Source organism: Phascolarctos cinereus, unplaced genomic scaffold (assembly GCF_003287225.1).
Source record: "Phascolarctos cinereus isolate Bilbo 61053 unplaced genomic scaffold, phaCin_HiC Scaffold_1;HRSCAF=81, whole genome shotgun sequence".
Taxonomy (NCBI): domain Eukaryota; kingdom Metazoa; phylum Chordata; class Mammalia; order Diprotodontia; family Phascolarctidae; genus Phascolarctos; species Phascolarctos cinereus.
This window is the reverse complement of record NW_027555514.1, coordinates 97,422,174-97,566,352: the sequence shown is the minus strand read 5'-3', so window position 1 is coordinate 97,566,352 and position 144,179 is coordinate 97,422,174. Positions and strand designations below refer to the sequence as shown.

General features: G+C 36.7%; 1 protein-coding gene across 2 annotated transcripts; it reads right to left on the bottom strand.

The window, feature by feature from the left end:
• Positions 1 to 83,880: 83,880 nt before the first annotated feature.
• On the bottom strand, positions 83,881 to 87,622 carry LOC144456894 (uncharacterized). 2 transcript variants are annotated; one of them, XR_013486096.1, is made up of 3 exons: positions 87,186 to 87,622; positions 84,631 to 84,802; positions 83,885 to 84,139 (listed from the first exon to the last, which is right to left on the bottom strand). XR_013486096.1 is itself a non-coding variant. In XM_078153099.1 (2 exons), the coding sequence occupies exons 1-2, from the start codon at positions 85,572 to 85,574 to the stop codon at positions 84,109 to 84,111; spliced, it is 975 nt and encodes a 324-aa protein (XP_078009225.1). In that variant the 5' UTR covers positions 85,575 to 86,769; the 3' UTR covers positions 83,881 to 84,108. The 2 variants fall into 2 exon arrangements, 1 of the variants encoding a protein (XP_078009225.1); XM_078153099.1 differs by lacking the exon at positions 87,186 to 87,622 and having other exon boundaries at positions 83,881 to 84,139; positions 84,631 to 86,769.
• Between the last annotated feature and the right edge of the window lie 56,557 nt (positions 87,623 to 144,179).

The window sequence follows — 144,179 nt, the reverse complement described above, 5'->3', positions numbered from 1 at the left end:
AATGCCTTTACAAGGAAACTGAACCTGGGCTTGCTCTCAGGGTGTACCCTGATGTTCCAATGACATATATACTTATCTCTTGCTGTGGGATAACATGGGCAAGCCTTCTTTTTCTTTAAGAGGCACTTTCTCAATAACTCACTAGATGCAGGATATTCATTCTCAAAATTATTGTAACTCTTGAGGTCACCCCTAAGTTGTCACTCCTAGAAGAATCTTGCTTTTCTTCTACAAAGTTAGATTCTAAGATCATGCTAGCTAGCACTAAAATTTAAGAACTTAAGAAACTTAAGAATATCTTGTTATATCAATTGATGTAGTGAACATAATATTTTTAATCAATCCATAAAGCAAGGAAAAGATAGGATGACCTTTTTTATTTCAAAGTAAATTTGTAAAAAAATTTTTCAGCAATTGATGCACCTTCTTTAATTTTTGTTGTTCATCATTTCAGTCACGTCTGACTCTTCATGACTTTATTTGGGGTTTTCTTGACAAAAATACGGGAGTGGTTTGTCATTTCCTTTTCCAGTTAATTTTATAGATGAGGAAACTGAGGTAAATGTAGTTAAGTTACTTGCCCAGGGTCATATAGCTAATAAGTGTCTGAGGCCAAGATGAGTCTTCCAGGCCCGAGACTCTATAAACACTGAACCACTTTGCTCCCCTACCTTGTGCAATTAGTGCTAGAAAATGCTTTCTTACTCTCAGTAGGAGACAATAGCTTATAAACACTACCCATAAAAATGCCTCATAAGCCATATAGAGTAATGCATCTTCTGTGCCTCAGAATGTTCACTATCAAAGAATTCTCCTCTCAGCAGAGGTTGGTAGGCATCCTTCATTCCCCTAAGTATATCATAGACAATTTGTAATTCTGAAGGCATACAAGAGGTTGGGAAATCTTATTGTCTACGACAAGGTAAGAAAAATGGTGGTCACTCAACAAATACAGTAATGCTTCACTTATCTATTGTTAGGGAGTGAATGGTTCCACACTAGGCATGTCCAGACAACTAAAGTTTATCCCTTAAGTATTTGTCATAATGTTATTAGAATTTTACTCTTCTGTATGATTTTAATAAAACTAAACACACATTCATTTCTCTGTCTTCTTAAATATTGGTCATTGAATGAAATTTAGCCTTTTCTAGATGACTGAGCATCATCATTATGAACACCAGCAGTTGTACTGTGCTGTAATGTAGTGATGCAATCAGGGTACTGTTGAAGTGGGTAGAAATGTTTGCCTCTATGTAATTGGTGCTTGACTGCTGTGCTTTCTTAATTCTTCTTTATAATTTTGTAAGCTTTCTATCTCCTCCATTACTGTTGGATTATTGTTGTTGTTTTTCCTACTTAATGTTGTCATATGCCTTCTATAGGCAGCAGATCCACCCTCTAAGTTTTTTATGCTAATCTGGTGTGGGGCTGAGAAACCAGGTAACCAAATATGTTAGAACTGTTTCTAAAATAAGAGCTTTGAATCAAGGGCATAGTTGGTTCATCTGTAAATAAATGTATAAGGAATTTAGTACATTGCCTTTCTGAGATTTTTTTGATGCTCAGAAGTAATTTTGCTTACTTATAGATGGTTATGTTCTAGATAACTGAGATTGTCATAGAAATAACCTTTAATCTGTGAAGTGATTTTTTTTATTATATATTTCCTTCTAACAAGTTAATGGAAATGTCATAGCACCTCTAAGATGTAAAATAGGAAACTGTTATGAGTATAAACAAGATTTGGAGCCAGAGAGGGGAAAATTAGAAGTCCTTTCAGAATTTCCTGGAAAAAAAAGGACAATGGTATCTTCTGTTACCCAGCTCTAGTTCAAGTGCTGTGGCTAGAAAGTGGGAATCATTGGGAAACAGGAAAAAGGAATGAGACACCTTTTTTAGGCATGTAAAACCTGTTAGTTACAAGGAGATGGTCTGAAGAGTAGTAGTTAAAATATTCACTTCAGGCTGTAAGCATGGCCTTTTGGCAGTCTCCACATTTTCTTGCAAGCATCAAAGGCACACATTTTGTTTTTTGGTTTTGTTTTTTGTTTTTTCTTTTCAATGTTATCAGGAGACTGCTAGGCAGTTGCTATGTTTCAGTGATCCCTATACCTACGCTATTAATTAGAAAACATTATTTTTGGCTTTTTTTTTCCAAATAAGGAAAAAAGAAAGAAGTGAAACCAATTTTCTTCCTAATTTCTCCTTGGACTTGTGAACTTTTCATTTCTTTCAGTCCCATTAACAACCGAGATTTTTATCACTGGCATGAAGTGCAAAACCATCTCCCATGTGTGCGATATGACTTACTTATCAGATCTTCACTTCTCATTTTTGTTTTTTCCAAACAGTGGCAGGAACAGCTGAGGGGGCAAATGAGATACAGGAAGCCCTTAGGCAGTGCGCTCTAGAACATCACTTCCTAACTATGACACCAAACCCTATTCCATTCTAGATTCTTTGGATGGTTGACTGAGTGACTCATAAGATATTTCTTCTCTCTCTCTCTCTCTCTCAGTCTCTTTCCAAACACATACACATACACATACACACATCATTATTTTTGCTAGCCAGTAGATGAGGTCTCTAGTGAGAAAATCAGCTTTTTTTCATTTATAATTGTTCTCTACTTTTCTTTTAACTTAAAAAAATCAGAAAAATTTCCTTTTCAAGTAAAAGTCTTTGAATTGTTTTGCAATATGGTTGAAATAATCTTGGTGCAAAAATGCTGAGCTTGTATTCACATGACTGGGTTTAAATCCTACCCACTACTACTTAGTATGGGTGTTACCTTGGAAATAAGTCACTTTCTGGGTGGTCTCAGTTTCCTCTTCTGCAAAATGTTTCTTTTTAGCTTTAGATCTGTGATCCTATGTTGTAACTGATTTTACTCAGATAGCTTCTATTTTGGGGAAAAAGGGACTATTTTTTCACTATGAAATGAGAAAAAAACCCCCAATGATTTTTCTATGGAAATGTGATACATTACTTACCAAAAAAAGTAAGTTTATTGCTATTTTTTCCATTTCTTTTGGAGGGAGTAAGCAAGGAGGGCGTAAAAAGTGTACATGCCTATGAAGTCATCTCTTTACCAGAATAGGAAAACAAACATGAAAAAAAACGTTTCCATTAAAACATGTGAATAAGAAAACGATGAACCTCCTCAAACCTTTGAAACCCCTGTTAAGTTTTCTGTGTAAGTGTTGCTTTGAAGAAAAATTATGTAAAGTGCTTTGCAAACTTTAAAATGTTTTATTGAAAATAAAACAATATTTTCTGGACGTAAGCAACATCTCTGTTCTTCCCATCAAGTGCTTCTCTCTATTTCTGTTTTGCAGAGCCCCTAGCTAATTCTGAAGTTGGGGTTAATGCCTGTCAGAACAGGACATAGCAGCTCCCGAATGGAATCGATGAGCTGGCTCAATGTCAAGGTTCTTTTTTTAGTGTTAGTTCTCCATGTTGGAAAATAACAATAATTCTTTGCCTATATTATAATACCTTATTGGTTTAATTTTTTTTTCAATTAACAAGCATTAATTTTCTCTCCTATCTTCCTCCAATGGGGGAAAAAAAGAAAAGAAAAAAGAAAAATAATACTCTTGTGACAAATATGCAAGGTCAAAAGCAAAACAAATTCCTGCATTGGCCATGTATATCTTTTTCTGTGTCTTGAGTTTATCATCTATTAAGAGGCAGGCAGTATATACTATTTTTGGTCTTTTGGAATTGTGGTTGGTCATAGCATTGAATAGTTTTCTTAAGCCTTTAAAGGTACTTATTTCTGTAGTGTTATTATCTAAATTGTTTTTCTGCTTCTGCATACTTTACTTTGTATCAATTCATAAAAGTCTTCTCAGATTACTCTGAAACTGTTCCTTTCTTTGTTATGGTACCGCAGTATAATATTACATTCCTATAATGTAATCTGTTCAATCATTCTCCAACTGATGGATATCTCTTTAGTGTGTAGTATGTGGCCTCTACAAAAAGGACTACTACAAATATTTTTGTATATACAGTTTCTATCATATTTTTTCATCTCCTTGTGGTATAGGCCTAGTAGTGGCATTGCTGTGTCAAATGTTACCCACCGTTTAGCAAATTTTGGAGGCATAGTTCCAAATTTCTTTTCAATATGGCTTGACCAATTTGTAGCTCCACCAAAAATTCATTGATATTTCTGTTTTCATTTAACCCTTTCAATATTTGTTTTTCCTATACCTTGTTGACATGGTCTTTGCCTGAATTACAAATTATTTGTTTCCAAGTCTTCATCTCAGAATAGGAAGGTCTTTCATAAGCCAGCCAATTCATAAAAGAACATGAATCTCTCTTACATAATTCTTCACAAGTTGTCATCCAGTCTTCCTTGAAGAGAGTGTGGAACCCACCACCTTCCAAGGAAGTCCATTTCATTTTTGTTTGGAGGATTTCTATTAATATAAAACTTCCAATTGTTTTAATTGGAAAGTGCTGAATTCCAAATGTTCTGATTATTGTCCAATTTAAACAATGTTCCAATTGTTCAGAAGTTTTTTTGTTACATCAATTGTCCTTTGTAATATTCAGCCATTCAGCTTAGCCCTGCCATCTGAGGCCAAGTTGTTTAATCTTTCTTCCTTAAGGTAGCCTCTTAAATATTTGAAGGTAGCTAACAAATATCTTCTAATTCTTACTGTATTCAGACTAAACATTTTTAATTCTTCCAACTCACCCTAGCATGGCTCTGTGTCCAGTCATCTCATCACCCTAATCTAAAAGAGGTCCAGTTTATCAATGTACTTCCTAAAATATATGACCAAAAACTACATACAGTATTCTAGATATAGACTAAACATGAAATTTTACAGTGAGACTATCACTTCCCCAGCTATTGACAATGTGCCTTGCTTAATGTAGTCTAAGATCATGTTATCTTTTATTCCTTTCAAATCACATTATTGGCTCGTATCAAGCTTACAATTCAATAAAGTCTCTAGAAATTTTTCACGTGGATTGTTGCCTAGGAATGGCTCCATTGTCTTGTTCTTGTACAGCTTATTTTTCCAACTCAAGTATAGTATATTTATCCCTATTAAATTTCATATATTTGGATTTGATCCATTATTCAAACTTGCGGTCTTTTCAGATTCTTACTTTGTTATATAACATATTAACTTTGTGCCATTTGCAAATTTAAGTATAAATGACTTCATCCAAGTCATTGTTTCAAAAACAAACTAACTCCAAACATTGAATGATTCCAAGAAAAGATCCATAGAGCATTCTCCTGGATATTTCCTTCTAGACTAAGATTAACCAATTATTTTCTAATAATACAACTCATTTTTTTAATATAAGCATATTATGAGACTTTGTCAAATGTCTTGTTGAAACTGAAGTATACAATGTCTATGGTATTTCCCCCAACTTAGCAGTCTTAGTTACCCTGCCTTAAGTAAGTAAATATTACTCTTACATGACCTATTTTTCATGACCCATAATGCTTCTTACTGACTACAGCTTCCCTTTTAAATGGTCACAAACCATCCCTTTAATAAATTCTGGAATTTTACTAGTAATTACATAGATGTTCATACTTGTGCTTTGAAGGATATATATTCTTCCCTTTGATGAAATTGGAACATTTGCCTCTCTTTAATCTTGTGATATCTCTCTCTGGCTGCATGAATTTTCCAATTTCAAAAATTTTCAAATTTTTTAGCTATAGTTGCTCTAAAGTAGCTCAACAGTCAAATCCAAGAGTTATTTTAGTGTCCTAGTACCTAGTCAGCTTATACTGATGGCCTGAATTTATTAAAGGCATGTGGGTATATTCTTATTCTTTCCTTAGTAATAAGATCATGGATCTAGAGCTCGAAAATGGCCTCACAGTCCATCTAGTTCAACTATCTTATTTTACAAATGAGGAAACTGAGGCCCAGAGAAGTTAAATGACTTTTCCAAAATTATTTTTTGAGGCAAGATTTGAACATAAGTATTCTAACTACAAATTACAATTCCATCATATCATTTAAGTCTCAATCCCTGCTTAGCTATTATTTCTTCCATTTCAATTTTAATTTTTGCTTTTTTTGAAGTTTTATATCTATATTAAGCTCATATGTGTATGTGTATGTGCATATATTGCATATATATCATGTTTTGAAGTTTCTATATATCAAGGTTGAGCATATAGCTGGCTTCTAAAGATCTCAAATCTTAATTAATTTCAATCCAACAACCATTTATTAAGCCCCTACTAATCCCAGGCACTGTGATAGGGACTGGGGATTCAAAGACAAAAAAAGAAGCCATGCCTTCCCTCATACAGCGTACCTTTTACTGAGAGGTAAGGGATGAATGTGAATAACATATAGACAGATAAGTAAAATACATACAACTTAAAAATGATACAGTCGGGATGAGAGAAGAGAGACTGCTCTACTTTGGGCCTTATCCATGCTTTGGTCTTCTTGACTATTTCTTCAAGTGTGGCAGTTAAATTGGAGTAATGTCTCTGTTTTATTCCCAATGCAGTTTAGCTGAATTAAAAACTAAGTGGACTTGGTGGCTATATGGAAACACACACACACACACACACACACACACACACACACACACACACACACACACACACACACACACACACTCTCATATATACAGACATGTTTTCCTTCCCCTTGGGAAGTCCAGTCTCTTCACATCCTGACTGCTATTTGAGGTTCCATGCCTCTGACAGTTGAGGGACATGTGCTTGCTTTTATCTCAAGACTACTTACAATATACCAGAATTACACATTACAGTTATCCCTTCTACCTTGTGGGGGTTAGGGGTGAAGTGGGGTATTTACAGTACCTTATTGTAAAATTTGGGTTAAGTATTTGCTCATAGGTTCTGTGTCTTCTGCTGGCCTTTGCATGTTGTCTGCAGCTTCTGCAAAAATCCCAAATAATTCCCGTTTAACTTTTTATGCCAACCTACGGTATATTGAAACCATGATGGGGAAAGTCAGGAAGTAGAAGGGATAACTGTAAATCAGCCCAGTTGGCACCTCACAGTTTTCCAGCCTGTAAACTGGTTCCTACTTGTGAAGGATTCTTCTTAAAAGGAAGCAAATCCTTTTCCTCACAGACTTTCTAAACATATTTTTTGAACATAATAGAGCAATTTTTAAACACTCTTTACTCAGTAATTTCCTCACATTAAGTAAGAGTTGTTGCTAAGGGAACAACTGAGAAGTGTTTAATCTATAAATATTTCTATTGCCCATACCTTAAATTTCAGTTTATACAAGCTATAGCTACAAAAGACAAGAAATGAAAAGAACAAAAACTCAATGACTGGGTGACAATGACAAAAATAATGGCCCTAGATCTTTGCGTGTGCCCCTCACACCATAGGCGATGATAAACTTTAAATAAATGAAAGATCTGTTATTATTTTTAATAGTTCTAATCTGTGATTTCATAAGTTTAGGAAACTCCCAGTGAGGAAACTATCAAAGTAGATCTTAACTGCTCCTCAATTTTCCTTGACATAAGGAATAGTTATATTTTAAGTTGTGCCTCTGGCACGTGGATGATTTATATATGACGTTTTAAAATAATTTAAAACTTGAAAGAAAAAAGAATATCTGAACATCCCAACTGTAGAAGGGACATTTTAAACCAAGAAAATTGATGAAATCACTGAAAATAAAATCTTTTTCTGGTTATGTGAAGGAAAAATGATTTTATACAACAAAAAACAGTATCTTTAAAAAGGTTTTCCTTATATCATCCCTATATATTTTTTTGAAAGTTCCACTGCTCATGCCTAGTTTTGCTATTTAGAGCCAAACAGAACAATCTAATCCCTCTTTCATGTAACAAACCTTCAAACACTTGAACACAGTTTTCATTTTTCTCTGAGTCTTTTCTTCTCCAGGCTAACCAGTTCTGCTACAGTCAGATGATCCTAATAGGACATGTGGACTTGAGGTTTTTTTTTTCATTTTGGTTGCCCTCCTATGGATGCTCTCTCGCTTTCTGGAATTCTTCTTCAGCTTTTGGGCTCAGCATTAAACATGGTGATCTAAATGAGATCTGACAAAAGGCCACTTACAGAGGACTGCTATCGTGCTCTTATTCCTGAGAGTTATCTTTGTCTTAACACAGCCTGAGATGGCATTAGTTTTTTTTTGTTGTCATATCTCACTGCTGACTCATTTTGAACTTGGAGTCTGCTAAAATGGCCTTATCTTTTCCAGAAAATGGTGTCTAATAATCCCTCTCCTATTCTCTTTTGGCAAAGTTGACTTTTTGGACTCATGTTTAAGACTTTTTATATGTAGCCCTATCACATTTCATCTTATTAAATTTAACCCAGTGGTCAATGGTCTGGTTTTTACATCATTTATTCAATTCAATTCAACAAATATTTATTAAGCACCTGCTATGTGCCAGGCACTGTGCGGAGCACTGGGGATACCAAAAGAGGCAAAAAACAGTTCCTGTTGCCCTCAAGGAGCTTACAATCCGGCTGCTTCTCAGTCTTGTTTTTCAATGTGTTTTTAAAAGGTGGTTGTATTCAGGTATATAAGTCACATTATGATGTAAGGGTGATATTTCTGCATACATACCTATGGGACGTCCCAAGTGAAAAGAAGGCCAGACTTGGAATTAGAAGACATAAGTTTAAATATTAATTGCATTGTTTGCTATCCCTATAAGTTTCTTAACTCTGTTGAGTTTCAGTTTCCTTTGCTATAAAATCAAGATAATACTTGTTATTAATATATCACAGAGTAGTTGTGTGGGAAAATGTCGTACAAATAAGATGTAGGATTTAAGATTTTCTTTCCTTTTAGGTTTTTGTCAATTAAGGCAATGACTTCAGGGCAGGCACTGTCTCATAATCATTTCTGTATCCTTAGTGCCTAGCAACATACATGACTTATACTTAGTAGGCACTTAATGCTAGTTGTATCTTGAATAGAATTAAACATTGGAAGAAATTGGTATGATATGCCAATGGAAGGGAGAGATTCACTTCAATTTAAAAACAACTGTCTACTATGTACTAGGTACTATACTAGATTCTGAATATGCAAAGTCTGAAATGATCCCTGCCCTCAAGAAGCTTACATTCTACTGAGTTTTAAGAGAAGAAATTACGGTATATAAGTGTTTTGCCTCGCACTGAAAGTATCCTCCTCTATCTATCCCCATTGCCAAGGCAGCTCAAAGGGGAGGAATTGATCGCAATTTCCTGGAGAACATTGGGGACATCAGGATGAAGACTGAATTAAGAGTGTGGAAGGAAAGAGAGTGGTGTGGTGATGACCAGGGTACATGTTAGTGTGAGGTCAGACAGAGATAGCACGGGGGAGTGTGGAGAGGGAGAATCCATGAAGCAACAGTGTTTGCTTCAGTTCTCTTTTCCTTGTAGGACTGACATCCTGGCAGACAAGGCTGTGCAGAGGAGGATTAGACTCAGGTTTTAGTTGTTAGCACACTCTACAGGGCATAAAATGGCCCAGAACAAACAATGATGAAACCTTCAGAGACAGCTCTTCTCTGGTCTAGTTTATCAGAATCACGAGGACAGCTGACCTTGCCTCTGAGTTTCTCTTCTCAAAGGGGAGTGACTGAAGGGCTGGACATATGAGGCACCTCTGGATCATAGATCTGAAGTTGAAAGAAACTGTTGGTGTCAATTGCTCCAACCACTTCTTCATAGATAAGGATAGTGAGGCCGCTAGAGTTTTGAAAAGTCACACCTAAGAGGAAGTGGCACAGCCAGCCTTGACTCCAGGTTCTCTGACTCAAAGTCCTGTGTTGCACCGCCCTGACTAACGATGCATTAAAAAAGAAAGAGTAGAAATTGTGGAAATCCTTTACTGCCTTGCTACTAGAAGTTTTCCCAAACCTAATATAAATAAAACTGCTTAAGGAGGTAGTCATGTTTTACTTCCAGCTAAACTTAAAATGGAGGTTAGAAAAGACGAGATGACAGATAGCCAGCCAAGTTACAGGAGGGATTTCTGACTTAGCCAAACAACTGGTGATTCTTGCTCAAACTCAAAAGATCTTAAATGAGGCACCAGATTCTCTCTTATTACATGGCTTTTAGGAGACTCTCTCTACCTCATCCTAATTACTTTGTATATATTTTATTTAGTATACCTGCCCTTGAGAAGCAATTTGCATAGTAGCTGGAGAACTTGGAGCCAAGAATGTTCAGGTTCAATTTAGACCTCTGGCACCTACTGTCTTCTAAGTTCCTAAACACACCAAAGGCTCCAGGTAACAACTAAGAGTCATTGGTGCTGGTCTACATTGATAGAGGAAGTTTACTTACTGGGAGGTTCCTACACTGATGAACTCATAAGTTTGGTTCCCCTGCCCCCACTCGAAAAAACAAAACAAAAGAAAACCTTTGCACACACAGTTGTATATGAATGTACACATGTGCATACACAAGGACACACACGTGCATATATATGTATGTATATAGATACACACACATATATATACACATATATGTATGTATATAGATACACATGCACACACACACATATACACACACACACACACACACATGTGTCTGTATATTACATAACCTTGGGCAAGTCATTTAACCCTGTTTGCCCTAGTTTACTCATCTATAAAATAAGCTGGAGAAGGAAATAGCAAACCATTCCAGTACCTTTGCTAACAAAAGCCCAATGGGGTCACAAAGAGCCAGAAATAATAATATAATTATATTATTAATAATAACATTTATTATACATCCCACCTATCATATAGATACCTCTATATATTTTATATATTCTATCAGGAAAGATAACATATAACTATAACTCTCTCTATGGTTATGTATTATATATTAATATATGATATGTAATATATATTTTATTACACACAAAGATATATATGAAGAGTTGGAAACAGAGAGACACACAAAGAGAGAGACAGAGACAGAGTTTTATAATTATATAGATGAAGAAACTGAGTCTCAAGGAGTTTAAATGATTCAGCTGAAATTACATGGGTAACTAAGTAGCCAAGGTGGATTTTGGGTCCTCTATCCCCAGAGCCAGTGTTCTTTGCATTGTACCAAGATAATTCATTCTCCAACCAAAACTACTCACATACATCTATTATCTAATCATGACTTGATGGCTTACACTGAGTGAAAAATTAAGAAGAGCATTTTCCCACATGTGTACTTTTTCTTTGACTTTGAAAAGAAACCAGAGATGCTGGTAAAATTTCCACAGGGACTTAGAAACATCAGTCTATTTCATAATTAAAGATAGAATGATCTAGATAAGTAGCTAGCTAGCTAACTATACACACATACACACACACAAACACACACACACACACATACACGTATACACGTAGTTTTTAATATATATTTATAAATTTATGTTTATATATTTATATAAACATATATTTATATATTATACACACACATGTATGTGTGTACATATGTGTATATATACACATGCATATACATATATAAACATTGGTATGTATATATACACATCAGCATATATATATATATACACGAGAATATATATACACATATCAGCATATATATAATTATATAGATATGTAAATGTCTACATAGTTCCATATCATCTCTGAACATTTGTAATCTATAGATAGCCATATGATAACACATACATACACACACACACATACACACGTATAGATATATTTATATAATTACATGTCTTTTCCCCTGGTAGACTACAAGCACCTCGAGAGCAGGAGCTGCTCCATTTTTATCTTTTATTCCAGGCTAGTTAGTTGATTGATTGCTCCTCTAATTTAACCCTTTGTCTGCCTTTCAGGGCACAAAACATATTTGATTTTATACAAAAACTGTTCCTTAAAGGAAGAAATTACCAAGATTAAATTTAAAAGGAATTTTTTGTTTGTTTTGTTTTTTGATGAGGCAATGAGGTGAAGTGACTTGCCCAGGGTCAGGCAGCTGATAAATGTCAAGTGTATGAGGTTAGATTTGAACTCAGGTCTTCCTGAATCCAGGGCCGGTGCTCCATCCACTGCGCCATTTAGCTGCCCTCAAGGAATTTTTTTAAAAGGAAAAAAAAAACTTAAAGCAAACTGCTTTCTGCCTTTCATTCTGCCTTCAACTATGAGACTGATGCATGTTTCTTGAAAGTCCTCGTGAAAACTTTACCAGCAGCTATGGTTTATTTTCAAAGTAAAAGAAAAAGTGCACATGTTGGGAAATGATTTGGGAAAATGTTCTTCTTAATTTGCCTTTCAGTATAAGACAGCAAGTAATGATAAGGTAATGCATGCATATGAATAGTTTTGGGAGAATGAGGTATCTTGGTACAATGGAAAGAACACTGGCTGTGGAGATAGAGGACCCAAAATCCACTTTGACAATTTAATTACTAGCTGTGAGATTCCAGGTAAGTCACTTAAACTTCCCTGGGGCTCAGTTTCTTCATCTGTAAAATGAGAGGTTTGGACTAGATGGCCGTTGAGGTACCTTGTAGCTCTAAACTTAGAGTTCTATGGCTTTATGACATACCTAACAGCCAACCAGTAAAGACAAAAGCTGAGAACATAATTTTGGCAATTTCCTATCCTAAGGAAAATTGTGAACAATCTGCTGGGAAATAAATAGAAACTACTTATGACCAAACTGATTTTGTGAGAATGTGTGTGTGTGTGTGTGTGTGTGTGTTTGTGTGTGTGTGTGTGTGTGTGTGTGACATGCTACGTGTCCAAGAACATTAAAACAATGGAATAGATTAGGATCTACTCAGCTGTATGAAAGAAGCTGCTTTGGCATAATGGAACGAACATGGCGATTGGATCTGAAAACCAGAAACCTGCCATTTACCAGCTACATTGGGATCTTGGTCATGTCACTTTACTTCTCTGGGATTCTATTCCTTATCTGTAAAGTGAGCAGATTAAATGAGATGTCCTCTCTAGGCCCCCCAGTGCTAAATCCTATGTGTGTGTGTATATATACATAGATATAGATATAGATATAGATATAGATATAGATATAGATATAGATATAGATATAGATATAGATATAGATATAGATATAGATATAGATATAAATATAGATATAGATATATGGATACATAGATATATATAGATATATAGATATAAATATAGATATAGATATGTACATTTTACTAATGAATAAAATATCCTAGATATCATCTATGTGGCTTAAAGTAGTGCATTAATATACCATTAAGGGATTAAATTCAGTTTTCTAATGAGGGGAAAAATGAGACACAATCTCAGCAATGTTTGAGGCCAAGAACCTCTAGGGCAAAAAGCCCCAGGAGAATTCTCTAGAGAAGAAAACTATTAAGCTGAAACTTAATTAAAAGCAGGCCCCGGGACATGACAATTAGCCCCCAAGCAACAACTTTCAGGACATTCAGATGGTCCTGTAGTAAACTATCCTTTAATTCCTTTTGGTTATATAAAGTCAGATGGCTTTTCTTGATCTAACAAAGCCTAGTTTTCTGCAGAAACCAACTAGCCCTCTCTGCCTGGGTACACTTGAGGCCTTTCCAGAGCTTTCTCATCTGGGTCCCCTTGCCCTAGAAGGGAGCATTCCACTAGACCTCATGTTAGGAAGCAGCACTCAGATGAAGTGACTAAATAATGAATGGGACAAAATAAAGATGTGCATAGGTATTGCCATTTTTATCCCCAGATCCTGTCCCGGAATTAGAAATTTTGATGGTGGTTTGTTCTTCAGGTGGGTCAGAAATATGATTGAGATAGCCATGTGAAAACATGCTTTAGAAAAAGACTCCCTAATGTTGAGTCTGTGCACTCTTTAAAAACTATATTTTGGCAACTATTTCAATAAAATTAATTTCCTTTGTAATCCTATATATTTTACTTTTTGCATTCAAAAATATAATTCTGAAGAGAGGTCTAAAGGTTTCACAAAAATGTCAAAGGGCTCCAGGACACAGAAAAGATTAAGAACCATTGTAGCTTTAGAAAAATGTGTATAGAATGTAGTCTCTGCCCAGATCTTGTTGCTTTTTTTTTTTCTGGGCCATTAAAAAAATGTACTGTCTGATAACTGTAGGGCATGCCAGGGTTATCATTCTTAAATTTTAAGCTCTCAAAAACCAGGAGCATTTCTCTTTAATGAGCTTTGTATTGTGCCACATTCCTATAGGTTCTTGATAAAGTCTTAGAGGAGGAGGAGGAGGAAGATGTTTATGTTGATGATGATGATGATGATGATGATGATGATCTTGTTGATGGCCATACTGATGCTGACAATGAAGATAATGATGATGATGGTGTCGAAGAAAATGAACTCACTTCACCATTAGAATGAATTGTGCTCTATTCTGATTCAATAGCCTTGACATTTTAAGCCTATTAAATAGCTGGCAAATCATTACAATGGAATTGGAAATGGAAGTAAATTATTACCTTTTAGGCTCTATTTTGTCAGTGTCTTGAAAATTTGGGGAAATTCTTATCAACCAGAAAAATCTCTACAGAACTGGGCTACATCAGGAGGAATGAACTCCTTATGATTTTGTCAAACTCCCCTGGTACTATATCAAGGGGGAGGATTATCTATCTATCTATCTATCTATCTATCTATCTATCTATCTATCTATCTATCTATCTATCTGTCTGTCTGTCTGTCTGTCTGTCTGTCTGTCTGTCTGTCTACCTATCTATCTATCAATGTGTGTATATATGTCTATGTATGTATGTATGTGTGTACATACATATATAAGTGTGGGTATATGTATATACGTATGCATGTATGCACATATACCCACACTCACATATATGTATATATACACATATATGCCTATATATATACACAGATATATGCATGTATGTATATATAATATATTTTTATATGTGCAATATATGGCATATACTTGTTTATTCCCTTGCAATATTAGCTATAGCATGACAAAATAAACATACATTCCAGTGTCAAACAATGTTAGGCAAAATAACTTAAAGGAATGCCTCTCTTTCACATTATCACATCTTTCTGCATGAGTTAGCTATTCTATATGGAAAGTTGATATATTTTTTCTCCTAATAGAGAGAAAACACTGACAGCCCTTTGTACTGAAGTTTACAGTATTAATGAAAGATGAATAGAATGAGATAGAAAATATACACATATAATATTGATAAAACATATAAATATATGTATATGTCTAATACACATATATGTAAAATATGGTATCCAGAAGTCAGAAAAAAGAGATTATGATAAAATGAAAAGATGACATAATCCAATGAAGGCAAATGCAATAAATGCTACTTTGGTTTTTGTTTTTATCTCAGTGCTTTTCACATCATTGTGTATCTTAAAAACATAGCAATGGTAGAGCAAAATAGTAATATGATGAAGACCAAAAGCAATTACATCTTTTTACCACATCTTCAGATTAACATTGTGCATAAATATATACATGCCTCGGGAATTAGACTAAAGTAATTTATTAGAGACCATACCAACTGACCACCTCATAAAAAAGTTCAAGCTTAGTGTTTATGATTGAATGGTCTTAGATTTTGTTGTTCGGTTGTTTCAGTCATTTCCAACATTTCTTGACCCCATTTAGGGTTTTCTTGGCAAAGATTCTTGAGTGATTTGCCATTTCCTTTTCCAGCTTATTTTACAGATGAAGAAACTGAGGCAAACAGGACTTGCACAGTAACACAGCTAGTAAGTGTCTGAGGCTAGATGTGAACTCATGAAGATGAGTCTTCCTAACTCCAGGCATTCTAACCATTGCACCATCTAGCTACCCAGGTCTTACATAGTCTCTAAAATCTCTTTCAGCTAGATATTAAAAACAAAAAGTTAAACATTATCTATGGCCTGTTACTGAAATAAAGATAAAGAGTATATGCACATCATTCTTTTTCCAAGAAAAATTCTTTACATAGAGATTATAGATTATGGTCTAGAAGAGACTTTCATAGATAATGTAATCCAACTCCCTAATTTTATAGTTCAAAAAAATAAAGTTGAGGGCAGGAGAGAAACTGAGACTTGGTTAGGATCACTCAGGTAATAATTTTAGGAGCTAGGATTTTTAATACCAAATCCTTTACTTGTTCCGTTGAACTGAAAGTCATAATAAAATTTTGCCAGATTCATACTTCATATGCTTTATTTAATTGGGTTTTAAATATGAAGCATTTTGATGATATGGTAACTTTATATGGATTTCTACCAGGGCTACCAGTGGCTTCAAGTTGTCCAGTCCTGAAATAAATCAAAGCCATATATAGAGGGGAAAGCATCTTTAATTGAGATAAAGTGGGTCACAAGCCTGGGGCATCACCATGTATCTGAAGGCATGAATGTCCACATACGAAACTTACAGAAAGGTTTTTATACAGTCAGGAGGAAAACGGGTGGAGGAGTGAGTCATATGAGGAGCAAGGCCTATTTATAAGGAGAAAGGACTGGTCATGAAGTCCAGCCACCTCTGGCAATATGAGTTAGAAAACCCACTTTATTCCAGCTGTTTTCTCCATGATACAACTTTCCCTAAACCTTAATGATGGGAGCAAGGGCACTTGAGTCACATTCCTTAGCCAGGACTAGTTCAAATTTTTGTTTACAGGGTAAACAGAACTCAAATTCCCAGGGTAGAATCCAGCCCAACCTACTTAAGAGCAAAGTGCCTTAAGAGCAGGAATGTGATGACATTCCTAGGGCTATTTAGGGCTTCTCTTTAAGCTACTGTTAGGATGGCCTTTTGACAAAGAAGTTAATATTACATTTGGTATTAACAATATTAAAATTAATTTCACTGTCCAAGTCTCTGGCCAAATCCTACCTACTGCAAGAGGCCTTTCCTAGTCTTCTTCAATACTAGTCTTCAATATATCCTACATATGTCTTGCATATACAGATTGCTTCTCCCATGAGAATGTGAGCTCCTTTGACTGTAGGGAGTATTTTTGTCCATCTTTGTATCCCCCACAACTTAGCACGGTACTTGGCTCATAGTATCACTTAATAAGTGCTTGTTGGCTTAGCATAAATATTTTTGAAATATGCAGGGGGGTTATTTTCCTGAGTGATGAATATCTTGTTGTATTTAGTGAGATAATTTGAAAATGTCTTCAGGAAGGCAGTGGTTCTTCTCTGGGTTAATAGCATAAGGTGAGAATAGTAGCAACCACAGAAAATGCTTTGTATTTGCACTCATTTCTTCTCTACTTCTCTCTACCTGAAGGGATTTTGGCAAACTCCTGCCAGTCCCTGAGGGCTCCCTACAGATTTGCCAATGTTTATGGTCTTGAATCCTTCCTAGGGTGACTCCTTAATGGCCTAGCCTATAATTACTAACTTGTTGAGAAGTCATTTTACATGTGGGACTACAAAGAACTCTATCTGTGGTATCTCTCTTCCTCACTGTTTTGTCAACTTTGTGAAACTGGTTAGTGGACCAAGGCCTATAGCTCTTTCTGCTTCCCCTTCCTTCCCACCTGCCCTGAAGCATTTCTGTACCTGGCCTTTACCATCTCCTCCCTCTCTCTTCAGGCTCCTATCCATGATTACAATGCTAGTGGGACTGTTAGCTTTCTTCTTGCTTCTGCTTGGCTATGTCCTGTGACAGCTCCAATGTCCAGAGAGGAATATGTCTGTCTTGATAGGACAATGAGCTACATTTTTCTGAACTGACAATGCCTGTCTACAATCAAAAAAATCAGAAAGTAAAGAAGAAAATGGCAAAAGCATGGCAATCAGATGTAATATGTTTTGCCTATAACTTCATAATTGAATGCCTTTTTCAAATTGGGAATTTCCAAGGTGGCTAGCTTTACTAACTTGTGTTACTTCACATTCCCACCAGGTAATTAGTTTTTTCTACTAACATTTGCAGTTTTAAAACTTATCTCCTGATACTTATTTTTGGCACAAATTGCTTTTTTCAACTTATATTTGAAAAATACATTGCAACAAATTATTAGTTAAACTAGACAATAACTTGCCAAATATTTGTAATATTTACTCCATATTGTGCATGATCACGTCCCTGTTCTTTTTCCATTTTAAGCTTTTAATTTCTTTTAATTAATTATATCATTTGATTGATACAATTGCAATTCAAAATATAAGGAAAGCTCAAAGCCTAAAAGATCACTTGGTCGGAACAGAAAAATATCAGGAATATTGTTAGGTAGGGAAAAAACAATGACATTGGTCCCCAGAATCTGAGTGTGTTTAGATTGATTTAAATAAATAGCAGATGCAAAACATGGTGAGTTAATGCAGAGAGACAAACCCACTTAGCTCTGTGTAGTTTCTAGGGCAGCGATCCTGTACAGTGATATTGAGAGCATGGCCTGACTAGGAATAAAACAGGGAGCCACATAGACTTTCTAAGTAAAAGTTTTTGAAAGATTAAAGCCTTAGTGACCAAGAAATAAAACTGAAAAAAAAAAGTTAAGCTTGAGGGCAATAGCTAGCTTGAGAGTGGCTTTATTTTAGTGTTCCACGAGATCTAGTGCAAGCCTGCACAACATCTGGAGCCTGCTAAAGGATTTCCAGCAGCCTGCGAAAAAAGTAGGGTTGCCACTGCTCACGTGCCTCTTTGTCACGTGATCCGTGGCAACCAGCCATCCTCAGTCTGTCTCTAGTCTAACCTGTCTGCTGCCAGAAGTTTACAAATTGTGCATGCCTGATCTAGATCGTAGGCCAAGGACTCTCCTGGAAAGGAAAGACTTCATTTGAAGAAGCCAGTAACTCAAACAAGGAACAAACCCAAACAAAAAAAGTAACCAACAAATACACATAGAACAAATAGCCATTTTTATAAGCTTCATTTTTATTAACTACACACAATGCAGCTCTTCTCAGGCCTGGGCTTTATTTCAATATATAGCCAGAAAGGTAGGTATAAAACACTAAGCCTCTAGTAGTTGAAGTAACTGAAAAGCTTATTGAAAAGTTTTATTGAAAATGATTGAAACTTTGCTTATTGAAAACAAACAAAAATCTTAAAGTTTGCCATATGATGTTAGGAAAGCCATGAAAGTAGATTACAAAGAATTTTTGGTTTATCCCTCAAAAAAAGAATATTTAAAATCTAAGCACAATGCAATAGGATTAAAAATGAAACTAAGAATTTCTTCCCCTTTAGATTCAGATTACCTTCAGCTAAACACCTGGGGGGGGGCAGGGTGAGTCTTTTGCCTCTTTTTGTATTCCTAGCACTGATCATGATGCCTAGCACATAGTAGGCTCTTGATAAATGTTTGTTGGTTGATTGATTGAGAATGTATACATTTGGGCTGAATACTAGGGGGAAAATGTCTTTGGAGGTAAGAAATGGAGACTCCACTAAGTGGACTGGCTCTGCTCAGTACTCCTTGTGTGATTTTTGGCAAGTCACCTTGGTTTTCTGTACCTCAATTTTCTTTTTCTACAAAATGAGAGGACTGGACATCTAAGGTCCTTTCTATTTCTAATCTATGATATATAATCTATTTAAGAAAAAAAAAGGTGAGTTGAAGATATTTTGTGATGAGAAGAGCAGGAAGGATTGACCTCTTGGGCCTATGTCTTTTGTGCTATAATCTTGGTACTTTGTGCATAATAGACACTCAAATATTTGGAGATCATTTGTTAGATTCCACTATCCTCTGAATTTCCCTTCATCTATTTGCTTCCTTTTCCAAACCAGAGGTCTCACAAGCCTCTTCATCTATGGCTAAAAGGACCTGATGTCATGATGTCAAGGTAATCTGATATGAGATTTCACTCTTCCTCCCCTCAGCACTCACCACAGAAGGCAGAGACAGCTGGCTATCTCTTTTTCTGCCCCACCACCATTTAATTAATGTTTAAAAGTGTGGCACTTGCAGAGCTTAGGGGCCTCCAAAGTGTGTAAGATTTTAATTTAGCACAGGCCCACACAAGGCCCAGCCAGGGCCATAGATCTGAATGCTCTGACACAGGGCAATGATGATGGCCTGTCAGTTATTTCCTTTCAAACCTGTTACAAATGTGCAAATCCCTCTGTGTGCTAGCATCTTTTGAGAACATCTGGTATAGTTATCTCAGCTAATGATGGCTATTGTGAAGTCTTTAGCCTTAAAAAGCAAGATTGTTTTATGATGGTCTGCTTCATGGTTCACCACCTTCCAAAATCTTGGAAAGAAACTTTTGTCTGGGGATCTTTGAGTCAATCTGAAGACATTGTGTTTAAGGAAACGATTAATTGAGAGGATAGCAGCAAAAAGCGACATGCTTTTGAAGGCAGCTGCTAGTTGATATGAACAATACTGCAAAGTGTAGGGAGAAAATAATTTTCTTTTCTTTTAAACTGAAGGGAGAAATATCTACCTTTGAAGAAAAACACATATCCCAAATGACCTAAGCTAAAAGTTGTGGAAGTAGGTAGGAAAATGATGTTCATAGAACAAAGTTTGCTCTGTGAGGTCAGGAATGACAAGGTAAGTAGAATTCCTGCAGTATAGGAAGAGAATGATAGAGATAGAATATGTTGAACTGGAGAACATCAGGGTTCATAGATTATGGCAGCTGCAAGTTATTGGGATGGCAGTGTCAACATCTGGCTCAGCTTCCCTTTGCAGTAGTGATAAGTTTGCCTTCTTTTTGAATGTTTCAGCCTCTCCAAGAGTAGGCACAAGGAGATTGTGTCCAGACAATGGCTTACTAAGCAAAAAAAAAAAAAATTAAACAGATGCAGATGTTATTTACCTGCAAGAATGAGTTGACTGTCACTGTGAGAATTTAAACTGGTTCATTTCTTGACTTTGGATATTTTATATTTTTTACCTAAATAAATAAAAACCTTATGGAGCCAGAACCCTCATGAACTCACACTCAAATCAGGTGGACTTATTTTTAATTCAAGAAATTTGTATTTTTTTATGGTAAAAGTCTGCTTTATATTTCCAGATGAAATGCCTGAATGTCTGAATTCCATTTTTGGCCCTGAATTCTACTAAAAGGACATTCAAGTAAGCCATCGATTTATCTTTTCACTGGGAAGGTTTCTTTTGGCAAGTAGACTTTGAAGTATTTTATATTATTTACAGTTATTTTAAATGGATTTTCTCTTTCTATCTCTTACTGCTGGACTTTGTTGGTAATATATAGAAAAGCTGATAATGTATATGGGGTTTTTTTTGTGCTGAAACTTTACTAAAGTTGTTAAACATTTCATTTTTTAAAAAAAAATTTCATTCTCTAAGATTCTCTAAATATACCATCATATCATCTGCAATGAGTGATAGTTTCATTTCCTTATTTCCTCTCCTAATTCATTCAATTTTATTTTTCTTCTCTTATTTCTATAGCTAGCATTTCCAATACAATATTGAATAATAGTGGTGATAATGGGCATTTTGCTTCACTCCTGATGGTATTGGTAAGGGTTCTAGCTTATCCCCATTACAGATAATGCTTGCTGATGGTTTTAAATAAACATTACTTATTATTTTAAAGTAAGCTCCATTTTTTCCTGTGTTCTCTATTTTTTTTAAATAGGAATAGATGTTGTACTTTGTCAAAGGCTTTTTTTCTGCATCTATTGAGATAATAATGTGATTTCTGTTAGTTTTGTTATTGATACAGTAATTATGCTGATAGTTTTCCTAATATTGAACCAGTCCTGCATTCCTGGTATAAATCTCACCTGGTCATAGAGTATGATCCTTGTGATATAGTGCTGTAATCTCCTTGCTAGTATTTTATTTAAAATTTTGCCTCAATATTCATTATGGAAATTGGTCTACAATTTTCTTTCTCCGTTTTTGTTTTTCCTGGTTTAGGTATCAGCATCACATTTGTGTCATAAAAGAAATTTGGTAGAACTCCTTCTTCACTTCTTTTCCCAGATAGTTTATAGAGTATTGGAATTGATTTTTCTTTAAATGATTGGTAGAATTTGCTAGTGAATCCATCTGGCCCTGGGGATTTTTTCTTAGGAAGTTCATTGATGGCTTGTTCAATTTCATTTTCTAAGATTGGGTTATTTAAGTATTCTATTTCCTCTTCTGTTAATCTGGGCAATTTATATTTTTGTAGATATTCATACATTTCATTTAGATTATCAAATTTATTGGCAGGTAATTTGGCAAAATGGCTCCCAATAATTGTTTTAATTTCCTCTTCGTTGGTGGTGAATTCACCCTTTTTACTTTTGATACTGGTAATTTGGTTTTCTTCTTTCCTTTTTTAAATCAAATTAAGCAATGGTTTATCTATTTTTATTTCCCCCCCCAAAAAAAAAAACAGTTTCTAGTTTTATTTATTAGTTCAATGGTCTTTTTACTTTCAGTTTTCTTAATCTATCATTTGATTTACAGGATTCCTTATTTGGTGTTTAATTGGATGTTTAATTAAAGGAGATTTTTAGTTCCTCCTTTTTCTAGTTTTCTTATTTTTAGTTGCGTGCCCAATTCATTGATCTGCTCTTTCTCCCTTTTATTGATGTGAGCAATTAGCAATAATTTTTCTCCTATGTACTGCTTTAGCTTCATCCCATAATTTTGGTATATTGTCTCATTGTTGTCATTCTATTTGATGAAATTATCAGTTGTTTCTATGATTTGTTCTTTGACTCACTTATATTTTTGGATTAGATTATTTAGTTTCCAATTAATTTTTAATCTATCGTTCCACTTCCCATTATGTAATATAATTTTTATTTCATTATGATCTAAAAAGGATGCATTTAATATTTCTGCCTTTCTGCATTTGCTAGTGAAGTTTTTATGCCCTAATACATGGTCAATTTTTGTATAAATATCATGTACTGCAGAAAAAAATATTTATTCCTTTCTATCGCCATTCAATTTTCTCCAGAGATCTATCATATACAACCTTCCCACAATTCTATTCACTTTTTTAGCTTCTTGTTTATTTTTGGTTAGGTTTATCTAGTTTTGAGGGGAAAGTTGAGATCCCCCACTAGTATAGTTTTATTTTCTATTTCCATCTGTTACTCATTCAACTTCTCCAAAAATTTAGATGCTACACCATTTGGTGCATATATGTTTAGTGTTGATATTACTTCATTGTCTCTGGTATCTTTTAGCAAGATGTAGTTTCTTTCCTTGTCTCTTTCAATTAGATCTATTTTTGCTTTCGGTTTGTCTACCTCTGCTTTTTTTTTTTTTTTTGCTTCATTGGAAGCATAATAGATTCTACACCAGCCCCCTTACCTTTACTCTGTGTGTGTGTCTCAGCTTCAAATGCGTTTCTTCTAAACAACATATTGTAGCATTCTGGTTTTTAATCCATTTTGCTGTCCACTTCCATTTTATGGGAGAGTTCATCCCATTAAATTATAGTTATGATAAGTAACTGTATTTTCTTCCATCCTATTTTCCTGTTGTTTATCCTTTTCTCTCTTACCCTCCCTTCTATCAGTCTCCCTTCAACTCCTCTTATCCTCATATCTTTTTACTTCACTACAGTGTAAGATAGATTTCTGTATCCAACTGAGTGTGTGTGTGCTATTCCCTCTTTGAGCCAATTTTGATGAGAGTAAGGCTCAAGCTTTGCTCTGCCCCTCTTCTCCCCATCTTCCCCTTGTTTCTTTTTTGCTTTTATAACATTCATTTCCCATTAGATCCCTCTTTGCTCACCTTTCCAGAGACCATTCCTTTGAGAATCTTGATGGTAATTTACCTGTCCTAGTCTTATTAATATAGCATTTGAAACATAGTAAGCACTTAATAAATGTTTTTCATTCATTCATTTTTTTATTCATTCCTACCTCCACTTTGTTGGAAACCTGGAAATTTCTGATTTAATTCTATGCTAGATATATTGTTGCCCATTGTGCTGACAGGATTGGATTTGTTATGTAACAAAACAGTTATACATTTAATCAGATCATAAATGAATAAATAATAGAGCAATGGAAATAATTTTACCACACATTCCCAAATGAGTATAATATCTTTTCACTCCCCAATACAGCCTGAAATCCCAGAATAGTTTGGGAAATAAAACACTTACTGCTTAGTCCTCTCTCTTTGCAACCTGAATGGGGGTAAAAGAGAGTGGAGACTGACAATTTGAAGTTTCAACTACAATAACCTCAAGTCTTTTTTTTTTTTTTTGAAACTGCCCCAGATATTAGATGCTATTGGCTTCTTTGGGGGTATTTCTCAGTCTTGGTTCCTAGAAAGCACAGTGAAAATTTTTTCCACCAGAAGGTACACAAGACTGGAGGTCAAATAAAATGAGTAGCCAAACTGAAAGGAAAATAAATTTATTATGCTAAGAAAGCTTGCTTGCTGTTGGCAGCCTTAGCTTCTTAAGGTACAGATTTTGGCTTATATAGCTTTTTCAGGCTTGTTTAGAATACACAGCCAATAAGAAACATTCTACAGCATTTTGGATGAACCAGTGGGATGTGGTCTATCCCTATAAGGAAGGTGGTCTGAAAGATCTCTACTATTAGGTACAACATTTATGGAATAGTATAGCACTATTCCATATATATATATATATATAGCAAGTCACTTTACCCAGTTTGCCTCAGTTTCCTCATTAATAAAATGAACTGCAGAAGGAATGGCAAAGCATTCCAATATCTTCACCAAGAAATCACCAGTGGGGTCACAAACAGACAAGTAAACAGCAACAATAGATATCGCTAAAGATTATTGTGAGCAGCAGGGCTCTGTTTATTCAGCCTAAGCAGTGGGTAGAGGTAACTAGGTTTTGTGTTTTCAGTCTTTAGCAGAAAATAGGGGAAGGTTTAACAGGCCCAGAATTTCCTCGATGAAACTTTCTTCCCACCCATTAAATGGAAAGCCTTTACCTAAAAGAAGACAGAGCTGAACCAAAGACATGATGGACCCTAACTTTCCTGACATAGATTCTTTTTCCCTGCCCTACTGTATTTCTCAGTAAACAGAAGGTAGGCCTAAGGGTTTGTTGGTAAATGTTTAACTACCAGATATCAGAAAGACACAGGACACTCTTAAGTTTAATCTGCATTACAAATGTTTTCTCTATCATTTTTTTAAAGCCTAGAAACCATCAGAACAATAAATCAAGCCCTGATTTGTAACATTTGCCAATTTCTGAGGTGTCAATACACTGAAAATTTAGCAATTTCTAGCACAACCCCGAGTACACTTGGGACAAAGCCATCTGATCCTTTGCAACTGCCAACGATTGCTCCTATTTTTTGTCATTCAAAGCCAAACAAAATAAATTCAAATCTGTTTCCACACTGCAACCCTTCAGACACTTGAAGGTAGCCACTGTGTTACATCCTTCTTCCCAAATCTCTTCTGCAAACTAAAGATCCCCAGCTCCTTTAATCAATCCTTGTACAACAAGAACTCCAATCTCTCAGCATCTTGATCACCCTCATATGGAGTTAGTCTAGTTTATTTATGTTTTCCCTAAATACAGTGCCCAGAGCTCCAGTACCACATCAGGCACACTACTGCAGCTAGAGGGAGACTGTGGCAGATACAGTACTGTCACACCTCTCATTTAGGGGACTATTCCTGTCTTAATTCAGCCTGGGATAGCATTAGCACCTTTGGCCATCATGTCACACTGTTTACTCATATGGAACTTAGATCCTACTAAAATCCTCAGATCTTTTCCTATCGTGCATTTGTGAAATTACTTAATCCAAATGAAGAACTTGATATAGTTTTGTTGCAGGCTGAGAGGCTGAGACCCCTCAAAGCCTGGAGCACAGGACAGGGTCGTCTGGAATGAATTCACAGACTCAAGCATTCTTTAACTCAAGTTGGCAAAAAGTTTATTGTTACGCTTTTCAGTAGGCAAGGATTCTTAAGGAAACTGCAACCTTAGAGGGGTACAGTTAAAGTTTATGTAGGATAAAATATAATAAAACATGTCAAATATGCTAACTAGGTGATTCAGGGTGGGATTAGGGAGTGGTTAAGGAGTGGTCAGTGCTTAAAGGAACATGCAATTCTTGTACCTACTACACAGGCGTTTTACCCAGAGTTCACTAGGAAAAGCCCACAAGGGCAGGCCACGTGGAGGTATGATTTTAGGCCTGCTAGGTCACTAAGTTAACTAGAAGTCAGGGGAAAGTGAGAGTTGTCCAGTCTGCCACCAATCAGTGTCTTGTTTGACAAGATAGATGTAGGGAGTATACATATGTCTAGAATACAGATAATGAGGAGTCCAGGATGTAGATAATGAGGTAGGGCAGTAGTATAGATAGTCCAGTGGTTTAGAATATCTTTATGACCCAGTGCAAAGCCAGTTCAAACTAATAATTCCTTTAGGTGCTGTTTGTAACTGCACCAGAGAGAGAGATAAGGGTCTTTCTGGGGTCCACTAATGAGTAATTGCTAGGCACGGTGTCCTTGGGCTGGGGAGAAACTGCCAGAGATAGTGTTTCTGAGGCTAGAGAGAAACATGGTAAAGGAATTGGGGTCCCAGTACAACCATCTGAGCACCCCATCAGTTTCACCTTACTCAGTTTGGTCCATCATTTTTGATCATCCAGATCTCTTTTAAGCCCAGTGCCTTCCCTCTATGATTACTTATCTTTTCTCCTGTATATATCCTGTTTGTACACAGTTGTTTTCATGTTGGCTTCCCTCCCCCCCCATTAGACTGTGAGCTGCTTGAGGACAGGTATTGTCTTTTGCCTTTCTTTGTGTCTCTAGTATTTAGCATGGTCCCTAGTACATTGTAAGAACTTAACTTACTGACTGATACTTAGCACAGTGCCTAGGGCAGGGAACCTGCAGCCTCCAGTCCACATGTGGCCTTCTAGGTCCTTGGGTGTGGTCTTTTGACTGGGTCCAAGTTTTACAGAACAAATCCTTTTATTCAGGAGATTTGTTTTGTGAAGTTTGGATTCAGTCAAAGGGCTACACTTAAGGGCTTAGAGGGCCACATATGCCATGAAGGCTGCAGATTCCCTTGCTAGAACATAATCAGTGCTTAATAAGTTCTTAATGATTTGTTAACTTTTTAGGTCCTGACTCTGATATCCATTATGATCATGGATATGTGAAGTACATTTCCTTATGGTGTGTAACTATGAAATTCTCCGTTTCTACTTGGACGTCTAATTATAAAGAGCATTGTATTCATCAAAATAAGAAAGCAAAACAAGTATTTAAAATTTAACAATTTAAATTCACTAAGATAGTTAACTTTGTTAAGGACTCTTTTTAATCAAACCCTCCCCTGTCTCATAAACTACAGAACCACCTTCTTAGCCTTTTTTTTTCTTGACTAAAAAAAGCATCTTCCCAATTAGATCTTGTTTCCTTGTGCCTGAATATTGCTATGAGGTCCTGGTGATGGAATTGAAGGGATATTGATAAGAAGCACATCCTTTTAAAATTATAAAATTTCAATTTGCTTTCCTTGCATGTCCCAATCAGAACCCCAGGAACATATAATACAGGCTGAGCCACGGAACACAGAATGGCCACAGGAGTCAAAGGGGAAAAAATGTCTAGTTATTTTTTCTCTGAACTGGCTGCAGTTGGCTGGGGTCCCTGGGTAGAAGTAGAAATCCCCTTGGGGTTGGAAAGAGGAAGGTGGACAGCACACTTGACCCTGACATAAACTGATCTTCACCAAGTAGAAGTGCCACTACAGCAAGAAAGATGGTGCCTCAGACACTGAGCAGACCAAGTTACAAGATGTCCCTAATAATTTCTTCTATACCAGAGGTCTGTGTCATTGGCAGTAGAGAACCGAGTGGAAAGTAGAGGAAGGAAACCCCTGTGGCCCACTAAGGCAAAGTTCATGGTGAACTCCAGATCCTACAGACACATTACAGTGGGCTTGGTCACATCCTGCTCACCCCATTCCCTCCCTCAGCTATGATTGTACAGGCATATCACAGAAATATTGTGGGTTCAGTTCTAGAACATTGCAATAAAGCAATTAAGTAAGTCACATGGTTTTTTTGGTTTCCTAGTGCATATTAAAGTTTCATTTACTGTAGTCTATTAAGTGTGCGATAGCATTATGTCTAAAAAATATATATATATATACATATGTGTATATATATATATTATATATATCTTAATTAAAAAAATACTTTATTGCTTAAAAATGCTAACCATCATCTGAGTCATAATCTTTTTGCCGGTAGAGCATCTTGCCTCAGTGCTGATGCGTGCTGACTGCTCAGGATGGTAATGACTGAAGGTTAAGGTGGCTGTGGCATTTTCTTAAAATAAGACAACAGTGAAGTTTGCCGTATTGATTTGGAGTAGGAACAGCAAAGTCCTATTTTTCCCCCAGAACAGTGAGGCCCCATTCTTTCCCTATATCCTGATTAGGCAATCCTTTCCCCTATATTCTTAGCCCTATATACTAAGCAGCAACTACTTCCCGCATATGCTAAATAGGCAACCTCACCACTCCGTAGCCTACGCTATCACCAGTGACCATGTGGTCAAGGGACTTTACCAAGACTGCGCAAGCACAATAAGACTCCTCAATGTCTGATAGTAACTTATATGATGTCAAAGTCCCCATTTACATCTTATGAATATGGTAATGAAGGTCCTCTCGAGAGTGAAAGTATGTCTATTTCAAGATAGCCACCCAGAAGACCCAGTACAGCGCTGGCGAAAGTCTTTTTTTGCTTGCATAGCACAAAGATCATGCCATAGCAAATTTCCATAAGTTACTCCTCCTTCAGCTCTGATATAAGCAAGTCCCCATTCCACTTCCACCTAACCAGCCAGTATCCTGACGCTGCTTGGTTCCATTTGCTTTTACCATGATAAAGCCCTGCTTGGAAGAACTCTGGCCTTGGTATTCTTACCTACTCTGAACCAGCTCTCCCACTACAGATTGACTCTTCTTTTCACTTAAACATTTAGAGGCCATTGTAGGGTTATTAATTGTCCTAATTTCAATATTGTTGTGTCTCAGGGAATAGGAAGGCCCAAGGAGAAAGAGAGAAATGGAGGAACAGGGGAGCAGTCAGAACACACACAAAATGTACTAAGGTCATTTCAGTTTGTGCCATCCCAAAGCAATTACAAGAGTGACATCAAAGATCACTGATCACAGATCTACATAACAAAATAATAATGAAAAGGTTTGTAATGTTATAAGGATTACCAAAATGTGACAGAGATACTATATGAGCACAAGCTATTGGAAAAGTGGTGCTACTAGATTTACTTGAATCAGGGTTGCCACAAATCTTCAATATGTTAAAAAAAATCCCTAAGACATCTGCAAAGCATAAAATAGTGAAGTGTATATAAATAAAATGAGGTATACCTATATTAGCTATTCTACCCAGTATGAGTTAGGCGAATATTTCAAAAGTGTGTTTCTATGGTTTCTTCGAAGACATTGATAACAAATGTAAAACACTACAGGATCAATGATAGATCTCCAGGAATCTTTTCCAGAAACCCTTCTCCAAGTTGAGATTGTACTGAGATGATATTAATAACTATGTTTTGTGTTTAGTCATTGAAGCATGTCAAATCCACCTCAATGTACTCTCATGTAATCCATACTTCTTGATTTTATAAACAAAGGACATTGTGAGAAACTTTGTTAAATGTTTTGTTAAACTCTATTTTGCTGACATCATTTTTATGATTTATGAATATAGTTACAATATCTCAAGTATGCACATTATGAAAATAGTCATTCCAATGGCTTAGAAAACTTCTTCTGGGAGACTCCATCTATTGACCAGATTGTACCCCAAGGCAAGCTACTTGTAGACTGATAGATAAGTCTTAAGGGGTTCCCTGAGGTAAGGAGAAGTTAAATGACTTGCTCAGGTTTATATAGCTAGCAAATATGAGAGGTAGGATTTGAATTTATGTCTTCTTAACTCTAAGCTCCCAATACTTTATTCTCACCAGGCTACTACTCCTTCCCAGTTTAATTACTCTTTCAATAAAGGAAATAAGATTAGTCTGGCATCATCAATTTTTGACTATGTCTTTTCTGTTACTGACATTTTTTGATAAACTTAAATTTGTAATTGGTAAAGGGATTAAATTCCTTTAAAAGAAGGATGCAGGTATGTCAGCAGATAAAGGTATCTGCTTCTATTTGTGGTGGCTTCTATAGAAATGATTAAAAGCAATTGTTATTTTATTCTATAACCAGCCAGACTATTGATCAGGAAGGAGGGGAGGAACCTGGGCAGTTCCTTTCATAAAGGAAAGAAGCAGCCAAGTATAGAGATACATCTTCTGATGGGGGCAAATGACCATCAAATAGGCCTGTGCAAGTAGAAAGGGGACACTGTGAGTGGTTATAATCTTTCTTTTCCTGCAGCTGCTCAGATCAAAAAGGCAAGTTTCTTGGAGCCTGGAGACAGGAAACAAGAAAAGATTGGGTCATTAGGTAACAAAACTGCTGAGTGTCAAGTGAGGGTCAAGTGAGAAAGCCTATGACAATCAAAACACTCTTTTGACAGACCTTAAAGCCTTTAGCAGAAGAAAAGGGGGGTGGAAAGGTTTCAAGCATTCTGATATCTAGTGAAACCACTGAAAGAAAGAATAATGGAATTCAGACCTGGAAGAGTTTTTATTTCAAATTAAAAGATTCAAGGTAAGTTCCATTGATTACAGAATTCTGGGTGCAGGCCAAGAGCCTTCTGAATTCCTATGGTTCCTTTCAGCATCGTTGTTGTCCTGGGCACTTTAAGTTTAAAGGTTTGAACGCCAAGGTAGAACAGATAAACACTTAAACCTTTGGCCCAGGTCTGATATACTCTGCTTCACTTAATTTCCTTCTAATATAAGTCCAAAGGACAAGCCCTTCCCTGCACTCCCATTTCTGCTATGACTATCTCAATTAAAACAATATCCTCAGATGTTCTGATAAGGTCAGGAGAGTGAAGAGCTGGGAATAATGCATAATTTGCTAATTGCTAAGGGTTTCTTCCTATCCTCTTTCTCTTCCTCTCCATCTTTCAGTTTTGATAATTATCATATACTATTCCTGATAGGAGAGGAAGAAAACGTATGGTAGAAAGTTAGCGCTGGAGTCAAGAAGAACCAGGTTCAAACCCTGATGCTTGACACATACTATTAATGTGATGATAGGCACTTAACTACTCATTGCTCCCCCAGGCAGCTCTCAAAGATTATGGGATGACCGAGGCTCTGCTCTGCAAAAGTAGAGAGTTTTCACATTGGAAGTGTCCTATACTGATGCAATCAGAGGTCCAGATACTTCACCTCCCCTACTCTTTCTCTCTTTTAAATAATATTTTATTTTATTACATGTAAAAATAATTTTAACATTTTAAAGAAAGTTTGGAGTTCCAAATTATATTCCTCCTTCCTCTTCCCCACCCCCCGGAGATGTAAACAATCTGATACATGCTATTCATGTTCAATGCTATAAAACATTTCCATATTAGTCATTTTGTGCAAGAAGATTTGAATGAAAAAGAGAGGAAAGAAAGAAAGAGAGAAAGAGAAAAATGATATGCTTCAATCTGTATTCTGACAATATCAGTTCTCTCTCTGGAGGTAGATAATATTTTTCATTATGAGTCCTTTAGGATTGTCTTGGATCATTGTATTGCTGAGAATAGGTAAATTATTTACCTATCGTCATACAATATTGCTGTTACTTTGTATAATGTCATAATGGTTCTACTTACTTCACTTTGTATCAGTTCATGCAAGAATTTCCAGGTTTTTAAAAAATCATTCTGCTTGTCATTTCTTATAGCACAATGATAATTCCATCACAATCATATACCACAACTTGTTTAGCCATTCTCCAATTGATGAGCATCCCCTCAATGTCCAGATCTTAGCCACCACAAAAAGAGTTACTGTAAAAATTTTTGTACAAGTAGTTTTTTTTTTCTTTTTAAAATCTCTTTGGGGTATAGACCCAGCAATGGTATTTCTGTATCAAAGGGTGTGCACAGTTTTATAGCCCTCTGGACATAATTCCAAATTGCTTTCCAGAATGGTTAGATCAGTTCACAATTCCACCAAACAGTGCATTAGTGTCCCAGTTTTCCCTCATCCCCTCCAACATTTATCATTGTTTTTTCTTTTTTATCATATTGGCCAGTGTGATAGGTGTGAGGTGTTACCTCAGAGTTGTTTTAATTTATATTTCTCTAATCAATAGTGATTTAAAGCATTTTTTGTATGACTATAAATAGCTTTGATTTCTTCATCTGAAAATTGACTGTTCATATCCTTTGACCATTTATCAATTGAGGAATGACTTGTAGTCCTATAAATTTGATTCAGTTCTCTACATATTTGAGAAAGGAGGCCTTTATCAGAGATACTTGCTGTAAAAAATGTTTTCCCAGTTTTCTGCTTTCCTGCTAATTTTGGTTGCATTGGTTTTGTTTGTGCAAAAACTTTTTAATTGCATATAGTCAAAATTATCCATTTTACATTTTGTCATGCTTGCTCACCCAGGTCTTTTGCTTTCTTTGGCTTCTTGCAGATAGAACTTTTGCTGCTGCATGATGTTTCTCTGCCTGGGGCTTTCCCTCTTGGAGTTATGCTTCCCAGAGTTTTGCTGAGGCACCAGGAAACTTGGCTGCTGTAGAACGCTGTGGCACATGGTGGTTTTCTGAGCTGGTTTCCACTGGTTCCCCTGCTTGTACTGAAGCACTGATGGGTCCTGGTTGGTGCTTGCCTGCTTTACCACTTGGGGTTCAAGATTTCCCCCTGGTATGCTGAAGGGGGCTTTCTGCTAGCTTGCTGGGACGCTTCCAGTTCTGTACTTCTACCCCTTGCCCAGGGCAAGAGGGGCCTTTCCCGTTAATCCTTCAAGCTTCTTAGGCTACAGGACTGCTGCACCTCATCTTTCTGCTGGTTCAGCTATTCCAGGGTTTTTCCTGGGGCTGTTTTCTGGGCTTTCAGAGGTTAATAAGGAAGGGTGAGAGTGACTTTTTTCTTACTCCACCATCTTGGCTCCCAGAAGCATAAGTCAATTTTTTTTCCCCTCAACAATACATATGCACCCACACAGGTCCTAATACTGAGCTACCTTTTATTTGTTTGAGATTAATTATTTCTGTCAACTGAGGACTATTGATCCCACCATTCCCAAAACATACCCTTCATCATTCTGGTCACAGAAAAGGAAGTACAATTTCCAGAACTGTGTAATTTTAATAAAGTTTAGGGTTTTTTTTGAAAAAAGATATACTTAGTTCTGTAAGTTTTTGTAGAAAGAAATTGTATATTCTTATGTGTAAGGAAGTATTGTTGCTTTTAACAGCTAATGATTATAATAATCATTATTTAATAATTATATCTATCATTTAGTATATATAGCACTTTGAGGTTTGCGAAGTTCTTTGCAAATATTATCTCATCCTCACAATAACCCTGAGAGGTAAATTTTTATCATCCCCATCATACAGATGAAGAAATTGAGGCAGACAGAGGGTAAGTGTCTTGCCCAGGGTCACACAAGTAGTAACTCTCAGCCTAGATTTGAATGCAGCTCTTCCTAACAGTAGTTTCTTACACTTACTACTTATTTGGTCATTAGAAGAGAAAAGACATGTTGGTGAGCCAAATACCCAGTTGCTGGTTTTCTTAATATCTTGGCCCAGATTTCTACATTGGCTCAGTTTAGACTTTAAATATAAAGTCATTAAAATATAATATTTCATAAATTTATCATAATTGGCTAATATTTGATCCATTCCCCATTAAGATTGTTAACTTCTTTCTGACTTCTTATGATGGAAAAGGAAGGCAGTCTTACATTACAAGTTAGAATACACTTACTGAATGAAATCAGAATAAAAAAAAAGGATACAGTATAAAAATTCCCAAGAAGCTGGCAACTGGCTACTTCTGAATGTCCAACTTAGTTCAGAACTTCACTTTTGACAGGGGAATGGCAGCTCATAGAGGCAATTAATAAAGGAGAGTTACTGGGTATTGCCCCTAATATCATGGTCACAAAGTAGGGAAATCATACAGTCAGTCCAGTCAATGATCAGTGGTGAGCTCACTAACTGTAACTCTTATAGAAATAGCTGTGGATTCCAAGATGATCACCAGATGAACTCTGGAATCCAAGGATCATGACGTATCTACTTACATCCTGACAAATCTGACACCATCCTATGTTGCCCCTTGGGGCCAAGTGCCCCACAAAATCAAGCTGTGAACCTGTGATCTGCCTGTCAACCATGGTTTCCTGGGCATCTTCCATGAATCCATGTAGGCATGTGCTGGAGCCAGTTTATACACTCCCAAGAGCTGACTTAAATTTTCAGTGAGCAAATTTATACCTCGGATATTGGCAAATACTGCTTATCAGGGCATGACTGACTTATTGTTTGGGTGATTCTTAAGAAAGTGGCGGGGAAAATGTTAGTGATGGAGATTAAATTTAAAAGTGTGTCATCAGCAGATTTTTATTGGAGGCAGTTGTTAAACAATGAACAACACACCCCTGGACCCATGGTGCTGATCTTATTAGCAGTTTGAGAGATGGTATTTTAGAACCACAGACATCCCCTTGGAAGATGGGGAGGATGAGGAGGAGAGGAAGAAAGAAAAAAAGATTGTAGTTGAATTTAGTGGGGAGGACAGAAGGGAAGAGGGGAGGGAAGAGGGGGAGAGAGAGAGAGAGACAGAGAGAGAGACAGAGAGAGACAGAGAGAGAGAGAAGAAGAAGAAGAAGAAGAAGAAGAAGAAGAAGAAGAAGAAGAAGAAGAAGAAGAAGAAGAAGAGGAGGAGGAGGAGGAGGAGGAGGAGGAGGAGGAGGAGGAGGAGGAGGAGAAGGTAGAGGAAGAGGAGGGGAAGGTAGAGGAAGAGGAGGGGAAGGAGAAGTTGAAGGAGAAGGAGGAGAAAGAGAAAGAGGAGAAGAACTTTGAGACCTTCTAGGCCAATTCCTTTCATCATACAAATGACAAAACTATGTGGTGTCATGGCTTTATCCAGGAGTCAAACACAATTGTTCTGACCTCAAACTCTATACTCTTCTTACTTACATTCCTATCTCCCATTGTGAGGACAAGTAATTCTTTTTAATGCTTTTGTTTGGGGTAATTAACAAGAAGGTGAAATTCTGAAAATCTGGAAAGAAATTTTAAAAGAATACTCATTGTGAAAGGCAATGTGTTATAGAAGCTAGGGAGCTGGTCTCAAAGTTAGGAAGGCCTGGTTTCAAGTTCTGCCTCTAATGTGTACCGACTGTGTGATTCTAGCCAAATCATCTAATCTCTCAGTAGATTATAAACTGTAGAAAAGGTGTTAACCTACATTAGTAGAGGGAATTTCCTACATAATACAGACCACTCTGGCTCCCACTAACTGAAGGCCACATAGGTTAGATTTCATTAGGTATTAGAATTCATATACTGGCTTAGTTTCCAGAGGGCACAGTCCCAGTTCCAAGTCCCAGACACCCCCTCAAGTTTGAATCCCAGAAACCTTAGTTTTTAGGGCTTCCATGCTGTGCTGACTGACTGCACCATCCCTAAGGTTGCCATGGTTGCCATGAAGATCACCTCAGGTACCTGAGCAGACAAATAACACAAACAGAAACAAACAGCCCCAGTTCCATTTCTTAGGAGCCAGGGTAAAAGAGGGAGCAGGGGAAGGAAAGTCCTTCCTCTCTCACCAGTTCAGCTTATGATGCCCATGCTGTGAGTCAGCTGGGATCTTTACACTTTGGACCCAGTTGAAAAGAGAGCATCAGAAAGCAGAAGAAAAAGAGAGCTAATGGTTCAATCTCACCAGTTTTAAAGACAATCGTCAAAGGAGGCTATACCCAGCTATTAGTGGATGCAAGCCTCCATGTTGCATAATCAAGACATTCTCCAAAAGCTCTTGAAGGATGCCTTTATGTTAGGAGAACTGGGAATGTTAAGACCAGCCCAAAGTTATACCTTTTCTAATGAAATCACAGGACCAGTCCTTACCCTTTATCTCTGTTCAGTGGAGTATCAGTTAAAGAGTAGATAGGTAGTATCAGGTGGAAAGGTATCCAGACACCATGGAAAGTACATTAGATTTCGAATCAGAAGAGATGTGCTTGAAAGTCTGTTTTGACACTTAATAATTATGTGGATTTGGATAAGTCACTTAACTTCTGCCTGTGGGCTGCATTTTGTTCTTCTATAAAATGGGGATATCCATTACAATAGCATCTACTTCACAGTGAGGTTGTGAGGATTAAACTAGATAGAATGCATTTAGTACTTTAGTCTTTAAGTACTACATTAATATTAGCTAATATAATTAGGTAACACATTTGCTACTTCAGTTCCTAAAAAAATGTGCTTTTAATTTATTGACTCTGAAAATTTGTGCAACTAGTCTGTTCTCCCTGCGTTTTTCTACCTCAGCCCTGTGACTTGTTCTTATGGTCATAAAAATAATTTCATTCCCCTCCCCCAATTCCTTATCCTTATTCATATTAGAAATGCCTGTTGTGCTTAGCCAGGAAAGTGTTTGCTTAAAAACTAAGCAAATACCATATATGGCTTTTTAAACATTTATATATACATATGTGCCCAAAGAAGCCTAATTGGATACATGAAAAACAGAATTCCCTTGTTCACTAACTGAAAACAGCTCAAGAGCTATTTCCATTTACTTTTTTTCTTGCAGAGAAAACAAATATAGGACATTTTATAACCAAAACATATTGGAAATGGGGGCAGGAAAAATTATGAGTATATAATTAGGGGTCATCTCTCCTGAGAAAAGAATATAGTTGCTTCTCTGTTATTTTGAGGGGATAATTATTCCTCTGTGAATTTTCCAGATCTTTACTTCTCTTTCTTTTTTCTACCAGTTACCTGTCTGGGCTATTTGCTTTCCTCATTAGCACTTCGAGCAGAGGACAGGGAGAGGAAAAGCCTGAAAGTGAAACTAGAGCAGGCAATTTCACTTCTTGTTAGCAATTCCGTTGAAACATTTTGTGGAGGAGGAGGAGGATATTAAAACTAATAGCTAGAATAAGAAAGGGAGATTGTCAGTGGTTTGATTTTTTTCAGGACCACCAAAGGTTGTCCAGAGCAAAGACATTACTCTGTCTTCATTACTTTCAGCTGGAGGGAACCATTTTAGTTATCATCAGACCACTCATGCAAACTATTTGTTTCATTGTTGATCCATTTCACGTCTATTTCTAATGCTGATCCACTTAATGCTTGTAGCATTAAATATATTTGGGGCTCAAAAGAATTTGAAATGTCTGTCTGGTTGTACTGGATTCCTTACGTAGGCAAATAACTCAAGAAATTTCTAGTATTAGTCACTGAATGTCAGTTAGATTTCATAAATTACAGGAAACTTTCCAGATTAGTTATAGCATTATTATTATGTAACATCCCTCAAGGACACTCTCCCAACATGAACTCAATCTTGTGGTTTGGGATTCCCAGTGGAAAAGCTACAATACTCACTTCTAGTATGTAGGGGTAAGCCTGAGGTAAAGTTTTCTAATATAGTCACTCAAGAGCATCCATTAGCATCCCTCTAATGATGTGTTTCTGATTCAATCAGCCAGTAGACACTAATTAGATTTTTAGTAAAGGTGGTATAGTAAGACTTATTGGTATACGATATCCTGCAAACATCCCCTCTTTGAGAGGTAATACACTTTTCTACAGGTATACAGAGCTGTATGGATGAATGTGCTCTAACTATACAGAACATGTGTGGCCAAACAGTAAACTAATTATCTCCTGGTTACCGGAAATCCTTTCTTGAGTCTACCACTAATATTCATTTCTGGACCCAGGGAGGAGATTTTCCAGGCAAATGGAACAAAACAGGTAACCAGGGAATAATATAGATCAACTAAATGGGCTGTCTCCTACTGGTATGGTCTCTCCAACGACATGGCCAATGGCTCAGGAATAGTGCATGTTGTGAGGGTAGGAGAAGAGAAAGGGGGAAAAACTTTCTCCTCCAGAGCTTAGCACAATCCATTTTATACATACATACATACATGTGTATACACGTTAACTGTTTACATATCTTAGATACCAAACCCTTATCAAGGAATTTAATACAAAGTGTTTTTTTCCCATTTGACCTATTTCCTTCCTTTCCAAGACGCATTAATATTATCTTTGCAGAAGCTTTTCAGATTCACATAACCAATGTTACTTGTTTTATGTTTTGTAATTGTCTCTCTTCTTTGGTTAAGAATATATCTCCTATTCACAGGTGTGAGAGGTACATGATCTATTTTTCTTCTGCTTTTTTATAGTATGATCTTAAATATTAAGGCCACATATCCACTTGGAATGTATTGTAGAGTGTGGTAGAAAGTGCTGATTTAAGCCTATTTTTTGTCAAACTGCTTCCCAGTTATCTCAGAAATTTTTATCAAGTAGGGAGTTTTTCTCTAAGTAATTTCTGTTTTCAAATTTATCAAAAACTAGTTTATTGAGTTCTATTGTTTCTGGATCTGTCTAGTCTAGTGTGTTCCATTGACCTGTCTCTCTATTCTTTAATGCCAAAAGTTTTTTAGGACTGCTGTTTTGTAGCATAGTTTAAGTGCTATTCCCTCTTCATCTTTAATTCTTGCCATTATTTCTTTTGATATTCTAGATCTTTAGTTTTTCCAGATGAATTTTGTTATGATTTTACCAAGTTTTGTAAAGTATCCTTTTGGCAATTTGATTGATATAACATTAAAAGTATAAATTAATTTTATTAGCAATGTCATTTTTATAGTGATTATATAGTGATATAGTTATAAATAGTTATTATAGTTGCATGGCCTAGTGATGAACACTGAATATTCCTCCGGTTATTTAGGTTGTTCTTTGTTTCTTTAAGGAACACTCTATAATTGAATCTTTACATAGCTGTTGTGTGTTTTGGGAGATTGAGCCCCAGATATTTTATATAGTTTCTAGTTATTTGGAGAGGCATTTCCTTTTCTATTATCATATATTTTCTTCTTATTAGATAGAAATGCTGTTGATTTTTGAGATTTATTTAGTTGCCTGCAATTTTGCTGAAGCTATTGTCTCAGCTCTTATCTTTGCTGATTCTCTGGGGTTTCCCAAGTAAATCATCCTATCAACAGCAAACAGAGATTGCTTTTTCTCCTGTTTACCTGTCAGTATTCCTTTCTCTTGTCTTATTGTCATTGCTAGCATTTTCAGAATTCTAACCAATAATAAAGGGAAGAATGGGCATACTTGCTTCACTCATGCGTTTATTGGAATGGTTTAAATGTATTCCCATTACTTATGGTACTTGCTTTTACTTGTAGTTAGATACTTTTTGTAATATTAAAACAAGATCCTTCTATACCTATATCTTGTAGGGTACATTACCACTTCATCTCTTCCCCTTCAGCTAATCCTATTCACTAACATTTTAAAAAAAAATTTTTGCAACCCTATCCAAAAAGGATTTCTCTTACTCTCTCCGCTATCCGTCTTCTCTTTCTGTTTACCCTAGATCCTTATTTTCTGGTTCATGACCCCTATAATTATCTGGTCTCTTTCTTTTCTCTGTATTTTCTTTCATTCAAAACTTCCAAGGTTTCCATTCTAGACTATCCCTTTAAGGAATATTCTGCCATTACCTTGTAGGGCTTACCACTAAGGATTCCTCTTTTCCCCTGTGCCTCACTCTCAAAACAATGCCAATTATTGCTGGTGTCAGACAGGGTGCTGCCCATGGTATCCCCTCCCACCTCCACTGATCTATATTCTCTCTTGATGATCATTTTTTCCTGTGTTTGCTTGGAAATCTCTTCTCCTTGTCTGTGCTCTTCTAGTCCCCTAGGCTTCAGTTGCCTCCAATGGTTCTAACACGACCACCAATTCCAGCAGCACTCTCCTTCCCCCCAACTCTCAGGGCAAGTAGACTTTTCAAATCCTCCAGGTCTTATCCTGTCTAAGGTCCTCATCTCCCTCACTATCCCATCTTTCCTTACCCATAGGAGCATTAATCAGTGTAACCTTCCACTTCCAAAGTAAGGCCTAATTCCTTTCCCCCATCCCATTTCTGTTTTTCTTCCCTTCTCCCCAACCACTTCCCTATAGGCTTTTCTGTTTCTGAGACCAAAGAGATCACTTCCCCTTGATTGCTAGCCCTTGATTCAAACCTGGAGCATTACACACTAATCTTGATCCCCTTTCTTCCCTCTCCTTTTTTTTTTTTAAATGTATAGCCCCACAAACGAAGTACTCATCTGTAGACAAGGTGAATGTAGGCCAGGTTCTTTCATAATGTCACATCTGCATTTGGGGGGAGGGTGGAATGTTTCAGTTCTTCTCCTTTGAAAGCACATTTGATCATTTTAAGGAATAATAAAAAAATATAATTTTGTTGTTCTTGTGCTCTTTAGTATTTTTAATTCCTTTCATTCATGGCCTAATTCCAACCCTGTGGTAGTGAATAATTATCACGTAATTTCTGAATATTTTTCTCTAGCTTCTTTGCCAATTTTATTTAAGTTGTTGTTATCAATATTAGTAATATAATCAATATTATTAGTATTTTGTATCAGTATTATCAATATCGAGTATGGGTATTGTTTCAAAGTTTTCATTACTTGCTTTGTCGTGCCCTGGTTAGTGAATCATAAATATTTTTGCTACATAGGAGGAGTTTGGTAAGGAACCTTCTTTCCCTTTTTTTATGGAGTTTATGTAGCATAAGAGCTATTTGTCATTTAAATGTCTGATAGAATTCACTTGAAAAAACATCTAAGCCAAGGGCTTTTTATTTTGGGAGTTCATTTGAGAAGCCCATTGCAGTATCAGTTGTTTAGTTTTTCAGCTTCCACCTTTTTTATTACTGATATTTTATATTTACGTAAATGGTAAAACATTTTGTTTAATTTTTTGGTTTTGGAGTATAATTGAATTAGTAGGTTTTGATTGTTTTATCTCTTTCTATCTTCATTATAAATTCCTCACTTTCTCATTTTTTATTGTAGCAATTTGTTTTCCCCTTTTGTTGATCATATATGCTGATGGATTACCTATTTTAATGTCCTCTAAGATAACTCTATGTGTTATTTACTAGCTCAATTGTCTTTTTTTTCCCATTTTTGTTTATCTCTGATTTTCAGGATTTTATCTGTTGCTTTTTTAGGTGCATGCTCAATTCAGTAGTCTTTTCTTTTTTCTCTTTTGTTCATTTAATTGAGACAATTAAAAAAATCTTCTAAGTGTTTTAGCTACATCCCACACATTTTTGTACACCATTTCATGGTTATTTCCTTTAAAATTATTGTTTATTTTATGTATGAGCTGTTCTTGACTAATACTTAAGATAACATTTTAGACTTAATCCAAGTTTATGCTATTTGTTCTTACTATATTGATTTTAGTTTTGATCTTTGTTGTGGTCTTTAGGTTTGTATTTAATATTTCTACCTTTTTATGCTTATTAATAAGTTCTTTATGCCCTAATGCAATGTATTTGTAATGGTGCCACGTGATAATAAAATAGATATGATCCCCGTATCACACATTAAATATGTGTCAAAGACTATCATATCTAACATACTGTTCCTATAATTAATTTCTCATTTATCTTTTTAAGTTTGTCTAAAGCCGTAAAGATCCTCATTGAAGCCATTCACATTATTTCTTATTATTTAAGTCTTCCTGTAATCCAGATAGTTTTTCGTAAGTACTAAAGGAAAGTAGCCATTTGGCTTATACATATTTAATAATAACATTGTTTCATTATCTTTGTTTTCTTTAAGTATAATACTGTTTCCTTGTTTGCCTTTCTTGACAAGTGTCTATTTTTACTATTTCATTTTCTAAAATCATGGTTGCAACTCCTGTTCTTTTTAGATTCAGCTGAAACATAATAAATTGTACACTAAGCCTTCATTTTAACTTGATTTGAATCTTTATGATGTAAGTGTACATTTTTTTTTTACACAGAAAAACATCAGTTTAATTTTCTCATACATTCTACTACACTTTTGTTTTATGGACAGGTTGATCTCATGCACATTCATAGTTAATAAAATTATATTTGTTTTTTTCTCCAATTATTTTTATAATGCTCCTTTAAGAAATAAAGTAGAGATAGAAATCTTCATATTGTTTTTCTTAGAACAACCTTAACCCATTCTCCTTCCCTTGCTTGTCCCTTCCAGCCTATAGGTGAATCACTGAGTCTTGTGCCCCTTCCTACCTTTTTGAAATCAGGGTTATACAGCTGTAGTTCATTTTACACATACCAGTCAAATAAAAACAAGCTCTTCTTCTTATCCTTTGCCAAGATTAAACTTTTATGATTGGTTTCACCTTTCTTTGCCTAGGCCATGCCATGAGTGTGATCCATAAGCTCTCTCTTTCTTACTCCCAATTCAATTTGAATGACCTTCACCTAAGGCACCTCAATTTCAAGAACTATTGAGCCACTTTCTTCTCATTTGTGTATTTCCTTTTGAAGAGGCAGAATTGAGTACTGGACAAAATGCTAGACTAGGAATCAAGAAGACCTTTATTTAAATTCTGCCCCTGACATTGTTTTGTTCTGTAGTCATGGACAAGAGCCTTATTTGTAAAGTGTTGATTATGATACAGGTAGCAGCTAGCTCATTAGGTTGCTGGGAAGCTCTAATGCTCTAATGAATTTAAGGTGCTTTATAAAATGTAAAGCACTATATAAATATTTTTTAAAGCCAAGAGCTTTCCCCCCTTTATTCCCTTAGTGACCTTTATATAAGGTAGGACTCCCAAAGGAAAAGTCTTATCTATCCTTTTAAAGTCATTTCAACTGGTTTACTTTTCTTAAATTTATTTTGAGTGTTATGTTTATACCTCCGATGCTTCTGTTTCTTGTTTACTTAGTCTGTTCAATTAACTGATTTTTTCTTTAATACCAAAAAGCTTTGATGACTACTATGATATAATAATACTATACGTTTTCATTCACACTTTATCTTATTTTCCCTGAAACTCAAGAATTTATATCCATCCAAATGAATTTTGTCATCATTTTAAGTGAATCTGTAAAATATCTCCACACTGACTTGATTTCTATAACACTAAATACATGAATTAATTTAGACAATGTCAACATTTTTGCTATATTAGCAGAATTTTGTCTTCTTTTATTAATGTAAAGAATATTTAAAGGTTGTGTTTATAATACATATTGAATATGTCTTAGTAGATTAATGCTCAGGTATTTATGTATTAATAGCTATTTTAATGCAATTTCTTTTATTGTCATTTCTCTATAGTTTTTATTCATTCTCAGTAAAAATGCTAATAATAGGGAGGCAGTTAGTTTTGCATACTGTAACCTTATAAAAAAAAACTCCTAATACTTCTCATTATTTGTTCACTGATTCTCTGGGAATGTTTTTGTTTAAAATCATGCTATCTGACAATGAGGATAATTTTGTTTTGTCTTTGTTGGTTTTCATACCTTTAATTTTCTTTTCTCACTTTACTGTTATATTTACTATTTTTAGAACTATGTCAAATAATGGTGGGGAAGGAAGGGGTTGCATCCTTGCTTTACTACTGTTTTGTAGTGGGAAAGATTCTAGTGCAAAAGAAAAAAAATTTAATCTGAATTTCATTATTTTTCTTCTACAAAATACTGTTCTGACACCCTCCTAGAGGTGACCTGGGTTTCAACGACTGTTCCAGCATGGTAAATTCTGACAAATCCTACAAAGTTGTAAAGGCTTCAAGGATGAGCCTAGTAATGCACTGTGTGTCTGTTTTCAGATAACTAGTTTAGCTAGGTAATTTACCATCTTGACAACCAGGTGATGACTTCTTGACTTAGAGAAATTCTTGAAGGTAATCGTTTTTGTTATAGATAGTTTGTGATCTGTGCCACAGGAGGGAGCATTTACACTGACAAAATCATAGATCTTCTAAAAGTTAAAGAATATTGCTTTATATTTGGTATTTTATCTTATAAATGTTTTATATATTTTTTCTTTCTCTTTTTGCTTGTAAACATCTCAGAAGCAGGGGCTATGCCTTATATTTTTCTTACATATTGGAATAGAACTTAAAGTTCTTTATGTAATAAATACCAAATAAATCCTTCATTCATTCATTGGTCTTTGCAAGATACTAAGAATACAAAAACAAAATTAGATGCAATCTGATATCTCAAGGAGATTATAAGCTTGTAAAAGAGAAGTCATTTCTGCAAATAACTATAATAAAAATTATTATATTAACTTAATATTATATGATTATATACATATATATATTTATCCAATTATAATATGTATTACCTTAATATTATATTAAAAGTTATATGTACATAGGAGAAGACCATGCCAAGCAGTATGAAATAACTGATGAGGAAGTGATTGTATTCATGTATTAGGATCAGAAGACCTCCTGGAAAAGGTGGCTCAGGATGAGCAGGGGAACCTTTAACTAACTTTAATCTAAATTTTTGTTCATAGTTGTGATTTATTGGTACAACTGTTTGGGGTGGTATGTGTGTATATTATGTTATTTCTTTGCTCTCTAACATTACTGTTTTACATTAAAATCATCTTCCTAAAATTGTGAATAAAAAAATCAGTAAAATTGTCTAAGTGCTTTGCAGAATATACAATTTTTTTCTCTTCCAATTTTTATAATGCAGATATATTTATATAGTACTTTAAGATTTGCTAAAATTCTTTTCTGACAGAAGCAATCTTGGAAGGGAGGTAAAGCAAAGCTGTATTATCCCCTTCTTAAAAATGAGAATGTTAAATATTAACTAGGGTAAATAACTGGTCCCAGGTCACCTAGTTAGTAAAAGTAAAAGCTAGAATTTGTACTCAAATTCCAAATGCCAATCCCTTAAACTTTTCCACCACATCAAACTATCTCTAAATATTTAATGATAACATGATAGATAGCATTATTAATGCTGACTCAATACCATGTGACTTTTAAATGGAATGCAGGATTTGGAATTAGGAAAGCTTGGATTCAAATTCTGTCTCTGCCATTTGCTAACTAGAGGGTCATGGACAAATTACTTAACCTCTGTAAGTCTCCATTTCTTCATCTGTCAAATGATTTGACATATCACTGTCATGCAGTTCTAATAGATAATGTAAGTCAACTGCTTTAGAAGCTTTGAAGTGATATACATATAAATTTTAGATCAAATGGCTAATTGTATGGAACTCTTTCTCTATTGGTGGGGGTTGATTATTCAGTGCCTTGTACTTATGTGAAGAGTGATGCAGAGCTGGCAAGAGCAAGAGAGGAGACATCTGTTATCTTAGGGCTCTTTTAGTTTAAAACTTTGAGAGAAAGAAGATCTTTGATGCCAACCTCTCTGTAGGTCACTGAGGGGAGAGAAAGATTGTAGGAAGAAACCAGCCTGAGAGGAGCTAGAAGTCTATCATGTCCCTAGCTTGCTAAACTAGAGTCTTTGGGGGGAATTTCCCCTTGGGTGAGATCAAGGACATTCTCTCTCTTTCCCTCTCTATTAAACTGAGATATCTCACTGACATTGGGAGAGATCTTTCATTTCTTTCATCATGTGCATATGTATATGTATATTTGTTGTTGTTCAGTTGTTTTCAGTGTTATCTTGACAAAGATACTGGAGTAGTTTGCCACTTCCTTCTTCAGGTTATTTTATAAATGAGGAGACTGAGGCAAAAAGCGTTAAGTGATTTGCCCAGGTTCACATTGCTAGTTAAGTGTCTGAGGCCAGATTTTATTAACTCAGGAAGATGAGTCTTCCTGACTATCACCCTACCCACTACACCACCTAGCTGCATATGTGCACATGTGCATATGTATGTATGCATATATATTTATATGTATAAATACACATGTGTGTATAGACTAATTACACACATGCGCATATATACATGCATATATGCATATACGTATATGCATATACATGCAGTCATTCTTTGACATTTGTAGATTTCACATTTGTGGTTTTCGTTATTCATACATTGGCCATGGATAATTAAATGGGAATTTTTTGAGACTTGCAACATACTGAGGAAAAATGAGTATATGTAAATATATGGGCATATATAAATACAACTAAAATTAGTTTCATAAATGCATAAATACTGTGTATTATTAATCTATTTTTATAATTTACTATCATAGGTATACATACATAAATTTATAACAAACAATTAAGTTTTGTTAAAACATACACATACTTTTTTCTGTTTTGCTATCAACTTGGATAAATGGGTATCTTTGCTATTTGCTATGGTGTGTTCATTGCAGAACTAGCATTGGGTAGGAAGTGAGATAAGTCTTGGATATAGAGTTCGTACCCCTTCCCTATTAAGAAATAGCTTTTTAGGATATTAGCTTGAATCTAAAAATTAAATCCCCTAGATTAACAATATTTAATGCCCCCCCCCCTCCAGATAGCGGAGTGGCCAATATCTGGCCTCCCTCCTGGTGGGAATTAAAGTATCCCTCAGAGAAGTTTTAGGGGAAGGGGTGTAGAAATATTTGTTCTTGCCTCCCTTCAAGTCACCCACGTGGTACCCCACACTACATATAAATGTTAATAGAAACTTGTCACGGGTCCTTTTTCTTCGTTTCTCCTAATATTTTCAGATACAGCTTCTGGAATCATTGGATCACAGATTTGGAGTTGGAAGGGAGCTTAGAGACCCCTTCCAATCCCCTCATTTCACAGACAAGATAACTAAAGCCTAGAGAGTGCTCGAGACCCAAAGACAGAGACAGTACCATAAAGGTAGTAAGGGAGATTAGGATTTGATCCACCCCCTTTGTCTCCAGACAGGCCTTGCTTTTCCCTCTGTCATGCTGAGTCCTTAATTTTCCTACTGTATGTCTTTCAATCATTAATTTTAAAAAGTGAAACTGCTCTTAGAATTGTCGGAGGCCTAGGGTGGTGCCAAGCCAAGACCTGAGGCTGCATTATTTTCACCTTCCTGCCTCATCCTAAAATATTTATAGTCATGCAGAACTTAATATGTTGTTCAGCCTTGAACTGAGAGTGCTGCCTACTCCAAGTGAAACTTAATGGGACAAACGACTTATTGACCTGCTGTAAGTATCTAACAACTCCAATTGACAATGTAGAGAATTGTAAGAAATATGATTTCAAAAGCAGACTATTAGTTTTTCCTCTGAGGAGAAAAAAAGAAAAGAAACCCTCAAGGTAACTATTTCTGAGATATAAAACTAGATTTTCAATAATAAGAGAATTACTTGTACTTACAGGAACCAAAGCTCATTTATATTAAAAATGGAGGATGAGTTATAAACTAGGGGAGACATATAATCTATATTCAAAGTTGGTTCCTTTTTAAAGGGAATATGAAAAACTTAGGAACCAGTTTAGCATATCTGCTGATATCAAAATACTACCAGGCAGGATCAAATGCCTTGCGATGGGTTGAGTAGTATATTAACTTTCTATGACTTTAGAACTTAGTGTTCCAGGAAAACAGTCACTCAGTAAAGGATCCTAAAGTTCTCCTTTTTCTGGACATAAAAGTTTGTAATGTTCCTTAATGTGAATGAAAAAAAAAAAGGGAAAAAAACTCACATGTCTTACTACATATAATTCTATTCCTTTGACATCTCTGAATATTTTAGACAACTTGTTAAAAATAACTGAACAGACCACATAATTACAGAATTGGAAAATTGGAAGAGAACTCAGAAGTCATCTAGTTTGACAAATAATGAAAAGAATCTTTATTATAACATAAACAAAATATGATTGAAGAGGAAAGTGGCAAATGTTGCAGGGTATGTGGAAAAATTGGGACACATTAGTTGTTGGTGGAATTAGGAACTGATCCAACCATTTTGGAAAGCAATTTGGAATTATGCCCAAAGATTTATTAAACTGCCTATATCCTTTGACTCAGCAATACCACTACTAGATTTATTTCCAAATATGATTAGGGAAAAAGGAAAAGAATCTACATGTTCTAAAATGTTTATTTTTCTTCCTTACTAGTATTTTATTTTTTCCAATTACGTGCAAAGATAGTTTTCAGCATTCAGTTTTGAAAATTTTGAGCTCCAAATTTTTCTCGGTCTCTCCCTCCCCTGACACCTCCCCAAAACAGCAAGCAATCTGATATGGGTTATATATGTACAATCATGTAAACATATTTCCACATTAGTCATGTTGTGAAAGAAGAACCAGAACAAAAGGGAAAAACCACAAGATAGCAAAAAAAGTGAAAATAGTATGCTTTGATGTGTACTTAGACTCCATCATTTTTTCTCTGAAAGTGGTTGGCATTTTCCATCATGAGTCTTTTGGAATTGTCTTGGATCGCTGTATTGCTGAGAAGAGCTAAGTCTATCATAGCTAATCATCACACTATGTTGCTGTTGCTGTGTACGATGTTCTCCTGGTTTAGCTCACTTCACTCAATTCTAGGAAATGTTGCGTGTAGTACTACTTCATTCAACTTAGTTCATGTAAGTTTTTCCAGGCTTTTCTAAATCTACCTGTTTATCATTTCTTTTTTTTTTTTAACTTAATAGTATTTTATTTTTTCCAATTACATGTAAAGATAGTTTTCAATGTTAACTTTTATAAGATTTTGAAATCTAAATTTTTTCTTCCTCCGTCCCTCCCCTAACCCCTTCCCAAGACAGCAAACAATCTGATATAGGTTATATACATATAATAGTATTGAACATATTTCCACATTAGTCATATTGTGAAAGAAGAATAAGAACAAAAGGGAAAAAAACACAAGAAAGAAAAAAAGAGAGAGAACACTATGCTTCAATCCGTATTCAAACTCCATAGTTCTTCTGGATGTGGACAGCACTTTCTATCATGAGTCCTTTGGAATTGCCTTAGACTGTTGTATTGCTGAGAAGAGCTAAGTCTGTCAAAGTTGATCATTGCAGAATGTTGCTGTTATTGTGTGTAATGTTCTGGCTGTGCTCACTTCACTCAGCATCAGTTCATGTGAGTCTTTCTATGTTTTTCTAAAATCTGCCTCCTCATCATTTCTTATAGCACAATAGTATTCCATTACGTTCATAAACCACAACTTGTTCAGCCATTCCCCAATTGATGCGCATCCCCTCAATTTCCAAATCTTGGCTACCACAAAAAGAGCTGCCATAAATAGTTTTATATATATGGGTCCTTTTCCTTTTTTTTCTAAAATGTTTATAGCATACATATATATATATATATATATATATATATATATATATATATATATATACATACACACACATATATACACACATATATATTATATATATACATATATACATACACATATATGCATGTACATACAGAACACACACACATACACACACACACACACACACACATTTGTGTCTAATGGCAGCCATCTCTGAGGCCAGGGGCAGGGGGAGAGGGAGGGAGGAAAGAAAAAAAGGGGAAAAAAGAAATTTACATAATAATTTTGTTGTGTATTTAAAAGGAATAGCACGTTATGTGCATAGTGAATTTGTGGTTTCATGTGCAATCATCTTTTTTATTGTACTATATTATGGAAATGTTTGTTTTATTCCATAAATTAAAAAAAAATCTAAAAAAATAGTCAAACTAATTTCTTAGCCTCTGATTATGTGACCCAGGCCTGTCTCAGTTTCCTCAGTTGTAATGTGGTACAATAATAGCACCAACCTTGAAGGGTTTTTATGACAATAAAGTGAGATAATAGTTCTAAAGACTTAACACAGTGCCTTGCATATAATAGGTAATTAATAAATCCTTCTTCTCTCCCTTTTCTTCTTTCCTTACTTTCCTGCCTTCCTCCCTTCATTCCCTTCCTCTCACCCTCCTTTTCTTACTCCATCTCACATCCTTCCTCCTTTTCCTGCTCCTTCCTTCTTTCCTTCCTTCCTTCCTTCCTTCCTCCTTCCTTCCTTCCTTTCTTCCTTCCTTCCTTCCTTCCTTCCTTCCTTCCTTCCTTCCTTCCTTCCTTCCTTCCTTCCTTCCTTCCTTCCTTCCTTCCTTCCTTCCTTCCTTCCTTCCTTCCTTCCACCCTACATCTGTGGGATCAGAAGCAGTTGCTCTATATTAAGACTAGTCTGTCCTTCCTCCTCTTCTTGAATACTTCTGGTTTAGTAGGGTTCACTATAATTATGAAGCAGCCTGTTCCAGTGTCAGATAAGTTCTTTCTTTGTTGTTGTTCAGTTGTTTTTCATTCATTTCCAACTCTCTGTGACCCCATCTGGGGTTTTCTTGGCAGAGATACTGGATTGATTCGTTGTTCCCTTCTACAATTCATTTTACAAATGAGAAAACTGAGGTAAACTGGCTTAAGTGACTTTACCAGTGTCACACAGTATCTTAGTATCCTAGTATCTTAGGCCAGATTCAAACTCAGGAAGAGGAGTCTTCCTCACTAAAGGCCTGACACTCCATCCATTGCACCAACTAGCTGCCCCTATTTTCAGTCAAGCCTAAATCTTCCTCGTTGTAACTTCGAAGTATTTGTTTGATCTCTGTCTTCTGGAGGAACAAGTAATGAATCTATTCCCTCTTCTACATCATAACCTTTTAAAGAAGGGCAATGAAGAGGACAAGGGCAGGGAGAATTTTGGAAACAATGTACTAAGTAATGGTTGAGGTAATTAGGTTGACATAAGAAGAAGGAAAGAAGGTCATAGTGAGGGATAAGGACTGCCTCACCATCCTCTGCAGAATTGAATAAATAATCCAGATGAAATCATCTGAGATCATTACTTCCTAAGATTAAGATGTTCTCCTTTAATTCATAATACCTAAGAATGTACTATTGTAATTTGTAGTCACAACTCATTGTGTGTTCTCATTGAACTTGTGGTCATCTATAAACCCCAGATTTTTTTTTTCACTCAGTTGTTTCCAAGTCTCTTTCCTATGCTTCTGTAAATGTTTTGTTTTTTTCAACTTTAATGCAGAATTTTAGATTTATCCCAATTTAATATAACACTGATAGTTTTAGTACATTGTTCTAGCTTACTGAGCTTAGTATTTGCTCAGCCACCTCTGCTCTAACCTTACTTTCCTCCCTGGCCATTACTGACCCGATCAACTACATAATGTAGCCTACTTTTGAACCCATTATCCCCTTTTTCTCTCCTTGCTCATGCCTTGCCAAATCCCAACTTTGGATTTAGCCTACTCTCTGTTTCCTCTATTCCTATTCACATACTGCTGAATTAGATGGAATTAGATAAAGTCACAAAACTGACCTGCATAGTTCCTCCACAGATTTATGTTATACAATCTCAATTACATCCTCACTTTAGCAAGGCGGTCCTAATTCTCTTTCCCATTTGCCACAGAGGCTGTTAGAATCCTTTTCATCTCTCCTTCTATACTGTCATTATCAGTAAGCAGCTCCATCCCCTGCCCTCCTCTCCCCTCTCTTCTTCTCTCCCCTTGCCTGAGGGTGTTCTGCCCAAGGAAAGGAAATTTTGATGGATGAAAGCTACCTAGTTAATTTGGGGTTTGCTGGATAGATTATTTTTTCTCAAAGACCAAACCTTAAACTCAATTCACTCTGGATCTCAGGGATTGGAAAATAGGTCCCTGTCTAAGAACCACTTAATGGTTATTTTTTGGGCCCTCCTGGCTCAGAGTGAATTTAAAATAGTAACTGTTTCTCTTTTGGCCAGCAACCCTGAGGGTCTTCCCCTCCCAGTTTCATTTTTTTTTTTTTGGTTAAAGGGGATGTCCATTGATTCACTTTTCTTTTCTTTTCTTTTCTTTTCTTTTCTTTTCTTTTCTTTTCTTTTCTTTTCTTTTCTTTTCTTTTCTTTTCTTTTCTTTTCTTTTCTCTTCTCTTCTCTTCTCTTCTCTTCTTTTCTTTTCTTTTCTTTTCTTTTCTTTTCTTTTCTTTTCTTTTCTTTTCTTTTCTTTTCTTTTCTTTTCTTTTCTTTTCTTTTCTTTTCTTTTCTTTCCTTTTCTTTTCTTTTCTTATTTTTAACATATGTTTTTAAAACTTTGGGTTACAAATTTTCTCCCTTCCTCCCTCCCCACCCACCCTCATCCATTTGATCCTCTTACCCCTAAATCCATTAATCTTTCAGCTGTATCATGATGCTTCCTGGATTGCTTCCTTTTCTTCTTACATAGATGGACTTTACAACCTGTGATCCATTCTCATGGGTTCAATTTTGTCTGTCTGTCTGTCTGTCTATCTATCTTTCTATTGCACATAATTGCATAATTGCATATTCATTGAATGGGGATTGCCTTTCTCAAAGTGAGAACTTGAAAAGACCTTAGCTTAAAAGGGCCACAGTTCCTCACTGCATCCTGGGCCATCTCCAGTCACGCTGATCAATATCTGGCCACTGGACCTAGATGGCTCTGGAGGAGAAAGTGAGGCTGGGGACTTTGCACAGCCCTCCCTCCCTCAAATCAAAGTCTATTTGCAAATCATGTCATCATCTCCCCAATGTCATGGTCCTCTTTGAGAATGAAGGAAAAACCACAATTATAAAGTGCTTAATAAATGCTTTTATTTCATTCATTCATCTATCTCATCTTCAAGGATCACACACCATCTCTACTACCTGCTCTCAGTGGGGACTTTGATTCATATATTATTGGGAAAATAAAGGCTGTTGACCCTGAACTCCCCCCTCTCTTTCTATGCAATTCAAAACCCCTTGATATCATCCTGTTTTTCCTCCTTCATTCTAGTTTCTGATGAAACTTATTCTTATCCCCTTTTCCCACACCAAGGAAAACCACTCTCTACATATCCTTGATCCCATCTCTGCCCCTTTTTTCCAGCAAGCTGGTAATTTAACAATCTATTCTATCTTTAATATTCAACCTCTCCCTATGTGCTGGCTTCTACTAGCCATCTCTCCTACAAACATGTTCAACTCTTTTTAATCTTCAAAATTATGTCACTGTGCTCTATCATCCCTACAAGCCTTTATCCTATGTCTCTCCTGCCTATCACACCCAAGTTTCTGGAAGTTGTCTATACTCCTTGCCTACACTTAATCTTTTCTCACTCGCTTCTCAGCCCTTTGAAATCTAGCTTCTGAACTTAGCACTCAAATGAAACTTTTTTCTCCCAAATTACCAATGATCTTTCAATTGCCAGATTTCTTGCCCTTTCCTCAGTCTTCATCCTTTTTCCCTTTAATGACCTTTGAGACTGTTGACCATCCTCATCTCATGGATACTCTTTCTTTTCTGAATTTTTCTGACACTGCTCTCTCCTGGCTGTCCTCCAACTTATCTGAATACTCCACAGTTTCACTTGTTAGTCTGTAATCTGTATTACATCCCCTAACTGTGAATGCACTTCACAGGTCAGTCCTGTGCTGTTCTCTCTTTTTACATCACCTTAGTTGGTAACCTCATTAGCTCCCATGGGTTTAATTATCACTTCCATGCATTTGATTCCCAAATCTCCATATCCAGTCTTAGTGTCTATTCTAAACCCCAGGACTGCACCACCACTGCTTATTGGATGTTTCAATTTTGATGTCCCATAGGCATTTGAAACAGCATATTCAAAACATAACTATTTCTACAAAATTCACCCATATTACAAATTCCCTATTTCTTTTGAGCATACCACCATATTTCTTTCTTTTTTCTTTTATTGAAGCAATTAGGGTTAAGTGATTTGCCCGTGGTCGTACACCCAGTAAGTGTCCAAGGCCAGTTTTGAACTCAGGTTCTCCTGACTCTATGCCCAATGCTTTATCCATGTGCCTCCATATCACCATATTTCTAGTCACCCTGGTTTATGACTTCAGAATTAGGGGAGACTAAGCCAATGGACTGGGATTTTTTATGGGGGGGGAATCATTGATATGTCAAGTTTTTATTCTTTTGGGGAAATTGGGCATATGTAGAGGTACTGTAGTGAAAACTAGTATTTCTGTTCCAATTTGATTTAGTTTTAATTGGTGATGGGACTTCCAATTTATGTCTCTGTGATTAGGACAAAGGGAAAATTTGAAGGATAGATAGATAAATGATAGAAAGATAGATAGACAGACAGACAAAATTGAACCCATGAGAATGGATCACATGTTGTAAAGTCCATCTATGTAAGAAGAAAAGGAAGCAATCCAGGAAGCATCATGATACAGCTGAAAGATTAATGGATTTAGGGGTAAGAGGATCAAATTTATATCCTGACTCTACTACTTGCTGTCATTTTAGGCAAACCACATCACCTCTCTAAGCCCTTGGATCTTTCCTATAAAATGAGAGGCTTGTACTAAATGACCTCTGAGATCCCTTTGACTTCTAAATTCAACTTCATATTACCTTATGGCCAATCAGCAATTGTAGCTAGCATTTATATAGTGTTTTAAGGTCATTGAAAATACATAGTACCTTACTTGATCCTCGCAATAACCTTACATTGTTAGATGAAAACTTACATGAATGAAAAAAAAAAGTAAAAATTTATATGTGGCAAACAGAATGCTAAATGCTAGGAATACACATAGAAAAAGTGACAGTACTTCCTTTCAAGGAGCTAGCTCTCTAATTGGAGAAAAGAAAAAATAGAAGAAATTTCAACTGTAGGGCAGATGCAAAGGCCTGAAAGTTCTAAGGATTCAGTTGTAGATGGCAAGGTCCAGGGATTCTTAAGTTAAATAGCACTGATAGGGGGATTGCAGGGCATAGAGGCAAGACACCTGGTAAGGCTTTGTGGCCCTCCATCTAGCTTTTGATTCCCATCTCATCTAAGTTTGTGAATAATTATTTAGCCCTGTAGCAGGAGGAAGGCAAAGGATGAAGATGCCACCAAGAATACTAAATCTTCCTGTAGGACCAGGAATAGACTAGAGAGGCTGTTTGGGAATAAATCATATAATTCCCTGATGTGTCTAAAATTCTACAGAGATCAAAGGTCATAATGACAAAATATCTTCATTCTATGGCAATGAAGTGGCAATCAATGATCTTGGCAAAACTTGTGAAATCAGGAGATAAAAGCTTATTTTTTTTTTGTAATTTTTTTGTATTTTAAACTTAAATACAAAATGAGAAAAGGAAAAAAAATTGTCATATACACAGTAGAGCATAAGAGAGGATTCAATATAAAACAATAAATTTCCATTTCAAGAAAACCTAACAATAAATACTGTACATTGTTTTCAAAGCTGCCCAGCTCTTTTTTTTTTTTTTGCTTCTTTGCTGGTTTTATTATATTCTCTGCAGTGTACTTTTTACTTTATTTTCCCCCTTCCTCTCTCCCCACCCCACCCTAAAGTAGGCTACAATTAAGCATGAATATATATATGTGTGTATATATATATATATATATATATAATATACTTAAATATTTATAAACTTACACATATATACACATATACACATATACACTCATACAGATATCTGTAAGACTGTACCATGCTTATTTCCACTTGTCATCTGTTTCTTTGGAGGTAGCATCTTCCTTCATAAGTCCAAGTCTTTCCATGTTTTTCTAAATCAATCAGTTCATCATTTCCTACACCACAGTGATATTCCAACCCAATCACATTCTATCTGAGAGATTGTCTACGAAAATTCCCCCTCCCCAATTTTGTGCATTCCTTCTATTCTTGGCTACATAGGTTTTATTTATACAAGAATATTTTAATTTAAAATAATCAAAATTATCCTTTTTACTTTTCAATAATACTGTCCTTATAATATAGCTTAAGATCTGGTACTGCTGAATCTACTTCCTTTACATATTTTTTTTTCCCTGGTTTCCTTAAAGTTCCTGACCTTTTGCTCTTCCAAATGAACTTTGTTATTATTTTTTTCCTAACTCAGCAAAATGACTTTTTAGTAATTTAATTGGGATGACATTGAACAAATAGATACGTAAAATTGTCATTTAAAATTATATTGGCTTTACCTACCCATGAACAATAAATGTTATTTCAATTATTTAGATCTGAGTTTGTATTTATAAAAATTGTTTTATATTTATGTTAATATAGTTCCTTTGTCTGTTTTGGAAGGTATACACTCAGGTATTTTATACTGTCTGGGTATTTTAAATTGTCTAAAAATAATTGAATAATATTTCTGACACATTGTATACCTTCTCTATTTTTCACGTTTGATTAAATCTATTTTAACTTTAACTTTGTCTGAGATCATGATTACTATCCCTGCTTTTTTTACATAATAAATTTTATTCCTGCCCTTTATTTCATCTTTGTGTGTATCTCTCATTTTTACAATGTTTCCTAAAAGCCACATATTGTTGAATTCAAATTTTAAATCTGCTATCCATTTCTGTTTTTTGGGTAAATTTGTCCCATTCACATTCTAAGCTATAATTACTTGTGTATTTTCCTCCTTTCTATTTTTCTTCACTATCCTCACCCTATTTACCCCCTCTCTCCTTACTGCTCTGCTTTACTTCTACCCTGTACCTTGCCCTCTTATTCCTTAACCTACCCACCCTTCTTTATCCTCTCCCCCAACCCTATCCCTTGTACTCCTTCTTTCTTGCTGAATTTAGAAGACTTTTATACCCTCCTAGGTATACATACATACATATGCAAGTATGTGTGTATATATACACAGATATACATATACACCTGTGTATATATGTATGTGTGTATATACATATTTTATATATATGTATGTATGTATGTATGTGTGTATGTATGTATGTATGTATGTATGTATGTATGTGTGTGTGTGTATTTCCCTCTTTAACCAATTCCCGATGAGAGTAAGGTTCCAGCCTTGCCCATCTCCCTCCTGCTACCTTCTTCTATACCAATTTTCTTTTTTTGCCTCATTTGTATGAATCAATTAACTCCTTTTTATCTCTCCCTTCACAGTTTTATTTTTTTAGAATCACCCCATCATACTCAGCTCAGCCCAAACCTTACTTTCAAACTACCCAAATAATGATGACAACCATAAGATTACTGCGAATATTTTCACATACACAAAGTAAACAATTTGAACTTATTGAGTCCCTTATAATTGCTCTTTAATGTTTACCTTATATTTCTCCTGGATGTTATATGTCTAATTTTCCCTTATGTTCTGGGGTTTTTGTCAAAAAAACCTGAAAGTGTTTCAATTCGTGAAATGTCTACTTTTTTTTTTCATTCAGGATTATACTTAACTTTGCTGAGTATGTTACTTTTGGTTGTAACCCCAGCTCTTTTGCAATATGAAATACACTATTCTAAGACCTGTGGTCCTTCAACATAGTAGCTGCTAGGTCCTGTGTAATCCTTATTGTAGCTCCATGATATTTAAATGTTTTTGGTTTTTTTTCCTTGTCACTTCCAATATTTTCTCCTTAACCTGGGAGCTTTGAAACTCTACTATGACATTCCTGTAAGGTTTCCTCTTGGGATCTATTTTAGATGGTGATTGGTGGAGTTTTTTCATTTCTGCTTTGCTTTCTTATTCTAGAAGTTCAGCACAATATTCCTTGATAATTTCTTGGAACATTGTATCAAGATTCTTTTTTTTTTTAAGTTGTAATTTTCAGGTAGTCTGACCATTCATATTTATTATTTCTCCTTGATCTTTCTTCAGATCAGTTGTTTTTCTGATGAGATATTTCACTTTCTCTTCTATTTTTTCATTCTTTTTATTTTGTTTTATGATTTTTTGGTGTCTTAGAACATCATTAGTTTCCCCGTACCCAATTCTAGTTTCGAAGGAATTACTGTCTTCCTTAAGTTTTTGATTCTCTATTTCTAGTTGGTTTACTTCCTTTTCACAATTTTGGGACTTTTTTGGATTGCTCTAATTTTTTTTCTAATTTTTTTTTCAGTCTCTCTGATTTTTAAAGTCCTTTTAAAGTTCTTTCCAAGAACTCTTTTTGTGTTTGGGACCATTTGACATTTCTCATTAAAAAAAGAGTGGCTTTTTTTTAAGCTTCATTATCTTCCCCTGAATATGAACCCAGATTTTTCTTTACTCCCCTAGAAACTAGCAATGCTTGGATTCTTTCCCTTTGCTTACTTATTTTTATTTACTTATTTTGTTGTTCTTTTATTTTGTTTTTAGCAGCCGTTAGTGTAATCAAGTTGTAGTCCTAAGGCATGGGAAATGATGCCCCAAGCTTCTGGTCCTTCTTATTGTTATTTTCTGAGGTCGGTTTCGGGGCCTATCCTTGGGCTCTTCTCTCCACTTCTAAGCCATGGCTAGGGCACCCAGCCACACTGTCCCACAAATAATCTTGCTCCCTGCAGTGGATGGTTGCAAACTACAGCTGTCCTCTCTGCCCTGAAACTGAAACTAGAGACTCTGCTCTCTTGCAAGGGCCCACAGCCAACAGGCTCCTTGATCTTCACTACTGCACTCACCAGGTGTGTGCTAGCTTCTCCCTGCCACTACAGCCCAGGACAAGTCTGGTCAGCCATCAGATTCCCACGGTGTCCGAGAGATGAAAGTTTCTAAGGCTGAGGCTGCCTCTCAACTCCAGCTGCCCCCAAGGCTTGTTGTTTGTAGATTCTGCAGAGTCAGCCTGGAGGTGTTTGCACTTCACTCAGGCCAAATTTTCTCACATTGTCTTAGGAGGACAACTGCTTTACCCTGTGTTTATTTCTGCTGCTCTGAGGCGATATTCTGTCTTTTTGTATGTGTGTAATTAATTTGGAGAGTCAAAAGTTCTCTGACCTACTCCACCATCTTCCCAGAATCCTCTCCCCCATCTTTACAAATGTTAGTAGATGGGAGCATCTTATTCTGAGTAGCATTAATCAATAACAAACTCTGACTACAACAAATAGTCTCATTTCATCCTTTATTTTCTTCCCTCCTATCTTTTCCCCCCTCTCCCTCCACCTTCTCTTTTCCCCTTTCCTTTCATCTCCTACTCCTCTTACTTTTTCCTTTCCTTCTTTTCCCTCTTTCTTCTTTCCTTTTCTTTTCCTTCTCCTCTTCTGCTTTCCTTTCACTTGGGATGGGAGCCAATATATTACTCAATAAGCTCAGAGTAGTTTTCTTGTAGAATGATCACCCCTAATGAGTTTCATCAGAGTGGCAAATGATTCTAGCAGACCCCAAACCACAGGCAGAACAGTGAGACAGGGAGCTTTTTAAAATGGCAATTAAAATGCAATTATAGATAGAAAATTGATTCTCCAAAGTGATCTGGTGGGTTTTGAACATATTTATTCACTCTCAGTGACTTTTATATTAAATATTCACAGTTTATAAATCAAAAGATCATTCCTTGCTGCCAGTGCTGCAAATTCCACCTGCAATCTATTAATCAAGCTATGTTCCTTCTCTCTGACATCATCACCAGTAATAAAGATTCTGCAAATGGAACTGAGCTGACAGTATTGCAGATGATGTATGAGGCAAAAAAGAATCCAGCTTGCTCTTTCATAACTGCATTGGCTCAGCAAGAGGTAATGGTGTTAAAAACTTGCTTTTCTGTTAGTAAAGTAAGTAGATAGGAGGCCAAGACACACAGGGAGCAAAAAATGTTGAGGGAAGCTGTGCAAAACTCACCATATGGCATCAGCAATCTTTACTGGCTGCTTCAGTTCATATGGTTCACTACCCATTACATTTTATTTAGTTTCGTTATAGCCTAAGTCCAGATGGAGAGGCTGAAAGTCAAAACAAAATCCCAGGGTTTCCTTCAGTTTGGTTGATTCACTACACCTTATTATGGTTGTCTCCTATGTTCCAGTCATACTATCAACCAGAACAAAAGGTATGTTGTGAGACTCAAGGGGCCTACAAAATGTGATCTTCATTGAATGTCTACCTGAGAGGGCAAATATATTTTGATGGGCGGTCAGATCAAAACTTTGCAATGTTAGTATGGAATTCTAGAGAATGTGGAGTCTAATTCCTTCTTTTCAGAGAGGAAGTTGAGGCATAGAAAGACAAAGTGACTTGCTTATGGGTACAGAGTAAGTTATCCAGCAAAAACCCTGGGCCTAGGGAGAGTATCTCATTATCTGCTCTTCAATTGTTTTTTCCCCCCACCAGGAGCACTGGCCCTCCTGACCAGATGTCTGGAGATCTTGCCATTCTTCCCCACCCAAAGCAAGTTAATCCACTCAGCTTTGGGACTCATTCTCTGGCTATGCTACTTGAATTAGAAGGGGGAGCAATTCTCATCTCAACACTTTCTCTCTCTCCAAAAATACACATCTACATCTATAAGTATACATACATGTAGACATATACATACTTTAATATATATGTATGCACACATACATTCCAGGCAATGCTTCATCTTTATCTTACCTAACCATTCACATAATTTTTTTTAAGGCAATTGGGGTTAAGTGACTTGCCCAGGGTCACACAGCTAATAAGTGTCAAGTGTCTGGTCTGAGGCTGGATTTGGCGCTCCTGATGCCAGAGCCTGTGCTCTATCCACTGCACCACCTAGCTGTCCCCTCATCTAACCATTCACAAGGAAACCAAAGCCTGGCCAATGCAGGCATCTTGCCATCTTCCCTGCCACCTGTTGCTTCTCTGCTTCCCTTATCACCGCTTACTTAGAAAATAATAATCAGATCCCTATAATCATGGCTCCTGGAGAAGGCAAAATAATCTATTTCTCTATGACTTCATTATTAATCCCAGTAACTGCCTATAACAAAACTCCCTTTCAGGAATGCTTCTCCTTAATAGAATGTAAACTCCTTGTGGTCAGAGACTGTTTCACTTTTACGTTTGTATCCCTGGTAGTTAGCACAGTTCCTGTGAGTAGAAAGTGCTTAATAAATGCTTGTTGATTGATTGAATGAATGAGAGAGTACTTTTGCCCTTCCTCAAATAGGATTGGAGAAGAAATCACCTCTGTGCTCGTAGACGATAACTGGAGATTACCCTGAAATCATTTCTAATTCTTTGTTCTGTAATTACTGAAGAGTTGCTAAGCTTCAGTGACATGTATTAAAGTTATGCTTTATTGTTGATCCTCTAACCTAAATTTCATTTTTTGGATTATTTATTTGACATGCATGCTGAAGTTTTAGTGAAGCCTGGATAGTATATTGTACATGCTGTAGCTAATAAGGTTAAAATAAACCTCTTAATTCCTTTTTAAGTCTCTTAACCTTATTATTTCTGATCTCCTAAGCATATGCATTTGTTTCCAATTCAAGTGATCAATAAGTCTGAGGGTTCAGTGTTTTGCTTTCTCTTGAGAACAAAAAACAAACACAAACAACCCAAAAGACAGCCTTTTAAACCATCTCTGCATCTTTCAGGGCTTCACTTTTTTGTGATTTCTCTTTTGCCAAACTGCCAGTTTAGCAAAGATCTTACCAAACATACTAATATTGGCAACAAAGAATAATCACCTTCCTTATTTACCTTTAAGGGGCTTCATTCTCCTGACATAGCTACATACTCCAAACCAAGAAATTGGTACGAATCTCAAAACCAGTGACAACAATTACGATAATAACAATGACAGTTCACATTATTATAATTCTAAAAATTTGAAGCTGGAGAAATCAATTAGGAAGTTATCCAAATTTCACAAATATAGTACCAATCTTTTTTTATGAGCTAGGCATTTCCAAAGGATTTTTTTTTTTTGCAGGGGGGGAGGCAGGGATTCTGAACCTATAATTTCGTACAGACACAGACACACAGAAACACACATACACACATACCTCCCTGGTAAGAAAACTCCCTCTATCAAAACAGATTGGCAACTACTCTACAACTTATAGTCTTTGAGAGTTGCCAGAAGGCACTGACAAGTTAAGCAACTTTCCCATCATCATACATACAGTCCATATATGTCAAAGACTGGAATTGAACTTAGTTCTTCCTGACTCTGTGACTAGATCTCTATCCACTGTCCCATACTAGCTCTCCTTTCCAAGAATATCTGGACTACCTTAGGTTTCTGAATATTTTAGAATAAGTGTCCCATGGGTGATATTGAAGATAAGAGTGCTTGAAGAGAAGATAGAAATTTCTATCTCATATCTAATGGGATGGGTAGAGGAAAGGTGTGGGGGAGAACTCAACAAGCCCAGTCCTTGTGAGAATACATAGAATGCAATCAGCTAATTGGATGAGGCTGGGGAGTCTGCTTGCAGGACAGGAGAGAGATGTATGATTGACGTGCCTTTTGGAACTTATTCTAGCTAACCATATACTGAGGAAGAGTCTGTTTAATTGGCTGGAAGTACACTCAAAAGACACTAACCAACCAGAGAGCAGGCCCTCTCTTCCGGTGATTTCTTCCTGCCTGTCTGGCATTCTTGCAAGAGAAGAAACAATGCTATAAAGGTAAAGGCATTGAGCCCTCCCCATCCAAAGCTGGCATACATCCCATGAATGCCTTGAACTTTATTATTTCATTTTAGGTGAAAGATATTGGAACTGAAGACCTTTTGAGTTTCATGGTCAGGAGAGTTAGCCCACTAAAGTTTAGAAGTTCAAGAGTTGAGTCCATGACCTTGTATCAAATCTAACCCAATGGGCAAAGGAACAACCTCTAGTAGCCAGCACAATGGTAGCTAAGACAAAGACTAATCTGGAGGCAGTATTGTATTTGGACACAAACATGGTATAATCAGTGCAATGTAGAAACCATGAAATGTCTGAGTTCTCTTTCCCCTAGAAATGGTGCAGGAGAGAGTGGACCCCCAAAGAATGAAGGAAAATGTATTTATCTTCCTCTGGTATCTTTGAAGTAAATATGCCTATGTAAAAACTTACTGATATTAATTGGTTAAATAGAATTTAGGCACTGGTTAATGTGAGCTCATATTGGGGATTAGGAGTACAAAGAGCACACCTGAAATGCAGGCTAAAGCATATGGCATAAGAAAGGTGCTCACTCCTCATTCAATCAGTATAGGTTAGTCTTTAGTTCAATGGAATGTGATCCCCTTGAGGGCAAGTGTGATCTCATTTTTCTACTTATATCACTAGTGCTTAGCACAATGCTTGGCACATAGAAGGAACTTAATAAATGCTAGTTAATCAATTCATTTATTTAGAAACTTGCGTCACTTAGCTCATCAAATTCCTAGTCCTTTTTTTTTTCCACTTGTTTGAGAGTGGGGTTGGGGCTAGTAATGGTAGTTGGAAGGAAGGGCATTTGGCAGGAAATGAAGACTGTGTGCTGTTGTTCTCAAGACTGAATTCTCATTTTGAAGAAGGTTCCATGCAGCAAAAATTCAACATTAAGAAGTCCCTCTAGAGAGTAAAACCTCATTATTATTTTGGCAAAAGGAAGAAAAGAATAAGGCAGAGAGAGAAAGGAAGATCAAGGTGTCTTAGGCTCTTGGCTAAGCATGTGTGCCTGTGTATAAATACCCAGGCTATTTGGGTGAGGTAAATATGTAGGCAGATCTCCTGAGTTTTGCTATTCAATAGCACCATCAACTTAATGGCTGGCAAATACATTTGTAGCTTAAAGAATTAAAATCTCATTTCAAGCTTTGTAATTACATTATTAGGGAGCTTTTGAGGGAAACACAAAAGTCCCCATGTTTCCATGGTTTTCTAGACATCTTTAGAATAGATGCTACATGAGATTTGAATAACTGTGCTTAACATCCATAATGAAAATAAATGCAAAAGCTTATGTCTTGTACTTAATAAGAAAGAACTAGCAAAGAAGGGGATGAGGTATTTGTACCTCAAATGATTATTAGGGGGGGGATCCTGGAGAATTAAAAATCCTCAATATCAGAACAGACTTTTAAAACCTAGAGGATTGTGAGAATATTGGGACAGTTAATGATCTGAGAGTAATTTTGTGATGTTGTTGGCAGAGTCAGGGGTATGGTGCTTGAAAGCTCATTTTACCTGCTTCTGAGAAATAGATTTCTTATAGCCAACTTTAATGGTTAGTAATTAGATAATTAACTTCATGATTATCTACTTGTAGTTAATGTACACTCTAGAGAATGTGCTACAGAGAGATTCTTTTTCCAATTAATACTTGAGTTCATTTAAAGGGTTAAAGACATTTCTTTTGGAGATCATGAAGACCATATGTGTCAAACATACCAACTGGCCCCTGAGACATGAAACAGATTAAAATGTAAGTGGAAGATCCTTAAAAAATAAAAATAACAGTAAAATATGAATACCATTATATTTTTTACTTAATTGTATTTTATTTTTTTCTAATTACATGTAAAAATTCAACATGCACTTCTATGAGAAATTGAGTTCCAAATATTTTTCTCCCTCCCTCCCTTCCCTGCCCCCTCCCTAAGATGGCAATCAGTCTAATATAGGCTATGTATGTACAATCATATTAAACATATGTCTACACTAATCATGTTGTGAAAGAAGAATCAGAAGAAAAGGGAAAATCATGAAAAAGAAAAAAAGAACAACAACAAAAAAGAAAATACTATGCTTTGACCTGCATTCAGACTCCATAGTTCTTTCCATATGGATAGAATTTTCCATCATGAGTCCTTTGGAATTGTCTTAGATCATTGTATTGCTGAGAAGAGATAAATCTATTAAAGTTGGTCATCACACAATCTTGCTGTTACTGTGTACAAGGTTCTCCTGGTTCTGCTCATTTTACTCAGCATCGGTTCATGTAAGTCTTTCTAGGTTTTTCTGAAATCTGCTTCCTCATTATTTCTTATAGCACAATAGTATTCCATTACATTCATATAGCATAACTTGTTCAACCATTTCCCAGTTGATAGGTATCCCCTCAAATTCCAATTCTTTGCCACCACAAAAAGAGCTGCTTTAAATATTTTTGTACTTGTGGGTCCTTTCCCTTCTTTATGATCTCTTTGGGATACAGACCTACTAGTGGTATTGCTGAATCAATGGGTATGCACATTTTGGTTGCTTTTTGGGCATAGTTCCAAATTGCTCTCCAGAATGGTTGGATCAGTTCACAATTCCATTAACAATGCATTAATTTTCAAATTTTCCCACATCTTCTCCAACATTTATCTTTTTTCTTTTCTGTCATATTTAGCCAACCTAATAAGAGTGAGGTAGTACTTCAGAGTTGTTTTAGTTTGCATTTCTCTAATCAATAGTTATTTCAAACACTTTTTCATATGACTATAGCTTTAATTTCTTCATCTGAAAACTGCCTGTTCATATCCTTTGACCATTTATCAATTAGGGAATGACTTGAAGTCTTACAAATTTGAGTCACTTCTCTATATGTTTTAGAAATGATTCCTTTATCAGGAACACCAGCAGTAAAAATTATTTCCTAACTTTCTGCTTTCCTTCTAATCTTGGTTGCATTGGTTTTGTTTGTGCAAAACCTTTTAATTTAAAGTAATCAAAATTATCCATGTTGCATTTCATAATGTTCTTTATCTCTTGTTTGGTCATAAATTCCTCCCTTCTCCATAGATCTGATAGATAAACTGTTCCTTGCTCTCCTGATTTGCTTATGGCATCACCCTTTATGTCTAAGTCATGTACCAATTTTCACCTTATATTGGTATACAGTATAAGATGTTGGTCTATGCCTACTTTCTGCCATACAGTTTTCCAGAAGTTTTTGTTGTTGTTGTTGTTGTTGTTGTTGTTGTTTTTGTCAAATAGTGAGTTCTTATGCCAGAAGCTGGAGTTTTGGGGTTTATCAAACAGTAGATTACTACAGTCATTGACTATCATGTCTTATGTACCTAACCTATTCCATTGCTCAACTCTGTTTCTCTATTTCTTAGAATATTTCTTATTCTATTCTTAGAATAGAATATTCTAAGACTGTTTCTTAGAATACCCTAATTTCTCTATTTCTTAGCCAGTACCAAATAGTTTTGATGATTGTTGCTTTATAATATAGTTTTAGATCTGGTATGGCTAGGTCACCTTCCTTTGCATATTTTTTCATTAATTCTCTTAGTATTTTTGACCTTTTGTTCTTCCAAATGAATTTTGTTATTATTTTTTCTAGCTCAATAAAATAATTTTTGGTTATTTGATTGGTATGGCCCTGGATAATTAAATCAAATTAGGTAGAATTATAATTTTTATAATATTAGTTTGGCCTACCCATGAGCAACTGATGTTTTCCCAATTAATTAGAGCTGACTTTATTTGTGTGAAGTGTTTTGTAATTCTGTTCATATAGTTCCTTGTCTTGGCAGGCAGGTAGATGCAAATTTATTTTATATAGTCTATAGTTATTTTAAATGGAATTTCTCTCTACTGCTGCTGGGCTTTGCTGGTAATATACATAAATGCTCATGATTTATATGGGTTTATTTTATATATTACAACTCTACTAAAGTTGTTAATTCTTTCAAGTATTTTTTTAGTTAATTCTCTAGGATTCTTTACGTATATCATGTCATCTGCAAAAAGTGATAGCTTTGTTTCCTAATTGCCTGTGCTAATTCCTTCAATTTCTTTTTTCTTCTCTTGTTGCTAAAGCTAACATTTCTACTGCAATACTGAATAATAGTGGTGATAATGGACCTCCTTATGTCACCCTTGATCTTACTGGGAAAGCTTCTATCTTATCCCCATTACATATAATGCTTCCTGATGGTTTTAGATACATATTACTTATTATTTTAAAGAAAGTCCCACTTATTCATTTATTCTATTCTTTTAACAGGAATAGGTACTGTATTTTGTCAAAAGTTTTTTTCTGCTTCTATTGAGATAATCATATGATATCTGTTAATTTTGTTATTGATATCGTCAGTTATGCTGATAATTTCACTAATATTGAAGCAGCCCTACATTCCTAGTATAAATCCCATGTGATCATAGTGTATTATCCTTCAGATAAATTGCTGTAATCTCTTTGCTAAAATTTTATTCAACATTTTTTGCATCAATATTCATTATTAAAATTAGTCTATATATGTATTTTTTTGTTTTGGCTCTTCTTGGTTTAGGTATCAGCACCATACTTATATCATGAAATAATTTGGTAGGACTCTGCCTATTTTTCCAAATAATTTATATAATATTTTTCTAATTTTAGATTTAAATACTAAAACTTAAATACACAATAAGAAAAGAAAAAGAAATATTATAAGCTTAAATATTGAAAGTTAAATAGAAATAAGAAAATAAAAAGCATGTCATGTGCACAGTAGAATGCAAGAGAGGATATAAAATATGTAGCAATAAATTTCCATTTCAAGAAAGCCTATGTAATAAACATTATGTGTTGTGTTGGGAGCTGTCCATCTTTGCTTCCTTGTAAGTTTTCTTTTGTTCTCTGCTGTGCATAGTTTATATAGTAATCAAATCCATTGCTCTTTAAATGTTTGGTAGAATTCACTTATAAATCCATCTGGCCCTGGAGATTTCTTCTTAGGTAGTTCATTGATGGCTTGTTCAATTTTTTTAAAAATGGGTTATTTAAGTATTTTATTTCCTCTTCTGTTAATCTGGGCAATTTATATTTTTGTAAATATTCATCCATTTCACTTAAATTGTCAGATTTATTGGCATGGAGTTGGGCAAAATAGCTCCTAATTACTATTTTAATTTCTTCTTCATTGGTGAATTCACCTTTTTCATTTTTGATACTGGTAATTTGGTTTTCTTTTTTTTTTTAAATCAAATTAACTAAAGGTTTATCTTTTTTTTTTTTTATAAAATCAGTTCTTAGTTTTATTTATTAGTTCAATAATTTTCTTAATTTCAATTTTATTAATCTTTTGATTTTTCAGAGTTTCTAATTTGGTATTTAATTGTGGATTTTTAATTTGTTCTTTTTCTGGCTTTTTTAGTTGCATGCCTAATTCATTGATCTCCTCTTTCTCTATTTTATTCATTTAAGCATTTAGAGATATAAAATTTCCTATAAGAACTGCTTTGGCTACATCCCCCAAGTTTTGGTATGTTTTCTCATTATTGTAATTCTCTTTGATGAAATTATTGATAGTTTCTGTGATGTATCATTTGAACCACTCATTCTTTAGGATTAGATTATTTGGTTTCCAATTAATTTTTAGCCTATCTTCCCAAGATCCTTTATTGCATGTAATTTATATTGAAACGTGATCTGAAAAGGATGCATTTAATATTTCTGCCTTTCTGGACTGCATTGTGAGTTTTTTATGCCCAAAAACATGGTCAATTTTTGTGTAGGTGCCATGTACCACTGAAAAAAAGATACTCTTTTCTATCCCTACTTGGTTTTCTCCAGAAGTCTATCATATTGAATTTTTCTGAAATTGCATTCACATCCTTACCTTCTTTCTTGTTAATTTTATGGTTATATTTAATCTAGTGTTTTTTGTTTTATTTTGTTTTGGATAGGCCATGGGGCTTAATGACTTGCCCAAGGTCACACAGCTAGTAAGTGTTAAGTGTTTGAGGCCAGTTTTGAATTCAGGTCTTCCTGACTCCAGGGCCAGTGCTCTATCCACTGTGCCACCTAGCTGCCCCCTATTTAATCTAGTTTTGAGAGTGAGAAGTTGAGGTCCCCCATTAGTATAGTTTTGCTGTCTGTTTCTTCCTGTAACTCCCTTAATTTCTCCTCTAAGAGTTTGGATGTTATACCACTTGGTGCATATATGTTTAGCATTGATATTACTTCATTGTCTATATTACCTTTTAGCAAGATGTACGTTTCTTCCTTATCTCTTTTAGTTAGGTCTATTTTTGCTCTTGCTTTATCTGAGATCAGGATTGCTACCCCTGCTTTTTTTTTTTACTTCAGTTGAAGCATAATATATTCTGCTCCAGCCATTTACAATTTATGTTTAACTCTTTGCTTTAAATGTGTTTCTTGTAAACAATATATTGTAGGATTCTGGTTTTTAATCTACACGGCTGTGTCCTTCCATTTCATGGGAGAGTTCATCCCATTCTCATTCACAGTTACGATTGCTAAATGTGTCTTTTTCTCCATCCTTTCCCCCACTCCTTTATACTTTTCTCTCTTCTTTCACCCTTTCTCTGCTCAACAGTGTTTTGCTTCTGACCACTGCTTCCCTCAATTTGCCCTCCTTTCTGTTGGCCCCTCTCACTTTTCTTTCCCCTTTCCCTTACTATTTCTGACCTCCCTTTCTCCTCCTGCTTCCCTATAGAGTAAGATAGATTTCCAAAACTAACTAAATATATATGCTATTTCCTCTCTGAGCCAAATCCAATGAGAGTAAGGTTCAAACAATGCTTGTCCCGCTCTTCTTTCCTTCTACTATGATGGGTCTTTGTTCTTCTTCTTGTGATGTAATCTACCCTGTTCTGCCTCCCCCTTTCCCTTCTCCCAGTACAATCCTTGTATTCTTCACTTAATTAATTTTTATATCATTACATCAAAGTTTATACCCATACCCTCTCTCTATGTATACCCTTTCTAACTGCTCTAATAAAGATACAGGTCTCAAGGGTTAGAGGAGGTACTTTTTCTTTCCTGTTTACCTTTTTATGCTTCTCTTGAGTCTTATATTTGGATATTTAATTTTCTGTTCAGCTCTGCCTTTTTCACAAGGAATGATTGAAAATCCCCTATTTCATTGAATGTCCATCCTTTCCCCTGAAAGATTATGCTTAATTTTGCTGAGTAGTTGATTCTTGGTTGTAATCCAAGCTCCTTTGCCTTCTGGAATATCATATCCCAAGACCTCTGACCCCTTAATGTAGGAGCTGCTAAGGCCTATGTAATCCTGACTATGGCTGCACAATATTTAAATTGTTTCTTTCTGGCTGCTTGTAGTATTTTCTTCTTGCTGTGATAATTCTGGAATTTGGCTACAATATTCCTGGGAGTTTTTCTTTTGGGATCTCTTTCAGAAGGTGATTGGTGGATTTTTTCAATGACTATTTTACTCTCTGGTTCTAGGACTTGGGCAGTTTTCTTTGATGATTTCCTGAAAGATGTTGTCCAGGATCTTATTTTCATCATGGTTTTCAGGTAGACTAGTAATTTTTGTATTTTCTCTCCTAGATCTATTTTCCAGATTATTTGTTTTTCCAATGAAGTATTTTACATTTTCTTCTATTTTTTTTCTTTCTTTTGGTTTTGTTTGACTGATTCTTGAGAGCTTAATAACTCTAATAGACTTATTAGCTTCCAATTGCCTAATTCTAATTTTTATTTTCCTTCTGTTAGCTTTCACACCTCCTTTTCTATTTGGCCAATTCTGCTTTTAAAGGAATTGTTTTCTTCAGTGGATTTTCCCCCCATTTGTCCAATTTTATTTTTTATAGAATTGTTTTCTTCAGTTAATTTCTGTCCCTCCTTTTCCAAGCTGTTGACTCTTTCTTGCATACCTTTCCTTTTTTTCCTCAATTTTTTCTTCTACTTCTCTTATTTGACTTTTAAAATCCTTTTTTCCGCTCTTCCAAGAAGGCTTTTTGGATTGGAGACCAATTAATATTCCCCTTTGAGGATTCAGATGTAGGCATATTTGACTTTGTTGGCTTCTTCTGAGTTTTTGTTTTCTTCTTCCTTGTAGCTGCAGTAACTTTCTGTGGTCAATGTTCATTTTTGCTTCTTGCTCTTTTTTTTTTTTTTTTGCCTATTCCATGGCTTCTAAAGTTGAGCTCTGCTCCTCGGTTACAAGGGTCACTGTCCCAAGCTTCTTATTCTGAGGGCCAGGTGCCTGGTCACTGGCTTTGTGTGCAAGGGCCTCAGGTGCTGGCAGCTTATTCACTGTGCTGGGGTGGCCTGGCCTAGTCATGCCTATTGTTGCCTGGTTTCCAGGGCTGGCTACTTGCCTTCTCTACTGGGGCTGCAGGCCTCACAGCCGGCCTGCTAAGCCAGTCCCAAGGGGCCTCAGCTGCTGATCTGTGCTGTGGCTAAGAGCTTCCCACTGGCTTGCCCAGATACCCTCTGTCCTAGCTGTGCTGCCCTTTTACCCAAGTGAGATAGATTTTTTTCTGAAGTCCTTCTAAGTTATCTTAAGCTGGAAAATTGTTTCACTCCATCTTTTTGTAGGTTCTGTAACTCCATAATCTGTTTAGAAGTTTGATTTAACTGTGTTTCTGAGGGAAACTGGGGAGAGCTCAGGCAGCTTCTTGGCTTCTCTCTTCCATCTTGGCTCTGCCTTGATAATATTACATTTTAGAACTAAATGAATATGCTGCCCTGGAGGTACCCTTATATACAGATCATTGGCCCCTGTTTCCATGTGAGTTTAACATCACTGGAGTATATGACCTCCCCCAAGAGAAGAATTAGAAAATCAGGTGGTACTAGTTTTAACACTATTCTAAGATTGTGGGCTTCATATATTGCTATTGTTCAAAGGGACTTTAAAAATTATCAAATTCACTTCATGCCCTGATTTTACACATGAGGAACCTGTGACTTAGAGAGAGTGAGTGACTTGCCCAAGGTTACACAATTAATTTGTGGAAGAAGAGACATGTGAATATGGATCTTCTGACTCCTAACCATGTACTCTCTCCATCACAGTTTTGTGCTACACACAGTAAAGGAATAAAAGAATCTTGGAGAGAATTTGATGGCAGTGCTCTATACAATGTTTCTGAGGTATTTAAATACATTGTCCCTTGCTGACTAGTGGAGGGCCTTTATGGAAAGAAACACAGAGGATAATAAACATTGTCTTCTAAGAGTGATTAATTTACGCCTGGGAATTAGGAGGAACAACTTCCCCTTCTCTTCAGTTGTGCAAAACATGGGATGGAGGCCTACAGAGAAGCCTTGAGAAAATTTTCTCGCATGTTGGTTGGAGAAGGCTTTTCTACCAAGCCAAAAGGAAGATTGACATAAGAATTGTAAGTTGAATGCGAAATAGCCACTGACATGGACCCACTTACATGAGTCGTCAGGCCTGATCATGCCACAGTCGCTTCAAGTTTGTTTGTACATCACCCAACTAACACAACCATCAATACCAAGAACAGTGATTACAACAAGCGAAAAAAATATTCCCTGTGGACAAAAAAATATATGTATATAATAATCTTTGTACATATATGCAGATATAGATATGTGTATACATATATATGCATATACATATACACATAAATGCACTCAATATATGCAACATTTTTGGCTATATTCAGTATGATTTCAGTGATTTAGAAAGCACCCTATGTATATACACATTTTTGTTCAGTCATTTTTCAGTCATGTCCAACTTTTCATGACCCCATTCAGAGTATTCTTGGCAAAGATCCTGGGGTTATTTGCTGTTTCCTTCTCCAGCTCATTTTATAGGTGTGAAAACTGAGGCAAACAGGGTTAAATGACTTGCTCAGGGTCACACTGCTAACACATGTCTGAGGTCAGATTTGAACTTGGAAAGATGAGTCTTCTTCACTCCAGTTGCAGAGCTTTATGGGACCACCTAGCTTTCCCCACTTATATGTGCATGTGTATGTGTGTGTGGTGTGTGTGTGTGTGTGTGTGTGTATGCTATTCACAACCACATAGGAATATTGGAACAGAGAGAATTATATACCTACTAAGGAACAAGTTTTATGGGCCCACATGGGCTCAGGATATTGAGAAGTGTTGCAAACAATCTGTGAGTGTTTTCATTTTGTTTTATATGAAGACTTTCCTACAAAGCATGGCAGTGATAAAGAGAGCTCTATGACGCCAGTATCATATACCTCAATAACCCCAGTGGCATTTTTTGACTCTAGATAGGTTATTAAAAGAAAGAACATATCCTTGTTTTTACAGACCATTTTACAGATGACACCCTTTCCCACCCCCTGTCCCTTGCCCCTAAGATTGAAGCTAAAGCTAATGAATTATGGAAAAAAAATCCTTCAGAGCAATGGACTTCCAGCTTTCTTACACTCTGGTCAGGAAGAAACTTTAAATGTGAGCTCATTAGGGAACAGCTGCATGTGGCAGGAGTTAAGTTCCACTTAACTACTACTTCTTATCTTTATGGAGAGTATGTTTAGATGGATTTCTATTTTAAAAAAATAGACTTTCAGGCTTTCCCAAAAGAGAAAGTAGATGCTAAATGTGAATGACTTGACAATTACTTTTAACTCCACTTACAATAATGAATTGAACTCAGTCCATTTTTTCCCCTTCTATTTGGGAGAAAGACCTCTTTTTCATCAACTTCTGTTTTAGGATTTACTCTAATAGGACAATGGTGCAAAATGTTCACAACAATGGAAAGAAGTTAAGGAAACAGTTTGTGGACTTATACTGACCAATTATTAACTGGACTTGTTTGCACATTACGGTCACCATATAAGAGAAAATATGATTGGAAGGTGATACAGCAGGCCATTCAGTGATTGTAGAACTGGGATTCACAAAGCAAAATTGCTAAGCAGGTGTTACCTGTCAAGTCATGACTGAGAAAAAGCTGCATAACTTACCAATAGAAAGGATGAATGAAAGTGAATAGACCTGCACAAATTATCTATGAAGAATACTTTTCAGTCATTGGACACTGGGTATCCTCCCTCAGTAGCAACTGAGCCTGGACAATTTCTATAGAAGGGCTATCAGATTCAAACATCAAGGCACTAACTCCAGTGAGCAAAATGGAGGAAATTTTGCCAGGGACAAGTGGCCACACAGTAGATTTCTTTCTATATTTCAGGTAGAAAGGCAAGGAGAATGGAAATCAAAATAGTAAAGAACTATTAGAAGACACATTTCCCCCGGTTGATTCTTTTTTAAAAAAATTCTTATGTTTTTATTTTTTCCAATTATATGTAAAAATAATTTTTAACATTCTTTTCTAAAACATGGAGTTCCAAATTTTCTCTCTCTTTCCATCCCTTTTTCCTCCCCTTCCTTGAGAAGGCAATTTTATGCAGATTATTTAATCTGCATATGCAAAACATATTTCCATATTAGCTGTATTGCATAAAAACAAAACAAAACGAAAACCAAACAGCAAACAAAAAAAGAAAAATGAAGTTAAAAATATGCTTCAATCTGCATCAGACTTTGCCAATTCCTTCTCTAGAGGTAGAATTTTTCATCATAAATACTTCAGACTGTCTTGGATCATTGTTTTGCTAAGAAGAGCTAAGTCATTCACAGTGGATCATTGTACAATATTGCTGTTACTGAGTACAATATTGTTCTGGTTCTGCTCATTTCACTTTGCAGCAGTTCATATATGTCTTCCCAGGTTTTTCTGAAAGCATCCTGCTTGTCATTTCTTATAGCATGATAGTATTCTGTCACAATCATTTACTACAACTTGTTCAGCCATTCCCCAATTGATGGGCATCCCCTCAATTTCCAATTTTTGCCCCAGATATAGCAGAAAAGATCTGCAATAAATCCTTTTATATATATATAAGTCCTTCTCCCCCCTGCCCTTTTTAAAACCTCTTTGGGATACAGATCTAGTAGTGGTATTGCTGGGTCAAAGGATATGCATGATTTTATAGCCCTTTGGGCATAGTTCAAAATTGCTCTCCCGGATGATTGGATCAATTCACAAATCCACCAACAGTACATTAATGTCTCAATTTTTCCATATCCCCTACACCATTTGTCATTTTCTTTTTCTGTCATTAGCCAATTTGATAGCTCTGAGCCTGTATCTCAGAGTTGTTTTAATTTGCATTTCTCTAATCTGTAGTGATTTAGAGCATATCTGCATATGACAATAGATAGCTTTGATTTGTTCTTCTGAAAACTACTTGTTCATATGCTTTGACCATTTCCCAATTGGGAAATTACTCATAGTCTCATAAATTTGGCTCACTTCTCTACATATTTGAGAAATGAGGCTCTTATCAGAGAAACTTGTAAAAAAATTTTTCTCAGTTTTCTGTTTTCTTCTAATCTTGGCTACATTGGATTTTTTGTGCAAAACTTTTTAATTTGATATGATCAAAATTATCCATTTTACTCTCTGTAATGTTCTCTGTCTCTGTCTCTGTCTCTCTCTCTCTTTTTTTTTTGGTCATGACTTTTTCCCTTATCCATAAATCTGACAGGTAATATATGCTCCCTTAGTTTGCTTATTTTTTAATAGTTGCAATCAATTTATTAAAAGAGACGATTGGTTAGGCATCTGCAATGGTGACTTTACCTTCTACAGCCGGTTCAATACTGATAGAAGTGATCTGTTTAACAATTTCAGGACTGTGCAAATCAATAAGGCGTTTATGGATTCTCATTTGGAACCGATCCCAAGTCTTTGAACCTTCACCGCCAAGGAATTTTTTAGTTGTGATTCAAAGTGTCTTAGTGGGCATTCAAACAGGTCCCTTCACTTTCAAGTTCTTTTCTTTGGCTCCTCTAATTAGGTCAGCACACACTTTCTCAAGGGATTTCACATTGCGGCTGGTGAGGGTGATCTGCTCAGGTAAATGGCCACTTCCGGCTCCACAAGGGTCTTGCTGGTGTCTGTGAATGCCATGGCAGTGGAGCGGCTTCCTGACCAACTTATTCCTCAGTGAGAACAAACAGCAGTGAGTCAGAAGGAGAGGCAGCGACTGCTGGTTCCACACAGCTGCAGCGGCCATAGGTTCACCAAAGACCTTAGTTTGCTTATGATATCACTGTTTTTGGCTAAATCATACACCAATTTTGACTTTATCTTGGTATATCATATAAGATGTTGGTCTGTACCTAATTTCTGCCAAACTGCTTTCCAGTTTTTGAAGCAGTTTTGTCAAATAGCGAGTTCTTGTCTAAAAAGCTTGGGTCTTTGGTTTATCAAACACTAGATTACTATGGTCACTTAGTACTGTATATTATATACCCTGTCCCCCTCAATCTGTCTTCCCTTCTATCAACGCCACCCCTAACTATTATTCCCCTCCCCTTCTTGTTCTCTATAAGGCAAGATAGATTTCTACACCCAACAAGATATCTATGGTATTCCCTCTCTGAGCTCACTTCCTTTTTTTTTTTCTTTGTGGTGAGGCGATCAGGGTTAAATGACTTGCCCAGGGCCACACAGTTAGTAAGTGTCAAGTGTCTGAGGTTGGGTTTGAACTCAGGTCCTCTTGATTCCAAGGTCGGTGCTCTATCCATTGTGCAACCTAGCTGCTCCATCTGAGCCCAACTTTGAGGAGAGTAAGGTTCAAGCATTGCCCACTATCCCACTCCCCTATCTTCCCCTCCACTGTGAAAGCTCTTTCTTTCATACCTATTTTATGTGAGGTAATTTACCTCATTCTGAATCTCTCTTCTCTCCATCCCCTAACATATCCTTCTTTCTTATCCATTATTTTTATATTTTTAAATCATTCCATCATATAAAACTCACCCCTGTGCCCTCTGTCTATGTTTATTCCTTCTAACTGTCCTAATAATGATAAAGTTCTGAGGAGTTACAAGTATCATTTTCCCAAGCAGAAATGTAAAAAGTTTAATCTTATTGAATCCCTTATGATTTCTCTTTCCTGTTTATCTTAATTGTGCCTCTCTTGAGTTTTACATTTGAAAGTCAGATTTTCTATTCATGTCTCACCTTTTCATCAGGAAGGCTTGAAAGTCTTCTGATTCATTGAATACCCGTTTTTTTCACCTGACAGATTATACTCAGTTTTGCTGAGTAGGCAGGCCTTAGTTATAATCCTAGTTCCTTTGCTCTCTAGAATATCATATTCCAAGCCCTCCAATCCTTTCATATCGAAGCTGCTAAATTTGAATTATCCTGATGATAGCTCCACATTATTTAAATCATTTCTTTCTGGCTGTTTGAAATATTTTCTCATTGACCTAAGAGCTCTGGAATTTGGCTATAATATTACTGGGAGTTTTTATTTTGTTATCCCTTTCAGAAGATGATTGGTAGATTCTTTCAATTTCTTTTTTACCTTCTGGTTCTAGCATATTAGGGTAGTTTTCCTTGATAACTTCTTGAAAGATGATGTCTAGGCTCTTTTTTTTTTTTTTGGATTTCAAGTAGTCCAATCATTCTTAAATTATCTCTCCCCAAACTATTTTCTAGATCAGTTGTTTTTCCTATGAGATATTTCTTATTTTCTTTTTTTCCATTCTTTTAATTGTGTTTTGTTGTTTCTTGATGTCTTATGGAGTCATTAGCTTCTACTTACCCAATTCTAATTTTTAAGGGATTATTTTCTTCAGTGAGCTTTTGTACCTCTTTTTTTTTCCATTTGGTCATTTCTGCTTTTTAATGAGTTCTTCTCTTCAGTGAATTTTTGTATTTTTTTTTCTATTTGGCCAATTCTGCTTTGTAAGGAGCTCTTCTCTCAGTAGATTTTGGTGCCTCTTTTACCATTTGGCTAATTCTATTTTTTAATGTGTTATTTTCTTCAATATTTTTTGTGCCTCCTTTACCAAGCTTTAGACTATCTTATCCCAATTCATTGCATCATTCTCATTTCTTTTCCCAATTTCTTCTCTATGTCTCTTATTTGATTTTTCAAGTCCTTTTTGAGTTTTTTCAGGAATTCTTTTCCTGAAAGAATTGTGACCAATTCATAAATTTCTCTGAAGATTTACATTGAGCTGTTTTGATTTCATTGTGTTTTTCTGAGTTTGTACTTTGATCTTCCCTGTCACTGTAATAGCTTTCTATAGTTCTTCTTTTGTTATTTACTCATTTTTCTAGCCAATTTCTTGACTTGTAACTTTATGTTAAAGTTGGGCTTTACTTTTGAGGTTGAGGGGGCACTGTCCCAAAATTCAAGCCTTTCTTTCAGCTGTTTCTAGAGCTAACTCTGTGGATCTTGGTTCTTCCAAGGTGGTATGATCTAATAAAAACTGTGATTACTGCTCTTTCACCTGTGCAGTGGTCTGTGAGTGAACACAAGCACTCTTTTTTTTTTTCTGGGGAATTGGGACCAGGTCACTTGCACGCCTCTGGCTACAAGGGCTATGAGCTAGGGCTCCTTTTACCTCTGGGACTACAACACTGAACTGCATATGGCCAATTTGACAGGGTCTTGCACCCAGTGCTAGAAAAGAGTCCCCTGTAATCTCCCACTCACCCCCTTGCCATCTGTGGATTGAGAGCTTTGGAAGCTGCTGCTGCCTCTAATAAACTACCCCAAGGCCTGCTGCTGGAGCCTGGCTTGGCCTGCATTGCTAGTTTTGCACCATGTCCAACCACCACCCAGCTGAGGCAGACCTTTCCTGCCACTCTCCTAAGTTGTACTGGGCTAGAAAATTGTTTCAACCCAACCTTTTCTTTTTTCTGCTACTTCAGAATTCAATTTGAAAGGTTATTTTAAAGTTATTTGAAAGGGGATTTGGGAGAGCTCAGGTAAGTCCCTGCCTTTATTTTTCTATCATGGCTCTGCCTCTCATGGTTGATTCTAAAGGCCCTGGCCCCAGAGATACAAACATTTGCATTAATTCATTCAGACACTAACCAGGAGCTGTGAGGCTCACAAAATGTAACTTTTGAAGAGGCCTCTGTGGTTGCACAGCTTCTGTGGGTTGTAGCAGTATTGGGAGCTTCAATTGCAAATAGACAGGCTGGTGATGGTCATGTGTATGTAAAGGTAACATCAAGGTCAGTGAAGTCAGGGCCTGCCTATAGAAGAATGGGGAAAAGTTAGCTGGTTCACTTATGTAATAAATCTGATAAGGTACAAGATTTTTTTTTTTGAAGTCCTTTATACTGTTTCATATAAAAGGATTTTGTTACATAATTCAGAACTAGATCATTAAACATTACCTCCTAGGTGCTTCAATTTTTTGTGTATTATTTTGTTGGCGGTAATGGAGAGGAATAAGAATGATATTTCCTGACACACACATGCCAATACAATTCAATTTTGATCCGTGAATCACTGGCATGTATCTAGGGTTTCTGAAACATCTGAGACAGATTGCTAAAGAGTCTTTATTTTTTTTTAAGGATAGGCAATGGGGTTAAGTGACTTGCCCAGGGTCACACAGCTAGTAAGTGTTATGTGTCTGAGGCTGGATTTGAACTCAGGTCCTCCTGAATCCAAGGCCAGTGCTTTATCCACTGCGCCACTTAGCTGCCCCCAAGAGTCTTTATATTATAAACCATTTTCCAAACTATTTTTCTGGGCCTGGCAGAAATCTATTTGTAAGTTCACTTTGAGTCTGCTACCCTGCCTGGTTTCAACACAAAGGAATAAGATGCCCCTCCCAGGATAAGCTCAAAGCTTCTAAACTCACCACCATGCTGCTTCTTAAGCCTTGATTAACTTTACCTCCCTCAGCCTCCTCTCCCTTCTGTTTGGAGGGAGGAGTGTCAAACTCTTAGTAATGCTTTCTTTTATAGAGGGCAGAAGACGAACTTTCAAATCCCTACCCTTTGCATCTGCTGCCCTGCCTAGTTTCAGCTCCACAGAACATGGTGCCCATAAGCCCACTACCCCCTCCTGTCCCTCCTCCTTTCAGTTTTCCTGTCTCCTTTTGTGTGTTATCTCCTTTAGATTATAAACTCCTTGGAGGCAGGGATTGTCTTCCTTTTTGTTAATTGTATCTCTAGTGCTTGGCACTTAATAAATGTTTATTGGCTTAGATTAGGTTATGGAAATGACAGAAACCAAAAAAGAATCCAAAATACCCTTCTTAATCCATTTCAGTGACAATAACCAGAGTTATTCATTGATGAGTTCAGGTCATGTGCCATTTATGTACCTTAAAATCTGTGAGGACACAGTCTTTCCCTGAGGACCCCAGGGTCATAGATTTAGGGATGTGAGGATCTTGGAGGCAATTTATTGCAATACCCTCATTTTACAGGTGTGAGAGCTCAAAAAGCAAAGGGACTTGCCCAAAGGAACAGCTGCTTAAAGTGTTAGAGGTGAGGTTTGAACCTTAGTATGCTGACTTAAAAGCCAGTACTATTTCAACATAAATACATAAGACATCAGTTTAGTGCCCTACAAAATGTCCAGATGTGTGCAGACCAGAACCAAAGAAATGCTTTGTACTATATAATATTCATGCCCTCTTTTCCATAGTTTTTTTTTGTTGTAATCAGCAAAAAAGCCCAAATCGAACAAAACAAAAACCTTTTAGCTTTTCACATCCAGGGTTTCTTCAATTTCTTCAATAAACTGTCTCTCTCCCTTAGTTAGGACCTCTTCTTCTGCCTCTGGAATCTCCTAGGAACCTTCTATGCTAGAACTTCCATCTCCCATGCGTGTGTTGCTGATTGGCTCCTGGAACATCAGGGGTAAGGATCCAGTTGCAGTTCCTTGAGACTCCACTGTCACTATAAAATAGCTGATCGTCTTCCGACTGGGTGAAGATTCTGCCACTATGTGTTAACCTAGACTTACGAATAAGGAATTGGGAGGAGGGAGGAAAATGATGAGATCCCTGCATAAATTGGGTATCAGGTCTTCCGGGAGCTTCTCAAATGATTGTCAATCCTCTTTCATTCTTCAGAATTTACTGAAAATGATCTAATTTAAGTCCCAGATTCCTTTGCTGGATAAACAATGGATGCATCCTGCCCTCCAAGAGACTGTATCCAACTATATGCTTTCTCTTGGGTAATTATGATCCTAATATATCTTTGTGCTCTTTTCCCCTCCTCCTCTCTTCTTTCCCTAAACCCTTTTCAAGTTATTCACCTTCCCTTGTGTATTGTAAAATGTGACCATAATGAAGACTGTTTTAAAAAAAAAAAAGCATTATTGGCTAGTTTCTTTCTTCCCTGGAATTCTCTAAGTATTCCCTCCAAAACAAACAAACAAACAGCTGCAACATTGCTCAGTGTTGCCAGTACATATCTGGTTTTGAGGATGCAGAAGCTTGATTTTCAGCAATGCCCAGGTCTCTCTGTCTCTGGTTGCTACTTCTAGAACACAACATCCACGCACACTCCAAAAATAAACTTTCGAGAGCAATTTCCCAACACTTCATAAACTTCCTAATTAACAAAGGGACAAATAAAAGGAAAATGCTTTTGAAAACAAGGCTACCAGAACTGCCTTTAGTACAAACTACAGTGAGGTACATCTAAGTAGGAAGAAGACATTTATCAGTCTAAAATATCTGAGATGGACAATTTGAAACAACAATTCGCCTAAAAGAATGTTGTGCCTTATAAAATGAATGACGATGTGCCGGGAACAAAATTTAGAAATCAATGGGCTGTCTAAAAATTAGTCAGGGTAAATCCAGTACCAAAATACAGTAATTATTTTTTGAGATGGGATAGAAAAGAAAAACAGAAGTGCTTGGGCCAAATTGGAAGCTGATTCAGGTTTGTCAAAAAGAAAAATAAAATTTCTTGTCTAAATATCATAGTCATTTCTTATTGATTGAAATGGACCTGTCAACCTTAAATCTGAAAAAAGGAAAACCTGCAAAAACCATTCAATGATATAGGTATAAAATGTAGCTATGCAGCAAAGAGCAAGGATTTCTTTGGTCTGGGAGATATTGCCTTGAGAATTCCTTTCGGTGATAAGTACCACAATTCATCTAAAATGTATAGTCCTAAGATTAGATAAAACAACCTCTAGACATAATTGTGTTTTGCTATCAAGGGTTATCAACATCCATATGTTAGCTGATCTGGATTACTAGAACCCAGTTAGCATGGTGCTTTTATAGCCTAGGCTGTGGGACCATTGGAGAGGGTGACTCTTTGATCTATGATCTTTTACTGTGGAACAGGTTCTAACCACATACTGGTGGGCTAGGGTATTATTGTTGTTGTTTAGTTGTTCAGTCACATCCAACTCTACATGTCTCCATGGACTTGGCAAAGATACTGGAGTAGTTTGACATTTCCTTCTCCAGTGTGTCCCCATTTTCCAGATGAGGAGCTGGAGCAAATAGGGATTAAGTGACTTTCCCAGGGTCACAGAACTTGGAAGTGTCTGAGGCTGAATTTGAACTCGGATTTTCCTGACTCTAGGCCCAGTGCTCTATCCACTGCACCACCTAGCTGCCCCCCCAGAATATGATTATATGATTAAATAATTGGGTTCATGTACACTTGGAGAGAGAAAAGGTTAAAGACTGTTGTATTAGTATGATTTAGTGAGGTTCGGATTCGCTCCTATAAATGACACTCTCCAATGCACCAGAAAATAATAGGAAATAGATAATTTATTTAGAAGAAGCAAAGCACAGATAGTTTGAATTTGCATAGAAAGCATAAATAATAAGAACAATCAATAATATAGCACCGATCAAGAGAGTCGGTAATGGAAGAGAATACATCACCAATTCAAGGGAACCTCCAAAGTCAATCAACGGCTGGGAGCCCCGTTGCAGCCAGTACAAACTTGAATTGTGTAAAGATTTTCCCGGGCGAAGCGTCCTTCCCGCGGGTGAGGCTCAGCGGGCTTACAGGACGCAGTGTTTTTATATTGTTCTAAACAAAGAAGGCTTGGGGCCAAGAACCCCTTTTTGATGCTTGCGCTATTCATGGTTTGTCCAATACACATCTGACCTTAGCCACGCTCCCATCCGCCTGAGGCTTGGTATTTTGTTTTTTAATAACATCACGTCTCACAAGGAGAGGAGCCAACCCTCCATGTCAACGTGACCTAGGAATGGCTAGTTCCTGGAATGCTAGGCCAAGAACACTCAGGAGATATGGAACGGTCATGACCGAGATTTGAACTGAACCTATTTATTTGAGTGATCTTATTAATTTAAAGGGGAATTTCCAATTTCCATTTCACTTGGCCTTAAGATCATGAGAATAATAGGTGAGGGGCAAAGGTGTGACATGAGTGTATATAGTGCGTATTTTGGTATACATACAACAATTGCATATACAAAGACATAAAAAGAACAAAGCAAGTAGTAGTATGGGGGTAGCTAAGGAATTAAAATACATAGTAGCAGTAGGAGATTTAAAAAGAAAATCATACCAATGATGATTAGTATCTGAGATCACTAAATGAGAAGCTTCGACTAGTCTTCCTGCAGCTATAAGAGTCTGTATTCGATGTTCATTTAACGCGCGTTGGTTGGACTCTAATAACTTTTTGATTTCAGTCGACTGATTCAAGATGTTCATAAGGGGATATAGAGATAGAGACACATGAGGTAGAGGCAAAGATTGGGGTACCCAAGCAAAATTTTTAACTAGGTTAGTGTCTGGTGGAAAGTAAAAATCATTTCCTTGCCAGCGTAGGAAAGATACATTGGATAAGCAACCAGAAAATGGGACAGTAGTAACATCTACAGATAGAAGGTCAGAGTGATTATTAGAGGCTATACAAACATATTGAGTAGATACTTCATATATCATAGAAAAGTTACTCACTGGGTATAAAGTTAGATCACACAAATTGGATGAATGTGAGAGAAGGCAGGGTTCCATCTGCCGAGTCATCATCCCACAAACAATCCCTCCATTAGTTACAACACAATCAGACAGAGTATGAGTTACATTATACCAATCTATATAGTTTCCATAGATATAAGGTAAAGCAAAGTATTTATGTAAGACAAAAGGTATTACATGAAATTGACACATAACAGTCCAAGTTTAACTTGGTAGAGTATAATAGTTCCAGCGCACCAAAGTGGAGTGCATCTAGCATTCTCAGGTTTTTGCTTTTTCCATACATCTGACAAGTCAAGTATATCGTTCCATATGTGAGAGTTACCTTCCTGTAGTAATCTTTGGGCATTTTCCTTCTGTATGAGGGTATATAAGTTTTGCAAGGAACATTTAGTCCAATTAAATAAAACACTAATGTTTTTCATAAGGTGTAAATTAACGAGGATGCTATTATTAAAGACTTGTAAAAATTGGCCTTGATATTGTAATGTATTTTGGTGTGGCAGGATCGTTGTGGGTAACCATTGGGCATTCACAGTCAAAGCTTGAGAAACATCTTGTCCAGCACTGCGCAGTCTGCTAGCCAAGGTCTCAAGGTCTATAGAATTAACTATACCCAAACCAGTTCCTGCACCACCAAGTAATGTATCATACCAAGCTCTTTTTTTCCTGACACAACTTTCTAAAGAGGGAAAAGTTACATTATAATGAAACACTATTTTGTGTTGCAAGATAGAGGTGTTAGTACATGAGCGAGGGACACGAATTATTCCGGGGGGTTTCGGAGTCACAGGTACAACCCATACTAATTGGTTTAGATATTCTTCATACAGCCCATTGGAGGTGTTACGACAATAAAAATAATTGTTATGTTCCGTGTTACTTTCATTGATGTAGCAATAGTAAAAGTCCGTGTTAAGTTTACAAGAGTCCAATTATATGAATGTGCTCTTGAGGAAAATAAGGACTAGGTGGCCAGTCTGTAAGAGTACAGAAATATTAGTGCCATTTGCTGCGGTTACAGTTAGGTTAAAACTAGTTAAATTGATTCTCATTAGGGGAAATAAAGGGGCGTCCCAAACTTCTACGTTGAATGGGTATGACCAATTCATGATGTGGGTGTTGTTTTCACCAGCGTAGATGGAATCAGTACACGGTCCTTGCTGAGGATTCCCCACTGGAATACCTGGAGTTCATGCCATAGTTAGCGTATAGCAGGCAAACACTGTAAAACACTTAATATCGTAAAAACATTTGGGTTAGTGGGACATGATACCATTTATCATCACCAGGGTATACTACTATGGCAGTATTAGTGTTTCCTTGTGCTATGAGCTCAGCTGGCCTTGGTCTATCAGATTGATGCTTCTTTATCCAAACTTTAGTACCATTATCACTCTGTATTTGTAGGGGGGTCCCATAATAAAGAGAAATAATATCTAGGGTTTTACAAGTGTTTTTCTGGGTAGCCTGTTTATAGGGGCAGGCAACTAATACCCCAGAGTAGGTGTCCACACAAGTGCAGGCATATTGACACCCCTGACTAACAGGTAATGGTCCAATATAGTCTATTTGCCAAATTTGAGCAGGTAAAGACCCTCTAGCCAATTCTCCAGTGATTTTCTTCGGCACAGGCCGATGAGCAAATAATTGACATTGTATGCAGTTTTGTACTATTTGCTTAAATAGATCCAGAGGTATGTTAATCCCTCTGTCTAATGCCCACCTGTAAGATGCAAGAGCGCCAAGATGTCCTGCGGTGATATGGACCCATTTTCCTAATTGTGTTTCATTTTCCTCTCTGGGGGTGACCTTTAAAGCTTTTCCTTGAAGTTTGGATAATTCATCAGCACGGGCATTATACTCACGTTCCACAGAATCTTGATTCACATGGGCATCTACATGAAATACAGATACATTAGTACATTGACACCATTCCCATATTTGTTCCCATAATTCTTTTCCCCACACATCTTTGTCTCTAATTTTCCATTCGTGTTTCTTCCAAATTGGCATCCAAACTGCTAGGCCATTGGCTACGGCCCAGGAATCAGTATATATATGACATTGGCCACCTTGTTCCTTTTGAATTACTTGATAGACAGCCACTAATTCGGCCCATTGGCTACTCTGGCCTTCACCAGAGCTTTCCAAAATAGTATTGCATGAAGGATTATAGGCTACAGCTTTCCAACATCGCTTAGATCCTATATATTTAGCCAGGCCATCAGTAAACCAAGCATGCTTCTTCTGCTCGGGGGTTAGAGAATCATATCCATTATTCCAAGAAACAGGTGATTGATCATAAGACTTTGGTGGTATATCAATATCATTTGAATGTTTTGGTAATTCTAATACCTTTTCATGCAAGGTGGAAATACCCGATCTGCCTGTCTTGACTCTATTTTGCAAATACCATTTCCATTTAATAATTGATGATTCTTGGGCATGTCCTATTTTATGTGAGGCGGGGGTCCCCATAATCCAACTCATAATGGGTATGGCTGGCCTCAATACAACTTCATGGTTTAAAGTTAAATGTTCTGTCTCTACCAGGGCCCAATATGCAGCCAATAATTGTTGTTCAAAAGGAGTATAATTTTGGCCAGCAGGTGGCAGTTTCGCGACCAAAATCCTAAAGGAACATTCCTGCCCTGTTGTTTTTGCCATAAACTCCAATCAGCATATCCATGCAAAACTGTAACTTGCAATTCCATCGGCCCTGGCTGTACAGGCCAAAGATCCAGGGCAGTTTGAATAGCTATTTTGGCTTCCTCAAAGGCTTTCGATTCTGTTTCCCCCCATTCAAATGCATACTTTTTCCGGGTAACTTTATACAATGGCTTCAAAATCTGACCTAAATGAGGAATGTGATTCCTCCAGAAACCAAACAACCCAACGAACTTTTGAGCTTCTCTTTTGTCCCTAGGAGGTGAAAAATCTAATATTTTTTGCTTGGCCTTGGGGAGGATTTCTCTATGACCCTTATTCCAAATTATTCCTAAAAACTTCACACTTTGAGCTGGACCTTGAATTTTATCAGGATTAATCTCCCATCCCTTCTCCTTCATATGTTCTATTAGTTGAGTTAATCTTTTCTCTACCACCTCTTTATTCTCTGCCTGTATTAAAATATAGAGGTCAAACTCAAAAATTTTAGACAATCCTTGGGGTCTAGCCACACTCCTCCAGCTCCCCCATCACTTAATCTTACAAGCCAGGAGATTGCAGGCTCTCCTGATCGCTGTGAAAACCTACTAAGCAAATCAGTAATTTCTCTTTGGGAGTAATCTTCCGTGATTTCAGTCACCCGGGGTGGGTTAGCTCCCTCCTTTTCGGCTTTTCTCCTATCTATCGGCCGAGCTTCCCCGTCTACAACATCCGGAACATCTTCCTCTATTACTTCCCCCCACCTATCATCATCTTCATCCCAAATATCACCTTCCCAAGTATCAGGGTCCCAATTCATATTTGCTACAGCTATTACAGCATGCACTTTCCTTTTACTCACCCTTCAAATTTTCTACACACACTCCTCTCTCCTACATGCTTAAACTTCCTTGCCTTTCTTTCTAATGATTTAAAATCCCCTTAAAACCTGTACATATCTCATTCCTTTCTAATTCTGACCTAACACTTCAACAATCCTTCCCAACTTGCCCTCTACCAACCATATAACCTAAGTAATAAAGTATTCTTCTCTCTTTCCCTCTCCCATCCACGCACTGCTTTGAAGCTGCTGTTACCTGGGGAGGGAGAGGGGGAGAATGAAGGCAACTTTTCAGAGTCCTGCTGCAGCCTTTGGCTGTCTGGCTGCAAACAACCCAAAAGGGAGGGAAATGATGTACTGGTCGTATCCCCCCATTATCCCTGCTGGCAACCGGCCCATCCGTCGCACCCCAAACGAGAACCCCCAACACCCCCAATCCTCACTAGGTCCTGTACACTGTGACCAGGTTTTTGCGAGCGAGGAAAACGGAGGGTCCTCCCAACCGGGGACCTCTACCGGAGCCCGGGGCTCAACATTTCTCTTAAAGAAAGGCATTTATACAGCGAATCCTGTTCGTGACGCCAATTTTGTATTAATAGGATTTAGTGAGGTTCGGATTCGCTCCTATAAATGACACTCTCCAATGCACCAGAAAATAATAGGAAATAGATAATTTATTTAGAAGAAGCAAAGCACAGATAGTTTGAATTTGCATAGAAAGCATAAATAATAAGAACAATCAATAATATAGCACCGATCAAGAGAGTCGGTAATGGAAGAGAATACATCACCAATTCAAGGGAACCTCCAAAGTCAATCAACGGCTGGGAGCCCCGTTGCAGCCAGTACAAACTTGAATTGTGTAAAGATTTTCCCGGGCGAAGCGTCCTTCCCGCGGGTGAGGCTCAGCGGGCTTACAGGACGCAGTGTTTTTATATTGTTCTAAACAAAGAAGGCTTGGGGCCAAGAACCCCTTTTTGATGCTTGCGCTATTCATGGTTTGTCCAATACACATCTGACCTTAGCCACGCTCCCATCCGCCTGAGGCTTGGTATTTTGTTTTTTAATAACATCACGTCTCACAAGGAGAGGAGCCAACCCTCCATGTCAACGTGACCTAGGAATGGCTAGTTCCTGGAATGCTAGGCCAAGAACACTCAGGAGATATGGAACGGTCATGACCGAGATTTGAACTGAACCTATTTATTTGAGTGATCTTATTAATTTAAAGGGGAATTTCCAATTTCCATTTCAACTGTCTATTGGTCATAAGCTCTTCTCCTTCATCTTATCCACTTATGAATCATTCATAGAAATAAAACTAAGAATTTGCAAAACTCTTTCAATAAATCATCTCATTTGAAACTCGCCTCCTTTTTTACATGGGTCTTGGTATATAGTAGGTGCTTAATAGATGCTAGTAGACTGGCAGATATTATTTTCCTTTATTTTACAAATGAAGAAAGTGAGACTCATATATTGCCCATGTTGACACATCTCATGAATATTAGAGGGGAGATTTGAACTTGGGTCTTCCTGATTGCAGGTCCTGTGCTCCATATACAATTCCATGCTACTTTGGCTTCTTTAGGCTTAGTCAAAGAGAGTAGGAAACTCTCAGATTGCACATGTTAATATTCAGAAATGTAGACAAGGTCAGTGGGAGGAAAACAGAAGCAACATAATTAAGAGCTCTGCTATAAAGAAAATAGGTATGCTGAAAGGAAATAGATAAATATATATCTATATCTATATATCTATATATATATATATGTACTATAAATATGTATATATTGACTTACTCTATAAAATATAAAAGGATAAGCAGCTTTGTATTCTGGACTCACTGAGTGGTAATAGGATGACATAATGATGGAACCAGAAAACAATAAAGATTTTTTTTCTGTATTCTGAATGAGTTTCTTAGATTGAATTTGCTGAATATCACTTCTTTCTGGGGCAACAAGTCACATAAATGTGGTAAAAATCACTTTCACCGAAATATACATGAACCTAAGTATGTTATGAAGTTAGAGGTCTTCAGAACGGAAGGGACCTCAGAGGCTATCTTTTCCAAACCATTCAGCATCAGGAATCCCTCCCTATTTAACATTTGACTGTCTATCCAGGCTTTATTTGAATACATCCAGGGAGGGGCAACCTACTTAACTCCAAAACCATTATGTTCCATTTTGGAATAATTAATTTTGGAGAAATTTTTTCTTATATCAAGTGCCCCTCTGTGACTCTAAATTACTTCAAGACAGCTATCATGTTCCTCCTAATTCTTCTGTTCCACAGGCTTATTAAATGTTACCAGTTCCCTTAACTGTTTATCATGTCATAATTTTGAGGCTTTTTAAAATACTTTTTTAAGTCTCTCCAGATGATCAAGGTACTGTCATTCTTTTTGCTTGTGTTTGTATTCTCAATGCTCAGCACAGTGTCTGGCACATAGTAAGCACTCAATAAACATTTGTTGACTAACTGTTTAGTTGGAATTTTGAATGTGTAAAGAGAAATACTGTGTAATAAGCCCTGTAATGTAGGCTGAACCCAACTTTTTTGGAGGGCATTATTAATTCACAGTGTGCATGCCCTGGATTAAAACCCCCTCCATTATCTTTTTTTTTAGATGAGTTGTTGTTCCCAAGCCATGACTCTACTATTTTATACTTGGAAAGCTAATTTTGCTTTTTTTTTTTTGGTTAGGCAATTGGGGTTAAGTGACTTGCCCAGGGTCACACAGCTAGTAAATGCCAAGGATATGAGGCCACATTTGAACCCAGGTCTTCCTGACTCTAAGGCCAGAGCTCTATCCACTGCCCCGAAGCTGATTTTTCTAAAAGATGTTTTTGATACTTTTTTGCCTTTACATTAATTTCCAGATAGTTTCCTCTCATTTCCTGCTTCTCTCTAGTACATTTTCTCAAAGAGGGATAAGCATAGAGACTCAACTTATGATGTCAATGGTTTCGAGAACTCCCAGTGAAGAATGTCTTCTTCCAATACAGGTTAATGAATTCTATGCAATTTATAGTCTTAGGGAGTCATCTAGACCACAGCTTGTTAAACTTTTTTCCACTCTTGACCTCTTTAGCATTCCATATGGGGTTGTGACCCATGGTTTAAGAAGCACTGATCGAGATTGAGTTCAATGATTCGCTCAGGGTCACACAGCCTGTATGTGTCAGAGGTTCCAAGGTTATCCCTCTATCAGTTATATCACAGTGCTTCTTTCTTTTCTGAAAGGTAAAAAAGGGGAAAAAAAACATTTAGTGAAACCATCCATACTATCACTGTATCCAATACCATATGCAATTGTCACATCCATGGTCTCTTACATCTTCAATGAAAGATGGATGGTACTTTTTTTCCAATGCTTTTCTAGAGCCAAGCTCAGTCATTATGAATATGTAGTTTTTATTCTTTCCTTTTAAAAGGTTGGTGCCATTCATTTATTGTTTTCCTAATTGTTATTACTTGAAGCTCTGTGATAGTTTGATAAGTCTTTTCAAGTTTCTCTGAATTTTTCATATTTGTCATTTCTTATAGTCCAGTAATATACCATTATTCTCATGGCTTACAATTTGTTTAGCAATTCCCCAACTGAAGGACACATACCAGGGATGTGACAGTCCTCGTTTCTCTTCTGAGCTCTAATTTCACATCATCAGTTGTCTATTGAACATTTAAAACTGAATGTCCCATGGCTTTCTTAAATGAAACACGTGCAATACAGAATTCATGATCTTCTTTTTATCCCGCCCCCCCACCACAAGCCCTTCATTTTTAATAATTCCTATGCTCCTCTTAAGGGCACCATTAACTATCCAGTCTTCCAGGTTCACAATTTTAACATTATCCTCAGCTCTTCCCTCTCTCTCATGCTATATCCAATCAGTTACTAAGTATTTTTCATTCTATGTTTACAACATCCATTACATCTATCTCTTCTTCAGTTACAAGGCTACCTTCTCTACTTCAGGCCCTCACTATCTCTTTCCTAGACAACTGAAATAGCCATCTAAATGATCTCCCCTACCTCCTCCTCCTCCTCTTCCTCCTTCTCTCTCTCTCTCTCTCTCTCTCTCTCTCTCTCTCTCTCTCTCTCTCTCTCTCTCTCTTTCTCTCTCTCTCTCTCCCCCCTTTAATCCATCTTCCAAATTGATGTCTCTAAACTACAAGTCTGACCATTTCACTTCCCTGTAGAAGGGGAAGCTCTTGTGGTTCCCTATTGCCTTTGATATAAAATACAAGAAATACAAGGTCATCTGTCTGGTATTTAAAGACCATGACATTTTCGGTTCAACCTATATTACAAGGCTTATTACACAGTATTCCTCTTCACACACTCAACATTCCAACTAAACAGTCAGTCAACAGATGTTTATTGAGTGCTTACTATGTGCCAGGCACTGTGCTGAGCACTGAGAACACAAACACAAGCAAAAGGAAGGGCAGATCCTGCCCTCAAGGAGCTTACATTCTAATGAGAGAAGTGTACACTGAAAAGGAAGCTTAAGGGGAGGGGAAGGGGAGATGAAGTTACCCACTGGGGCATGATAGAGAAAGTCCGCAGTACAGCCTGGAGAGGTTGGGCTGGCCTAGTACCCTGTTTAAACGGAGGTCCTGGGAAGGAGCCATCCAGTCAGAGATTGAAGCTGAAGGGGCTGAGGGTACTTCTAATCTGTGAATTCAAAGGCTGGAATGAGTTTCAGGATGCAGAGTTTTGTGAAACATGGTGAAATCCAGAGTGCAGCCTGGAGAAGAATGAGAGGGTCGACTTGCTGCTGTTCGTCAAATACGATATTGTATCTGTCTCTCGCCCCCGTGCTTTTTCACAGACTATCTCTTATGCTTGAAATGTATTCCTTCCTTAAGTCCACCTTTTAAAATATCTAGCTTCCCTCAAGGCTCAGCTCGAGTTCCAAGTCATATGTGGAGCCTTTACTCATCCCTCCATTTGCTAATGCTGCCCAAATTACTTTGTGGAGAGTATCTCAAAAGTCTGAGTTCAGTTTTAACCTTTTGAAAAGCTACCCTCAGACTTTTGTGTTACCCTGTATTGATTTTGCAAATACTGTAGATTTTACTCATGCATGCTTTCCCTTACAGAAGGAGCTAAATGGCACAGTAGATAGAGTATAAAATTTGGAGTCAGGAAGACCTGAGTTCAAATCCAACCTCAGACACTTAATAAATGTATAGTCCTGGGTAAGTCACTTAAATTTTATTTGGCATAGCGTCCTCATCTCTAAAATGGAGATAATAATAGCACCTACCTCCCAAGGTTGTGATGAGGATAAAAATGAGATAATATTTGTAAAATGCTCTGTAAACTTAGTTGTTGTTTTTGTTTAGTCATTTCGTTTAGTCATTTGTGACCCCATTTAGGATTTTCTTGGCAAATATATTGGAGTGGTTTGCCATTTCCTTCTCTAGCTCATTTTACAGATGAGGAAGCTGAGGCAAACACGGTTAAATGACTTGCTCAGGGTCACATAGCTAGTAAGTGTTTGAGGCCAGATTTGAAGTCAGGAAGATGAGTCTTCCTGATTCTAGGCCCAATGTTCTATCCACTGTACCACCTAGGTGCCCTTTAAACCTTAAAGTGCTATGTAAATACTAATTGTTATCATAGAATGTAAATTTGAAAAAGCTCATACTGCTTCCCTCTTGTCTCTGTACCCCCAGTGTGTAGCAGAGTGCCTAGGACAAAGTAGGCACTTAATAAATGTTTATTCATGATCTAATGAATGGGTAAACCTAATGAAATGTAGTATTTCCACATGCAAGTGATAGAATTGACTAATAAACCAGAAGATAGTGAGACCAAGAAATATGTATGTGACTTTATTACCACCTATGTGAACATTTTATTTAGAATTGGTTGAGCAGAGGGGAATAGGGATTAAGAGAAAAAAAAGAAGGCTCTAGAAAAGTAGATGAGTTAACAGATTGATTAGATTCAGGCTAGAATGCTGCAAGGCATTACTTGACAAGCAAACAACTAAAGATGTTGCTTAGTAAAAATAGGGAATGAAAGATTCCTTAAAAGTGGAAAATGGGAGAGGCAGCTAGGTGGCACAGCAAATAAGAGCACTGGCCCTGGTCAGGAGGACCTGAGTTCAATCTGGCCTCAGACCAAATACTTGACACTTACTGGCTGTATTACCCTGGGCAAGTCACTTAACCCCAATTGCCTTAAAAAAAAAAGTAGAAAATGGGAGAAATGACTAGAAGATATATATGATCATGTGGTGGTTGGTGGGTTCAGTCCAAGAGAGTACAGATCCATAAAGCCAGCATTTTGGTGGCTTTTGAGAGAATAATTTTGATCCAGAACTGAAGAATTAACCAGCAAGGAAGAACTGAGCCACCCAACAGTTTGGAGCCAAAGGAGGGAGCTAGTTAGCTTACAAGAAATTAAAATCACGGTTCTTTTAAAAAGCTCAATATACTAAGCTACATTGGGGTAGTTTAAAAATAGTGACTACCTTTAACTTAGCTTTAAGAATATATAGACTGCATACTCCCATATTTCAACAGATACTGATCTACTTATTGTGTATATTCCCTCTACTCATGCAGATTGCAACAGACTATAACCCCTCAACCCTTTGTTTATTCATTTTTTGTGTCTTTCTATGCATCTTTCATAGAAAATCCACCCAATGCTCAGGTTATTTCAATAGTTTGTGAATTCTGTTGTTGCTCTTTTATTGGTCAGATACATCCTTAATCAAATGGAAGTGATTCAGTTTCCTGGCATGGCACTGGTATACTGTCCAGGTTTCATAGGCATACAACAATGAGGTTAGCACAACACCTCTGCAGACCTTCAGTTTGGTAGTCAATCTAATACACTTTCCTTCAGAGCCTCCCAAACACTGAGCTAGCTCTGGCAATGCATGTGTCAGCCTCATTATTAAAGTATATATCCCTGGAAAGTAAGTGAACTTATATACAGCATTAAAAATTTCTCCATTTGCTGTAAATGATAGTCCCAGGTATGGATGGTGTGGTGCTGGCTGATGGAGCACCTCTGTTTTCTTGGTGTTAATTGTTAGGCCAAAATTCGCACAAGCAGCAGAGAATTGATCCATTCTCTGTTGCATCTCAGCTTCAGAGGCTGCATTGAGTGCGTAATCATCTGCAAACAGAAAATCATGCTCCAACACTCTCTCCACTTTGGTCTTGGCTTGTGCTGTAGCTGACCTTGATGCCACGTTCATCCTCATTGTAGGTGTCTGTCAATGTGGCTGAAAATATCATGCTAAAAAGCATGGGAGCAAGCCCACAATCTTGTTTTACTCCATTGGTGACTGGGAAAGTGTGAGACCATCATTCATTATCCAGAACCTGGGCACTGAATTGTCTTAGAAAGATTCTGAAGATCACCTGGCAGTATAAGATATCAGATACTGAGGTCCTTTCTCAAACTAAACTGCCAAGTTTTCAAACGCTATTGCGGAGAGTGCAACTCCAATGGGAGTTGACAAATGTACCCTTGCCAAAAATACACTTTTGTGCAGAACTCGCACAGGGCAAGCACTCACATGGCAGTCAGAAGAAGCGATACAAGGACACTCTCAAAGTCTCTCTTAAGAACTTTGGAATTGATTGTGTGACATGGGAGACACTACACAGGACCTCCCAATGTGGTGTGCCCTCATAAAAGAGATTCTACAAGCAAAGTAGAATTGAAGTAGCTTAAAAGAAATGTGAGATATGCAGATTTAGAGAATCCACTCCAAATGTTCACATGGATGATTTGTGACCAACCTATGGTAAAGCATTATGAGCTCATATTGGTCTGGTTAGCCACAGTTGGACATAATGTAACTTGACTCTATAGTGATGTCATTTTGGTCCTTTTCAAGAATGAAGGACAACAACCACCATGTCCTTAATCACATCTTTTCTCCTGCTAAAGGCATTATGAGTAATACACCGAAATGTGCTTATACTCACTATATAGCTTTATGCTGTCTTTCAGGACACCTGAAATTATGTTTCATACCAAAATTTGGGGTGGTGAAGAGTCAGATATGATTGAACAACAACAAAACCTGCTAGTTATTGCTATTATTGTTATCAGTTGAGAAAAAAATAAAGGCAATGAAATTAGATTGTCTTTAGTGATAGTGAGTTTCCTTTAATCATTGAAAGCACTTTAAGTTTTCCAAACATGATCCACTCCAATGTCCTTTTCACTGCTGGACCCAGTCTCTTTTCCATATGCAGTGTCTGCCTAAGACTCTAATGAAGTATTTCAATGGACTTACTAACCAACTGTATGATACATGGGTTAATTCCTAGCCTATTGACTTCTATTTTAGAAAAAAAAATAGACGAAAATAATCTAACAAGCTTGATTATCTCTTTTTAAAGTCCATAATATATTAGAAGTGTAAGAATTATAGTTGAGGTATCACATTACATAAAGATAAACACATTTACAGCAACAAGAAGTAAAAGCTGAAAATCTATTTGAAAAAAAAGTAAGGAAAAGCTGAGTAAAAAAACAAACAAAAAAAAACCTGTCAACAAACAAGCTATTTTGGGTGGGGGTAAATATCCCCCCCTCAATGGCTTCTGAGCTTTATTTTTGCAATATCTTGGCATGTTCTATTACATAATAATACCTAGCATTTATATCACACTTTAGGGTTTGCAAAGCTCTTTATTAATATTAGTTTATTTTATTCTCACAAAAACCCTGGGAGGTAGGTGCTATTATTACACTCATTTTATAGATGGGGAGCCTGAGGTTAAGAGGAAGCAAGTAACTGGCCCTGGGTCACACAGCTACTAAGTATCTAAACTAGGATTGGAACTCAGCTCTTCCTCATTCCAGGTCCCACATTCAATCCATTGCATCACATGGCTGCCTCTATATCATCTCACTCTTGACCAAATTATTCAGTACGATATTTGTGTGTGTGTGTGTGTGTGTGTGTGTGTGTGTGCATTGATGACCTTAACTCATCAAGAAAACCTTAAACTATATGTCATATATTCTGTTTGTTGAAGCCATGAGATTGTTTATTTTAGGAAAGATCTTTATTTTTTATACATATATACATATACATACACACACACATATTTAAAATGAAAATGCTTTGGCACATGAAGAGGTTAAGTTCAAATATTTGGAAAATTCCTTTATTTGAATGACTCATTTCCAGACAGTGCCAGAGAAAAGAGCTGCTTCTGTGTTTCCTAAAGATACTGAAATAATCTGGTGATTTATGGCCTGGTATTTCAGGTAATAAGTGTGACCTTCCCTACTTGTTAGCACCTTTACCTCTGTGTAGCAGTTGGAAAAGGAGATCAAATTCAAGCCAGCCTTGGTAGAGAATAAAAAAAGAAAAAGATTTCCCTGGACAAGAGGCTGGTTAAAATGAAAGTTTTAGTTTATTTGTGATTTCAATTATTTCACAGCCTCTGGTCCCAATTGGCAAAGATAACTCAGTTAACTACTGCACTAACATATTTCTTTAAAAATCACAGGTAGGGTTGGTATTAGAAAAATGGATTAGGAACCGTCTACAGAGGTTGTAATGGTCATAATTTTATGATCATTATAAACAGAGTCTTTGTTGACTTTACCTGTGTTCTGCCTGCCAGGACAACATTATCAATAGGTTTTTGGCAATAGAATGAGGCTTCTTCAGAGAGTTTGGATACTATTAGCTACTGTCAGGCTCAATAAAGCTAATTGAGAAAAAAGGCATTCTAGAACCATAAACCTCAGGAATAGACCTATATTAAGGGACAAATGATTTTTAAAAGCATAAATAATGTGAAATCCTAAAATGTTTGCTAGGAACAGAGGCATGGAAGCTGAGTGTAAAGTTAGAAGACCTTTGCTCCATTTCTGGCTCTGACACTTAGGTTCTAGGTAGCCTTTGATATGTCACTAAACATTTCCAGGCCTCAGTTTTCGTACATGAAAATAAAGGAATGGGATTAAAGGATATCTGATGCCCCTGAGAGCTATAAATCTATGATTCCATGAGTTTTTCATATCAAGAAGAAGGTTAGATAACCAGTAAGCTACCGGGGATATAATTTATCTTGAACTAGAATCAGTAAGACACCTATGATAGAATCAAACCGATAACTATTTACTTGATGACCCCTAGAACTTAGGGAGATGGAATGGATCCAAGATGGCAGAGAAAAGGCAGGGACTCACTTGAACTCTCCCAAATTCCCCTTCAAACAACTTTAAATAATGCCTGAAAATGAATTCTAGAGTGTCAGAACCCACAAAAGGACAGGATGAAGATCAGCAGGAAAGATCGGTCATACTGGGGTGAGAGTGGAGCACACTGTAGCGCAGACTGCACCAGCACAGGCTGCACCCCATAATAGCAGGCCTTCAAGACAACTGAAATAGGGAGGGCAGCAGCAGCTTCCAGAGCTCTCAGCCCACAGATGGTAAGGAGATCAGACAATTGGTCAGAAGGAAATTATGGGGTCCTTTTTACCGGTACTGGGTACAAGACTGTTGCATTGCCTATATGTGCATCAAGGTCACAGGTGAGGAGCAATACTACCTCACTAGAGCTTGTGGTTGCAGGGAAGCAGGAATCCTGATTACAGCTCCAGGGTAGAAAAGAGTGCTTGTGGTTGTTCACAGACCAGAGTGCAGGTCAGAAGAACAAGGATTATGCCTCTCTCTTTAGATCATACCACCTTAGAAGAAATAAAAAAAAATTAAAGACCATCCAGAACTAGCTTAGAGAACAACAACAAGAAAAGCCTGATGCTTGGGACAGTGCCCCCTTCACCCTGGTGAGAGAGCCTCACTTGAACATAGAATTAAAAGTCAAGACATAGACTAGAAAAATGAACAAACAACAACAACAACAACAACAAGAATCCAACTATAGAAGGTCACTATGGTGCCAGGCAATATAAAAATGCAAACTCAGAAGAAGACAACAAAGTCAAAACTGCTAAATCCAAAGCCTTAGAAAATGCGAATTGGTCTTACCTTCTTCCTCCCAAAATATTCCTGGAAGAGCTTACAAAGTATTTTAAAAATCAAATAAGAGAGGCAGAGGAAGAATTGGGAAAAGAAATGAGAGTGATGCAAGAAAATCACACACACACACACAGAAAGAGTCAACTGCTTGGCAAAGGTTGCACAAAAAATACTGAAGAAAATAAAATGTTAATAAACAGAATAGACAAAATGGTAAAAGAAGCATAAAAATCCACCAAAGAGGAAAACTCCTTAAAAGGCAGAATTGGCCAAATGGGGAAAAAGATATAGATATAGATATATAAACACACACACACACATATTTTATATGTATATATATAATTTACTGAAGAGAATTCATTAAAAAACAGAATTGATCAAGTGGGAAAAGAGGTACCAAAACTCACTGAAGAAAAAAATTCGTTAAAAATTAGAATTGGGCAAGTGGAAAGTTAATGATTCCATGAGATATCAAGATACAATCAAACAAAATGAAAAGAATGAAAAAAAAAAAGAAAATGTGAAATATCTCATTGGAAAAAACAAGTGACCTGTAAAATAGATCCAGGAAAGAGAATATAAGAATTATTGGATAACTTGAAACCAGTGATTGAAGAAAGAGCCTAGACATCATCTTTCAAGAAATTATATGTTTGATCCAGAGGGCAAAATAGGAATTAAAAGAATCTACTGTTCACCTCCTGAAAGAGACCACAAAATGAAAGCTCCCAGGATTATTATAGCCAAATTCCAGAGCTTGCATGTTAAAAAGAAAATATTGCAGGTAACCAGAAAGAAACATTCCAATATTATGGTGCCACAGTCAGGATAACACAGAATTTAGCAGCTTCTACGTTGAAGGACTGGAGAGCTTGGAATATCCTATTCTGGAGGGCAAAGGGACTAAGATCATAACTAAGAATTACCTGCCCAGCAAAACTGAGTATAATCCTTCTGGGGAAAAAATAGATATTTAATGAAATAAAGGATTTTCAAGCATTCCTGGTAAAAATACCAGAGCTGATTAGAAAATCTGGCATTCAAACAGAAGAGTCAAGAGAAGCATAAAAATGTAAATGGAAAGACGAGTCATCAAGGACTTAATACAATCAAACGGTTTATATTCCTAAATGCAAAGTTGATACTTGTAACTCCTAAGATTAGGGCAATTAGAAGGAGAATACAAAGACAGAAGACACAAATATGAATTGAAAATAATGAAATGTTATCTAAAAAATAAAATTAAGGGGTGAGGAAGAAGAACTCACTGGAAGAAGGGGAAAGAGAGAGGTAGAATGGAGTAAATTATCTCACATAAAAGAGGTGCAAAAGACCTATTAAGTGGAGGGGAAGATGGAGCAGGTGGTGAGGGAAGTGCTTGAACCTTACTCTCACTGGAATTGGCTCAAAGAGGCAACAACATACACACTCAATTGTGTAATGAAATCTGTCTTCCCCTTCAGGAAAGTAAGAGGAGAGGGTGAGAAGAGAAAGGGCAAGGACTGATAGAAGGGAAGGTTGATTTGGGGTAGGAGGATGATAGTCAGAAGCAAAACACTTTGAGGATGGACAGGTCAAAAGGAGAGAGAGCATGAGATAAATGGGGGAGGGGAATAGGATGGAGGGAAATACGCAGTGAGTAATCATAACTAGAAAAAAATTTACAAGCTTCGCTAATATATATATATATTAGCAAAGCTTGTATATATATATATGTATATGTATGTATATGAGAGAGAGAGAGAGCGCGAGAAAGAGAAAGAGAGAGAGAGAGAGAGAGAGAGAGAGAGAGAGAGAGAGAGAGAGAGAGAAGGAAATCAAGTTTATAAAAATAAGAGCCATTCCCTAATTGATAGATGATTGAAGAATAAGAACAGGTAGTTTTCAGAGAAAGTAATCAAAGCTATCTATAATCATATGAAAAAGATGCTCTAAATCACTATTGATTAAAGAAATGCAGATTAAAATAACTTTGGGGTACCACCCCACACCTATTATATTGGGTAATGTGACAGAAAAGGAAAATAATAAATGTTGGAGGGGATGTGGAAAAATTGGCACCCTAATGTGCTGTTGGTGGAGTTGTGAACTGATCCAACCATTCTGGGGAGCAATTTGGGACTATGTCCAAATGGTTATAAAACTATCCTTACTCTTTGACTCAGCAATACCACTACTAGGTCTATAATCCAAAGGTGTTTTAAAAAAGAGGGAAAGGAACTATTTGTATAAAAATATTTATAGCACAGCTTTTTTTGTGGTGCCAAAGAATTGGAGATTGAGTAGATGTCTATTAATTGGGGAATGGCTGAATAAGCTGTGGTTTGTAATTAGAATATTACTGTGCTAGAAGAAATGGTGAGCAGGAAGCTCTCAGAAAAACCTGGAAAGAATTATATGAACTGATGAAAAATGAAATGAGCAGAAATAGGAGAACATTGTACAGAGTAACAGCAACACTGTATAATGATCAACTGCGAATGACTTAGCTATTCTCAGCAATACAATGATGTAAGACAATCCCAGTTCACTTATGATGAAAAAGTGTTATCACCTCCAGAAGAAGAACTGATACAATCTGAAGGCAGATCAAAGCATACTTTTTTAAACTAATTTTTAAATTTTCTTTTTTTCTTTTTGTCTGTGTTCTTTCACAATATGACTGATATGATACGTTTTGTGTAACTGCACTTGTATTACCCTATCTCAAATTGCTTGCCTTCTCAATGATAAAAGAAGTGATGTAGGGAGAGAAAGAATTTGAAATGCAAAATTAAAAAAAAAAGAACATTAAATTTTTTTAATCTGTAATTGGGGGAAAATAAAATATTTAAAAAGAAAAATTTAGGGAGAAGCCTTTAGCTTGAATTTTTCAACAGAATCAGACCAGAAGCAAGAAGAGAAGAATTAATCCTCAGAACTTTTTTACATTCATTCGCTCCTAAGGCCAACCTTTCTGCTTGTTCCATGTATGGCCTGTCTGTTCCTTTCAATCTCTGTCCTCTCTGATTTTATGGCCCACAGTTCTAATTTTAGGCCTGCAGTAGAAAAATCTCATTTGAAACAAACTTTAGCCAAATTCCATCCTCTTACTCAAGGACTGATTCTTTACAACGTTGTATTGCTTCTTGTCATCATAAAATCATTTCACCCTAAATTAATACTCTTCACCTTGGGCTCAGGGTAAAAAATTGTTCTTGGTCAGTAAACCAGGTCACTCATTGCTCTAGAAAATTCACCACTTTTTATTGTCTGTCTAAGCCAGTGAGGGCCAGAGAATTTTAATCACAAGATGATAGATTTAGAGCTGAAAGGGACATCAGAGGACATCAATTCTAACTTTCTCATTATACAGATAAGGAAACTGAGGCCCAGAAAGGTTAAATGGCTGCTCAAGGTCATATAGACTCTTTTTATCAGGCTCTGGATTTGAACTCTGGTCGTCTGGCTTTCAAGTCAGTGCTCTTTTCATACTTCCACTCTACCAATCATGTGCATTTTAACCTAATTAGATAATGATTATTGATGATGATGATGAGGATTAAATCAAATGATATAAGTCAACATCTGGAAAAAAACAATGATTCTTTCTCCATTAAATAAATTAATTTCTTGGTTAAAAAGCAAGCTTCAGGGATGGTGAAAATAATGAAGGATAGAATCAGTCAGAGAATAGGAGAATAGGGTACATCAAGCCACAGGGGAGAGCTGCAAAATGAAAGTGTCTAAAAAAACCATTAAATATCTTGCTATGGGAAAAGTACAGTGATATACCTAGCATATATAATTTGAAGCTTCATAAGCTGTTGGTCCAGTCCCCATTGAGGATGTATTCTTGAATATCCCATCACCACACTCAACTATGGGTGATTATGGTTATAGAAGGGGGTGATTATGAATTTGGGGCCATACTAAAACTAATTCCCAAATATTCTATATACATAATGGTCAAGGAAGGAATTAGCATGACTAGGTTGAAGAAGGCCAGAATCCAGATGAATTGTAGATGGAAACAATGAAGGTGAGACTTTAGGGTTCCAGAGTACTATGAGGTAAAGGAAAAAGGAAGGTAGGAATGAGTGAGAAGGTAGTTAAAACCTTTTGGTGCAAGTAAGGAATTAGGATGGTGCAGTGGAGAGTGCACTGGGCTTAGAATCAAGAATACTCATCTCCTGAGTTTAAATCTGGCCTCAGATGCTTACTAGCTGTGTGACCTTGGCAAATCACTTAATCCTGTTTGCCTCAGTAAACTCATCTGTAAAATAAGCTGGAAAAGGACATGTCAAACCACTCCAGTATTTTTACCAAGAAAATCCAAATGGGGTAATGAAGAATCAGACTTGGATGACTGAACAATAAGAAGGGAATCAGGAAACATCAGATACTTAAAAAGTCAGGAAGCTATTGCGGATGTAATTTGACCAGTACCAGGTACGGGCCCTGAACTATCAGCTAAGAAACCATGTATTGTTGCTGTCCAGAAAGGACTCGGGCTCAGCTGGTATGTGTATATGTATGCGTGGTGAAGGTGTAAATTGGGAGGGTTTAAGAAAGGTAGATGGCTGGACAGGAGGAAGAGAGAGAATGATAAATTTCAATTAAGCCATGAAAATATTCAAATGATATTGACTCAAATGACTGAACCTATGTATCTAGGACTGAAGACTATCTAAACAAGTCATCTGGAACAGAGGTGTCAAAATCCAGGAGAGCTTCATGCAGGCACCAGCACCATTCAAGGAGTGTGACAGGCACTAGATTAAATTTAATTGGGAAGTGTTTAACAAAATAGGTATTAATACAATACAATATAAATATTTTTAATTTGTAGCTTTCTAAATCAACATGTGACCTTCAGGTATCTATTTCTATTTGAACTAGACAACACTGATCTAGAACACTAGTCTAAGCTGAATTCTGAATCTTGTTTGTGTACCTAGAGTTTCCTAAAATTTAGAAATGTACCTTACATTCATAATAAATTACTGTAATCTATGTTGAAGTTAAAGCAAATGACTTGTGATTTTGTTGGTACAAGAAATACCTTCTACTAATGCTAGTAGGCACCTTCTTTAAAGGCAATGAGGTGGTACAGTGGGTAGAATGCCAGGCCTGGAGTCAGGAAGACTCATCCTCCTGAGTTCTAATTTGGCAGCAGACATTTATTAGCTGTGTGACCCTGGGCAAGTCACTTAACACTGTTTGCCTCAGTTTCTCATCTGTAAAATGAGCTGGAGAAGGAAATGGCAAACCACTCCAAGAAAACCCCAGATGAGGTACAAAGAGTCTAAAATAACTGAAAAATAACTCAACTACAACAAAACCTTTGAAACTTATAGTCTTAAAGACTTGCCTTAAGGCATTGAGAGATCAAGTGACTTTCTTAGAGTCACATAATCGGTATGCATCACAGGCAGGATCTGAATACAAGTCCTGTTTTTAAAACCAGTCAATGAAATGATCCTTGGTGGGTATATAAGTGATATTGTAACATACTAACAATTAGAACCAAAAAAGTGAAAATATATCATTCATTCACTCAAGATTCAACAAACACATTACATGCCTGGTATATTTCATGCTAGGTTCCATGCTAGGTTCTGAGGATATAAAGACAAAGATGAAATAATTATCCCTATGCTCAAGGAACTCATGTTCTTTTGAGGGAGCTTAAATTCTGTTACTAATGACAAAGGCAGCATGGTGAGGTAAAAGGGGTCTGAACATTAAGTCTCTGGTGAACTGGGTACAAATACTACTTCTGACACTACTAGCTGTATGTCATTTAATCTTTCTGACCCCCTCCTTATTTTATTGTCTATAAAGTGGAGATGATACCTTTATCCTGTCTCCCTCACAGAGTGGTTATGGGAAAGAAATGTTTTATAAATCTTAAGGTGCTGTAGAAATGAGACACTTTGTTGTTGTTGTTGGAACATGGATCTAGAGCGGAAGAAGTAAGACAAAGAAACACCAGATGGACAAGCTGAATTGTCATACCATTTATATGTTATAGGAACCAAAGGAAGGTCATATCCACCAGGATAGGAAGTAGTCTCAAATTCTTTGCATTGGGTGGGTATCCTATGGAAGATTTATGGAAAATTGTGGATAAAACTTATTATTTCAATACATCTTTATTAAAAAATGTAAAACTGCCAGTTGGGAATGGAATTGGCATAAGGGACCAGGGAAGGCTTTATAGAAGAAGAGAGATCTGCAGTAAACCTTGAATGAAGATAAAGATTGTAAGAGGCAGAGGTGAGGAATGAGTAGGGCACATATAGAAGATTTTTTTGTGCCACTGGAAGGGGAGGCCCAAAGAAGCTATGATCTACATTGGAGGAGAGAATGCTCCAAATGATAAAAATACAGATCTATCCAAGTGTAAAAATAGAAACGTTAATACTATTTGTGTTTTCCATGTTCTTTCCAGTTTAACTTACTAGTTGTTTTTAGTGCTTGACATACCATCTTCAATGTCTTCGCCTTGACACGGGCCAGGAATTCACTCTCTTGTTAAGTTTAGCTCTTGGAATTCTTAGCTCCTTTCAAGTTTGAGGTCAAGGGTGTTATTCTATATGAATTCTTTCCTGGTTCTTCCAGGTCATATCCCTCCTGAAATGACTTTATATTTACTTATCTGAATAAACATTGTGACCCCTCAGTAAAATATAAGCTTCATTGATAGTAAGAATTGTTTTTATTATATTTTTGTATCTCTAGTGCCTTGTGTATAGTAGGTGCTTAATGTTTGTAAATTTGAATTAAATTAGTAATATATCTCTAAGTGAAATGAATATTATTTCAGGGCATTTCTTATCAGGCCATGATCCTAACTCCTCTTTCATGCCCCTGAAAATTCCATTTTGGAGGAGCATTTCAGCTCTCAAATTCACACCTTGAAAGAAATCTCAGAAGTATTCCTTGAAGAACTTCAGTTTTCTCATCTATGAAATGGAGGTAGTAACAGTACCTACTTCCCAGAGTTGTCGCGAAGATAAAATGAGATAATAACAGTAAGGCATTTAGCATAGTAGCTGGTATATAGTAAGTTCTCTCTCTCTCTCTCTCTCTCTCTCTCTCTCTCTCTTCTCTCTCTCTCTCTCTCTCTCTTTCTCTTTCTCTCCTCTCTCTCTTCTCTCTCATATGCATATGTATATAGACTATATATATATTATATGTGTATATATATATATATGTATGTATACACACACACACACACACATTTATCATCACCATCATCATTATCATTGTTATTATAGGGTTTCCAAGCCAACAATCTCTTCATTTTTCACTAGGCTGCAAACCAGACTCCTCTATCACATCCCCAATCCCCACTTCCTTTCAGTTTTCTTTTATGTGTTTATATCTGCCATTAGAATGTAAGCTTCTTGAGGGCAAGGATTATCTTTTTTTTTTTGCTTGCATTTATATTTTCAGCACTTAGCACAGTATCTGGCACATAGGAAACACTTAATAAATATTTGTTGATTGACAGATAAAATCACTTTGGAAAAGTGTCTCAATGGAAACAGTGGTGATCATGAACTTTCCTTTTATTCTCCAATATTATTAAGCCACATTTGTTTACTATTTAAGTGCAATTACCTGTGATTAGAAGTAAAAATGAAATGTTATTAAAAGGTCCAATGAATTTAGATAGTTACTGGTATTATGTTCAGCGAACACTGAGGAATTATTAAGAATTGTTAAATATTAACAATGTTAAGAATGATAAGAAAACCTTTGAAATAATACGAGTTCAAGTGGAAGATTTATCAGGATGATGAACCTAATCAGAGTGATAACTACAGAAGAGTAATTAGGGATTTGGCTCAGGTGCTACAATTGAGAGGGCACTGATAGCACTTCCGTTCCTTAGCAGGTAGAACCAACTGTCTAATAATACCTAATTATTAAGAATAATTTGCTGAAATTAGAAGCTATCAGTAGTGCTTCCTTCCCCTGGCACATGATAGGTGCTTAATAAATGTTTATTGACTGTTATTGACTAACCACCACATTTCAAGTAAGCTCTTTGCTGTTCTGGCCCCACTTAACTCCTTCCTTGTGAAGTAGCACTCCCTTCCATCAGCATCCCTTAATTTATGGGACAGTCTGAAAATGACTTCTAAGTTCTCCTTCGCAATCTTACTTCCTACTACTGTAACCTTATACTAGCTACTTAAAACTTACTATAGTAACTAGAAGGGGGGTGGTCTGGAGAGATAGAACAAGATGCAATTTTAACACAGTTGTCTATAGTTCAGTTATGTTAGGAATAGGTATAACAAGAGATGATTGGAGAAGTCACTAAGCACTGTCCTGGATTTTCTGTCTCCCATCCTGCCTTGGTTTGGATGTTTGAGGTCTTTCTCTCTCATTTCTCAACTTTCCTCCAACTGAAATTATTGCAAAAATTTGATTTGACTGTGCATTTCATGCTGTTTGCCACAGACATAGTTTATGGAGCTTTCCCAGGTTCCAGAATTGCTACTTATACCTCTGAATATAATTACATGAATTTGCTGATTTATTTCTTTAAGTCTTCAGAGAGAAAAAATGTACCTTGGTGATTTTATGACCATATGAAGTAAGGAGAATCTTTCTATTCTATCTCATTAAGCTGTCTGCCTCTTAATATTCACCTGGAACATTGGTTATATTGAATGTCCAATCTGACTGATCATTTCCTGATATTTCCCTTAGATTGTGTTTCTATTTGGGAAATAGTATGACTATTAATAAAAGTAATGCAACATATGAATCACTTATACAGGAATGCAGTGATAGTGGTAGTGCCACCTTGGATAGTTCCAAAAGAAATTCACTGCAGCTAGGTGGTATAGTGGATAGAGCACCAGCCCTGGATTCAGGAGGACCTGAGTTCAAATTTGGCTTCAGACACATGACACTTACTAGCTGTGACCCTCAGCAAGTCACCTAACCCCATAGTCTAACCTAAAAAAAAAAAAGAAATTCACTTCTTTTAATGCTCCCAGACATTTAGATATTTTTCTCCCTTTCTCCACCCTATCAATCAAACAAATAAACAAACATATACATGACATACCTTTCCTAAGACTAGATAATCAACAATACAATAAATAAGCCCTGATTTGTAGTATTTTTTCTGTATATAATTATATACATTGTAAATTTGTAGTATTTATTATGTATACACTTACATATGAACATGTCTTCCATGAGAGAATATAAACTCCTTGATACAAGGGACTGTTTGATTTTTTGTTATTATTTTTATGCCTAGCACCTGTTGTAGAACCTGGCACATAATGGCTTTTGATGAACATTTGGTGGCTGACTGATTGTGTAAGCGGGAAACTCCCTTCTTGTTATTGCTTGTTTCATGGGAAGTGAGCACAGAGGATTCTTTCTGCTACTTGGTTGAGGGTAGAGAGAGTATTCTGTCCCAGAGACTGGGAATTTGAAGAAACATATTCTCAAACTTAGGACTTCTAGCTGGACTCATATTTCCATGGACATAATTCAAAGCTATAGTTCTCTGAGATTGAATTGCCAATTAATTTATGGAATTATTAATTGATTTATTGTGACCCAAGTGAAAGGGGAAAATGTCCTGGGAGGGGACATGAGTTTCAACTGTTTACCTTTGCTTTCTACCCATTCATTCATTATGCCTTACTAATTCAGGGGTACAGTTGACTATGAATAACGTAGTCTTAGCCCTGGTGCTCCCAGTTTATGACTAAGGGAATAGGGCATAGGGGGTAAGGAATGCCTATTTTTTATCCCAGAAAAGACCATTATGGTAGCAAGTGGGGAACAATGTTTCAATCACACTTTAATAAGGCACAGAGAGTAGAGAGGCAAATGGCACAGAGAATACACAGACAAATAGCTGAGAAGGGACAGGGTGGTAAAAAGGCAGATGGTGTGATGGGAGGGAGGGGATAAGCTGGTAGAGAGAGGCAGGCTGTATGGGGAAGACAATGAGGAAGGAGAGGGGACACAGTCACTTAAATATGAATTGGAGTTAAGACCACTCAGGCAACAGGGACCCTAGTGCAGATGGAGGAATGTTAGGATAAGAGTTTTGGGTCTCATATTTATAGGGTTTTATAGGGTTTTGGTTGTAGAGGATGGACTCTTATCTATGCCACCTTAGAGTTAATTCATTAACATCATCAGTTATCAAAGTTATCAGTAACACCTTTGGATTAGTTATTACCATGATGTTTACTGCTTGCTGAACTTTTGCTGGTCTTCCTGGGCATGCCTGAAGCAGTCTAAAGCTTACAGACCACAGGCAGTTAGCAAGACCGAGGGACTCTTACAGTATGGCCCAGATAACTTCCCCTAATTTAGCATATAGTCTCAGGATATAACCTTATTTAATTTATGAGAGTTTCCACTGGTTCCTATGCTCCCCTAATTTATGAGATAGTTTGCAAGTAATTGTTACGCTCCCTTAATTTATGGGACAGTATGAAAGTGACTTCTAAGTTCTCCTTTGCAATCTTACTTCCTACTACTGTAACCTTATACTAGCTACTTAAAACTTACTATAGTAACTAGAAGGGGGGTGGTCTGGAGAGATAGAATAAGATGCAATTTTAACACGGTTGTCTATAGTTCAGTTATGTTAGGAATAGGTATAACAAGAGATGATTGGAGAAGTCACTAAGCACTGATTTAATGAGTGCCTCAGTCAATGTAATGAGATTACAAGATATAGACCTTTATTGGAAAGGTACTTTCCATGGGAAGAAATATACGCCCTTTCCCCATAGGAATAAACATATAACATGGCCCCTTGATGAGAGAATAAAAAGAAAATTTCTGACATGTTCCCAGTGCCTGGGGTTACTTTTTGATGATTCCTTGACTAAGGTTCAGATTAATGTACTCTTCTTGGAGAAGTCATTCCCTTTGTGGTCTACAAAAGGAACTAGTGAAATGACTTTCCCCTTTTCCTCTCCAGTTCTTTTCATGTACATTCTCTCCCTTGGATTTTTGGAATGGAGTTTGAGTAGATTTCCCTTTCCTCCCCTTTTCCCATTATGACAAAGAAAATGTGACTTGCAAGAGAAGCCCATACCTTGGAAACCCAGGGGAATTGGTGTTATATCTCATGCTCAAATAAAGATAGCTCTGGACACCAAGGGCTCAGGCCCCTATTGCTCTATGCTGAAGTGTCATGGAAGGCTGTGAAGACTCAGTACTCAAGCTCAAAGATACAGGGGGGGGATACCTAGCCTTGTGAGAGTAATCTAGGATGAGAATAAACAGGGCTGACACCTTACCTCTAAAGTGCCTCAGAGGGTGGAACCTGGCCCTGGCACAAAGCCCTGATATATGAAATAAATTTAAACACATCAATAAAGAAAATAAGATATCAACCAGTTAAGAAGACAGACAGATAGATAAAGAAGGGAAGAGCATAACTCCATAAAAACAGCAAGTAGAGATTCAAAGGGGAAAAAATGGATTTTTCACAAGAACTACATGAATACCTAGAAGAAATGAAGCATGAGATAAAAAATGAAATCAAAGCTTGAAGTTTGAATTGGAAATAGAATAAGTATCTTAGCAAAAAGTTGTAAATCTTATCCAAGTAACAAACTCCCTGAAAAGTAGAAATAGATCCGAAATTAAGGATCCATAAGTAAATAAGAAATAGTCAATACACATTACTTACTATGTGACAAGCACTGAGGACACAAATAAGATAGAGACAGCCTATGCCCTCAAGGAGCTTACTATCTAGTGGGAGAAGATAGTACACAAAAGGAAGTTGAAAATAGGGAATGGAGGACTACTATAGGGTACTTGGAATGATTGACCCCAAGCCAAGCCAAGCCAAGCAGCTGATGGAAAATGAAGTTACCTGGAAAATTTGGAGCCCTCTCTAAAGGAAGGCTTTTTTGTTGTTCACCTGTTTCAGTCATGTCTGACTCTTCATGACCCCATTTGGGTTTTTTGTTTTGTTTTGTTTTTAGCAAAGATACTGGAGTAGCTTTCCATTTCCTTCTCCAGCTCATTCTACTGATGAGGAACTGAGGCAGAGTTAAGTGATTTGCCCAGGGTCACACAGCTAGTAAGTGTCTTAGGACAGATTTGAACTTGTATCTTCCTGACTTCAGGCATGACATTCTGCCCACTGTTCCACCTAGCTGTCACAAAAAGAAGGAAGAGTTTATCACTCTGAATTCCAGCCCTCTGATCAGAGGAGAGAGGGGACTAAGAGTGCTAGGGAGGTTTTTAGTATCAAAGCTGAGTCAGTATTCACTGTTATGAGATTTCAGGTGATAAGCTCATTCTGTGAGAGTGAAAACCAAGCAGGGATGCTTATGGAAAATGAAGAATAGAAATATTAGAACAAAATCAAATGATTTTTTAAAATAGAAGAAAATGTAAGATATCTGAAATAAAAAGAACTGATCTGCACAAGAGGTCAAGGAGAGATCATCTGAGAATTAGTGGACTCTGAGATATAAAGCTTAAGGGAAAAACAAGAGCCTGGATACTATATTTCAAGAAATTGTAAATGAAAAATATCTAAATCTAGTAGAACCAGAAGGCAAAGTGAAGACAGAAAAAATGCAATAATAACCTCATAAACAGCCGTGAATGAAAAGTCTCAGGAATGTTACAGTCAAAATTCAGAGCTCTCATGTTAAAGAAAACATCTCAAGAATCTGTAAAAAAAAAAGGAGTTCCAATACCAGATCGCCACAGTCAGCATGACAAAACACCTGAAGATTTCGACTACAAATAAGAAGAGATCTTGGAATTCAAAATTTCCAAAAAGCAAAAGATATAGGCAGCTAGGTGGCAAAGTGGATTGAATGGTGGGCCTGATGTTGAAAAGACTCCTCTTCCTGAATTCAAATATGGCCTCACACACCCTGGGCAAGTCACTTAGCCCTATTTGTCTCAGTTTCCTTATCTGTAAAATGAGCTGGAAAAGACAATAACAAACCACTCCACTATCTTTGCCAAGAAAACCTCAAGTAGAGTCACAGAGAGTCAGACACAACTGAAAAACGACTGAACAACAACATAGGTATACAACCAAGGATAACAACCCTGCAAAATTGCAAAAAAAAACCTACAAAGGGAAAATGGCTATTTCATGGAATAGAGGGCTTTTAATTGTTTCTAATGCAAGCACCAGCACTGAGTAGGAACTTTTAAATGAAAACACAAGAATCCAGGGAAACCTAGAACTTTAAATTTAATTAATTAGAAAGGGCTGTATGATGGAGTACTGCTGATATAATAAGAGAAGAAGAAATAAGTATCTCTTCAGATTCTTAATATCTTCAAAGGGCATTAGGAGACTTTTATAAAAATAGACAACCTAAAATAGATTGATTTTATTCTAAAAGTTTTAAGAAGGAAAAGAGAACACAGAGAAAAAGCAATACACTACTGTAGAAAGGAGGAAGAAAGGAGTGAAACTTCTATTTTTCTCCAATGGGGTATGTGAGAAAAGTATTCAGAACATGAAGGAAAGGGCAGAGGTGACAGTCATCGGATGAAACTTACTCTAATCTGAAATGGACAAAGGAAACTTGAACATGTGCCTAAATAACAAAAAGCTTGTAGAAATACATTAAATTCAAGAAGAATGGGAGGGTAGTTAAGAGGTAGTATAAAACTTCAGAGGTATTATCTAGTTATTACATTGTATATATTTTGTGGGTACATAGTTATTTCCATGTATTCTCCCTTAGTAGATTATGAGCTAGTTGAGAACAGGGGTTTTTGGGGGTTTTTTTTGGCTTTTCTTTGTATCCCTAGCACTTAGGACAGTGCCTAGCATATAACAAATATTTTAATAAATGTGCTGGCTTCTTGTTTCTGCTTATGCCCATCTTATTAGTTCTTGCAAATTTTAAGTTTCTTTGAATATTTCACATCTGTCATTTCTTACAGCACAATAATATCCCATTTCATTCACAGGCCACAATTTGTATAGTATTATTTCTAAGGCAAAAACGTGTTTAGTTTGAAACAACCTACTTACAGGTATACTTTAGGAACATATTTTCTAACTTTAGGACAGCCAGAATGTGACTTTCCAAGTTTACATTACCCCCTTCCTGATCATCTAGATTGATTTATCTCACTTTAGTGCTATTGTTTTGATGTTTCTCTTAAGATGCTAATAAACAATTCACTGAAGAATATAAGGATTTTAAAAAAATCTTTTCAGACACTGACATGACATGCTGAGAAGAAAAGCAACTCAATGTTTTCATCTAATACATCAAGTCTCACTTGTTTTATTGAGAAGTCATCTGGATGGGAGTAAGTTAGAGATTTTTCTTGTTAGGTTTGATGGCTGGATGAGATGAGAAAAGGTTAAAAAGGGGAGGGAGGAAATTAAGTGACTTATGGAAGAAGATAACAAGAATATACAGATAATGAATGATAAATGAGAGAGAAAATAATGGGGACAAGTGTGGCTTAAAGACCCAGAACAAGCATGTCAATGAGGTACAGCTTGGGAGGAACTGAAAAATGCAAAATTGAGTGTATAGTTGTAATATAGTAAATTTATTTCAACAACTGATGAACCTTTGTAATATTCTTCTATAACCAAAGAACAAAATGAATAACTTAAAAAAATGAAGTGGCTCTACGAGGCACAGAGATGAAGAGCTAGTGATCACCACTCTAATGGAATTGAAAGGTCTGTAGCACATGTAATGTACAAATAACTGGAATACAACCTGGAATCTGAAAATAATCATAATAGTTCACATGTATACAGTAATATATACAAGTGTAATAAGAGAAGTTAAAACATAACCCAGTGAGAGTTCAGGAGAGGGAGAAGTGACTTCTTTCTATGAGCTATGAACAGGGGGCTTCATAGAAGAGATGGCATATGATTTTAGTCTTTAAGATGGGTAGAACTCATTCAGGAAAACCTAGAGTGGGGGAATTCCAGGAGAGGGGATGATCATGAACAAAAATGTCATGGAAGCAAGAAGACAACGAGGTATCAGCCAATATGCAATTATAAAGTACCTACTACATGCCAGGTACATGGCAAAAGCCTTATGGAACTCACAGTTTAATAGGAGAGTCAATATGCAAACAAGCATATATATATATATATATATATATATATATATATATATGCATGTATGTATGTATATGCATGTATGTATGTATATGTATGTATGTATGTATATGTATGCATGTATGTATGTATATATATATATATATATGTATATGGTATATACAGGAAAAATTGGAGGTAATCAACAGAATATGCTTGGAAATGCTAAAAACCCAAATGATTGATCACATTTTTCACATTTAATCCAGATTTTGGAAATCCCATAAACCTAGCCTAAATATTTGAGAAAAAAAAGCCTTCCTAAAATTGGGTAGATGTACTTCCGTAGCAACTATGCTTTTTGAGCCAGCAATTCAAAATATTAAAGCCAAAGAGACAGATAGAGCCCATTCTGGATGATTAGTTATCAAAGTTCTGAAAATAGTAGGGTGCCTCTAAGGATTTTTTAAAAAACAATATTCAGCCTTGCTTAGAGGTAGGTCAGCAACTCAGTTTTCAGACTTAGGGCTTCTTATAAAACACAAATTATATGTTTTAAAAAGCAAAAGCAAAAACAAAAACTAAAAACCATTAATATTGCCTTGAATACTGGGGAAAAAAAGGCTAGATCACTGCAAGCAAAACAAAGTTCTTTTCATTAATATTAGAGAAAAACAGAAAGGCAGCTCATTAGAATACTGGATACAAAAAAAACCCCAGGCTTGATCACTGCAAACAAAGCAAAGTTCTTTTTGTTAATATTAGGGAAAAACAGAAAGGCAGTTCATTAGAACTACTAACCCTCAGTACTACGATATTGTGCCTCAGAGTATTGTGAATGAGACATAACGAGACAGAAAAAATATCATAGTGTCTTCTCTCCAGATTGGTAGCTAGATCATTAAGACATTAATAAATGTGCTATGCAAAAAGAATTCTTATAAAGACATCACAACTCTGCACTGAAAATTCATAAACAAAATGCTGTTTTCCAGCATTTGTACTTAGGTAGAAAAATCATTGTTGAAAAAATCCCCTAGGTGAAATGGAAACATTTGCTAAAGAGTGCACTGGATTATGGATGGAGATAACTGCATCCTAGTCCCAACCTGAACAGTCCAGTAGGCAGCTTTAGGAAGTAGTCTATCAGCAGTATATTTCAGGGAATACATACTGGATTTGGAGTCAGGAATATCTGGTTTTAATTAAATAAAATTATATAGATCACCTATGTGACCTTGGACAGGTCACTTAACTTCTCTACCATTCTCAATCTGGAAAGGTGAAGATAATAAAAGAGTCAGCATCTGCCCCACAAGTTTCATAGGATTATAGATTTGGGGACAGAAGGAACTTAGATACTATCTAGTACAACCTTCTCATTTCACATGTGGGGAAAAGGAGGTCCAGTGAGATTAAGTGATTCATGGGTAACTTAGACAGTAAGTGTAAGAGACAAGATATTAATGTAGTGATCTTTCTATTGCACAACTGCTATCTCTCTTCTTGTAAGACACAAAATGAACTAATGGATGGAAAGCATTTTGTAACCCTTAATGTACTGTATTATTATTATTACCTACTACTAATATTTTTCATCTGTAAAATTAAGAAATGAGACTAGATGAGCTCTAAGATCCCTTCCTACATTAACATTCTATCTATTGAATCATTACAGATGAGGTATGAGTTTTACTGCGTTCAGCATGGAAAACAAACTTTTTGATTCCATAATCCTTTAAAAACTCCTCCTAGAGAGTTAATGAATTCCATTGAGTTGTCAGTTATCTGGGTTTAGTTAGGTTTTTGGTGAAGGACCTGTGATAGTAATGAAGTCGCCTTTCTTTATTGAGAATAGAAAGTGGCAGAACAATCTCTGACACAGTATAAGACATGATAGGATTATGTGAATTCCTTTTTTAAAAGTGACACTTCAATTTTAATTTAGGATTTTGAAAACATTTGATATCAAAGACATTTGGGTGGTTACTTTGCATTTACCAACCTGGAGTAAATGTATTCTCAGAGGAGCCTTCCAACTCTGAGATACTATGAAATTAATGATATCATTTTATATTTGGTCAAATTTTCAAGGTGACTTTGTTTAAAATGTTACCATAGATAGAGGAAACTAAATCTGTGGTCTGGCTAGAGGGAAGATCCATCCATTTATAATAAAAGGTTCCAGCCTAATGAATTAAATCTTATTTTTATATTTTTTACACTTTAAGAGGATACTGAATTGATTGTTCTTCCAGTCCTTTTTTGCAATTTATATAGGGTTAGCACATCATCCTGTCTGTCTTTAACACTCTGTGTGTGTGTATGTGTTTCTGTGAGAAAGAGAGAGAGTTATAACTACCATGACTGGTTAGCTACTTTACAATAAAATGAATGCACAGAAAAGCAGCCTAAGGTAAAATATTTTATTAGATCAATTAATACACTAGCAGCGTTTGGTTCTTGGGTTAATCATTAGAATGAACCCTTAGCTTGCACTTAAAGTTTGGGGCTGGTCGTAAAAATGACTATGAAAGGACACCTTTATTTCTTTATTCTCTATCAATGACTTTCATTTCAGTTTTGCCTGTTGTGCAACTTAAAGGAATCTTATCTAACTCCTTTGTTTGAAAGGTTAAGTGGTAAGAAGGCCTGCATTAGCTGTGGGGGAGTATCATATTTCATTTGCCACAACTTCCATCTTGAACTTGGAAAAATCACTGTATTGGGGAACCAAGTGCCTCCTAGTTCACAAGCACATGCCATATTAGTTATGACAATAAACAACAATGGTAATAACAAAGGAAGTGGCAAACAGAAAAACCATCCTAGACCAATTTCTCACAACACCCCTTCATCTCTTTGATTTTGCAGAAATTTAATTGCTCTTAGTTCAATTCAAGACTTGCCCTTAGGGCATGATAAGACATTTTTGTTTAATAGCCTTGAAAGTCTTTACATTTTACCTCTGGGAAAAGAAACAAACAAAACAGAGTGGTTGTAGTCAAAATAATTACAGGGGGATATAGTGGAAAGAACTGTCACTCTGTAGTCAGAAGATGTAGGCTCAAATTCCAACTCTAACACTTTCATGTGACTTTAGGCAAATCTTTAACTTCCTTAGGCCTCAGGTTTTACATATCTAAAATGAGAGGGTTGGATTAGAAAATTTCTGAGTTTCCCTCAAAATCTATGTTCCCATAATAATTGACATGCATATAGTGCTTTAAAGTTTGTAAAGCATGGTGCATACATTATATCATTTGATTAATCACTAAAGCCCCTCCTAACTAAAATTCCATGAAAATTTTACTAGCCCTTCTCTGAAAAAAAATACAAACCTCTAGGGTAAAATGGACAAACATTTCAAGAATTTGTTATAAAAGGTATCTTATTACTAATGTGAACTTGAAAGCTTTGGCAGTGTTGATATCTTCTGAAAAAAAAAAGAAACGAAGACCTTGTTTTTCAAAACAAAACCAAAAGCCTTAACTTTTTGCTGTCAAAAAAGAGAACTATCACATCCCATTTTCCTGATCAAAGAGTTCTCTTTCACCATCACATACTAAACTCAGATGTCAAGCACCATGTTGCATTTTCACAATTACTAGGATAAATTTTAAAGAGACTCTGAAGGAATGAAAGTCTATCTTAATGAAGAATACAGGTGCCTGCATGTTCATTTTGGCTGTAATAATTACTATGATTCTATAAGATATCTAATTTTTAAGATTAGCTATTGTGATCTTCTTTGGGGGACTGTCTTCCTTAATTAAATGAACCTGAGAATCATGCCATGTCTACTTTACTTTATGTTGTGTCTGGAACCCATATTCTAAATATGGGGCAACATAGTATATTTATATTTTTAATGTTTATTTGGATATAAAATGTGATTTTTCTTTTTGTGCTGATATTGTCTCATTCAGGAATCTAGTATCCTTTAGGAGACAATGGAATTTTCATCTTTTCTTTGCTAAGAACTATTGTCAGACTTTGGTTGCATCTCACTAGGCAAGTGAGATAAGGACACTCAAATCCATTTCTGTTAGGGGAAAGACAATCTATATTCAGTTTCTTTCCTAAATTTATAGCTTTATAACTGTCAGGGATATTAGGGTTATTCCTATACTCAAGTTGCCTGTTTAAGTACAGAGAGGTAGAAGATTAAATTAAAAATATGTAGGATGTTTCTCAACCTAATGGACTGTCTATTATAACTCAGTATCTGAGACATTTGGGAGCCAAGTAAGAGTGTTGAAGGATCTTGATATATTCCTGGTTTTTCTCTACCTCTCATTACTAAGTTATAAAGGAGTTTACCCACACAAATATGATATTTTCTTCTGTTCCTTACCAATGTTCTTCTGCCTTGATCATCTTTCAGTGGATCTCTTTCTTCTTCATTTTGTCATATATTTATATTGGAGGAAGAAGAAATGGGTCAGGAATGGATTGAAGGGAAATTAAGTGATGGAGTAAACATTTCTATTCCAAGGGAGAGGACCCAGCCTTCCAAAATGATTTGTGGGTCTATCAGTTTCCTTCTCCATTGTTATTAATGGTTACTGTGCTGCAAGACTTTACAATCACTATTCAGAAGCCCATTGTTTTTTCCACTTAACCTCCATGGTCCCCAGTTTCCTCATCTATAAAATGAGGAGATTGAACTTGATGGACTGTGAGATCCCTTTCTGATCTAACTACAATCACAAATAGCTATGCAGAAGTGCCACGAGAGTGCCACTGACTACCACTTAATACTGAGGGCTATGCTGAACTGTAGGAAGAGCCATATGATACCACCTGATAAGAGCTATAAAGAACATAGAAGGAGTTAGTGAGAGTGATACCTGACGCTCATTGCTAAGATATGTTCAGAATTTCAAAGAAAGCTGTGATGGAGGGCAAAACATGAACCCAGTTTCTAGAAATCATGCCAAAATCTAGGAGAAGCTGTGCTTGGCACAAAGAAGTCACTGGAGACATCAAAGGGCAATACTTACTGGATTCCCACCCAGGTATGACTAAAGTAGGTGAAAGCCTGTAAAGATCTCTAGGACAAGTCTGTTCATTAGAGGGTACTTTTTTTTTTAATGAACTCATATGGAATTCTGTTTTGTTTCAATGAAACTTCCTTATTCTGATTTTTCTGAATTACCTTCTTGCAGGGAAGGTTGGTGCCAACACACTAGGTAGTATCAGACAATGAGGGTTTTTTTTTAATTGAGGGTTGATATTTAGTTTAAGGTCCAAAGGGATGAGATTCTCCAAACTGTACTCAGTTACACAGTCACTGTCAAAAATGACATATTTTTTGCAAATCAAAACAACTCTGAGGTACCACATCACATCTATCAGATTGGCCAACATGACAAAACAGGAAAACGATAAATGTTGACGGAGATGTGGGAAAATTGGAACACTAATACATTGGTAGTGGAGTTGTGAAATGATCCAACCATTTTGGAGAACAATTTGGAACTATGCCCAAAGGGCTACAAAAATGTGCATATCCTTTGATCCAGCAATAGCACTTCTAGGGCTATATCCCAAAGAGATCAAACAAATGGGAAAAGGACCCACATGTACAAAAACATTCATAGCAGCTCTTTTTGTGGTAGCAAAGAATTGGAAATTGAGAGGATGCCCACCCACTGGGGAATGGCTGAGCAAGTTGTGGTATATGATTGTAATGGAATACTATTGTGCTATAAGAAATGATGAACAGGCTGACTTCAGAAAAACCTGGAAAGACTTATATGGTCTGATGCTGAGTGAAGTGAGCAGAACCAAGAGGACTTTGTACACAATAACAGCCACATTATGCGATGACTAATATTGTTAAACTGAACCCTTCTCAGCATTACAAGGATCTAAGACATCTCCAGAGGCCTTGGGATGGAAAATGCTGTCCATATCCAAAGAAAGAACTGTGGAAGTCGAATCGCTATCACTTATTTCTATCTTCTGTTGAGTTTTGTTTCATTTTTCTGATGGTTCCTCCTACTGGTTTTAATTTTTACTTACAACTTCACTGATGTGAAAATATGTTTAATGGGTATGTAAATGTAAAGTATATGTCAGATTGTGCGCCATCTTGGGGAGGGTGGGGGGGAGAAGGGGGAGAAAAATTTTCAACTCAAATGCATATGGAAGTGATTGTTGATAAATCAAAATTAATTAATAAAACTTGAAAAAAATTACATATTTTTTTCTACTCATAATCTCTTCAATCAAGATCTAATGTTTTGTGAAAAATGTACTTTTTTGTTAGATGAGATAGATATGCTATATCATTTAAGAAGGGGTAACATCAATAATAGTGAAATGTATATTTTTCAACAGAATACAGGAAAAAATGAGTAATTTTTGGATAGCTTAAAATCCTCCTAAGAAGCAGAGTGAGAAATATATTGCTAATTGCTAAATTGCTTCAACATAAAGCATTATTAAAATATTGCTGAAATCTAAAAAAAAACCTAATTACTTTCTCTGGTATATCATTTTTAAGTCAAGCAATTATTTCTTTAAAACAAAATGTATGAAGGAACTGACAGTTCAAAAAGAGTTAAAAAATAAAATCCCCTTGTTTTAGCAATTAGGTAGTTTAAGAAGTGACATTCATTTTACTTTGAAGAAATAAAACATTTATCACTTGTGTTTTAAGTATATGTACATTGCGGGGGGAGGGGTTTCACAGTGCCATATTCCAAAAATGTAATTGAAATGATGGTCCTTTTGCTGCTCTCAATGTAATACTTTTTTTTCCCCTAAAAATGTATCAGTTATCACATGGTAGAGAGATGACAATTAGACATTTGTCCATAAGCTTACTCAAAAAAAATTACAAGTGTGGCCTGATTACTTTTGTACTTGTATTTCAAATGACCTGATGATTGGTCAGTTACCATATATTTGTTTCAGGCTCACTGCATTGGCCTCTACTAAGACCAAAATAAGGAAGTATTTTCTGTATTATACCAAAGACCAAAAGAAACCAAAGAACACTCAAGAGAACATAGAATAATGGGACTGAAATTGACCCCCTCTTTGCACTAAGTTTTCGCCAAATATAAGAGAGTCCATCTCTTTCTTGGGATCTCTCTTTCTCCCTTTAAGATGGACTGCTCTTTTTGGAGTCTGTTTTCAGGTAAGTAGACTGCTTTATGTGACATTTTTCTAGAATTGCTTCTTTAAAAAGGCAGAAAGTTCCAAATAACTACATGTGACAATAAAATAAGATATAGATTTTAAGGAATGCCATTAATTGAAAAGCTCTCAAATCTGATTTCTTAACATTCCCCTGAATTATTATTATTATTGTTGTTGTTGTTGTTGTTGTTGTTGTTGTTGTTGTTGTTGTTGTTATTATCGGGAACCTGCAATGTTTTCAGATTCTTAAATATACTACAGTGCCTAAGTCAGTAACTTGCATACAGCAGACACTTAGTCAATTCAAATCCACTTAACAAATATTTATTAACTCAGTTGCCAGTATTTGGTGCCTGGCAGAAGGCAAGGTATAAAAAGTCATTTCCTAGGATTTCATTGGGTTGTCTCAATGATAGGTTTTGGGGAGATAGTCTGACAATTTTGGGATTTGTAAGAAATTGAGTAGAATTTATTTTAACCTCTAGGTAAATTGCTAGTCAGGACCAGGAACTTTGAGTTTGGCCCTCACCCACAAGGGAAGGTGCTTCCTAGTAAATATGTTTCAGCAGATGGTAGCAGAGAACCCTAGCCCTAGCCAGCTATATAATGAATTTAGAAAATTCCTTCAATTTCTTGTCAAATCCCTAATTATTAATTTGTAGGTCCAAAACTAGCATTTGGGACTATACTCTACAAAACTCCATAAGAAGTTGTGTGTGTATATGTGTGTGTATGTGTGTGTGTGTGTGTCTTGTATACATTACAAAATCTCTACTTGATTCTCTCATGCCTTAAAGCCACCTGAAAATGTATTCTCCCTCTTTCATAGACTGACTCTTAAAGTCACCCGTACTCATTGCCTGTATTTTCTTACCTCCCAATAACTTCTCAGCATCTTCTGTCTCCACCACTTGACTCTACTTGAGATCTAACTGCTTGATTCAATGGCCTCTTAGTCCTCAAACTGTTTTCTTCTTTATAGCTTCTTACACTGTCAACAATCAACCTCTCCTCCTTCACATTTTCTTCTCCCTCAGTTTCTATGACTCTTCTCTCTTCCTGGTTCTTCAATTACCAGTCTAACTCTTCAGCATTTGTATCCTACCAATTAAGTATAGATGTCCTTCAAGGCTTTGTCCTGAGCACCTATACTATCTTTTGGTTATCTCATCAGCTTCAATATGTTCCTGTTATCTGTCCATAGGACTCCTAAATCAATACCCCACCCTATTTCTTTGTTTTTTTTTTTAACAAACAAAAATTAAAATTTATTTTTGTTTCCTCCACCTCCACCCTTTCATTCTCTCACCTTCCCCTAATGGGAAATGCATAGTTTTGCATAGTCAAGCAAATTCCTACATTGGCCACATCCAAAAACATACATCTCCTTCTTCATCTGAAGTTCATCATGGCTCATGGTGGGTAGCATATTTCATCAGCAGTCCTCTGGAATATTGCCCATCCTTATCCTCCTAAACTCTGTAGTTGCATTGTTGACTGCCAAATTCCATTCACGTCTCAAATTCAATATGTCTAAAATAGACCTTTTTATATCCCTCTTAATGACCTCCCACTCACCCCCCAATTTCCTTTGATAGCACGATCATCCTTCCAGTCATATAGATCCACACTCTTGGTTTCTACTTAGTTCTTTTCCTTTTGCTCACCCTTCTCTCCCCATAATCCATCAGGTGCCATTGTATTGTCATTTCTACCTCTGTAATATTTCATCCACCTATCTACTTGTCTTCACACAAATTGCTAGTATGCCATCATTTGCTCAGAGTATTGCAAAAGTCTCCTAGTGGCCTCCCTGGTTTTATTTTCTTATCTTTCCAATCCCTACTTCATATAGCTGTTAAATTAATATTTTACTAATCTTATTACACTACTTTAAAATCTCTGGAAAATTCCTTTTTGCCCCTAAGATAAACCCTTGGTCTGGCATTTACAGCTCTTTACAATATGGCTCCCAGATACCTTTCAATACATTGCTTACAATGCCTTTTTATGCATTTATTATTCAGTTACTATGGCCTCTTAGTGTTTTCTGAATTTGACAGTTCATTTCCCATCTCTGCCTTTGCACAGGCTATCCCTACCTGATCCTCACACCAGTAGCCTTTCCTTCTTACCTCCATCTCCCTTCTCCCCCATGAACTATGAATCATGATCAAATCAATTCTGCTGCTTTTTTCCCCCAAATGAGTATGTGAACCTATTCACCTATGGTCCTACTCACCAGTTCAGTAACTTTTCTGACCAAAGTGATCCTCTTTGCCACTCCCGTATGTGTGATTTTTTTCTCCAATAGAACATAAACTCCTAGGGAGGAGGGTCTATCTTTGCTTAAGTAATTATATTACAAAATTGTTATCATATAATATACTGCATATACTTATATACTGCATTATTACATTAAATAATAACCATATATGAAATAATAAAATTATATTACCCAACACCTAGCATAGTGCTTAGCATAAGTTTTTATTCATTTATTTTCTTTTTCATCTTTGTATCTCTAATAGCTAGGGAAGTGCTTTGTATATAACAGGCATCTAATAAATATTTGTTATGAAATACTAACTCTATTCTGTCTTGCATTTCCATGTCTTAGACCTACTAGTGGAACCTATGGATTTTATTTAGCCTGACTTGAAATACTTGGATAAGTAGGTTGTCAAGTTCCTTTTAAAAAAATATTCAAATCCTATATGTGTTTTTGGGAAGTATGACAGAAAAACTAACCCAATGCAATTGATTTGTTTTCTGTTTTTCAATACTCATCAATTTTAGAGAAAAAAAGAGTTTCCTGGACATCTGTTTATTTGTTATTCTAGCCCCTATACACGCTCCCTATATTACAGTCTTAGTCATAGCAATGATAAATACAAATGATTACTCTTTCAGTGCCAGTATTTATTCTACATCATTATAATCCAAGGGGTGCAGAGAGCTTTAGTGGAACATTGCTTTTAAAGTTATTTGCTGCTTTCATTAAGTACTAAGTAAACAAATGGGGGAAAATGTATTTTAATGGCAGCTAATGATATCAATTTGCAAGTTCTTTGAGTCATTGCCCACTTCCTTCATTTTTTCCCTCTTTTGGGAGAAGGCCTTTTTCATTTTCTTAAAGGAAATTACTAAACGTAGTGCAAATCAAGGAATCATAGGGGCAAGAGATGAAAGAGACCTTAGGGGACCAGGACCTCAGTGGCTAATGATCAAACCAAAGAGGATGGAAGACATAAGCAGAGGTTAGTAACTGAGAGGGAGCGAAGCAGTCAGACCAACATGAAGCCTGTTTCCAAGGAGAAACCCAGCAAACAGAAGTCTAGAATCTGATAAACGGAGCCAGGAAAGAGGTGGGAGAAATTTTAGTTGTCTCTTGTGTTGTTTTTTGTGTGTGTGTGATCTTTTCAGTGAACAACAGAAACTCAGGACGTTCCCTGAGAACTCCCTGTTCTTCAGTTCTCTTTATGTCACTCAGATCACTCAGATGTCTCCTACCACTACCTTTAGCCCTGTCTCACATAGAGAGGTGGCCCTTCTGCTTACCATGGAAAATTCTTCTACATTGTACAAGTGATCCCATTCCAGTTTACCTTTTCTAATAGGTTGCCTCCTTTACCCTTCCCCCCATCCCAGATCTCTTGTTATTCTTAAATCTCAAAATTTGCTTCCCTATTGCCAGAGACACACCCTTGTGTTACCACCCCCCAAAATTATATTCACTTGCTTCATCAATCCGCACTAACTATTGTCCTATATTTTTCCTTTCTTCTCAGGATAAATTCCTTGAGAAAGCTGTCCACAATTAGAGTCTCCTTTTCCTTTTTTGTCATTTTCTTAACTCTCTGTAGTCTGACTTCAAATGTCATTCAATTGAAATTGCTCTCTTTGAAGTTAACAATGTCCTCTTAATGATCAAATCTAATGGCCTTTGTTCAATCCTCATCCTTCTTGAGTGTAAAGTTAAAATGATTTGTTCTGCGAAATTTAGATATAGTCAAAGGGCCACAGTTGAGGGCCTAGAGGGCCACATGTGGCCTCAAGGCTGCAGGTTCCTCACCCCTGCTTTAGACACTGGCACTCAGCCTCTTCTCCCTTCATGAAATTGTTCTCTTCTGGTTCTCCTCCTACCTGTCTGGACTGCTCCTTTCCAGTCTCCTTTAGTGCATCTTCATACAAGTCACGCCTGCTAACTGTGGGTTTCCCTCAAGGATCTAGAGGTCTAGCCTAAATCTTCTTTTTTCACTCTATTCTATTTAATTGTGATATTATAAGCTACCATGAATTCAATTATCATCCTTTGGAGGATGAGTTTCAGACCTATTTATCCAACCTTAACCCATCTCTTGACCTCTAGACTCTTCTCCAACTGCCTATTAGATATCTCAAACTGGATGTCCAGGATATGTCCAATATGTCCAAAATTGATTTCATTATCTCAAGCGATCTTCTTAAAATGGGACTCATACACAGACACACACACTCAATAGACTTCAATGGCTCCCCATTACCTCTAGGATCAAAAATAAATTCTCTGTTTGACTTTGAAAACCTTTCATAATCTGGCCTCCTCCTGCCTTTCCAGTTTTATACTTTGCTCCCAGTCCCCACATAATCTGTAATCTAGTGACACTGGCTTCCTTGCTGCTCCTCACACGGGACCCTCCATCTCCTCACTATAAGCTTCTTCACTGGCTATCCTGTCCCCCCAAATTGAAATTCTGTTCCTCCTCCCCTGTGTCTCTTATTCTCTGGCTTTCTTCAAATATCAGTTAAGTGCTTTCAGCAAGAAGCCTTTCCTGGTCATCCTTAATGCTGGTACTTTTCTTCTGAGATTAACTCTAATTTGGCTCGTATATGTCCTGTTCGTACATAATTATTTGCATATTTTCTCCCCTATTACACCATAAGCTTCTTGATAATAAGGACTGTTTACGCTATGCTTGTATCCTTAGCATTTGGTACAGTGCCTGGAACATACTAGATGCTTAACAAATGCTTTACAAATGTTTTCCTAGTAGGGTCAGTTTCATACATTATTGAAAATTAATGCAAATTACTAATGTTTAGGGCAAGGGTTCATAACTTGGTGACTGTGATTAGCTGGTGCTAAGAATCTTGCTAATAATCCCAGGAAATTTTAACGTATAGTGTTTATCTCTGCTAAAGTTAAAGTGTTCTGAGCTAGGACTATGTCAGGTCAGTCCCCTCATATAATATGTCTGATACTGGAACAGAATGATACGTGCATAGGTTGTTGAGCAGTTAACAAAAGGAGAGTTACTCAGCCATAGCAGGATATTATTTAAGAAGAATAGGGGCAGCTAGGTGGCTCAGTGGGTAGAGCACTGGCCCTGGAGTCAGGAGGACCTGCATTCAAATCAGGCCTCTGACGCATAACACTTACTAGCTGTGTGACTCTGGGCAAGTCACTTACCCCAACTGCCTCGCCAAAATAAAATATAAACTAAACTAAAATGAAATGAAATGAAATAAAATAAAAGAAGAATAGGCATTAAGGACATCTTGAGTTGATTCAGCTGAACCATGCTCCCTTGCCTGAGTTGCCCATCATGGCCCTGTAGCCAAGCCTGAGAACAGGCTCTTTGTGTCTGCTTTGTATTCTGGGGACCAGGAAATGATAGCGGTAGTCTGAACCTTTAGTACCCAGAGGCAAAGTACAAAGAGCATTCTGCTTGAAGTCAGGAAGACCAGAGTTCAAATCTAGCCTTAGCCACTTACTAGCAGTATAATCCTGGCCAAGTCATATAACCTTTGTCTGTCACAGTTTCTTCCATTGTAAAATGGAGATGATAATTGCATATACCTTGAAGGGTTGTTGTGATGATCCAATTGAGAAAATATTTGTAAAGGGCTTACCCCAGTGCCTGTTACATAGTAGACACTTATTTCTCTCCTCCTCCTGGACCAACAAATCGTCAAGGATGATCTTAATATCTTTTTTTTTTTTAAGGAAAAACTAGCCGAATATATTTGGAGGTAGGAGTTAAGATATATCTCCTACCACAGGAGGTGATTTACATGGAAGGTATGCAATCCTCTTATAGTATTTACCAAGTCATAATGTAGAACCTGCAAAAAAGCTCACCAAAACCAATTTCTATGGATAAATATGGAGATGAATGATAGTGCCAGAAAATATAGGAACATATCTGCAATGTGTGTTTGTTTGTTTGTTTGTTTGTTTTTTAGCACTGAGTATGTAACTGAAGGGTTTGTAGGCATGTGTGATGTTGATGTATTCCTCTCTTTTTCTGGTTGAAAGTTTGAATAGAGAAGACACAAACATGTAAAAGAGTTGATTATATGTTAAGTCACAAAAATTGGGGTTTCTGAATAATGGCTTATGGTACCAGTGTGATGGGTATCTGGTGTAGGATGCCTCATATGATGTCTTTCCATGGGGAGGATGCTGGAGAACTCACTTCCAGGACAGTGTAAGGAGATACAAGGGAAGTACCCTGGATATAATGTAGATCATGTGTGAATATTCTAGAACTAGTTCAGGTTGGCTAACTGACCTTAACTGTATTGAAAAGGAGGCTTTTTGATTGGTTCCAAAAGTATTTGAAAGCTTCAGCTACTTCTTCTTTCTCTTCTTTGCTCTCATTTTTGCCTTGAGGGATCTTGTTCACTCCCTCACAGTGTCCAGTAACAGATCATGGGCTAAGGGGAAAGATCTTGGGACATTCTCTGCTACTGAGGCCATGCTCTAAGGTATGGGCCTCACTAAGTGGAGTCTCCACTCCATTCAGATTGAATGGAAAAGAACAAATGCAGAGGCCAGAGACTGAATCACATAAATAGTTGTTTACTGGCTCCTGGTAAAAGATAGCTAATCTCACCAAGCTTCAATTTTTTCATCAGCAAACAAATCCCGGACACAGTTTAGCATTGAGTGTTTGTTTGGGTGGGAGAAAGAGAGAGAGAGAGAGACAGAGAGAGAGAGAGACAGAGAAAGTGGGAGAGAGAGCCCAAATCTTCTCTCTCCTGCAATGAGTGACTCCTATAAACTAATATCCATTTCAGTGTAAAGTGAGAAGGTAGACTCACCATTTCCCCTTACCCCCACCATGTTTATATTTTTGCTCTTCCCTGGTTCCCTTGCCACGCTAGACACAAAGCAAAACAAAGTTGTCTTGCTTTGCTTCCGCAAGGTCAAAGACATTTTAGGCATTTTCTGCCCCACATCCAAGGCCAGCTGCAGACTTAAACTGACTGTCCCCTTATTTTTTCTTCCTTCCTAACACCCACACACCCACACACATATACACAAACACAAACACACACACAGCTAATGTGCATTCCAAATTTGTAAACTGTTATCCTTTTGACACTACATTTTATTGCATATTGGATAGGAAATCCAAAGACACAAACAAGCTAAACCATGGACCCCACCTGCGCAGGACATTTAATTACTATGTTTATTTTTCTGTCAGGTCAGAAAGAATCTTTATTTCTGCTTCTGTTCCCCTCCTAATTGATTCCTTAGAGTAATTTTATTCTGCTTGATTTGTCAGCTGATTCTGAGCTCTGCAGGCTGTGAGAGATTCTTATATTGGAGTAGGTGACCTCCCCTTTTGTTTTCTTTGTTACAAATAGGGCTGGACCCTCTTTGTTAATTTGGGAACCGAGGCAGGGACCACCCCTCTTTCAGTGAGATCTAAGAACTGGGAGTATGAGAGGATACTGTCTTTGTTAGCGCACTTAAGGTTTTAAAAACCTAACTAAATCTGTAATCAAAGGTGAAAGGAAGAAATTGGCTGTTTCTCCAAATTAATGAACAAACCTTTCTTTCTAATCCTTTGGAGGCAGTAGTTAAACTCAAGGTGAGTGGTGTGCCCTCAGTGCTTCTCAAGGGAAGAAATAATTGCTGTAGTGACCCAAAGAGAAGTCATTAATGGCATAGTGCCAACTTAGAAGGAGGTTTACAGTAAGGTGCACCAAGGATCATTCTTGGCTCTGTACTGTTTAACATATTTATCCAAGATGTGGTTAAAATTAGGGATGGTATACTTATTAAAGTTGCAGAGAATATCAAACTAGGATGAATAGCTAATACAGCAGATGACAGAGGCAGGATACAAGACAATTCTTGTCAGGCTAGAGCATTGGACAAATTTAACCCTATGTTCTTTTGAGAAAAAGCTGAATGGTGCAAATACATATTCATATACATGTATTAAAAAAATCAAGGTCACAAATACGAGATGGAACAGGCCTAGGTAGATATCAGTATGTCTAAAAAACAAAAGATGTTGAGATTTTCTTGGACTGTAACCACAATTTTGAATGAGTATTATGTGATGGAAGCCAAGAAACATAATGGGAGATAAATTTGGGTTTGGAAAAAAAAACTTTCCTAATAACTATGTTGTTTTGTTTTCTAGTCATTCAGTCCAACTCTCCAAGACCTATTCTGGAGTTTTCTTGGCAAAGATACAGGAGTGGTTTTCTATTTCTTTCTTCAGCTTGTTTTGTAGATGAGGAACTGAAGAAAACAGAGTTAAGTGACTTGCCCAGGGTTACACAGGTAGTAAGTATCTGAGGCTGGATTTGAACTCAGGAAGATTAAGTCCTCCTGATTCCAAACACAGTGCTCTATCCAGTGTGCCACCCAGATGCCTTTCCTAATGACTATAGCTACCAAAAAAAAAAATGGTTCTGGCTGTCTAGGGAGAGATTGGAGGTTTCCCTTCATTGGAATTCTTTAAGTAAACATTGGATAACCACTTTTTGTGCATTTTGTAAAGAGAATTTTTTTTAGCTTTGGGTTGGACTAGAGGAGGACTAAAGTGGCCCTCTTCCAATTCTGAAATTTCATGATTCTGTGAGAAGTCAAATGCTATAGCCACAGAACTTGACTTCAGGGAGGAAAAAAAAATGAAAAAAAAAGTTTCTCTTTATAGATCTGTAGAAAAGATGAAGGAAAGTAAATTGTATTAGTATATAGTTAGGTAGATTAACAACTGGTTAAATAATTATGACCAAAGAGTGCTGAACGAGCTACATCTGGGGAAGGGGAAGAGCTAATAGGTGGATTGGGCTGGCTTGCAAGACACTGAGCACCTATCAAAGCAAGTATCAGAGAAGAGGCAGGATTAGCATTCATAAGGGATGACATGGATGGGATTTCTTCATTAGCTAGGTAGCAATAATGGTAATTAGGGACAGGTAACACAGCTCACTGACGGGACAAGAAAAGTATTGTGCAGTCTAAGTTTTCTTCATTTCCACTGGACCACCTTTCATTTATCTTTCTGGAAGGAACACACATTTTCATTTTAAAAATAGGATTGGAAGCAGGTAGCTACTTGGAGGGCTATATGCAGAGGTGTGTGATAAAGGACTCTTTCAAGTATCATAAATGCAAATATTTTCCAGTATCAGAAAAGTCTGCTTCCCGTGTCACATAGGTATTAATTTTGTGATAAGTCAAATTGCATGTTTGACAGTGAAGGTTCAAGTTCTCTGGTGGGTGGTAATATAGATAGCACAATTTTTAAATATGGGATGAGGTTTAGTACAGGTACCATTCTCAACCTTACTGAGGGACACAAATGGTCTGTCCCAGTTCTGTCAAGTTCTAGATTCTATGACTAGGTCACCAGGGTGAGGACCAAGTCTTTCTCACCTAGTACAACAGCTGACGCAGAGCAGATGCCCCATAAACAGAGTGAACGAGTGAATGAATGAATCTTCCACTTTCAATGTCTGGTTGTTGCTCTTCTTCAGTGATTTTTCTTGTTTAGTTCAAACTGTTGTAAGTAGCACAATTTCTTGTGGGAGACGGTTCCATCCACTAAACAGCTCACTGTTAGCAAAGTGACACTACTGTCATTCTGTCCAAGAGTACTATTTTCCTACTGGACTGTCTTTCAATTTATTCTTTCATAAGGAAAACTCATTTTCATGTTAAAAATAGAAAGAATGGTTGGGGTAAGTGGACTATTAAAACTGAAAATGACAGTAATGAACAGTCCCTTTTATACTGGAGAAAAAGCTCTGTACCTTTCCCTCTCCCCACCAATGTTTCTTTCATTTAACTGACTTGATATTGTATAGATATTTCATCTTTGGAGAAATTAGAAAGACCAGGAGACAGACCAGAAATGATATCTCTGCCAATTCATCTTCACTTACTCTTCCTTCATTCAGCCTGTCAGATGTGACTGGGGAAAGGAGACATAGCAGGAGCTTGACAAATAGTCCCCGTGATTATTTCCAACAAGCCACAGAAAAGTAGGACAAAATATCTTAATGTTTTCCTCTTTCCCTTCATCCTCCATTCAACAGAGATTTGCTGTCATTTACAAAGGTCATTGGCCTGTGAGGAATCAGGCAGAGGAAAACTTTGGTCTATCCCTTTGAGTATGCTTTTACACAGGGACATAATGAAATGTCTGTGAAAGGAGAGCTTATGACTAATACTTGTTTAGTTCACATCCAGGGAATGGATTCTATGGGTTTCAGCCTAGCAACCTAGACTTGCCACTCAGGAGTTTGTTGGGTTTTTTTTTTTCCTAGTCATATAATGAAGAAATTTCCATAGATTCAATTGAACAAACATTTATTAAGTAAATGCTATGGGTCAGGCATTATGCTAGGTAGTGAGGACAGAGATTAAAAAACAAAAAAAAAAATTAAGCAGTTCCTGTCTTCAGAGTTTGCCTTATTGGGGTAGTAGAGAGCAGAATGAGGGAAACAGTGTATATATATAGGCAAGTAAATACAAAGCAAATTAAAAAAAAAACAATAAAGACATTTCAAGAGGTAGATAGAACTAACAACCGGGTTTTGGGGGTGGGGGAAGAATAGGAAAATCTTCATGTAGAAGAAGGCACTTGAGCTGCAATTTAAAAGAAACCAGGGATCCTCAAAAACGGTAGTAAAGAAGGCGTGCCTTCTAAGACTAGTGAACAATCTGTGAAAAATTCATACAGGCAAGTGATGGAATGTCATGTATGAACAAGAATGATAAAAATGGTCATTTTTTGCTCATTTTAATAGTGCCTTATTTCAAAGTACTTTACATAAATTTTCATTTGACCTTCATTAAAATCCTATGCTATACTTATTACATGTACACACATCCACATTTTACAAACGAGGAAAGTAAGGCCCAGAAAATTCAAGTGAATTGACAATACTCAGGTAGACTCATCCTTGTTCATAAGTGACGGATTCAAGACTTGAACCTACAATTGTTTCAACATGTTTGATGAAGACTGGTGACACTTATTGTGGAAAACCCACCCCATCCCTTCTCTATCTCTCTGAGGTTTGTGAGCATTTTTGAGAATTGTTTGTAAGAGATATAAAAGCTCACTTATCAGCTGGAAACCAGCTCCAAAGAGTGGAATGAGATCTTTTGGGAAGAGTTTCCTGGGTAGATTTGAACTCCTCGGACCTAATATGTATAAGACTACATAGTATCATCAGTCAATTAGAATTTATTAAATAAGGTACTATGTGTCAGGTACTATGCTAATCACTGAAGATATGAAGAAAGGTAAAAGATAGTCCCTGCCCTCAAGGAGATCACAGTCTAAATGGGAGAGACAACAAGCAAACAATTATACATAAACAAGATACAAAGAGGTTAGAATAAGGGTAGTCTCAGAGAGAGGACAGTCATTTTAAGGGTAACTGGGAAAGGTTTCTTGCAGTAGGTAGACTTTAACTGAGGCTTAAAGAAAGCCAGGGAATCCAACAGACAGAGATGAGGATGAAATGAATTTCTGAGCATGGAGGACAGACACTGAAAAACAGAGAGTGGGAAGATGGAGTGTCCTGTGTGAGGAAGCAAGGAGGTCAGTGTCACTGTATTGTACAGTTCATTGGGAGGAGCAATAAGGTATTAAAACCTGAAAAGGTAGAAAGAGGCCATTTATGAAGGGTTTTAAAAGCCAAACATGAGTTTGCATTTCATCCTGTAGGCAACAGGGAGTCACTGCAGTTTATTAAATAGATATTGAATAGTTTATTGAACAAATAAATAATAATTCCTTCTGAGCAAAGACAAGTCTTTACTTATAAACAGAGAGGCAGGGTAAGGGAAAGTTGAAGAGAGACAGAAATACAGATATTGGCAAGAACCATATAAGAAAGTATCTCTCTTCTCCTTTTCTCCATTCCTCTCTCTAGCTCTGTCCCTGCTCAGTTTTTAAGGGCATGGAGTAATATGATATAGTGGGGAGAAAACCGGATTTGGAATTATGAAGACTTAGGTTCAAATCTTACCATTCATACTTGCTGTCTGACTATGGGTAAGTCATTTCATTTCTCTAAGCCTCAGTTTCCTTACCTGAAAAAGGGAAATATTATTAAGTTAGATGACAAGCTATAATTTAGCTCCACTATCCTTGTGTCTTGGAATCATCTGCCTGCCTACAAGAGGCGTTATTCAAGTCAATCACCCAGTTCCCTTGGGTACTTTGTTATATTTATTGTGGACTTCATCTAAAAAGAAAAAGAAAAGATCACAAATACTATTTTCTAATGTGACACTTGCATATCAGCTTATCCAGCACTAGTATTCAGAAGACTCGGATTTAACTCCCATCTGTGACACATACTGACTGAGGGGCCAACATTCAATGTCTCAGTGCCCTAGGCAGCTCTTTAAGATTATATGTTATGAAAGAGTTGCCAATATACATTGATGAATAGCGTTTCCAGCCTGGTTGTTGTCTACACTGATGAAATCACAGTTCCAGAGCAAAAAAAATAACAATAATAAGAGCAGGAATCTCTTTTTGCTAGAGGAAATTGTCAATAGTAATTTCTTTTTCACCATATGATTAATAGAATACAAAAATCTTAATGTTGGAAAGTTCCACAGAGTTCACAAGTCACCTGGTCCAATCAAATATGGACAAAGAGGCAATGTGATACAGTGGATTCCTTTATTAATACCTAGATGATCTTGGGCAAATTATTAAACCATGGGACCAAAGTTCATTAGTATAGGGAAGAGGAGCAGTATCTTTTCCTTGTACACTGCTGAATAACTGCTGAACCTCTCTAGGCCTCAATTTTCTGTTCTTTCGTGAATTTAGGAGATTGGGTTGGATTATGTTTTAAGTCTCTTCCATTTGATCCTGTAGTTATATGGTTTTATATATCCTGAATTTATGTGGTTTTATAATTCTATGATCCTAAGTAAGGTATAGAGAGAAAGGTACATTTATGCATTCATTCAACAAACTTTCATCCAATATTAGTGTTCAAGACACTGTGTCCTGAGAAATAATAATAATAATGGCACTAATAATATTAATAATAACTAGCATTTGTTGAGCACTTTGTTATATAAAGTACTTTATAAATATCAGTCAACAGCAAATATTTATTAAGCATGTACTATGTGTCAAGTATTGTGCTAGAGATATGAAGAGGCTTAAGACAGTTCCTGTCCTCAAGCTGTTTATAATCTAATATTATTTCATTTGATCTTCACAAAAAACCTGGAGGAGTAGGTACTGTTATTTTCCCAATTTTAAAGTTGAGTTAACTAAGGCAGACAGAGGTTAAGTGACTTGCCAAGATCACCCGATAATAAGTGTCTGAAGCTGGATTTGAACTCTGGATTTCATTGACTCCAGGACTATCACTCTATCCACTGTGCTGCTTACAAACACATGGTTCTTGTCCTTAAGAACTATTAATGTTTTGATAAGGTAGTTTATGTCATGAGACTTCTGATTTTTCACTGAAGTAGGAAATGAGGTTATATTCCTTCTGAGTGTGGACACATACAAAGAAAATTTTATTGGAGTTGAAATGTGGAATATGTCCTTAAGGGACTGTCTCCACTTTTGTGTTTGTATCCATGACCTTTAGCGCAATGCTTTGCATACAGCAAGGACTTAATAAATGCTATTTTTAAAAAAATTGATTCATACCTATGTGACTTTGAGCAATTACTAAATTGCCACAGTTTCCCCATGTTTTGGACTGAATGATTACCAAAGTCCCATTCAGCTTTCAAATCTAGCATACTAGAATGGAGACATGATAACACTGACAAATTGGGATAAATGTAGGGCACAGCTTCCTAATAATTATGTTGTACCGAGAAATCAGCGAGTGAGACCCAGATGTGATTTAAGACATGGATTTATTAGCGTGCGGCTGCCAGGGGTATGCACATCCAAATCAAGCAGTCCCCATCAGGGGTCAAGCTAGGGTTTATATAGAAAAGAGCATGGGAAAGAAATGAGAGGAACACTGATGAGGTAATCCAAAGATGCAGGTGTCTTTGGGGGCTATGGATGGGAAAGTACAGGGAGTATACAGGACAGGGGAGGGGGATGGATCTTTGAAGTCTGGCAAGAGGAAGAGTTCTTGAGCTGGTCAAGGACACCCCTCTCCCTCTGTCTTGACATGAGAATGCTCTGCAACAAAGGAAAACTTTCTCACAACTAAGGAATTGGGAGGCTTCCAGAGATATAATCTGAGGGCTGGAGCCTGAGCAGCTAGATAAGGGTTGTGCTGAGGCCCATGGATGAATACTGCTAGGCACAGTGTCCTTGGGCTGGGGAGTGGTTGTCAGAGACAGTGTTTCTGAGACTAGGGAGACATTTGGGGCACAAGTATAAGCACAAGCACCCGAGCACCCCATCATTACAGGTCAGGGATCACACAAACCAGACCAGGTGTCCTGGTCTCTGGTATAAACATAATTATCTAAAGCAATTATATTGCAAGCTTTCTTATCCATTTGCGCTGAAGGTATGGGCTGTGCTTAAGCTATGCAAGAGCACGTTTCACTATTGTTTAGATTTAGGAGGAAAGAGGTCTGGGGCAAGATTAAGCAGCAACTTCTGCTTTCCATGGCCTAAAGGGCCCTACTACCTAAATGGTAAAATAATGTTCTGCATTACAATTAAAACTTTCTAAAACAGACAAAAAAATATGGGCTTCATTGCAAACGTTTAAGGGGAAGTGTGAGGGCTCTCATTGGGTGATTTAGATCAAAGCTGTATCCTTCCACCTCAGAGCTCCTATGATTATACCAGCTGCTTTGGGAAGGTCATTGAGAAGTCAACTAGAAAAGAATGAAAAAGACTGCTGAGCAGTAGCAAGGATTTAGTTAAAAGTTGGACAGCATGCTCCAGGACTGCAAAGTTCATTCTGTATTTTTATCTGGTAATTGTCTGAGGCCCAGGAGGAGGACTAGGAAAAAGGAGATGATGGGAGCAATCAGGATTGGGTATTGACATGGCCAAAGGTCCAAGGGATAAAGGAATTGTAACATAATAGGTAATAGCTAACCATGAAGTCATAGTTGGAGAGAAAATCTCTAGTAACCAGAAGGAAAATCAAGGGCTAGGTGAAGTACAAGGGATGGAGAAATTTGACTTCTTGGTGGGAGGAAAAGGGCAGGCAAAGTGGGTGTGAAGTGTGCCAGGCAATTGTGTTCAGAGGGAAGGAACACCTGACTTAAAAATCTTTAAAAAATGCCACCTTGTCACGTGGTCCAGTGTGTGTCTTCTCTGATGTCCGGGAAACACAGGGAAATATAGAACAAAGAGAAATGGCAAAGAGGAGAAAGACAGAAGAAAAGATACTGAGAAAGAAGAGATAGGAAGGTCATTAAATTCTGAGATGAGTGAATTAGAACTGAACTGCTCTGGTCACACAGTGCAATTCTCTTAGACAGTGAATAGCAGGGTATCAGTAAACAGCTGTTGGATACCAGCTATAAACATCTGCCTTTGAAATGTAGAAGTGCTTTCCAGCACAGGGACAGGGAAACAGTTATTATGCTTTTATTTGGAAACTACAAAGTTAATTTTTGAAATAGCTGTGTTCCCCAGCTGAATTCCAAAGGTTTTTGTACAATGGGTAGGAAAGAGAGTTGTTTATACTTTTCCTTTGGAACCCTGGGGTCAGTTGACTAGCTCTGTCAGGCAGCTTCTTTGATATTCAAAAGCCATCTGATTGTCTTACCTGGTGGAGAGATAAGCATTGCTTCATTTCACTTAGCCTGAACATTATTTTGAGAATAGCATTTATCTCATTGTTCTGAGCCTTTTTAAAATCAGACTCAGTAATTTGATATAGTTGCTTTCTTCCACTGATAATAGTCAGTGACAACAGTCAAGTTGTTTTGAAAATTTTTTTTAAAAAATCAGAAGTAAATGAATTAACTTGCTTACCTTACCAAAGAGATGATAGAATTATTTTGGGGCCTTAAATCTGAATTGAACTGACTCATCCACACCTGACCACCACCCTAGAAGAAAAGCAATGCAAGTGTAATAGGGGTTTGGCAAAAGTCCACAGCCATTGAAATGGAATCATTGACAAGGGAAGCACTAAGAACCTACTTGTGGGAGACAAGAAAAATGGAACATTCATATGAACATTTTGCATTTGCCTTTCTTTTCCAGCAAGGGGTGAGATATTCATACCTAGTACCTGACAACATACTGTAAGGCAGGTGTTTGTGTGGGAGGAGTGGGGAGGACTTAGTGAGTTTAGGGGAAGAGTCCTGAGAATCACTTCCAACCTCCCTCTCCATTGGGTCATGTGGCCCCAAGAAGCAAGTTTAGAGCTTTGGTCTATTTTATTTGTCTTTTTTAAATTCTAAGGTGAAGGAAGTAGAATCCCTAACCTGGGGAAACAAATTCTTTTCTTCTTTGTAAATTAATTCTAGAAAAATCACTAATTTTGTCTGTCATGAATACATACAGGATTAGTAGAAGGGGGAAGAGTGCAGGGATTGAATGCTACCTTGGATATCCAGTTATAATAATAACAGGAGAAGGGGAAAAAGTAAATCAAGGATCACATAGCATATCCCTGAAACCAGGAAGCCCAGATGATTCAGAATCCAATAAGGTCAAGAAGATTCAGGGTCTTGAAATGGGACTCTATAATCATTCATTGCCTGTTTAGAATGTAATGAAACGTAGAACCCTTAAGGCCTCCTGGACTAAGGTACCATGCAGTGGAACTGTAAGCTAGAAAGGAACAGTTCTGTAAAGCCCAAAGCTCAGGGTTAGATGCTCTATCAAATCTTAATGAAAACCCCAAAGGGCTAAAAAAATGTGCATACCCTTTGACCTAGCAATAGCACTTCTAGGGCTGTATCCCAAAGAGATAATAAAAATGGGAAAAGGACCCACATGTATAAAAATATTTATAGCAGCTCTTTTTGTGGTGGCAAAGAATTGGAAATTGAGAGGATGCCCATTGATTGGAGAATGGCTGAACAAGTTGTGGTATATAAATGTAATGGAATACTATTGTGCTATAAGAAATGGTGAGCAAGCAGACTTCAGAAAAACCTAGAAAGACTTGTATGAACCAGGAGAACATTGTACAAAATAACAGCCATGTTGTGTGATGATTAACTCTAATAGACTTAGCCCTTCTCAGCAATGCAAGGATCTAAGACATCTCCAAAAGTCTCATGATGGAAAAATGCTATCCACATCCAAAGAAAGAACTATGGAGTTTGAATGCAGATCAAAGCATACTTTTTGCTCTTTTTTTTCCTTCTGTTTTGTTTTGTTTCTTCTTTCTTGTGGTTCCTCCTATTGGTTTTAATTCTTCTTTACAACATGACTAATGTGAAAATGTTTAATAGAAATGTATATGTAGAGCCTTTATCAGATTGTGTGCCGTCTTGGGGAGGTAGGTGAGGAGGGATAGGGTGAAAATTTAAAAGTCAGAAGCTTATGGAAGTGAATGTTGAAAACTAAAAATAAATAAATTAATTTAAAAAATCTTAATGAAAGCTAGAGAATTGGTCAATCAATGAACATCTATTAAGTGTCTACTCTGTGCCATGTGCTGTGCTAAGTGTCAAGGATACAAAAAAAATAAGGTCCCTGACCTCAAAGAAGCCCACAATTTAATGAGTGAGATAACAAGTGACAAAATATGTACAAATAATCTATATACTGGATAATTAGGAAATAATTAACAAAGAGAAGGGACCAAAATTGAGGGGTTGGTAAAGGCTTCCTATAAAAGATGGGATTTTAGTTGGCACTTGAAGAAAGCCAGAGAAGCCAAGAGGTAGAGGTGAAGAAGGAGAACATTTTAGGCATTGGAGACAGCCAGAAAAAAAAAATGTCTCGAATACTGAGGAATATCTTGTTTTTGGAAGAACAACCAGGACAGTTTCACTGGATGGAAGAGTATATGGAAGGGATTAAGGTATAGTAAGACCAGAAAGATGGCACAGGGGAAGGTTTGGAAGGACTTTAAAAACCAAACATAGGATTTTGTATTTGATTCTGGAGAATAGGGAACCACTGGGGTTTATTGAGAAGGGAGGTAACATGGTTGAACCTGTATTTTAAAAAATCACTTTGGTGGCTGAATGGTCAGTCAGTCAGTAAACATTTAATAGGCACCTGCTATATGCTAGGAACTATGCTAAGCATTAGGATACATCATCAGACCATTTCCTTGGTCAAAAATTTTCTTTTAAAAAATGTATGACCACTTTATTTATTAAATTACTATTAAAATTACTAATCATTCATTTTTTCCCTCTTTCTCATCTTTCCACAATCACATAAAAAAGACCCCCATATCACATAAGTACAGTCAAGCAAAACATGTAAGATTCAGAAATAATATGCCAAAAATAATTAAAAGTAAAAATTAAATATTACTACTTAATCCTCTTTTACATGTGATTTTCTAATCAATCCTGTCTAACTATAGATTTTGAGACCTAGCTCAACATGAGTTAGTGTGGAGCATGCATTCTCTTAGAATTCCCCCATAAAGAGAATAGCACTTCCTTCTCCTAAATGTCCCCAAACTAGTTTTGAGGCATGAACATTTAGTTGTTCCAGTTTAAGATCGTTTGCCCGGTCTATAATCTCCAGCTTCCTCTCAGCAATCAGAAAGCCTCCTGTCTGTATGGCAAGTTTTTGGTACTCATTCCATATTGTTACTTTGACTTGACTAAGTAAACGTCTAGTTAAAGAAAATCAATGAAAAGAAAATGGTGGAAGGTTTCCATTGCTTCAAAAATCAAAATTCAAGCAGACATACGTGGCAGTCCCAGATTTCCCTCCAAAAGTACTTCTTTCATTTATAGATGTGTCTGCAGAGATCATATCTAATTTGTTGTTAAATTGTTTCAGTTGTGTCTCTTTGTGACCCCATTTATAGTTTTCTTGGATGAGATATTAGAACGGTTGGCCATTTCCTTCTCTAGCTCATTTTTACAGATGAGGAACTGAGACAAACAGGGTTAAGCTACTTGCCTAGGGTCATACAGCTAATAAGTATCTCAGGATAAATTTGAATTCAGGTCTTCCAGACTCCAGAGCTGGCACTCTATCCACTGGGCCACTGAACTACCCTATATCTACTTTAGCATTGGGCTTAAAGGCAGCATGGTATAAGGGGTACCTAACTTAGAATCTTCTCTCTGTCTCAGCTCAACCTCTTTCTGCCCGTGTGATCTTGGGAAAGTCATTTAGATTTTCTGAACCTCAATTTTCTCATCTCTAAAATGAGGAAAGTGATGCTCAAAGTTTCTAACTCTTGGATTACTCTAAGGTTCAAAGGAGTTAGTGTATAAGAAACTACTTTGTAACCATTGGGATGAATATAAATATAAAGTACTATTAAAACAAAAGATAGAAAAAGAAAAACAAGAAGTTGAGTGTATCAGGGAGGGGAGCATATCTTTATCAAGAGATCAAAGATTGTAATAAGCCATGTAGAGTGGCGGAAAAATATGATTCTACAAAAAAAGAGCCTTTACTATTATGAATTACTATAAGCAGTAATTTATTTTCTAATATCATTTCAAGCATAGGCAATTGTAAGTTTTATCCAAGACCAGAAGGGAAAGAAATGGACTAATCCTAGGCCTTAGAAAATACTAAGCATCAATATTTCGTGTTCTTTCCACCCTAACTTTCTATGAGACTCATCATGGCAGCCAAAACAATAATTATTAATTGTTCCCCTACGTAAGTCAATGAGATTTCTGTGGGGAGACAAGGAAAGTGGGTAGTGGCCAGTTCAATTGGTGGAAGTTTAAGGTGTTGGATATATTTAAGTGTATAGTAGTGGAAGAATGTCTTAGTTGACATTAGGAAACCATAACAGAATGGAAAGGGAGTTTGTAGATCTAATTTATTCTGGTCTGTATATCTAAGGCTTGAATTTTTGCACATAGGGGTATGATTGAAAAGACCAGTGCAGAGTAAGGAGTTACTACTCTATCCAAAAGGCAGTGCCTTATGATTACCAACAATCAGTATCTACAATTAGCATATATTCTGGCCAATTTAGCAAACCTATCTCTGGTTATTCCTGTTTTCCCAAGTGTAATGGATGGATAGGAATGTGGTTTCCCACAATGTCCTCCCCAGGTAACTGATATAATCACAGAAAATAAAGAACAGATAACAGAGGTATTAATATGCTAAAGATGTTTAGGCCCAATATGAAGGACTTTTTAAAAAAAAATTATTGAAAAGGGTAGCTCACCATTGCCTAGGAAAAGATTGGCTTACACTCTTGTTGGGGGCAGCTAGATGGCACTGTGGGTAGGGTGCCTGGCCTGAAGTCAGGAAGACTCATCTTTTCAAGTTTGAATCTGGCCTCAGACACTTACTGGCAGTGTGACCCTAGGCAAGTCACTTAACCCTGTTTGCCTCAGTTCCTCATTTGTAAAATGAGCTGGAGAAAGAAATGGCAAGACACTGCAGTACCTTTGCAAGAAAATCCCAAATGGGTCATGAAGAAACCACTGAGCTACCACAAAACATACTTTTTGGCCTTAAAAAATGCTAAACCTGCTAAGACATGAAGTCAATTGAGCAGCTCAAAAGGTCAAGCAGTCCAAAGCAAAGAGTAAAGATGTACTCTCCAGAAAGACACAGGCCCAGAGAGGCAACTTTCAAGGCTTCAAGGAAAGAGACTTTTGATGTGTGGGAACCAACTCAAAAGAACTGACGGATTCAAGACGTAACTACCCCTGGCAGTCAACAGTTGAAATGTGGATAGGAGAAGACCCAGGGATCCCACTTGAGCAATACCCCAAAAGAGATACTTTATCCACATTTATAGAAGAAATGATTTTGTTATTATCTTCTGTTTCTTGTCTTGTTATTAGTTATTAGCTTTTGTTTTATAACACCTTATTAAATGTTTTGAGTTGATTGGTCCAGTTGACTATTAAAGGGTAAGATCAGTGCTAGTGGGGGAAGGTGGTTATGAGTGGGAACTCATAGGGTAGCCCTTTGAACTTGGAAGTAGAAAGTCTTTGGGGACCTAATCTATAAACCTATAAATGTCCCTGGGGTGCTACATAAGCTACCAGAATCAATTACACTTTAAGTACCTATTTAGCATATCTTTGGAGTGATAAGCTTTAGTATATCACCACAAAGTTTTCCTGACATTTTAAGGTTGTCTTCCACTCCCATTTCATAACTAACTTGGAAGAAGAGTATGTGGAGTATTCAGAGAAGATAGGCAACATGTATGAGGGCTTGCTGAGCCCTTTTCAGGACTGCTCATTCACCTTTGTTGTTCACCTGTCACTCAGCTCTCACCTGTGACTCCAAGAAGCCACAGCATGCACAGCGGCCACACCTCAGTAAAACCATCTCAGCAGATGGACTAAACCAGGTTGAGAGTAATCTAGAGGCCTTAAACACATTGGTGAATGAAGCAGATGTCTACATCAAGCATGTGAAGACTTCCCCCAGAGGAATGGATGGATGAGAACAATTTGTTCCAATTGCTATGAATGCAGCTGAAGCAGATGCTGTGAGGTACTTAGAACTTGATCAAACAGACATCAAAGATGCTAGGGTCATCCACTATATCCCAGGGTGTCACCATTGGACTTTTGTCTTGCCACTGGACTTTAATGACTCTGGAAGAGAGAATGATGCTGATGACTTTGTGCAACTCTTGCTCACTTAAATCCAATTCATGGATGAGTCAAGATGTCACTTCATGATGTCACTGGTCCTCTTTGAAAATGAAGGATGAATAATCACAATAGCCTGGAAGAAATGACTAAGTATTAGTATGACAATTGGAGTTACCCCGCATTGGTCTACATAACCAGGAAATTCCCTTCTTCTTCAAGCTTCATAATGTTAAGTGGTTACTAGGTACACTCTTCTGTGCAATCAAATATTCGTTTATGACTTGAGAGCTAAAAAGCCTATCTATTGTAGCCCAAGAGAAGTTTGTCATTTTATTTGCCAAAAGTTGTCTTTGGAATTCCATTACCAGTGGGGGTTTCTTAAAATTAATCCAAACATAATTTGGTTATGAAGTTAAAACCATAAGTTCTGCCTCTGCTTTTTTTAATTGAAATTCATCATTGCTACTGTCCTGTGCTACATTAGTTAAAGGGGAAATCTGATATCTTCTGGCATGCTATATTTTTCATAAGAAAATATTGTACGGGCATTAAAAAATCTTGGCTGCAGTTGCCTTAAGACCAATGGATCTTCAACTCAATTTAATTATATTAATTTCAAAATTAAACGAATATGAGCAAAGTCACTATGGGCAAAAGATTGTTCTAGACACAGGACAAGATACAAAGATTAAACAAGACAAGATCCCTACTCCATGAAGACAAAAACTTAGCTGGGGTAAGGAATAAGAAACATATAAAAATAATCAAGAACATATGATAAAGCATCACTCAGACAATCAATAAAGTTTTATCAAGTTTTTACTACATGCCTGGCATTATGTTGGGTGCTGAGAATACAAAGACAAAAATGAGTCAGTCTCTGTCCTCAAGACATTTACATTTTATTGGATCAATATAATTAATTCATAAGTCAGTCAGATTGATTCCCAGAGTAGAGAATGACTATTTACCTAGTGCTTTTTTTTTTGTATGCAGTTACTCATTGTGGTGTGGTAGAAAGAATACTGATAATGGAGTCAAGAGATTTGGCTTCTAGATGTCTTTTTGCCATTAGTTAATTATGTGACCTTGAACTAGTCATGCAACTTCTCTGGTTCTACTTCCCTCCCTCATTTGGAATGTGAATCGATTCACCCAGATGATTTTCCTGCACTTAAATTCTGTGATCTTACATTTGCTGTATAAGTCTTAAGCTAAGTACTCATGAAAGGCTGGCAAATTTTCTGAAGAGGGTAAGTAGGCTAATGCCTCATTTGTCTAACAAAAAAAAAATAAAATTAAACAGTGGTGAACCTTGAATTATATATGATCATATCGACAGCTATATATGGATAAATGCTCAATTGTCATTAAAAACTAATATTTTGAAACACAGAAGAGAATAGGCTATTCTTATAATATCAGTATAGTTTTAATAAAGAAAAAAATGTATTTTATAAAATAACCTAAGCTCTGTAAGATTAATGGCCCTTGTGAATTGGGGTTGGAGCTGGTGGGAAACTGTCAATTTAAATAAGGCTTTTGATTCTGTCCAGCATGACATGATTATTGACAAACCTAGAAAATATGGCATAGATAACATAATTTGCTGGGTAAGATGATCTCTTGAGATCCCATCCAGCTTACGATTCTATGAATTAATTGCTAGCATATATGATCTGTCAGTCTAGGGAGACAATAATTTCTGTTGCCTGAAAATTTGTCCTCATATGTGGTCTGTTTTACATTTTAATCAATTGCAATGACTGAATAAAATATTCAAGCAGACTTCTTTAGAGGAAGGTGCACTAGCTGGTGAAGCAGGACACATGTCCTATTCCTAGCTCGGTCATTAACTAGCCATGTGTAGCTTTAGGTGGCACAGTGGATAGAGTGCCAGACCTGGAGTCAGGAAGACTCATTTTCCCGAGTTTAAATCTGGCCTGAGACAACTTACTAGTTGTGTGATCCTGGGCAAGTAATTTCACTCTGTTTGCTTCAGTTTCCTCATCTGTAAAATGACCTGAAGAGGAAATTGCAAACCACTCTAGTACCTTTGCTAGGAAAACCAAAAATGTGGTCACTAAGACTTGGGCATGACCAAAAAATTGACTGAACAAAAACAATACAAAAAAGCTTTGAACAAATTAATTTAGTTCTCAGACCCTCAACTTCCTCATCTGTAATGTTCAGCCAAAAGCGTCATTGTTTTGTCAGTAAATCTAAATCATCATAAACACAACCCAAAATAAGTCTCCAAAAATGCATAAATGGTGGGTAGGAACCTGACTACGAAATACACAATTCTTTTCTCCTTGAGTACAAAGAGAACTATTCAATTTATATTGGCACTGGGAGTGAGCTTGACATACATCATCATTCACAATAATGTTAAAAAAGAGAGAGAGAGAGAAAGACTGGAATAATTTAGAACAATTTAAACCAGTGATGCTTACAATTATCTGTAGCTATCCAACAGCCTCCTCAATGTAAACATGTGAGAAAAATAGAAATTCACAACTTTAATTAAAAAAAAAATCACATCTAGCTAGTTTAGTCTTTCTAATTTTTACCAAACCTTGGTCTAGGACTGTAAATGTGACAAGAACATGACTCTTGGATGGAACACAAACAAAAATGCTTTT

Bases quoted from the DNA above. Each gene is read 5' to 3' on its own strand.
- LOC144456894 (XM_078153099.1), bottom strand. From the start codon at position 85,574: ATGGCAAAAACAACAGGGCAGGAATGTTCCTTTAGGATTTTGGTCGCG. The intron at 84,140-84,630 runs GTGGGCATTAGA...TACGATATTAAG, and splicing joins GGCGCTCTTGCATCTTACAG to TGTTTTACAGTGTTTGCCTG.